General features: G+C 37.1%; 1 protein-coding gene across 6 annotated transcripts; it reads right to left on the reverse strand.

The window, feature by feature from the left end:
* Window positions 1-3627: 3627 nt before the first annotated feature.
* SYT14 (synaptotagmin 14) lies at window positions 3628-98428 on the reverse strand. 6 transcript variants are annotated; one of them, XM_075088988.1, is made up of 9 exons: window positions 98290-98428; window positions 84511-84558; window positions 69386-69550; window positions 62332-62550; window positions 35874-36142; window positions 33480-33929; window positions 17338-17527; window positions 14253-14309; window positions 3628-13111 (listed from the first exon to the last, which is right to left on the reverse strand). In XM_075088988.1, the coding sequence occupies exons 1-9, from the start codon at window positions 98300-98302 to the stop codon at window positions 12798-12800; spliced, it is 1725 nt and encodes a 574-aa protein (XP_074945089.1). In that variant the 5' UTR covers window positions 98303-98428; the 3' UTR covers window positions 3628-12797. The 6 variants fall into 6 exon arrangements, with proteins under 6 accessions (XP_074945089.1, XP_074945085.1, XP_074945086.1 ...); XM_075088984.1 differs by lacking the exon at window positions 14253-14309 and having other exon boundaries at window positions 98290-98424; XM_075088985.1 differs by lacking the exons at window positions 14253-14309; window positions 62332-62550 and having other exon boundaries at window positions 98290-98424.
* Between the last annotated feature and the right edge of the window lie 12498 nt (window positions 98429-110926).

Consider the following 110926-nt stretch of genomic DNA (forward strand, 5'->3'; position numbering starts at 1 on the left):
TTTTTCAAAATAAGATGAGGTTGGGTAGATTCCTCACAGGCAACAGTCAGCAATGTAAAATGTCTCCATATCCCTAACAGGTTTCTCAGATAGTGGTTTCAGCATCGTATTTAGCTGAGCTGTGTGGATTGTTAGGGAAAGGACAGCTCAGCTCCAGCTGTGCACTTCTACTCCCTCCTTGTGCTGGCAGCAGCGCTCATTTAGGCTCTAATTCAGGCACACTGGGGACTGATCCCACTGAAAACTCTTAAAAAAACTTCTTAGGCTCTATCCTGATCCTTCAGCAGCTCTTGTTGATAGCAACAATCACAAAAAGACTGCGTAACTGAGGTATTCAGCATGTTTAAGCATAAGCAAAAAAGCATTCTTCCGACTATAATACCACATGCAGCAATTTCTATATAGCAATGCTTTAGAGAGAGCATTTCATACTATCAACCAAAGACATGCATCATTTGTACTGATTAATTTAATACTACCACAAGTCATTTAGTGCCTGTATATACCAATGACATGGAAGAAAATGGGAATTTTGGCAATAAGGGCCACGTAAATCAGGTAAGGGTATAAAGCCAGTCTGCATCAAACATGAAATTAAAGGGTATTCCCGATCCCCAGTGCCATGCTTAGACCAACAAATACCACCACACCCCTGCCCTGCTTTATTATCAGGCATGCCTAAGATTCCGGAAACAGCCCGACTGCCATTTCCCAATCAATGCTACTACTTTACAATAGATACCGGTGCTGTCGATGACAGTAGTTTGTGTTCTCTGGCAAGCCTTCTGCAAAGTTCGCTTAACAACCCATGTGCTTGGAAATAAGGGAGCACATACGACTTCATCCCAGCTGTCGGCTTGGCTGTATGCACAGCAAATGGTGGAGGCTGAACGGTTAATGCTAGTGCTTAGCCTAGTGGCCTGGCCTGTGTGCTCCAAAGTGTTTTACACGGTCTTGGAAAACTGCAACAAGCTTGGGTGACGATTTGCCACTGAGACTTGCTTAGATGTAGCTACATTTTCATGACCTTTAGCCTAGCTGACTGATTTGGAGTTTTTAAAAATAGCTGATTAAATGGCTTTTATTTTTCCTGCTTTTTTTTTTTTTTTTAAGAAATACATAAATATGAATGATCTCTACATTCTATATCCCCCTGATTTCCTAAGAATGCTAGACATTTTCTGGTGAAGGCACTAATTAGCAAAGGCTTGTGTGACTGACATTTTTGTCTACTGGTACTTTAGGTCTCTGCACAGGCAGATGAAAATGCTGTGATGTCATGGAAAACGTGCACTTTAATAAACAATTGGGGTACAAATCTGGTCTCCTTTGGTGTGTTTGAGCCTGCTCCCTTTCTGAACTGTTGAACTGCTTCAACAAGAACTGATATGACAGGATATAACTTAAGCTTTGATTACTGATTATTATCTTTTATACTTTTATTCATTAAATTATGAAGCAGAGTTGGCCTGGTATTCTGAATTTCTGTTTACAGTTAACCTTTAATTGTAAACTGTAACTGTAAATCTACAGAGATTGAACTATTTTCTTCACAGTTCTTGAAACCAGGACTTTCTCAACCAGGAATGAAAGATGGCGTTTTTATGTTTCACACTAGTAGAACTAAAAGCAGAATGTAATTTTTGCATAATATAATATGAAAGGCTATGAGGGGAGATTTTATTCTGCCTCTGAAATATACATATTAGTTCGACATGATCTTACACAACTTGACAAGAGGATTTTCATTATTAATATGATGAAATGTAAGGCTTCTAATTAAGCGGAAAACAAACCGGTGTAAACTACGCTCAGAACACGCAAACCTATTAGGTTTTGAATTTAATAATAAATCATTTATCCAAAGCCCAGCTCTACATGCTCTTACTTGATAAGAGTTAGTTTAATTTCTGCATGTTTTGCTTCCTTCTATCCTTACTATCCTTAAAGCTGACACAAGAGCAAATCTGTTTTTTCCAATCCCTATGCTGAAATGTAGCTACTCAAACTGATTAGCAGGTAACAAAATGCCTCAGTAACGGTCTCATTAGTTTTGGGGAAGTCATTTACGAGCCAAATGAAATGTCTGATATGAATCAAACACTAAATTAAAACTGCACTGCTGGACTGTAAGAACAAAAATACTAGAGAAAGAAAACGCATGCTACAAAGCTCAGCAGGAAAAATGCTAACTAGCCCTTACCCACAGGAGTTTTTGGAAACAAGACACTAGTGACTTCAGAGTGAGTTTAAATACTATCTAATGTGGAATTCGCCACATGAACTCTTCAGAGAAAACCTCTGACAGATAAAGTTGTATCTGCATAGAAGTGATGTAACTTGGCTCTACCTGTCTGAAGCAATTACTGTTACACAAGAAACTACTTAACAACTGGGAGCATTGCACGCAATTCTGCTCAGCTACATGCATGAAACGTGGGTGACTGAAAGGGGCCACACGTGCAGCTGAGAGCCGAGTTTGGTTCACAGGTGTGATCTTTGAGTAGAAAATGGCTGTGCATGAATGATGAACAATTATCACCATCCAGATAACATTTCTACTTCACTTATTTTGCCATGTTTTCACAGCTTCATAAATCATCACTTTGTAAACAAATATCTAGTAGTTCATATTATCATCTTTTAATAGATCTCATAATCTGGAGAAAAATATTTGTGGGTTTTTTTGTGTGTTTCTGTTTCTAAAGAATATGGACACAACAAAGAATACGGACACAAAGCAAGCACTCCTCTTGAAGTTTCTCAACTACCAAATACGTACCAGTTTCCATATGGAATGACAAGTTATTTTTAAGTCTATAGCCTTTTGAAAACGCCAGCCTTCACAGCAGCAAGTACCATGTTATCTTATTTACAGAAGTCCTAGGATTTGCACAGATGAGGAGGATGGGTGCAGATCATCAGGATCATATAGCAAAGAAACGCACCCCTCTGTCCACTTTCACCAGGTAAACACCACTGGGCTATGCTCCCTTCATCTGCAGAAATGGGAAGAAACGATAGAATCTTCTTACACTAAGTCTTCCCACCTTTAGGATAGGAAAAAATGCCGTAAGTGTTGTAACAATTCTTTTTTTTTCATGTATGCTAATATGTACTAAAACATACATACAAGTCAGGCACATCCTAAAGCAGAGCTGCCATGAGAACCCAGAATGCTTTTTTTAATATGTACAACAAAAATCATTAGGGACTAGCATAGAAGATCTAAGCTGGGTCATGGTAAAATTATAATCGTTACTCATGGAAAGTGTTCTTTCATGTTTATATCAAACCTCAATTATTTCAGCCTCCTTACTCCTTAGAAAGTGGAAGCTCAGCATATGTATGTTAGATGAAATCTTTTCTGAGAAATATATGTGGAACAAAGAAGTAGAGGGAATCGCAAATGACGCCAGAAGAAAACCGTATAAAGTCCATCAGAATGATCACCTGAGTGTGTCTTTATTTGCCAGTATACACATCATATTTATTGGAATGTTATCGCACTGGTTAATTTAAAATTCTCGAAGTAGACGACTTGTGACATCAACAAGGTCTGTGAGGAACAGAAAGGGAACTGGGTGAAACTTAGGAAATTTGGAAACGGAGCCAAAAAGTGTGTACGCACTAGGATTAGTTACCTGGCCAAAATTAAAAAAGTTTTTCTTATCTTCAATGCAGACAGCAGTTCAAATGGTTGACCAAGCGTTACTATCTTCTGAACAGTGAAGTCTATTACGTTTGTTTACCACCTAATGAACTCCAAAGGAAAGTGACAACAGACAGTTTTAAAAGTGATTTTTTCCTTTTTTTTTCAAATACTGCCCAGCAATTAGGTTCACATGCAAAAAGCTGATTCCATGTACAGAAAATATTTTGAAATAACCAAATGATACCCATTCCAGTCCTCAAACTGACAAAAATACATTTCACAGAGGTAATCAGTACAAATAGAGAGAGCAAACAAAATACAAATCCACAGCTGCAAAGCTTGAGATATGCAAAAAAGACTGTTTTAATGTTGTGACAGATCCATGGTTTGAAAATATACTACAGCAAGTTTTAATCAAACTAACATGGGATTTTAAAGGTACCTGTGCTGTACAGGTAAATATAACTAAAACCAGCCGGTGGCATCCTGCCTCTCCCCAAAAATCAGAATAATAGTGGGATGCATATGCTGAAAGTCCAGCTTTTTTTACAAAGAGAGAACTGACAACATTAAAATAACCTTGCACGCCGGAAACCCTCAAGATTAATATACAGTAGCACAAAATGATAAAAGTAGTTTTTTGCTAGGTAATAATAAAGAAAACAAAACGACAAGTATCTGACAACACACACAACTGGAGATACTGTAGATACAATGTGACACTTAATTATAAATCCATCTGGGGATTTACAGTCTGACACCCAATATGCAGATCTGCACATTCACCGCCAGAACTCCTCTTTTCACCTGCTGTGGACCAAAATGCCATGAAACATGTGTCTTCATCTGGATTATAATGACAGTTTCAGAGTCCTAAGACTTTACTAAGCTGCATAAATGGTTGCAAACACTAAATTTGCTCTAATTATGTTACTGTCAAAATCTAAAAAAAAAATTTAGAGAATTTTAATTACTGCTTATTCAACTTAAACACAGCAGAAAAGAAAAGCAGCTCACGGAATTCTGAAAATAGGGGTGAATTCAGTCATGGGCATTAGTTAGGGGCTCCAAGGTTCTGTACAGAAATGAAAATATGAAAACAAAATAAGCAAATTCAAGAAAGGAAATGAGCTCGGATATTTCATCTCTAAAACCTTCACAAAAAATGCCTTTTTTTTAATGCATATAATTAGGAGCATGGTTGATAACATGACTGTGATATACCCATTTTCTACAATCTTTGATTGATATATAAAAATATTTCTCTGACTTCTGTGCCAAACAGGACTTGCAAATATAACCTATTCCCATTAAAACTCTGCTCGGTGTCTCAAATATTTAAGGCTATACGTGCACCGAAATTTAAGGAAATTCAAGTTGAAACAGTAGTTGAAAACCGTGTTGTATTACATAAATGATACAATGAAGGGACACCGGTAGGAAATGTACACACAGCGCAGCCTGAGCCTGTTTCTGTAAGACCAGCATACACTAGACAGTTACATAGTATCGGGGCTTCAGACCCAGAAGAGCTGAATCTGTTCTCAAAGTTGCACACTTCAGGTATAGGTATAAAATCGGTAAAACAAGCTAATCTGACAGCGTTGAGTTATATTTTTGCTTGTGATGGGATTTTGATTAAAATGCACGAAGAAATACAACTCAAACTCTTTGCTACCGGTACAATAACGCACAACCAGTCAGAAAAGAGGTATCTTGAATTCTCAGCTGTGAGTCACATTTACAGAAGCCTATTTTATATTTGTTCAAAGAGATCCATTATATCATTTCTGTCTTTAAGTAATAGCAAGTCCAAACATCATTTGTCCAAAGAATTAGAAACAGACTTGGTTCTTTGGTTAACATCACGTGACTTATATCAGACACAGGAATCAATTAAGAAAAAAAACAGTCGTATGAGGAGGTTTCTTGGAAAGGGGGGTGAGGAAGGAAAGGGGAAAACTTCGAATTCCAAGAAATGCATTGTATTAAAACTGAACTGCCATTTGAAACCTCCTGTACTAGGAATAATCAGGTTAAGACATCTCTTCAGTTGCAGCGACACTGCTTACACACCGTAACTTTAGATTTTCTACGTATTAGATTTATACAAAAGAAAGAAGGCACCGAGTGCATCGGTGGCATACAGGCAGTATAAAAGTATGCAAGAAAATGCTACATACTGTATATTTTATACACTTTTAAAAATGTGGCAAATGTGTGCTATCTCTATGCAATACGATGCTTCATAAACCCAATTCCTTATATCCCGATGAAAGAATTAAAATGTGAAACACATTTTAATAGTCTTGCTGATAACACCACAATTCAATATTTGTATTCACTAAGATCAGTTATTAGCTTATAGTCACCAGAAAGCAAGTTCAAAGTTACTGAAGATCAAGGGAACTATAATCTATAACTATACTTTTGGGACAGAGCCAGCAGCCTTTACTCATGATGAATGTCCCACTAAGAATGGAGAGGAGGCTCAGTTTTACCACTGTTATTCGTGTTAATAGTGCCTTTCTCGGAGTCATCCTGCAGAAACAGAACTGCCTATAGAGAAAGGTACTACACAACATGAAAGACCTGTGGCTAAACCAGGACCTTAGTAAAAGGCAGTAGGTCCAGGCCCTTCGTCATTATCCTAGCACTTTAGATTGTGTAACAGTGATATAGCTTGCTCATAGAGCATTTAATTTTACATTGTTAAATCATCATATAAAAATAGGTAAGAAAGCTCTGTAAGAAAGTATATATACTATATAAGGAGAAATCTCTCCTTAAAAAGAGCAAAGAAAGGGAAAAATTGAAGAAAAGGCTTCACTAATTACACTTTGTAATGAAAGTCACATTAAAAACAGTTATCGTAAACGAAACAGTACTGAGCGCTATTGAACCTTGTGGTTTACTGGAAAGGACAGCAAACTAGCTGCATAATAAGATCATTGCTCTTATCTCCTTTTTTGTAAATATTACCTAATACATTCAACTGCTTAGAAATGGTCTTAAAACGTCGTAAGAAGCCATACCCAAATTTACTATCACAACTTGTTCAAAGCCCTGCTCCTTGCTTGCGCGATGGCTTAGAGATTCCATCTCAAAGCTATCATAATGCTTCTGTAGTTCATTCTGTAAATTCATTCGAACTCACGCTTTGGAAATGAACCAAAAGTTATAAAGCAATCTACATTGGACCCTTGGCATGCAGTGAATGTCCGCAAGATTTGCAAAACACCACAAAAAACTTAATGTGATACAACGGGCAAGACTCCTGACCTCAGATACAAGAGAAAAAATGATGACATTAATTACAACCCTGAATGTCCATGAGGTATTCCTTCAGTGGTATGGTATTACTGCTTCTGCTCTCCTGAGTAGGGCCCTCAGAGACAGGCATCTTTTGGAGGCTTTGTACCAGCTCTACCAGTAGATGCTTCCAAGGAAGTGAATGAATTCTTCTTGCTATTAGGCTAGCCTTGCCCATTTTCTGGACGTAACTGTTTCCTGGTCTTTGTTCCTATGGGAGTAATACCACCCACTTCCTAACTCCTGGCACATTCCTCTGCATAAGGATCCTACCTTTGTATTATACCAGCATAAACCTGCACAGCAAAACCTGATCCAGCATGTATCAGACCAATTTATTAATTCAGTCACACCATGTTACATATGAGCTAAGCTTGCTAGCATTGATGAAATTGTGCCATATTCAGGTAGGCATAACACAAGCAGATACATTGGGCGCGTAAGATTTCTACATAGTCTGCAGAAAGGAAGAAACCCTGCTTGAACTTAAGGAGGGGCAGTGATAAGTTCTTAAGGCTAAACTAATCCATGTCACTGTGGGCCAGTTGGTACTCACCCTAATCACCCTAAGCAAATAAACACTACCTACCCTGCTTGCACCTGTAAAATACACTAGGTTATAAGCCATGGGGTGCCCACAGAGAACTGTGCTACTTTGAATGTACAAACCCCCACAGTTCACGTGACATGGTTCCTCTGAGTAGGGCCCTCCGAGGGCCACAAGGCTTCAAGAGTGGAATTTGAGTCACTGTCTCCTGCTGCTGTATGAAGCTGTCTTTTATTTTACTGCTCTCGCTCTCAGATGAGATCTCTTCATCAGGAGTTGATTCACCGACAAGCAAACGCTCCTGTGACTTCCCCCTCAAAAACTACCATCAGAACAAAGTAGTCTGAAATCCAGCTGTGATGCTCTAAAAAATCTGGCAGTTGAGTTAAATAGACCAAAATACTGAACATTCTTGATGGCTTGTTCTAACAATAAACTTTGCTGAATTGTTTCAGTTAAAATGATCAAGATGTTTGGGGATCACTGTAGCATTTTTAATATTAAAGTTTTAAAAATATTTCAGAAGCTGAGGAAAAGGAGAAACAAAAGTAAGACATGATTGTTAAATAACAAGTTTGTGACAGTATCCAGGCATCTACTTTTTCACTTCCACTCATGACTGAAATCACATTTGATTGTGCTGCGGGTGCCATGCTGTATCACTGCTCTAACCTACTGATCCTATTGCACTTCATGTTTTCAGGATCAGGCCTACTCTCCTGCTGATGCCCATGGACTCCTCTCATTAATGGTGAGTAGGCATGCACATCAGTGAGAGAATTAAATTAGTGTTACTGAGAATTCAGCTGCAGGAGGAAGTCAGTCTGCCTTACAAGTGACAAGACATAGTTTCAAGACTGCTTTCAACAGGACAGCTTTTTTTCCCCCTCCAGAAAAGTGTGATGAGTAAGTAAAGGGCTCAATGCAACTCTCAGTTAAATGAAACAGCATTCCGCTGTTAGTTTCAAGTTGGAACAGTTCAGGCCAAAAGGCTTCCCCTCAAACCTCATTCTCTGATTTTAACACAGTCTTTTCGTTAGAACTTGTATGTGTAAGAGCAATCTGTATTAGATTCCTACACTAAAATCTCTCCTTCAAAGAACAAAAGCTTTCTTCTTCTGCTTCCTGTATTAAAACTGATGGTTTGCCTTGCAGAAATCTTAGGGAGTTGGATAGGTCATGGAAATTTTGCACCAGTACCTTATTATAAGGGGTGCACAGTGCCCTTGACTTCTAAGGTCCAGTGACTGCCACAGACAGCTTCTCAGGGTGCCGGGGAGTTTGCAGGAGCAAGTCATTAGGGAGAAAAGAGAACAAATCAGTAACACAAACACATATTTTAGACGACAAAAAAAATTGCTCCAAAGGTGTGTCAAATGGGAAGGTACTGATGCCGGCACTGCATCTGCCATCAGGAATTAACAAAAATTTAAAGGTGAAAATATCTCCTACAGTAAATGTACAAGATCTGTTTTCAGGTCAAGTATTCTCTTAATTGATAAACACCGTTTGTCTCCAGTAAGATCACGTACATTCATTCCAAGGGCTCATCATATTTAAAAATCTAATTATTAATGAGGTTAGAGGATTGTAATTGGATTTAGAAATCATATTTCTCCAGTAGCACAACTTACACCTTGCCTAACTTCTGCCTTTGCAGTCAGACTTTGCAGTGTGGTTACAATGTGGATCTCTCAAGTCCTGAGCATGAGGCAGCACCATGGGGACCAAGCTTTGATTCTTACCAGTACTATCCTCCTTCCCTGTGCTGCCTGGCTGAACAGGGAACAGAAGCATGGCTCTGCTGACTCCTTGCCTCCATGTATGTGGGAGACAGCGATGTCCTGCAGACACTGTACAGTCTCTCATCCTCCTGCGCAGCGATTTCATGCTTGCCTGTGCTGCCCTTCACAATCTTGCCCTTACCACCGAAAGGAACTAACCAACTTCTTCATATTTGTAACACTTTAAGAAGACCTATGTGACATTTCTAAACATTAAACCAAATAGATCATACGCAGAGCGGATGCAATATTTTCAAGAATAGAATCTGTAAGAACGTCACTGTTCTATAATTATTTAAGGCTACACTGGCAGGAAACAGATTCGGTTCAAGAACTGTGATCTCTACAGGGTATGTTGGCAAATGGAAGTAATTAATTTGATAAACGCTTAACTTACTGTACTTTTGAACAAAGATAAACAACAAAAAGCTATAAAAAAAGCACAGACAATTCTGAGGAAAACACAAATACCTCGAATTTGTTTCCAATACTTTGCTCTTTAGAAATTCTGTTCCATGCTTAAGACCTAACTGAATGCACAAAAACACACCGTATGCATAAGCCCTTATGCGGAGTTTAAAAAAAATAAATCTAAAGGCAGATTTCAGATACAAAAGTATAGGTTTGCATAAAACAATAAGAAAAACCAAATTACAAACAAATCATAGGAACGGTATCTAGGAAGAAAAAACCCAACATGTCAGCTATTGATACTATAACTAATTCATAAATATCTTAGGGCAAATTCAATTATTGGTGTGACTGGTTTTGCATGGCAAGTCCATATTCTACTGCCTCAAAATTAAACATTCATTTCCACTCTTTATATATTCAGTTCCCAGTCTTTGTCCAGCATAAATCCAAGTAAGCCAAACCTTCTTTCTGTGAAGCACAGGCTGGACCTGGATACCTTGGGAAAAGTCTCATGATCTAGAAAGAGATTCCTCTTCTTCAATGTGCCCAGCACAGAGTACTAGACATCTCTGCTGTGTCTAAATTAAGATTTTGGTGTCTTAGAAATCTGAACGGTTAGATGTAAAACTGAAGCAATGGAACCTTACAAGCAGAAACCCAAGTCACGACACAGTTCAATTTAGTTTGGTTCTGTAAGAGGTTATTTGCTGCATCTTCCAAACTGACTTCTTTGTTCGTTCGATGCTGACGTTATTTTATAAATACTGTACATTATTTTATAAAGTAAAACCTGTACAAAGAGACAATCATCAAGAGACAACTTTCAGCTTTAGGAAAGAGCATCCAAATACCCACAAAGAGAATGAGGAAAAACACTTCCACATCCATTGAAAAATTGCTTTTGAACAGCTTCTAAGTCAGTGTTGCTATTATATGGAAAGCTGAAAGGATTGGGAAAATCTGAGCATTTTCCTTATGCATGTAAAATTAATGTTGATTTTTTATTAAATTCTGCACTCAACATTACATTTCACAAACTGAGCAACAAAAAGGACTGAAGAAACAATTTGTATTGTGTTACTGCAAGACCATTCCTTTTTAAAGAAAGTTTTTGCATTATTTGTATTTGGTAAATAAAGCTTCTGTACATGAAGCAGCAGTGCAATACCAGGGGAAAAAAAAAGGTTGTAATAATGTTTTAAATCTTTAAATCAATAAAAAACAAAAGCCTGGCTCTGCAAATAAACCCCTCAAAAGGCACCAAATAAACCAAGAAATGGAATTACACTATCCTTTAAAAAGGACTTAATGAAATTGTGAAGTAGTGCGAGAATTTTAGAACCATGTGAAATATCTTTATTATAGCATACTCACTGTCTCCAGTCTCTCTGTACTTGACTGTCTGTATACCCTAAAGCCAGGATCTTTCAAAGGTATTATAAAGAAATTCAAGAGAGAGACATTTGTCTTAATGAGAACGCTCTAGGCTACCACTAGTTCTCTGAATTAAATCCAAAACTTCACTTTTCTACCAACCAAGTGCTACAACAGTCAGTGAGGTCCCACATTAGTAAGACATCATTTATAAGAAAAAATATCGCTTGCTTTCCATACGGCAACAATTAAAAAGTAAATGAAACTTACAATTACAAGAAAAAGCATGTCTGATTTGGGAAGCTTTTAAAAAAATATGTTTACTCAATAATCCACAATTTCCATAATATGAATTAGATTCAGTAGTCAGTAAATTAGTGTGATTCCAGTTAAAGTATTTGGGACAAACAGGAATCTCAGAAGCACTGATATTTCCCTAATTTTGGTGGAAGCCATGAGTTTTTATCTGATAGCAAACTTTCCTGTGATACTGTGGCTTCTCAGTTGTGTCGTCAAAAAGCTGTGTTTCCCAGCTTGAACATAAGCAAAGCAAACTTCTATTTTGGGTGTGAGCATTCATTCAATTGCTGGCAAATCACTAGAAAAATAACTTACTGAAGTTCTCTTCTCCAAGAAGAAAGGTAAAAACTCCTGGTCTGCTCTCTGCTTCCAACAAACAGCATATGGTAATCCCCAAGACAGCTCAGAAGAGACTGATACCTATTTCAACCAAAGCCACAGTATTTCGCATTCATTCAGAGTAGTTCAACTGCTACCACTTCCTTCACAGTCTTTCAACCTAACTTCCAACTACCAACATTTTAAAGAAATCCGTATCAATTTAACGAAAATATATTTTAGTAAAGTCGTGCTCTACGAGCTTCCTACATTGGAATACATGAATACAGGAAGTGCTTTCAACAGAAAGTTACATAGTTTTACAGTACAACCTGTCTAAGGAGATTTGGAAGGGACCAAACTAATGATCTGGTCTCTTTGGATTAGGCAGAAGTACAGGCAAGAGGGAAAAACCCAATTTATGCCATATATAGAGCTCGTTCCTGTCACAGATTGAAGAAACATTAGTTTGATGTCAAAGTTCACCTGATGCCCAAACGCTAGTATTTTTCTAACCAACTGCATATCAAAAAATGAAAACTTAGTTGTACTAAGCTCCTGGAAAGAAACTCAGTGTAAAACAACAGTATATTCATACTTGCTATATTACTAAGTGTTCTCCACTGGTGGGTTTTTTGTTCTTTTGCTCTACAGATCATTAACTTTTTCTCAAAGTGCAAATTATTGATCTTTAATCTGAGTGCAGGCAGGTCAGAAGCTACAGTATTAAAGCAATACAAAAAGTACACAAGAGAGGAGCTTACATTAATTTGGAGAACCTTACATAAAACGTTTCTGAATTGAAAACCACAAAACAAACCCAAACAAATACAGCATCAGGTGGATGGGGGAGGGACCACTAACGTATCTGTATACAGCAAGGCTTCTCTGACACCAAGGAAGTGTCTGACTCTAAGTGAAGATTATATATTAAATCCCGCCATTTTTCATGTTGTGCATTCTTTACGATGGAATGTTGACCTCGATTTTCGTTTTTTACTTCCACAGCAAATCTGTTGATTGTGACCAGTGATGACCATCTGCTTGAGAGTCCAAACTCCCTTAAAACCGCGACTGCGCTTCGTACTGTCCATTACGATTCTAGTAAAGTATGCCATCTACATACTTGCTGTCCTTTAGATTCTTTCATTTCAGTCCAGTGATTGAGTTCATCTTCTCCTGAGCTGTTGAGACCTAAAGAAATCCACCCTATCATCTCTTTTCGTTTCATGCTGCGCTTATTATATACAGACAGTATGAGCGTCACATCTGAAAGCTGAAACAGTGCCACTTGGAAAACAAAGGTTTCTTTGTATACTGGATTTGGCTGTCCTCGCCGGATTGAAGTTTTGCATTTGGACATCTCTTGCCCCATTGAGTTCAGCAGTGTTAACTTAACATAGGTATCTACAAAATAAATCATATTTTGGAATGTCAGGTATCTTCGAACAAAAGTTTTTGAGAATGAGATATTTACAAGACACAAGGATATGGTGTATACCAGGCTGACTGAGCACAGCTTAGTTTAGACACATGAAACGATGACAGGTAAGCAAAATATTACAAACACGAGAACAAATTAACTAGCCTCAGTACTATGGAAATGGGTTAAGTTAAAGGTATACCTCATAATCCTCTTCCCATTGACCCCCCCTTACTTGTTCTAAACAAACTTAAACTGCATTAACACTTAGCAAGCCCCAACTAGCCACAACACTGTAAAGCATACCACTGAATTTTCTGAGAATAAGAATAAACAAAGGAGAATGAAGACAACTAATGAAGAGAAAAGGAAATAAAATTGATACACAGTGATGATATCAAAACAGCCAGAATGAAATGCATAAGAATAATCTCTGCATGGATGTGGTTCTCACTTTGGGCTTTTCAATTTTATTTATTTTGAAGACCAAAATGTAGCGAAGTGTGTTCAAAGGTAGAAGTTTACACAGTACAAACCCCCTCTTTATATCCTAGATTTATAAAGGAATAAATTTAATACCCCTTTAAAGATAATTCAGTTTTTGCATCATTCAATACGGTTATTTAAAATATAGCTTGTACGGTGCTCTTAGGAAATACATTTAAGAAGCTGATGTAAGTAAATGTGGTTAGCACACGTTGGGTGTTAGTATAAACCTTTATTTTTAAAGTTCTGTTTTCATTTGACTAGAAGCACCAAGTCACGCTCCTGCAGAAGGATGTGCATTTCCTGAAGTTACAACTGATTCTAAGAAATATAAACCCATATAAAACGATCTTTTTTTCATTCTTTATTCCTGTCGTATTCATGCTAATACATAATATTATTAAAAGATCAGAGTTTACGTAAAAAGAAACACATTGAATATTTTCACTTTGTAGGTACACTGAAATCCCAACATCCATAATCAGAGATAAATGCAACTTTTGCATTAGAGAGTGCCACAAATAATAAAGATATACTTTTATAAACCAACATGGTAGGCAGCCATGGATAGCTTTACTGCTGGCAAGTTTTCTTTTGCATGAAAAAGACAACATCCAATTAGTTTCTACAGGAACTCACCTCGGATTATATAAACCTGTCCACCTATCAAGTGTTTTAGACAACAGAACAGTCCGTCTGACAACAGGGGGTGGAAAGCAGTAAAAGAAATAATGACCAGATGTCAATAGTTGGGTGAGAGAGGATCAAAGGTTAAAGTTTAAGAGCAAGCACTATTCACTGGAGTGGAGAAACACAAAACCTTAGCAGCACAGATCAGAAAACGGATTGAACAAAAGGGTTGTTGGGTAAAATTTAATGAAATGGAGATTTTGTGCAGTTTTTGTGTAATCTTTAACAAAAATTACACCGCTTACATAATGGGTTATCTTAGCACTAAGAGCTACTGGGTTCTAAAGCACAGTAAACAGAAAGAATCATGCTAACGATTAGGTTATAGAAGACTGGGTAAAAATCACCTTTTTATCAAATCTTATGCTTTTTCATGCAAACTCCAGCATATTAAGAAAAACTGCACACCATAATTATACTTCATATATTCAAAGCAATAAAATGAAAAATCACTGAACTGAAAACTACGCTGGCTTTGCCTTTAGCGTTTATAGTTACAGATATTTGATTGTAATACTTGAGATCTGGAGTAGTGATGGACTTGGGCATGAGAATGACTCTGATCTAATTGCTACAAATAGCTGAGGGATGCTTACATCTGAAATTTAACTATGGGTGTCTATTTAAAAATGTAAAGATCTTGGTTGTTAAAATCCATGTATTTATGGATTTAATGTGTTTGCATGCATACACACACATGCATTTAGTGTACAAAAGCTTGTACCCTGTTCCAACAAAATTTCAAAGGATACTAAGCAGCACCTTCTTCTCAGACAAAATATTAACTGCCACACAGAGAAACGAAGACAAATTCTAACATCAAATGTTATTGCCTGCAGGATTTGGCCTATTTGCCTTGTGCTCAGTTGCTAAATGAGTTACTATACAACATACATATATGTAGCAGAGGAGTATATACTACCAAGAAGCAGAAGTGTAGGACTCAATCTGTATTTGCTGCAGAAGCATTTCACAAAAATTGCATAGGCTCACAACCCCTAGACTACAGAAAGGATCACATGCGGGAAAGAATAATTGCTTCACTTTTTGTCATAGTTTCTCAAGACCTGAATAAAAACTGACCCATGCATGTACTTTGCACTATTTATCATGATTTTGGACCACCGATGATCCAAAAAACAAATTTGATCAGAGCATTTTATCATCAACCTTATAGGCCATAGTCTTCATTTTGTGGAAATGATGGCACAGAGAGGGGCTCATATGTGTCCACGATGTGTTGACAGGGAGTTAGAAAATGGCAGTGGTATGCACCTGGGTCCAGGAGTTTACAAGAAGGTGCTACCACTGCTGGAGGGAGGGCAGAGGGATGGCACAAAACAGCCCACAGGAAAAATCTGGATTCCACAATAGTCTGTGCACAGTCCTACCAGACCCAGAATGTGCACTAATTCCAGCTTTATAGAAAAAACAGAACTCCAAACCCACTTTTGCCTAAACAGAACCGGACTATTATTATTATGAATATCAAAACTTCCCCTTATCCATCACAGGGCATGACAAAAGGTAACACACAAGTTCTTCCCACCAAAAAAGGTTAGACAGAACATGGTATTACACAAGACTACATGCTGCTTTCTTGCAATCTGAAACAGATTTTTGACCCCAGTGACTCACGCAACTAGGGAATGAACATATCGGTCTTCAAAACAAGTACTGAACCTCCATCTAACCTGCATATTCTAAATATTAAGAAAAAGTTGGCTTTCTCCAGAGATTCCAGAAAGATAAGCATAAGCCACCTACTGGTTTTTTTGCTTTAAGGGAAGACGTGGTCCCTTCTCTCCCCTTTCATTCCTCCCCCCACCTGTATCCTTGGGCCTTCTTGGCTTTTCCCATCTATTTCTATGCCTTTGTCTCCAAACAGGCAGCTTCTGGGGCAGCTACCTAATTATATAAAAGTATGAGATTCTTCTTTCCCCTTCCTTCTCTGGCCATGTTTACAAAGTCTGGCTCCATCCGTGTGAAAAGTATAGAGAAAGCAAAGTAGAGTAAGGCTGAGCCAGATGTAATTAATGAATGGAGTAAAACATGGGTCAAGAAAGAAAGAAGAGAGCGCCAGTCTGAAATTGCCTGGCTTACTTCCTAAACTGTGAAGACAAAGTGAGATGTGCAAACCACTTATAAAGTGTTGGCAGCCTGCTACATAATCTAGTAGTGTCAGATAATCTGCTAGTGCCATACAAATCTGGGGATTAAGAAACAGAAAGAGGGGCTAAAACCAGAGCCTCCAGACAAAATCAAGAGGAACGGATATGTATGTCTGGCTACAACTTATGTAAATCAGACTCGTAATCTAAAAAAACAATTAAAAAACTTCTTTAGAAGTTCATTACTGAACTTTCTCAGGCTATACCAAAAAGATTAGAGACAGTAAAAACATTCTGTGTGTGTGACATTCCATCTGGCTCCACTTTAAAAGTATATTAAGTTCACAGATATTTCAGACAAATGTATTTTTGAACAAATGCTTGAACACACAGTTCAAGTCCTTTCTGATGACAAACATTCCTTCTGCACTGTATACATGCCAAAGGTCTCAGTTTGCTTCTCCGTTGTCTTCACTGACATTCCCAAGTTACATATATTACTGCCACACATACACAGGCACATAAGCAATTAAAGACTCCAGTATCGAGCCCTCCAGAAACAGGAGTAACTGTTCAGAGTTAATATTAGCTGGCATGTACTTTCTTTTCAAACACCAACTTTTTATTCTTCGCCTGTGATGTGAGGCATTACTAATTTAGCAATTAATCATTACGATAAAGGTAATTTATTAGTCAGTCATCATGAAAAATTAAAACATTCTTGTTAACTTACAATTAATATTTTGAATTTTAGATTTTTTGCTATTTCCCAACTGACTAGAAATATAAAACATGAAACAGATTAGTTGATGATTGCTCTATTTCATTTTGATCGGGTAAGACTAAATGATAGGATTGAAGTCCTTGCTACTGAGAGCCCCGCCAGCACAGAAGCATTAGGATGAAAAAAGATTTTCACTCACTGGGTGGTCTGTTCGCTGCCAAGTTTTTGAAGTGGCTGCCTTTTATCACTTCTGCTGATAATCTTCCAGTTGTAGCGTTATAAAGGAGGCCAATGAGGATTTCTGGAGCTGAGCCATGTACCAGAGACTGACAAGAGGAGGTACTTTCGCTGCAGGACGCTTCTGACATGCTCATTTGAGAGTCACAACCCTATAAAACAGATAAAAAGTTCTATGAGTTTTATGCAACGATGTTACTGGGAAGTCACTTTTTAGAATAAGGCATAGGAAATTAGGAAAGCAACATACTGACAATAACACAAGTTCCATTCAACCACCCAATAAGGAATGTACATCCTTAATATATACTCAGTTTGCACATGTTAGTGGTAACAAAGACTAAAGTGGTCTGGAATTAAAATAATTCTTAATTTTGTGTTTCTGTTGCCTCATAATTCAGAAGAAATAATAGCAGGAAGATGAAGAGCAGCCTTTATGGTTCCTATTTACTTCAATTGCTAAGATAAGACCTGTAACAGAATTTGTCAGCATCCTGGAGAACACCAAACCTTGGATCTTTTACTTTCCAAAAAATGGAAAACACTAGTGAAACTCTGAAGATAATAAAATGCAGGAAATTCTTATTCATCCTTTGTAAAGGTTATTCTCTAGACTGAGAATTTATGAGTAGCAAAGTAACAGAACACATGCAAATAGAAAAATGCACTCTGTCTAAAATAAATTAGCTTACAAGGAATTTAATTGATCCAGGGATACAGAATTGCAATAGACCCTTGGTCTTCTGTGGGAAAGGAAGAATGCTATCCTAAGGCTCTGCAAGCGATGTTTTAATTTCTACCCCGCAAGCTTCCAAAAAACGCAGATATCTCATGCATTCTCACTGTGTCACATCTTTGATGGGAGCCTCTAATATCCATTTTTATCATTTTAACTCCTCATTATTGGCCTTAAAAAAAAAAATTAGACTAATGCTAACAATGCCATAGTTGTTCCTACTTTCATTTCTTGTTTTCATGCACTGGCGCATAGTTGCACCACTGAAAACAAGAAACTGGACAGAATCTAGCCAATGGCAGGGCAATTTGCTTGGTAGCTGGGACCAGACTTTTGAATTACCAGTACATCCCTTTACGATTCTCTCAGGGAAAAAAAACCATAAATTGGATCCACAGATTTTTCAAATACGGCTTGACTCATTTGGGAGTCTCTGGCATTGCTCCTTCAAGGAGTCATGATGATTTTGTGAAGCTGATTCTTCCAAATTCCAAATGTCTCTATCAATTCCAGCAACAGCTGTCAGGGGTGCAAGATCAGTCCTAAAACCTAAATAGCACAAATCCTCATCAAGGTAAAAGTTAATGTTACAAGCAAGTAACTTAATCTGACATATAAAGCCCAAATGCGTTACAGAATCTCAAGTTATAGAAGACATCATACCTACAGGAAGAAATTATGAACCTAAAATAATATCCTTTATACTGACATTTTAACTAGTTCTTCTCAATAGCGCATTTCCATTAAGCCTAGCAGAAATTTCAAGTAATAATCCAGGTCTTCATTAATAAACATTCACTGTTGTTAGCAAATGTCTTCCGACCACTAAAGGAGGACCTCAGCAAAATTCTGACTTCCATTCCCCAAGCTGCAAATTCTGAATTTTACATCTTTATTTCCCCAAAAGTTCTTTATTCAATTCTCCAAGAATAAATTTCAAATGGGTTGCAAATTGTACATTTCTGAAAATGAATTACAAGCATACATTCATTCTCTGGTTCTCGGCACTCACAAAACAGGACACTTTTGATTCCTAACTTCAACAGCAGAATATAAAATGGAAAGTTTATAAGAAAGATGACTTGATTCAGCAGCACACTTGAAAGCCTCAGCCTGTCACAACTGCAGCTATTACTTAAGTTTTCTGGTGTTTTAAAACTGTAGCACATTATCCCTACGGTGCTTATTCGTCTTACTATTTTGTTGGGCCAGGAATTTAACCATAGTCAGCCTGACACTGTTCAAAGCCTAGGTCTCAAATTTGGTTGTGATCATGCTGCAAGTCCACAAAAAAGACATAAGTCAAAGCGAGCAGCTGGGTAACACTCCCTCACAAACCATCAAAGGGCTTTCACATCCATACTGAGAGAAGGTGACGACAGCACTTTTTCCTAGTTGTGACGTATTTGTACAGTTTACTGATGTTCTAATAGGGACTCGGTCTAAATCAGTTTATGATAAACTGATTACAGTGGGTATCAGAATAAGGTTTAGAATGCTAGAATAGTAAATGAGTGATGACTGAGAGGGAATGAGTCCTGAGGTACCTTGAAAGGGAAGAAAGTAGCTTCTGTGCGATGTAACGGAGAAGGGGAAAAACAACTGAAAAGTTAAACAAGTGGGATATTACAAAGTTATGTAAGGGTGGGCTAGAAATATAATTTCTTTACAGCAGAATGCTGAGTGGATGTGAGAAGACAAGACTGCGTTTGTCAAGGCCAGAGAAAAGGATCCCACCAGCTGAATAGGGGAATGAGAAGACCTAGGTGATGCTTCCTATCTGTAAATGGATGGAAATGCAAGTAAGCGGCTGTACCTTGGACCTGCTGCACGTAAAGAACTGGTAGATGCAGCCTTGATGAAAATCTGGAGAGAGGGTCTAACTTAAATGTTTTGCTATAATACTTTCTAAACCAAAATATTTTGCCTGTTGTTTGGAGACAGGTGGCAGGTTTGAAATAAAACAAAAGCGTGTTGTTTAATCCTTAGTGTATAATAAACTTATGAATCTCCTTCCTACAAAATGTTGTGGTGACAGAATTGTAGAGACATTAAAACAAAGTAACCAAATCCACTGAAGAAACAAACTAAACAATATTTTGTTTCCCATTTCACATAAAAAAATGCTCCGACCCATTTTGTTTCATGCTGACCGAAACGTATTTTAAAAAAATACTCTGCTTTTCAATTATGAACTGGAAAATCCTAATATAAAAAAAAAAAAGTGAGAGATTAAGAAGAAAACTGAAGCAGTGAGCTGTGAAGCAGATTAGAAGACAGACTGCTGTTACTGAGTAAAAACAGGGTTAAATGACATAAACCAAAGTAAAATTTCTGTGTCTACGATAAGAGAGAAAACAGAATTTGGGGGCAAGCAGGTAAAACACATGAGAATAAGGGGAAGGTGAGGTTGTATTTTGTCAGCTTTCTTTTGAAAGAAAGCAGAAAGATCCAATGAGGAAGAGAAGAAGAAACAGGAGTCAGGGAAAGTAAAGAGACAACTGATATCAACAACTTTTCATTGCAGGACAAAGTCGAAATCAGGGATACCGAGTATTATTAGATGCCTTTTCAAATGCATTTTCTTCAGCACAGAGTTTATTGTTCACATTGTGGAAATCCATTCATGGTTTTAAGTAAGGTATTCCATGATAATCACATCTATTGGTAAGCAACGTGACTTTGCATGAAGTCCATAAGCTGCTCTAGAATTGAGCAGTTTTTCAAGTCTCTGTTTAGGGTATTTTTTTTTTCCTGTTTGCATAGTCAAAATTCAAGAAGAGTGCTAACAAACTCATCAAGAAAAATAAAGAAGTGAGATTTTTACCTGCTCAAAATACTGTCTTCATGATTACGTACCAAATTGTAAAATATTAACACTGAAATCGCTAATTGGTACAACATGAATATAAACTTAGCTACAACGAAGCTTTCATCTCATGACAACATTACAGTGCTACCAGATGTTTTTCATCTCCATACATATCTGCATTCAATCTATCTGTAGGCCACTTTTATACTGTAGCTTCACTGTGGGAAACGTAATATTTAGACCAAAAGTTATTATTTATTTGAAATAACCTGTCTATGTAAGTTTATTTTTATTTATGTTCCTTTATGAACACTGTGTGCATTTTAGTAAGTAGGGAAAAGGGACTAAGTTTCCATAATAGCAAAGGCCTTTCAAGGTCAGTGAAGCACCAGAATGGACTAGTAAGAACTGTTGTAAAATCTTAAATACAGATTTTTAAGAACTTAGATGAACTGTCAAGCTATTGATGATCTGGCCACAGTGCAAGGAGCTGTCTCTCTCAAGGTTGTCTCCAGGATATTGATGCTAAATCTCTAACCTATTTTTGTCAATTTAGCCATAACAAAAATATATTATTAACAGTAAGGACAAGGAAAAAAACATTAGGTAAAGCCTATTCCAAATATTTGGTTCAAAGGTCTGTCTTACTACAGTAAATTACAAATGTTCAGCTTTTCCATTTTGTAACAGCTTTGCGCAAAGGACCTCAACCTTTCCCATACACACCACAGGACAGTACTTTATTACAAAGTTAAGTGTTGATCAAATAAAATCCGCTTAGAAGAATCGCTGCTTTTCACTGGATTATAAGAGTACTATGAGTTATATTCTACAAAAACTTAATTATTAATTCTCCAAACTATTGTCCTTCATTACTTCTTTTCATGTATTATCTAGGGAAAAAACATAACTTTAATAAATATGTAATAAAAACATTCCCACTAAGTGGTATTTGTATTTCACATGTTCCTATTGTACAAAAGTTGGCAATCAAAAAACCCCACCTCTTTTTTCTCTAGTGCCAATGGAAGTGAACACATACAATGCATGTCAGACCTGAACCCCAAGAAGTATTTTCAATAATCTTTTTCTCTGCCCTCTAACAACATAGAGAATCCTCTATTTGCAACAGTGATAATACATGTAAGATGTATTTATTTTTCTTCCTTCACCATAATTCCATGGAAACAGGATATTTGTTACTTACATATTCATATCCTACTGTTATTTTTCTATACCCTGAAGTTCTGCTTACAAATTCTGCTCTTAAGCCAACTAGAGTTAATCACAGGGAATAACGTGGCCATGCTCTGAGGGCAGTTAAAAGTTCATTTTCCTCATTGCACAGGTTAAAATCATGACTGTGTAGGCTTATGAAACAAGAACATCTGATTCCCTTGGCTTTTCAAAATATACACAGGAAAGATGAAACCTTGCTGACAATCCTTCAGCAACAAAAATCTGATTCACAGCATGTTACTTGTCAAAATGTCTCTCTCAAATTTTAAATGTTAATGTTATACCACTAATCTCTTAAAGAACTTTTTTGCGCATTACTTTCTTCTGCTTCTATATCAATACAACTGAGAGGTTAGGGAAGGAAATTTGAATCCTAGTAGGCAAAAGAGGGAACTGAATCCAGGTCTCCAACATTTTACATAAAAGTGTTCATCTCAACCACCAGCCCAGTGCTGAACCCTGAAGCTAGTGTTCCACTTTGAGGCAAAAGCTTGCTGAGGTGATGAGAGCCCTCAGGCACCAAACAGGCTCCAGACCAGCTCTTAGCCTGGAGCCCATCCCCTACTTCAGCTCTGAGAGCCAGAGAGGAGGGGAAAACCGAACCTAGAGGCTGCACATCCCTCATTAGTGGCTTAAGCACTAGATGCTTTATAAAAACATGTTTCAAAAATAAAACACTTTTGAAAAAATATCGAGATCGTTCCTGGGAAAGAGAACTCAAACCACTTGAATTCAGCCCTGAAAACAGAGGGATGTAAAATAATTAGGAATATCAAAGAATGGAGCTTTATAATTTTGAATCCTGGCATCTAAATCCCACTCATGTACTATACTGGACACTTTGATGCTTTTGCAGAGATGTTTGCCTCAGTTCCTCATCCCTTCTGCTTCTGTTTCCCCTAACTCATGGAAGAACTGTGAGGATTGACATAGTTGAAAAAGGAAGTCCTCAAGAATAAAATACTCATAACAAAACAGTTCCTTTAAATAACTGATACTCTTTCTGTATACTAATACCTGCAGGAAATATCAATTTTTTCTTTCTAAAGGTAGAACCCAAGTGTTACATGATGCCCAAAACAATATTAAATATTTGAAATAAGTTTATTAAGATTAACAATAATAAAATTTAGCAAAGATATTGCAAAATAAGACTGAAATCAAGAAGCAAGTGCCAAAAAAGGTCTTTTTTGTTGTTGTTTAAAAAGGTGTCTTTCTGTACTGTATACCGTTGTCATTTTGAGGGTTTGGTGACTTAAAAAAATACCTGATTTTACATGGTGTCTATCTGGATGTTCTAGTTGTTTTGGTGGTTTTTTTTTTTGTGGTTCAGGGTTTGTTTTTTTTAAAAAGAAAACCAATACTTTTGAAATCATAAAAAGCTACCCATCTTCACAACATGTTAGGGAGGAAATTCCAATTCCTGTTGTAGCTGGCTGGCCTATATAGTAAAATTAAGAGAACATATAGTTATCGGTATTTTGCTTTAAACTAATAACCTGAACTTGCAAACACTAAAACGCATAGTTTTAGGCATCTCAAAGATTCAAGTTTAGGAAAGCATCCTTATTTATGACAGGTAATTATTTGGGTTTTTTGTTTGTTTGTTTTGGGTTGTTTTTTTTTTTTTGCTTAATAGCTTCCTTGAAGCATGTTCCAGTTAAGTGTAATGTGCATTTTTATTCAGGTATGTAACACTTCACAGTATTAATATCTAAGTCAATGTAAATCACAAATGTAAATGGAAATATTCTAATAGTATTTCCATTATGCAACTTGATTTTAGGAATCACCATTATTTATTTCAGATAGAATAGAATGCTTTAAAAATTAGCAGGAATTCCTATTCAAAATGTCCAATTTAAAAACCTTTAGCAAATAAGTACATTCAATGTCGACGGTATTCACATCAAATATGGAATTGCTTTGATTATTAAACTACTGTTAATGTAGTTGAAAAATCAGATCATCTGAAGTGATAAAATTCACATTTCTCATCAAAAGCTTCTGTTCTACCTTGTTTTTTACTCTCAAGAGAAAAAACATTCTGGATGCAGAATTTTTCAAAACATCGTTCTCTCACAGCCGAAACACTGGAAAATGGAGATCAAATGAAAAATAATAATTCTTTTATTCACTACAGTCAAGGGACTAAAACCTTCAAAATTCTATGCACAGCTTTAATTTACCATAGATACTATAATGTACAGAGATAGAAACCCTCCTTAGATACATGAAGATACTACACAAATTTCAATTTTAAAGTAATTCAAAATTAATTAATTTTAATAAAAATTAAATCTTTGTGGGTTTTCTAATAAGAATACAGTATTATTAAAATGAAGTTTCTTTTCAAATTTCATGCTACCATAATTTATTTATATAATGAAAATGACAAAATAAAATGTATATACTCTTAATAATGGCAAAACAACACTCCACTTTTCTGAAAGATTTTGAACAAGTTCACAGCAAGATTTCTGTGTTTTTAGATTTCATGAGAATTTGCTAGTAGTACTTTGTGTCTGAAAGTTTTAAAAATTAACAGCTCTGCAGAACAAAACATCCTCAGCAGAAAGGGAAACATTTCAATTTTTCTGTAACTTCTATTTGTCTGCATTTAAATTACACCTTTGGTTTCCTTGCCACATTACGAAAGGTCACCTAGTTGTTCCATAGACTTAATGGGCCTGAAATTTGCACAGCAAACCTAAGCAGCAGCGGAGGTAATTGGAAATGAATGTACAACGGAATTTACAGCGTTTACAGAAGTGCTCTGTTTTTACATTGCAAATGTCTAGCAACCTTTTATACAGCCACAGGTGAGGGAAGGAAAAGAGGCAAGAGGCCTTTTATTACTGAATTCTGTTTTCTGAGATAAGACATGTAGCATAAAGAAACATTCAAGCACTAAAAGCTGTTAGATGTTTGTGCTAGCAATTTAGTTAAGAACATCTGACACAAAATGCAGACATTTTACCTGCATTCCTGATGAAGCTATGCTAACAGCTCCTACCCAGAGTCACTCATATCCCCCTCGTCTCTTTAATCCCTGTCAAACTTCTAACACCACGGAGATGTTACTGTGGGACAGCTTCCAAGACCACAGATGTCCTTAAATGACAATGTTCCGTCTGGATGGAGTTACTCTCTATGATCACTGGGGAGATTAATGGCAAATAATTTCATTTTTCTCTTTTCTCTCTTGATTACACTCTCTTAAACTGGGAAAAGAGAAATAGATTCAGTGATCAAACAGTAAGCATAATTTATGAGTAGTCAATCTATGGACTAGTATTTGATTGCATAAACATTCATGCAATTATTTTTCACAATGAACAAGTCCATAACATTAAAGGTATGGTTATAACACATTTGTCATTTAAACTATTTGCAATGAACAGTTCACCCAGCTCTAACTAAATCTGCTAGTGGTACCCTTCTGATTTGTTCAGGTCATGTTTAATCTCATGATCTGAGGATTACCAGGTGTTTGCAGTTGGAAGGGGTCTGCTTCAGTTCTTCAAGCTACCATACACACCACAAAAAAAGGCAAGAGGTAGAGATAAGCTGGATTCTCCTGGGGCCAGCTGACAGCTGATTAAGCCCAACAGAAAGACAGGAGCTGTGAAAGATGCAGCTCAAGGCAGACAATATGAGGGCCGAGCAAGGCAAAAGGCTAACACACTAAGACTAAAAGGATCCCTTGCTAAAGGCAGCCCCCTATGAACAGAAATATTTATCTGATACCAAGTACAGGTTGCTTGAATATACAAAAGAAGTGATTACCTGGAGATCGTCAAGTCTGAAATGAAGAATACTAATGAAGAACACTTAGGTTATACTGCAAAGCCCACAGGAAGAAAGAAGAATCACCCAGCAAGTAAACCAAAACCTAAAATTAAAATTTCCACAAACATGTAAGTTCTAAATTTGCAGACTAGATAACGACATCTGTTTGTGCAACGTCTCTGATTAGGATTTCCTACAATGAAAATAAATTGGAGGAAAACACTGAACATGCTTTTGCTGAAGGGTGCTCAAACCCACAAACAGAACTGTTTGTGTTATTCCTTTTTCTTGTTTCCTTTAACAACAGTAACAAAACTGAGATGATGTTTGTGTGTACACACACATGCAAACAAGAAATAATTTTAATTATAAGAGAATAAAATAGTTGGGAAACTCAGTCTTTCTAAGGGAAACAGAATTTTCACTTGAATTCAGAAGTTAAAGAATATATCTCCGCTGAAAATGTTGCTTGAAGAAGATTTAAGCAGCAGCTTATAATCCTCAAAAGTGGAAATTTTATGCTAGTGACAACCTTGATAATGTTTACCTGTAACTCCTACAAAGCCACATCTGGGAAATCTACAGTATGTTTTTATAGTACGCATCTTTTCCTTACTGCTCTTTGAAATTGCAGTCCAGGTTGGGGGATCATACTTATGTCACAGAGAATGAGAGTCTGAGAATCCAGAGATACCCGATGAAATTCTCGTTGCTCTAGCTTTATGTATTAATGAGCGTTTCCCCCCCATCTTATTTGTTCAAAGATGATCAAAACTAGACATGAATTCTAGACAATATGTTTGTCACTGATGGACTGGCTTTCTGAGGAAATAAGAATATTGCTCAAGAGGATTACTTTGATTTAATCTAGAACAGTCATTCACAGCCTGTCATTTGACTGGGGGCGTTTTAGACACTGAAAAGCATCATCAGAGACTCAAAATAGTATTACCATGTCTGAAATATAGTTTCCATTATATGCTGACCCAAATATCAAAGACTGCGGTGATCACACTGAGTAAATAACTTTTTTTCAAGCAACTCATTGATTAAAGGCAAAAGATACCAGTTTTTAATTGTTCTTTTACTCAGTGCACAGATATTAAGATAGAGGGACAAGAAACAACCTTTATTCTGGATATGTGATCAACTGAGGATAGATTAAATTCTTTACAGTACTGACTTCAAAGAATTCTCCCAGTACCCTACAATCAGGGTCATGGTAATAGATCTAGTTACCAAAGTAGGAACTTGCCTCCCATCTGGATATCAGCAAGGCAGTTGGAAATTAATGTTAAATTCAAGTTCTCATTTTGCTAATATGTTGAAGAAAGCCCTGGCATTACACTGGCATTTTTTTAAACCTCTAAAAACCTGAAGACCAGGTGGACTTTGCTAACTCTGCCATGGCAGTGGCATGTATATTCAGAATGCTTTGACTGTCCGTATTGGTCAGCATCTCCCAGAATTGGAATATAAGTACCACTTTGATAGCATTTTTACTAGCCCTATTATCCATGACTGTCAGCAATAACTGGAATAAAATTATTCTTCTTGTATCTTGCAAAAAAGTCCAGCAATAAAAGCTAGAAATGCAAATTAATTGAGAAATGTGGTGGATATACAAGGTTTAACTAAGGGCTCTCAGAACCGCATAAGAAGTCAGAAACTTGTTTCCAGAGAATTAGGATTTTTCATTTGGAAAAGCTTTATACTCTTTAAATTATCAATAGGACAGGAATCACAACCCTAGCTAGCCTGGACTTGGCAGAATGACACACGTTGATTGCTGCTTTGTGGAAAGCTTCCCGAACTGATCTTGGACTTGATTTTCAATGGATAAATAGCAGCAATATGGCCCATGCCTACAATGGTATAAGGCAGAGCATTCTGAAAACAAAGATCCTTCTCTTGATCACAGTAGAGATATCGAGAAACCCATGAAAGGGCTGAAGTACTGAATTTAGTTACAGAGTTTAAAGCAAGTTGCAAGGACTATCGCCTCTTACGCTGGATTCATTAAAATCACTGGATATGAATTTCTGTAGAGGTTGAGGAAACATTCTAGCATTTCTGGGTAGCTTGCTTGGAAGGCTTGTTCAGTCTGTGACAACAATAACCCTATCACCCTCCATGACAGTAATCAATTATCAAAAACAAGCAGCATATGTTGAAACTGTCAACCATTTTGCTCCTGAGATGACAGAATGGCTACAGTCACTGGAGACAAGCTGTGACTGTAAGAAAAAAAATATTCTTGAAAACTATCTAAAAGTGTTCTACAAAGTATTCAGGTTATTCTATATGGGACTTAAACAGTCTCACAGTCTCAATGCCTACTCCAGTCCTTCCTGGATGAATAGATTAATTATATGCCAAAATTTGCCATGAATGATTAGACATATTTACGTAAGAAAAAAAAATCAGGAGCAAATAGCACTGATTTGGAAAGCCCATTAATTTTTAACTGTGCCAACTGAATTATCTAGTGGGTAGTCCTTAGCATCTGGTCAGACTCTATTTGAGGTCCCAAAATGTTCGTCTTTTACAACAGCGCAGACACACCATTGGCTTTAGAGCATAGTAGCTACAGTTGTCTTTGGGTTCTCCCCTCCTGCTGCTATATCCTGATGATGTTCTCCAGGAACACCATGCAAAGGCATACGAGTTGAGGCAGCTGTGCCACTGAGAAGACAACGGCTGCTGCTTGCTGATACTGCCGTGAAATCCTACACAACCAGCCAAACACAGGCAGTCCACTTCATTTGCCAGGTACTGCCACGTTCTCCTGCCCCCTCAGTAACACGATCACCATTTTCCAATCACCTAATAATTTTCTTCGAAGAAAAAGAAAGTGTCATCTTTCTTACTGTGTCAAAGGACTAATTCAGATCTTCCATGTTTTACACCACTAACTCAAATGAATTCCGCAAGCTATTCCCAAGATAAGAATGTGCTCAGTGTTGAAAGATAATTGCCCCTTACTTTGATGGACACAATTTTTACAATCTAACTGAAAGCATTTATGCAGCATCACATAGGAACTGGTCCTTTCCGGCAGAATTCTAGTTAAATAAAATACTATGAGCAAAATCTTTTGAGTCTTTTTTTTCTCCCCTCTAGACAAGTCTTAGTCATTTTTTTCGTTATCTGTTCTAAAGTATTGTACTAGTAGCTACTATTCAGTAAAGATATATTTATATATATGAATTTTAGTATTTAGCCTTCAAAATACGATCCTGAATAGATCATGCCATAAGAACACAATAGTGAAGTCACCAATAGGCCTAAAATATTAGGATTTGCCCAAAACCTGACAGCTCAACTCTATAATGGTCAAGAATGCACAAGGAAGAAATACCACTCAAAGCTTTTTTCTGAGTTTATCAACTGATAAACATCCATTAGAAAGAATACTGAAGATAAGCCATGCAATGGACAACATGTAACGAATGCCTCAAGCACAGCGCATAAACCAACATATACTAGACAACCATTGTCCTAAAAGGGGAGTGAGCATGAACGTGTGTGTGCAAGAGCAAGCATTTGTATATACTGCATGCATAAATCCCCGCGCTCAAAAAAATCATTAAAGTAACTCTCAAACACTCTCGATATTTATAGTCAACATAAACAAAATAATCCTTTAAGCACGTATGGGTGTCTACACCATCCACTCTTTGTTATACGGATCACATCTGCGAGTTCAATATGTTGGAAATGAAGAATGTTATAGAACGAAAGAAAAATAAATTTAATTCTCTACAGCAAACATCTTGTAATTGACAATCCGTAATGAACAATTACTAATTTACTTAGCATTAAGAGGTGTGTTTCAGTCATTGAAACTGTACTTCCAGAAGCAATAAAAAAGAAAAATCTAAAACACGATCGTTCGTTGTTATTCTACATCAAAAAGCAACCTATGGGATGGTGAAGAGGATTACACTTTTTTTTTTTTTTATCTTTTCCAAACAGATTTCACTCAATAAACTGCTTATATGTTTTTAGAATCACATCATACTGGAGGCTGTTGTTCGCTGTCAGGAAAATTTCTTTACTTGAGAAGAACGAAGAACAACTAAAAACAGGTCCACAGGGATTTCTTGAAGAAAAATAAACATCACAATGGATTCTAAACTCCAAGGCAGGTGAATAAAAATTTGTCTGCCATTGTAGACTAAAAGGAAAATGTCTCTAAAAGGATCAACAAAGGTTTGCTGGGTATAGCAAACTATACCCAGACAAAACCACAATGAATAGCCCTGCTATTAACTTTTGATGCAATTGCCACTTTATAAAATCTGAAAAGGACAGTCTCAGATCACAGTGACGACCACACTCTGGATAGCCCATATTGGTTCTGTCACTTCTCCCTCACTCAAACATAACACTGAACTTGGAAGGAAGGGTGTGATAAATAAGGGGGCCCGAGTGTACTGAGTGAGGAGAATTCCCTGTTACGTGGGAGAACAGCAGCAATGCAGGACTGCTAAAGACAAACGGCAATAGGACTGTGGATAACAGCTGCTAATTCAAGATGTTATACGCAATGTAGGAAGGTGAGGAGCAGGGTGAAATCTTGGGTGAAGATGATCGTTTGTGAATATATTTGTAAATTTGAAGCCACATGTAGCTTTGAAACCTACTTAAGGAACATACTAGTATCAGGTACTGACGACACGTACTTATCCACATTTTAGGGATAACCAGAGAGTTGCAGGCTTGCTCACGTGAGCAGGCCACTATGTTTCAAAGGTGCTGAACTTACTGGTCTACCTTTAACAAGATTCACTTGTGAATAGCTTTAAGATATGCCTGAAAAAATGCTACACTTCACAGGATATGAACTGTTCTATACAATCAGAAGGCAGATGATTAGCTAATAAAACACAAATATAACACCAGGCACAGACAGAAGCAAATAAAATATATTTCTGCAGAAGAGATTAGCGTAGGTGTTTCAATGGATTAGGAAGTTTCAGCGACAGAAGCTGTATTTAATATATAAAATCCATATAATGAGAAGCAGTGGAAAAAATAGGGCAACTGTCATGTGTCCCAGAAATATCTTCTAAAAAAAGCTGTCAAATATAAACACTTCACAGCAACAAAACATTCTGCAGCTGAACAACACAAATTTAATTCAGAATTTACAATGTACTTCAATGGATTTTATAATTGCAAAACCCCCAAACAGCTAGATCTCTTGAAATTGAAACAACACTTACCATCTCCTGTTAAATAACTCCAGCCTGGCATTAATGATTAGTTGGACATAAAGATTATTGTTGGTTTATTCTAACAAAAGGACAGTTGAGAAGAAATACAACCAATGCATATAAATAGACCCACAGGCAAATACCTGAGAAGGGGAAGAACTGATTAAAGCTCAAGGACCATGCTGGCATAAGAACAAACCGTTATAAAGTGGTCATGAAGAAATTCAGGTTGGAAATGAAACAACCTGATATTTTCAGATGAAAATTCACAAATTTGTGATCCGGATGACCTGCTGTCTGCAATAACATGCGCTTGAACTCAAGTGACCCAGGATGCCACCCCCTTCCAGTCATACATCCTAAAACCACAATAATTTTTATCACTCTTGCAACAAAATAACTGTATGTTATCTCCTATAAGAGATCTAGTCAATGAAATATATATGAAATGAAAAAATATTCTATCGGCTAATAATAATAATCACAATTTCCAAAGGTTTAAAAACTGGTTTGAGTAGTTCCAAAAAAACCATGGATCCTCATTTAAGCTATCAAGACTATGGAGGTTCCTTTCCAGCAACAGGTAGGGCTAAGATAAATCTGCCTAAACCCTGTTACAGCAACAAACTTTGGAAGATACTTTCACGTCCTACCAATATTCCTTATTCTTATTCCTTCCCACCAGAAAATAAGGAGAAAAATGCAGATATGGCACCCCTTACCATCAGAGAAAATAAATAACAGTCATGCCTTCTGGAATTTGTTTTTACTCTCCCTGCTACAAAAGCTCAAGAATGTAATACAGATGAATAACCAATGTACATACAGGATATACCAGTCAATCAATAGCCTGGCCCATTCACTGGCCTTTTTCACCGACTTTGGTAAATTTTATACCAGAACCTACTGAAAACACACACTGATTTAGCAACTACATTTAGAATATTAGATGTTTTATTCATGTTGTGCTTTTCTCCTAGCTGTGAAATGAACAAACTCTGCATTAGGAAAGTTCACACTAGGTAAGTGAACCGCTTCACCCTTGGAAGAAGGAATCATAAAAAAGCTGTTCTATTGTCAGTTGATCCTCCATCAGATCCAAGTTTTAGTCTCAGCTTTTACTAATTTTAATTAATGTATTTTTAGTCATTAGATACAATGGCATTTTGAGTGTCTTTTCTAACACTCATGTTCAACAGAAATGTCATTTGAATTGATCCAAACATTTTTGAAAATGCAGAACAAATTAATGGGATTGTCCCACCTGAAAAAAAATCTTTTCCTTTCTTTCCCTTCTCATCCTTTTTTTGGCAATTTTAAAAAAAACAAAACACCAAACAAAAAACCCAAACAAAACAAAAAACCCAACCCCACACACAACGTCCAAATAAGGATGCCCTTGCTGAATCACCTTCTCTTTCCCCCTAAAGTCCATTATTTAGTCCACATGCAGCTCTTCAGCAATGAACATTAAAGCAGTCCTAGTCTAGGAAGCCCTGACCATATCACCACAAACATTTGCCTGGACAAAGGCATACTTAAATACTTACAAAAAAGGAAGAGATGATACTGATCACTGCCCATACAGTGATCTCCTGTTGTTTTTGATAGTGATACCTAAGTTTACCCTTAATTACTACCGCTCTGTTTTATTAAAAATATTAAAGTTAAATTATTTTTGGGGACAGAAAATTTTGCTCATCAGATAGGTAGGTGTTTTTTTCAGCAAACAAAAGTCCTTTTCAGTTTGAACTACTTTTCACACTATGTTTCACTTCAGACTGAACCAGAAATCAATTATTTACAAGGTTCTAAGCTGAAGTTATTAAAAATGTCTTTGTGCTCTCAAAATTCCTCTTTCCTGTCTTTCTTGAAAGGAAAATACCTATTGCAACCAAGATTTAATTGCAACAGATGGAGGGCACTCGCTAGTGTAGCTTTTTTTCCTCCCCTCCCCCTTTTTTCTTTAATTGAAATGCTGTGGGTAGCAGAGTAAAGATTACACTATTAAATAAATATCTATGTATTTGCATGTATACATATATACATATATTCACCACTATATCCCTATTTATAGACTGGAAATGTCTAAGTAATTAAAAGGAAAAATATGGGCAGCTTTTGCAGGTGGAAAGTGAATGTACTTACAGAAGCTCTAAGGAAATTACCGTTCTGCTAATACGGCGCTACGACTGTTGAAAAAAATTGGGTGGATGTGATGACTATAAATATACACACTATTCTTACAAAATTCAGGACACTGTATATCACTGCATTCTTATTCTGCCTCATTTAATACTCACAGACAGACTGTAAGAAGGTTCCAGCATCACTGGCACTGACATCTTCCCTTGAAGATTCAATTTTGTTAAGTAAAAAATCTTTTCTCCCACAATCCTCTCTTTTTTCATGCGACGTACGCTGTACAGTCTAAAGCGAACTGCATAATTCCCAATCATTTCAGACTCAACGTGATTAAATTTGAACGTCTCTGTGAAGACAGGGCACGGTCCCCGTTGGATGCTGGTTTTTGCTCTCTGCTTCTTTATAGGGAGAAGAACTAGGTGTACTTGCCACGAGCTTCCACCTGTCCTGCTGTATGTGGGAATGTCTGTGACAGCTGTCACTGTCACCAAAAGCTTCTGTTCCTGTGAGTCATAGTCAAAAGTCACATCCAGTGTGCCATATTTAGCTACTGGCTCAGGATCAAAAGGTTTAGGAAGCTGTGAAGATGATCCCCGAGCTGACATATCCTGAAGAAGAAGAAAAGCTTTTTATTTATTTATTTATTGTATTCTATTATTAAATCTAGCATGGAAATAATATGGCTTTTTCTATGCAATATAAAGTGACTATAATATTTTTGTTCATTTCATAAACAAGGTAAATAAACACCAAAAGCCTGAGGAGATGGCTGACTAGCAGCCAAGAAGAAATCAAAAGACTTTACCTGGCCAATACTGCCAAAAGCCAGGATCCAATCAGACAGAGCCCAGATTAAATTAGGCTGTATTTATGATCTCTTCTTCCATGCCCCACAAGTTAAAATCCAGACACATTTATTACAAGGTAGAACTACCTTATTTCTGTGCGAGTACACGCACATTTTTAAGTTAAGGTATTATAGTCCTTTAAGAGCTGGCTAGTGATAGAGAACACGGTGAGACTCCAGCAAAGAATACAGGAATTACAACACTGACTTGCACGTGCAGCTCTTGCTGCAGTCCACAAGGGCTCTACAGATGTGCCAAAAATTATCATGGCTTTATTAATGTAATTTTACTAGAACTGTGTAGACGCTTCTGTTTTGAACACACTTTCTCCACTTTCTGTAAATGCCATCAGCCCTAAAACTGTATTGTAAACTGATTTTTAAATTGTTTATTGTCAATTCAAATTTTGAACAAAATATTGGTTCCCTATATTGTTAAAACTGCTTGTTTGATAGTGGTACTGAAACACAAAACATTCACAAGTACAAGCCAATGTACTGTTCATAAAATAAGTTATTCCAAGTAGGTAAAACAAATGTATTTCCTGTGTATTTTCGTACTATCAAAGATACACTTGTTCACGTAAATGAACCGATGACACAATGAAGACTTTTGGATTAAAAAATTGTAATGTTATTATTTTAAACTGGTTGCTTCATAGCTATGGAGGTTCATTCCTCTGAAAGCTTAATTCCTCAGGTTGTTGACTGGCTATAAAATTTGGCAGTGTTCTCACTTCTTATTGGGTTTGCTTACATTAATGACTGGTTTGACACAAAACAGGAAGAACTAGGATTAGATTTGCTGCAATCTGTTAGGGTTCAAAGACTGTATGTATACACTATGTCTTCACCTGCAATGAAGATCATACAAGATTGTGGTCCTAGCTGACCATCAGGTACGTGTAGACAGCTAGCTACTGGATGACCTTGCATTCAGGTAGCGGGTGGGCCTTCCAGATGTTGCACCAACACCCCAAGTATGCAACTTCAGCTTACCAAGAGGTCTACTAAGACACAAACAGCTGTTGGCACATCAGGAGCGCTCCCTAACATGCACTTTAAAACTTCAGGTAGAGACAAAGGACAAATTTGTACCAAAAAGAGCCTCTTCTGCACATGACATCACTGATGCAGACTTATCCATAGACGTCAGTGCAGTAACTGGTGGTTAAAGACATTTCAAGGAAATACATGTCAGAAAAGAGGATTTTTTCAAAGTAAAAATAAATAGATGTCATTACAGTTTGTAGCAGAAAAAAGGAAAAATAAGTGGAACAAATCTCTACACTACCACCAACAATGTAAAAAAATTCTTTGTAATAATTTCTTTTCATAAAAGACATTTTACATTACAGGGTGTTCAGTTTGAAAAGTGTAAATAATTTTTTTTTTTTGTTATTTGAAAAATTGTGCGGAAGAAAAAGAATTCTGACTACAGTCCTTATAGAGCTACAAAGTTTCCAGATTTGTTTAAAGCAAAATTCACTCTTTCTGGGATCTTGTTTGAAAGTTAAGATGCCGTAAAGATAACTATAAAGAACAATCTGAAATCTTATTGTAATACTTTCTGATGAACTAACTTTTTTAAAATGAATGAACCACAGTATTAGTGTTCGTATCTGTACATTGATCTTTTGGGGAAAAGAAATCTCAAAAGGTTGCACTGCATGATGCTTCAGAACACACAACTGTTTTCACTTACCTCTGGACTAAGGACAGCTGTGCTATCACTTGGTACATCCTCCTCATATCCCTTGTTATGAAAGCTTTCTATTTCATGTCCCGTGCTTCCCTCGCTTGGGCACTTATATGAACATCTTGGACTGTTGCTACACTGGGAAAATTCACATTTACCATCTCCGACTTCAGAAGGCGTACATGAAAGATGAGGAGAACCACTATCATCCTGGTATGGAGGCGGCTGCAGTTCATCTAGTGGAGGTGTTCTTCTCATCCTCTGAATGCAGTTCGCTGAGAATAAGTGAAAATTCTTTACTTACTTTCCGATTATTTACTGTTGAAACAGTTCTGCAGAAAACAGTAAGTCCAAATATCTAGACAGAGTATTTTTAAAAAAAAAAATCTATGTCTTTTTTTTACTTTCCATTTTAAATTAGATAACAAATACTACTGAAAAAAATTTTTTAAAAATGGAAACAAATGATCTCTCAAATGAAAAAGATGTGGGGGAAAAGCGAAGTATTAAATATATAGTCACAATGGACCATGTAAACCATATATAAATAAATATAGCACAAATGACAAAAATTCTAAGCTTGATTTTCAGGGATGCTTACCTTGCAAAAACCTTTGGATATGTTAAGTCAGATTCTGTGCAGGTGGAATGCAGACCAATTAAGGAAACAAAATGCACTCCCTAAAGCCATGACATCAAACTTCTGATCACCTCCTATGCTGTTACTCACCCAGGGAGATACTAAATTAAACTCTGAAAACAAATAAGGTACTAATAAAGGCAGACACAAACCTTTTCACACAAGTGAACTATGATCACCGGTGAATTTAATAAGGGAAGCAGTGTCTCATTCTTTATTACTTGTTAAGGACAGCTAAAGGGTACGTACCCAGTGTCTACAAGTTAGACACCAAGTCCAGTCACTAAAGACAGTGGAGAAAGGACCACAAGCAATCTTGTGCTTGGGATGAATACTTGATGCTGACCATATCTGCTTCACGCTATAGAAATGTGGTTATACGTCTCCTTAGAAAATAAATCCAGAATGCATGGCTATGGATACAGAAAGTTAATTCAAAATAATTACATTTCAATTTTTGATCTCTTATTTTACTCTGCAGCATTACACAGTTGACTGGAGTTGGGAAAATACAGCAAGGTGTGCAGTACCTGAAATGAAAGGAATACCAAGGATAGGTAAAACCTGTATCATTTTGTTTACATCTTCTGTAGCAGTTTTAACGAAGATTTCTATGCCCCTCACTCATAGAATTAACTTATACACAAAAATTTCAAAGCAACGTTTTCTGGTGTCACACATACCACTTTCACTCACAAAAAAAATCTACCAAACCAGGAAGCTAATGAAAGTCTTAACATTACAACAGCATATGCTTTGATTTCAGATTCACCTAAGGAAGAAACTCATCTTTCCCACATGACAAAGGTAGTACATTTTTGTTTCGTCACCAGGTTTTTGTATACAGGATTACCTTGCCTGTCCCCTGAACACTCACACAGTGCATCAGCCTTTTAACTGCTCCAGAGGTAATCACCAGCTGTTCAACATACCATATAAACAGACCATGCATAAGAGTTAACCATTATGGAACAAGGCTGAAAACACAGTAATGTGTCTCTCGGGAAACAGTCTTTCTGAAAAGCTCCCTTTTGTGCTCCCTTCCTTTGGAAGTCTGGGCTGTATCTGGCTGTGGCATGTAACAACATTTCACAGCTTCTGGCGTTTGATGTAAGCCCAAACCACCGTGGTTTTGGTGCACACCGCCCATGGGAAGCAAACCCCGACACACTGGCTAGAAGGGAGTCCATGTGTGTTGCAGATCTCCAAAGCTGGGCAACTGAGGAACAGGATAGCTCGTTATGGAGTATATCTACTGCATAGATAGGCAGAAGTCTCAAAAGTAACTGGGGAATGCAGGGCTCTTCTCTATTTCAGTGAGCACCTAATGGAACTCCTCTTAGCTTTAGCTAAGGCAAATGAGTAATTAAAACACCACCAAGCACTCCTAGAGATAATACCACTGTCAGAAATCCTCTCTTCTCTGAGAAACCCATCACAGCCAGCCTACCATTCAGAGTGATTCCAAGTTACTCTTACAGCACTCTGCTGTTAGTTAGCCTAGTCCCACTAACTCCTGAAGCTCCAGTCCCACAGGGCTGGAAAGAAAAACAGAGCATGCGGGGAATCCTATGCTCAAAACACAGTCATACGCATAAAACCCTACATACAAAAGAGTTAAGTGGGACAGTCAGAACCTTGAAATTGCCATGCAGAAACAGTGAGAAAGCTTTATTTGCAGAACATGGAGAAACTAGAGAGACATCAATTTTAGAATCTAAACTGATATTTTGATCATAATAAAATAATAATAAATATCCTTTGACTCTCTATACCACCAAAACAGGGCTCCCTTTTCATAATTTATATAATTAAATATTCTAGCAAATTTAGACCAGCAACATTTCTGCTTATTGTTGCTGAAAGGCAACAAACAGCATTATATGAGAGAGTAACCATCATGTAGCTGTGGCTTAATTTCTTTCTTTTCACTTGTAGTCGTCTCATCTGCAAAGACTTTTTAACTCTCAGCTTTTCCACAAGCTAAAGAAATGAAAGCGTGTCTGTGTAACTATCAACACCATTATTGCCTTACACGAGTAAATAAATGACTGTGTGACTCACTTTTTTCACTTTGATGAACTCCATTATATGTCCCTATGGGAAAACTGCACAGGCTGTGTGACAGAAAAGGTACCTTTAATGTAGGCGAGGAAGAAGTGAAGAAAAGAAATTTCTTTTTAACCAGTTGTGATTAAAAAAAAAAAAAAAAATCTCAGAAAAAGCTGAAACTCTGGGGCAGGTTTTAACTATTTAGTTTTGAAAGTTTAGTTTACCAAACAGAAATAGCATATAAATTTTTAAAGCAAATATCCAGGTTTAAAAATCTAAGGAAACCTCTGTCTAAACAGGCATAAACTGGTTTTGAACAAAAGGTTTCTCTTAAAATGTCTCATTTTAAATTAATTTCCCCCTCCCCACAGTAAATGATGCAACAAAATTATGGTTTCACGTTACAGCTCTCTGAAAACACTGCAAATTTGGACTACATGAAGATATTCTCATGACGATATCAAAGACAAATGATACCACAGACAGAAGCGAACACAGCAGCACTGAGTAGCTGATACTGGGTATTTTCCTTAAAAATTATGCAAAAGTAATAAACTTCCACAATCAGTCAACAGCATTTTGCATATATATCAAAGTTTAAAATAAAAAAACCCTACTGCTAATGCGGGCTGGCCTTGCACTGACTGTATTGGAAAAAAACATTCAGAGCTGAAAGGAAAGCATGTTCTGAAGTGTTTACGTATTTACATATAGAAGCACTGTCTATAACATACCTTGTACCTTCATTTAAGCTGTAAACCTAGACACTGTTACACTTGTGCATACCTGTATACTGTGACAGAGCCGAAGAATACCTTCCAAAGTCCCCTGAACGTGGCTAGTGACATCTGCTAAAGAGTTACTCTTACAAGCAAATGGTTACAGTGAACCACAAGCAAACGGGAACAGTAAAAATAAAAAATTCTTGCATCGTATCTGTGCAACTTTCCCAAGAAACTTTTGGCTTTCAAACCAGAAGATAAATTTTGCCAATTCCCCCCATTAATCGTATTAAATTACCATACCATTTTGGACAAGACAGGGTGAAAAACAAGCCAACATACATCCCAAACCTGGAGGAAAGGAATAATCACAGAGGGTTTAGCCTGAGGTTCCTACCAGCCAGAAAATGCCAGAACAGAGGAAAGACAAAACCAAAGTTAGAATGGGATGAAGATCCCACATCCAGTTTTCCACCTAAAAATATGTTAAATAACTTTGTATTCTCATAACATGAGAATGAGAACCAAGTTGTTCAGTATAAATATTTAGTAAACTCTGAATTGAGACTACAGTATATTGCTGTGAATAGGCAGATTTGAATAATCAACCTTTTAAGGGTTAACTGCTTTAACTAAAATCTTCATCTCTCTTTAGTGGCCTGGGAAAACACTCATACAGTGGTAACAGTAAAGTCCTTGCTCAACGCCTGAAGAAACCAGAACTATAAGCAAAATATCTTTCAAACACAAACAGATTAGCATTTTGCTGGTACAGTCAGAAATTACGACTTGTAAACTGTCATTAGCACATTTAAGTCAGAAGTAAATAAATACCTTTTTTTTTTAGTACTGTTTGTTAAACAACGATGGTTAATCTGTTTCCATAAGTCCCTGTACAGGGGACTGACTGAATGCCAAGGGGCATTAATACATATTTTTGCCATCAACCTCAAGGGATTGCCAGTAAAACCTGACACAGCTACCATGGCCAAAATGAGTATTCCTGGGACATACAATTGATAATTATGAGAAAATACACAAACTTTTTCTGTCATTTTTCTGAGTGGAATCACAGTTTAAAGATACATGAACTCATGATAGGAAATGCTTTTTCTTTAGGTTTGCAGTTACTTCCTGAACATTCTACTCCCAATTCTCCTAATTTCTCCTCTCTGTCCTGGTCCCTTGCAGGTCACGCTAGTCTGTACAACATTTCACCATGAAGCTGGTGATGTTCCTTTCCATGCTTACAACATTTAGACTTTACTATCTTAATTAATTTTCCCGAAGGTTGTCAGCAGCAGCATAAACCTAGCTTTCTTTAGCCCACGTTTCCTGAGTAATTCCACGATCATGCATCTCAACATATGGAAAAAAGAAACTATCCTTGTGGTTCTAATTCCCTTGTCTCATAAACAGTTAACTACTCTTTTGCAACTTGGAGTTTCTCATATATGTTACTCCTTTAAATATTCATACTATTGTGGGAGGCAGTATTACCGCAAATCTTTGGGAATCTGGATTCCAGTTCCTTTAAAACAAATAATCACTACATAAATTAATAATTTTTGCAAGTAATATTTTGTAATTATCAGATTATCTTCATACTCATACAGTACCTTTTCTTCCTCTAATGTATCTCTACATACAGTATGCTTCATAATTAATTATTTTTTAAATGTAATGTAAATTTCAAGTTTTCAAGCCTTCAAGGGGTTCTATGTAAATGTTAAGACAATTTAAATAAAACATAAAATGAAATACATGTTTAAAAATTAAAGAAACCTTTCTTATTCTGAATGATTAAATACCCTTAGAGGTTTCTGGTATGCAGCACAGACAGTCCAAATGGAATTTTCATGTCTGAACTTTTCTACCATCCAAAATATTAGGTTGACCGAATTACACCACATTACGAGGAGTATAAAATAGAAATACTACATATTGAGTGAAACCTCAGGGCTCTCCTTCCTTTAAAATGAAAAGCTTACATGCATCTTTACGAGGAAAAAACTCGTATTATTTCACAATAAAACAAATTATCTTGGCATTATTCTATTTCTTTTCCAAAAGATTTATGGCACAAGTCTCACTTAATGAAAAAATTGGGATATTGAAGTGGTATAGGGTCATTATGGACAATAGAAAAAAATTCTTTTATCAGCTTAACCCCAGAAATGAAAAAAGTGTTACTACCATTTACATCTGATGTCCCACGAAGTTCTTTGCACTGCATTCCCCTCACCTTCTAAGCCTCGTTCTACTGGTCATTCATGTAATAATATGGTTCTCTCTCGTTTTTTAATAAAACTAATCCAAAATTATTGATTTGTCATTATGTCCAGTCCTTAAAGCTTCAATTTTCTTCCTCAGGAAAGGTCTGAGACCAACTGAAGTTACCTATACTCACATAGTAATTTTTTTAATTATTATCTGTCTGTTTACATCATAAGCCTGCAGAGCTAAGCTTGGGGGTTGTTGCTGACATAAGTGCAGAGAAGAGAAAATTTCTTTTTAGAGCACTTCTGATTTGTAAGAATTTATTGTCTGTTTTACATAGCAATACTGAAAAGCACTGCACCGGTGAAAAATTCCAAACTTTATCTTTCCAAAATTAGCCCAGATTAGAATATTTAAACTACAAATACATTATTAAAGCATTACAGTGAACTAACTGTCAAAGACATTCTTTTGTTTCCTTCCCAAATATTTTGGTCGTCTTTCAATGAAAATTATACATTAGCATCTCTTGAATTCATTTTCTTTCAATTTAAGTATCATTCTCTGATTCCTTATACAATGTTTCTATTAATTTGAATGGGAAGGAGTTCTGCTACCTGGTTCTGTATTTATACTTTCCATCTGTCCAAAATACATCTAAATACTGCTCAAACCTATTGGTTCAATATTTTAATCTCTTGCTCATGCAAATATCAATAAATAAAGCTTTCATGATTTTTTTAAAAAAAAAACTTTTAAAAGGAGACTTCAAAAAGTCTTTTCTGAGAGCTCATCCTACTCTAAAGCTTTTTGCAGGCTGCGATCTTTAAGAAGCGAAATTGTAAAATTGTTTGCCTTCCTTTCCGTAATTGTATCTCCTTCGGTAAAGCATCTGCGCTAAGTACGCTCACTCGACTTCTTAGGTATAAAAACTTATTTTCTGTTCAATTTAGATGGTGGTTTCACTTTTACTGTTTTTATATGCAGCCGACTTTCCTTTACACTACTTTTCAGGTCACTACGTTGGTTAACTTCATAAATGATCAGGTATTCCTTTGCACCTCTGTTCACTGTTAATTTCTTCCAAGGTAGCAAAATCATTAGAAGAATACCACTTCCCAAAAAATAAGTTAAATTAATTCATAGAACCTTTCTTCCCCCTCCCGCCTTTAAAATACACTACAACTCCTGCTTGCTGAAGGTGATTGACAACCATCTTTGAAAATGTAAGAGTGTCTTGATGACAAGGAAATGCCTTTTATAATCTCTGTGAAAATTCACCCAAATTCAGCTATCTCACCAGCATTTACGGTCTTAACAGAAATTCAGAGCTTAACAGCTAAAAGCTTTGAGAACTCCACCCATTATAAACCATCTCAGGCCCCTGAGAATCCCCATTTCTGACCAGTGTGTGCATACTAGCATCCCCTCATACCTCTGAACCCTAGCAGCTGGATGAGAGCTTAGAAAATATTTTCCTGTCATTGCTATACTTCATTTGAGTACAATTTTCATTTTAAAGTCTAGTCCAAATTCCAGTCCAGTTTAATACTACTACAGCTGCAGTATTAAGTGCAGGAGTCGAGCAGCAGGATAAAGTGCTGAAAAGGTGAAAAAGATCCCAGATGTCTATAATCAATTTCCAGTAAATTACTGTAACACACAGCTAATATTCCTGTAGTGTTCCTGCTCTCATTCTGTTTGGTCTCAAATGAGGAAAGAAAGTGTGATTAGAAAGCAAGATTGATGTGTTATGTGCATCGTCGTCTTCAATATTTTAATATTTTTGCAGCTTATTTCAGGGATTTTTTTTTTTAATTTGACAAGAAAAAGAATATAAAGTTTTCAAAGCGATACAGAAACCCTCTCTAAGATCTCAATAATCATTCATTTGATAATATAAACAAGATCCATTCAGCAGTATATACTGCACTTAAATATATTCCTTAATTATCAGAATTCCATGATTGCTTTTTCCACACTTTGATTTTAAGTAAGATACAGCTACTTCCTTTAGTGAGAACTCTTTATGCAACTTAAAATGCAACAGCTTCATGGTTTCTTAAAAGCAGCTTCACCTTGGTAGCCGCATTTTGTAATTTTCTTCAAAACACTGTGTAAATTTCCCTAGTATTTTAGCTCTCTATTTATTACTACCCTAACTGGTGAAAATGAACCAGGAAAGATACTTTCCGTCAAAAATTGCTTCCAGAATAGGAACACAAAGTTTGCTTTGATTCCTTTGCCTTATTTTCATAGCAATTTCGAGTGCAAAGGATACTCTGTTGGAGCAAGTCACTAACAGAACAGCACTACAATGATTCTGCATGAACCGTTTCAGCAGGGCATGAGTTAAAGTTTCTGCCCATCTACTCAAGATATCTATACGAAACCAATTTAGGCATCTCATAACTATTAATATATATAGGTGAAATATATATTATGGTGAATAGTAGTATTACTGTAATAGTAGAAGTTAACATGCTTGGCATTTTACAGATGGAGAACTAAAGTATAGGTTTAAACAAGAGGTAATAAACACTACTGTGAATCTAGCTCAGAAGTGCTCATAATCACAGAAAGCTTCCAATGAAGTGTGGAACTGAAACCAAGTCTTTTAAGACTAGTACCCTAGCCATTTCCTCCAGCCTTGTAAATTATTATTAATCTAAAAGTCACCTGAATTATGTACCAACAACAACAGGGAAACCTCCAAGCCACTAGCTTCTTAAGACATCTATCCCCACAGAATTTTCCATTATCACCAGCTCTGAAATGGAAGAGAAGGAAGAGAAAACAAAAAAATTACAATATTAGGGTGGGGAAAAAAAGTAAAAGGAAGAAGGAAAAAAAAAGGCAAAAGGAGAAAGTAGGTGCAACAATTCAGAAAAAAAGTGATAGGTTTTTGGTAAATGAAGGAAAGAAATTAAGGGAGAGAAGTTTAGAAGATCTGTAGAAAAAATAAGAAAAAGAGCAGAAGAATAAAGAACAGACATGATGCAAACAGGAATGAAAAATTACAAACGGCTAAAATAAAGCCAAAATGACAAAGGAAGAAAGGTGAAGGAGTAGGGAAAATAAAACAACACATGACATGCAAAAAAGTGGTTCAGATCTGAGAAAAAAGCAATGTCAACAGAGCAAAGAGATAAAAGAGAAATCAGCAATGTCTGATGAGTGGGAATATCTATATTTGTAGGTGAAAATCTGCACAACCTAGAGACTACAGCTAGTTACATTCCAGAAGAAAGGCGTTTCCCAGAACAGGCATTTATTTTTGTATTTATGTTTTAGATTTATTATTGTTTTTCCTTTTGAGTGGGGAAGACAGTGCTAATTATGTATTCAGATCCAGAGATTCCAAAGGACCTCGATTTCTCTTATCTATTCAGGCATTTTTATCCCTTCTTTCCTTGACACACTGGCTCACTGACTCGCCTTAAAACGGACTGCATTTCTTAAAGTATATTACAGTATTCCTGTAAAAAGGAATGTAGAAAATTAAGTGTTTTTTGCTTTTGAAACAGCCCTCATAACTTTACTAGAAGCCAGCTAGAATCAGAAAAATCAAGGATGACCTCAGTTTACAGGAGTACCTAATAGGTCAAAAATAGAAGAAAATTGTAACTCCTCTAGAAAATCCTCTAAAACCTTTTAGATCCTCATGCCTTTAGAAGGTATGCTTAGGAATAATGGTACTAGTACCAGTTTTGGGGCCAACTGTCCAGAAAAAGAAAGGCAAAACAGACACTCTGAAATCACAGGAAATGGATATGCTTCAAAACCAAGCCATCTTTCCTTCACACAACCAGTAGAAGGGCTGTGAGTTCAGAGAAAAGGCCCAGAGGAAGCAGCAGGGAACATGTTAGTCTGTTTCACTCACTCCAGCAAGGCCTCAGACAAGTTCCTCTGGGCACAGAGAAACACAATTACTCAAAACTAAATTTCTTGCACTTTGTGGTGCTTCTGAGACCTTCCACTGTCACAGATGATCTGCTTTACTAGGCTTCTATGTAGTATACGATGTAGCTGTTGCTATGTTTCCCCAGTTGTCATATAACTCACAAAACTGGTAATTTTCTGCTTTTTGACAGGACTAGATGAGTATGAGTCTGGTTGCTGAAGATATTTTCATTCAACCATAGCACCAGTCATAAGAGCTATGCAGAACTTTTGAGGATCAGAGAACAATGGCCAAGCTACATATTGCATACAGAGGGCTCATGAGGTCTACAGAATGACGCTTCAGCCCTCAAACAGTAGGAGAGGAACTGTTCTTCCCTGTCATCCTCCCAAGGAAACAATAGCGCTGAACAGTAAATGGTCAGAGTGCAGAATATCATTCTCAACCCATTTAACTTCCCAAAACACTAACTGGTAAATTGTGTTTTCATGAACATGGTGATATACCTACCATATTAAACTTATTAGCCTTTGTAAGAGAATGAAAACATGCATATCCATCAAAATTTGTTTCTCATAGACCTCTCTTTACTAACAAAAATTTATATACCTAATTTGACATTGCTGTTTGATGCTGCTTGTTGAATAAGAGACTTAAAGGTGCTGCACAGCAGTTAATTAGTAATCAAAGTCTGACAGCCACAGCTGCAAAGTGTTTGTATGATAATTTCAAAGTTGAAAATTATTTATTTCACTCTACATGAAATTAGTGTACACTCATTAGAAAGTCAGTGATTATCTTGGAAAGTACCACTGGAACATTTCAGTAGCTTTGCTACAACATCAGAGAATTTACAACATATGTCTCCAGACCTATTACCATCCCGCCCTTTCTCATAATTTGGTGTCAGCAAAGATTTTTCGATCTTAATGTTACAATTGAAAACATAAACGTCATTCTGCTGAGTAACATGGTTCATAACAAGAACACTGATCTTTTCAAATCTCAGCATTAAGAGTTTAAAATATTTTATTAACAAACTACTTTATTAAGCTATATATAACCCCATATATAACTGATATACATGCATGTTGCAACAAAGGAAATTCTAATTAAATATAAGGAAAAAAAAAAAACTTTGAAATCTGAGTGGCTATAGACTGTAAGAGGTTACCCAGAGAGGCTGTATAACCAACAGCCTTGAAGGTGTTAAAAGCTCTCCTGGATAGGGCCCCGAGAAACCTGGTCTAACTTTGAAGTTAGTAGCTCTCTCTCAGTCAGGATATCAGACTAGATGACCTCCACAGGTCCTTTTCAACCTATTATTCACAGATTCTACAATATATATTGAAAAACTCAATTCTATACTATAATAATGAAGGATGGGGATCATCACAAATACAGGTATCTCAAATATCTATAAAGCTACTTCTATAATACAGCAGTTTAACAATTCATAGGCAAGTTTAGCTCCTCTGCGTATGCTAGTTACATTGCTGCATCCTGCATTGAACACATATATCCACCAGCATAGTACTTTCATTGTTAAAAAACAACACCCCCCCAAAAAAAAGAACCCCAAAGAACCCCAAAACCACCAGTACCACCACAAAAAACCCAACCCCCAAACCCAACCCCGAAGAAACAAATATTACAAGAGGCAAAAGAGATTCAGAGTACTTTGTTAACCGGTGATTATGTTCTGCAGTATACCTTGCAGCTGGCTAGTTTTAGACAATGCGGTATCACTGAAATTTTTACTTTGATAAAATTAGCATGCCAAGATACAGACTTTTAAGTCAAGAACATCGTAACAAGAGCTTACACACACACACACAGATGCAAACACACATATATACACACACCACACCCCCATGGCCACATATCAGTAACAGGAACTATTTAAGGTTTCTGAAATAGTAAATATAATTAAGATTACACTGAGGAAGTGATATCCATTACAAAATGCTTATGTGAGACAGCAAATATTGATCTTTATCATTTATCAAGTGAAAAAGCCTTAATTTGCTTGTTATTCAAACTTTAACAATAAATACGATAGCTTAGATGGCAGCAAAAAAAGGACCAAAAAACCCCACCAAAAACCCCAGCATTTGCTATCACTTTGCATTAACATTTTGACCAGTCAACAATTCAGCAGTGATGAAATGTGCAGTTTGAATCAAAGTAAGACAAGGCTATTTAAATAACTCAAAATAAGAAATGGGTATTGAAACATTAGAATTTTGATAAGCGATCACAGCTGCACTAGAATTAGTTTCTATAGCAACAGAGGAAATAATGTGGAGAATTGCACTGCAATACAAGATGGATTCCTTACAAACACTGCTGTTCAAATAGAAAACTTTAAAATTATTCACTGTATTAAAACATTTCTATTAAAATGGTTATTCAAATATCCTATACCTTGTACTTCACACATTGTTCTATTTTCATTCTCCAAGATTCAATTCTAGTACATCCATTCAAGTTCCGTATTACATTTTCACACTCTCCCCCATTGCTTACCTTCCTATTTTAAAATTAATTAAAGCAACTTACTCTGAAAAATACTGTATCTTCAATCTGAAACTAATCTGCATTTTCAATCTTTTTTTAAAATTATTATTGCAACACAGAAGTACACATTACATTTATTTTTCCAGCAGTGCACTTGTAAAATGTAAGAGAATGCTTTGCACATGCTATTCATAAGAAGCTGCATCACAGCCATGAAAATTAACATCACTATGGAACTTCTGAAACTTGTAGTCATATGAGACTTGCACTAGCTTTTATCGGTGTGTTCTCTCATGTCCTAAGCATGATTAAGAAACCATAGCATATCTATTAGTATTCATTGACCGAGTACCCGTAAGATGGCAAGATAAAAGCCTTTCAGTTGAGCACATCTTTAGATTTCAAATGTTGCTCATTTCTAACACTAAGAATTATTGTTTCATTGCATCATCCCTGATTCTAGCTATTTTTGGCAACTAATTAGAAGCATATGCCTGAACCTTTTATGTATTTTGCCCTTATAATGAGACCTATTACTCTGGCTTCTTCTATCCTTTTGAGTTCCAAAGTATCTTTCGAGTTACCATGGATACAAGTGATATGCCTTCTCCCACAACTGCTTTGTGTGCCTTATCAAACACCAGAAAACTGACACAGTAGGAATCTGAGCCATCTATACAGGATGAATATCTAGCCCCTTGGAAGTGTTCCTCTACCCCTCCGATCCCCTCAGAAAATTGAGGTACACCATATACTAACATTTGTCACGAAACAAACAAGCAGATTCTTTCCCATCTGAAATCTAGTACTTTTACTCAAGGAAAACAAAATGAAAAAAGGTGCAGACATAAAACAATTTAACCTGATCAACGCTGAAACAGTGTTAAAATTCTGAGTTTGCCATTTATTATGAGTTGACAGAGTGTAAGTGTTTCTATATCAATACACCCACTGAAGATGTAAAACACAGCAAATTTCAAGCAAGCATTTCAGAAAGGAGTTGCAGAAACATTGTATGCAACTCCGAGATTACGCATAAACTATAGTAAATAAAACTCCCTTAAACAGAAATTGTTAGGCCTCTTTATAGCAATTTATTATGGGCATTTTCAAATGCAATCTGCATTCCAACAAGCTGGAAATAATTTGTACTAATCAGCGAAGAAGGCAGCAGTTAGTAAACTGATTTTCCCATTATGTTTCTGACCTCTTCTTAAAAACAAAAGACTCTCTCCTACTCAGACAGCAAAATTTACACTGGATTCAAAAACCAAGTGGTGATACTAACATAACCTGAATAAATGTATCAGAGGTAAAGGGGAATAACCAGAAGGAAAAATAAATTATTGTACTATGAACTCAATATAGACTCATTTCAGAACCGACTCCCAACTTGCAGTGCACTATATCATTGGAAAGACATCAGCTACAAATAAATGAGTGCCACAAAGGCAACTAAGAGCTAGGGAGCCAGAGAAGAATGGGTAGGCATGTGCTGCTCTTGCCCCTTTTCCTCAGTTATCTCAACTTCTAAGTATTACAGCAAAACACTCAGCAAAAAACTTAACCCGACTTGTTCATATCCACAAGCTCAGCCTTGCTTTAAAATAGATTCTGAAGAGTAATATCTGAGCCAGAGGCACTGAAGCATAAAACCCAGACTCTTACCCTTGTTCGTATTAACATTATGAAATAACTGTATCATTTTGATAAGTTTTCCACAAGCACATATGAACTAAAAGAGGTGTTAAATATTTTCATTTTTCTAGCAGTGTCATTGTAGGTTAGACTTACATTTGCATGGACTTCCTAAGAAGTATTTCTTTTAGCTTTTAAATTTAACTTTGAACTGTCCCAGGTTATGATACTTTCTTTTGGGGACAAAAAAGCATTCACATAATGTTTTTACTGTGAACGTACAACTAGAATTAAATCTCACTCCCCCCCCCGCCGTAAATTTCTTTTAAAATTAACTGAAAGTTAGAGAACCATGAAAAGGAACTCAAAATTGACTGCTACATTGTGGTATTTATGGTAAGTCATCTGTATTATCAAAATATTACTAGCTCTGTAGTTTAATGTTGGAACCACTCACAAAAAAAAAAGATCACCTGGAACAGTGCAGCTATTTACACAATGGCTCTGTACTCCTGCCATTACTTTCACCTTTACACAACTATCATTTCTCCTCTGCATAATATTCTCCTGGATTACCTGCACTGTGCACAAAAGCACAAAAAAGATCCCCCATTCCTCTCTGAGAAGAACTAAAGCGCAAACTACTATTTTTAAATAAATAATTACCATTGTTAGCACCCTTCATAAAAAGGGTTCTTAAGTTCCTCCTTAGCAGAATCTCAAAGTAGTCTGGAAATTGCCATTGTTGTCCCTTACACCTCTGAGGCCAACAGATTGCCTTTAACACTAATGACGACTACTGTTTTTATTGCCAAATATTTTTTTCTTTTAAAGCCCCTTCTTGTTAATAGGAAGGAAATGGCACCAGGAAAAGCAGATGATTCAGAGCAGCGGTTCTCATTGCCAGTGAAAGGAGTTTTGCTCTGAAACCAGTAAACGACAACAGCCATTATCAAAACAGGATGATGAGGTTTCTCTGAAGGACAGCAGTTAATTAGTCAGTTAACAGATTAATTATTCCTCAGCGACAAAAGAAAATTACAATCAACTCAAAATTTTACCATGTATATTCAAGATTTATCTACTGGCCAAATTTTGTGTGGGCGTACAATTCATGATCCAAGATTTGACAGGAAACTAAAAAAAAAAATATATCAGAGCAGTACAATCAACGTCATCTTCAAGAAGAGCTTCTAAGTCATATATTAACTTGCAAATTTTCATGTGGTTATTTCCATACCAAGGTGTACGCAAATGAACACACTAAAGTCTGGGGAAAATACATCATTATTCTCTGTCATTATTCTCATAATCTAAAAAATAGTTCCATTCTGGCATTATGTACAGGATTTAAGATAGCCAAATATGAAGCACTCCACACAAAACAGTTTTGAGAAGGTAGTTACAAATTAATGCAAAATTCCACTAGTTTTCTGGTTTGTATCCATCAGATCTTGAAAATAAGTGCAATTGATTTTTTTTATTTTCACTCAAATTGTCACAAGCGCTACATATGCAACAGAAACACTTCGACATATATCTTAATAAAATGTAGCATAGATGGCATTGTACTTTTAATTTCAGCGTTGTCTTTTTTCTATTAAAATTCATGGAAACTTGGACAACATTTTAAAAAGATACTATCTGTTTTAAACCTTAACACCACAGTGGTTTTAGTGCTGAGGATTTAAAAACAAAATTTCAGAAGCCATTACACATACTACCAAACTAAAGTCTGCTACAATACAGGGATAACCAAACAGATCGGACATACTAAAACAGGAATTATGAGATACTGGAAGCCACAGAAAGTCTGAGCAAAATCAAGCAGCAGTCTAAACAGTACTCCTTGAAGCTATGGAGAAATCAGTCTAATCACTAGTGTTAATCTTGACCAATTTAAACAAGAACAGACACTGCTCCTCTTTTTTGCCAGAAGATGCAGAGTTGGCCCTGACCTTTCAGTTACGAGTGTGCTTCCTGGTAGAGATGCCAACTCTTTGCAGTAAACAACAGCAATCGTGTCACCTGTTCCAGTCATATACATAAGCTGCATTTGTTTGGGCTGAGCATTTTCAAAGAACAGAGAAACACACCTGAAGTCAGCCTCTTGAAGAGATGAACCTTTTGTAGTTTCATTCTCCAAGATTTGGATTTTTCAGATACACATGCTCTTATCAGCTCTATTTTTAACCTGCCGCTCATATAGGATACTTAAAATTCTGAACATGTTTACATTATCCATCCAGCAGGCTAATGGAACTGCATACCAGACAGTCATGCATAATTCAAATCAATATCCTCAGGCTTGCAACTCCAAGTCAAAGCTGCCTTTAAATAAGCTGGGTGTGACTTTAACATGAATAAAATGTATCTAATTTTTAACCTTTATCTGACAAATTGATATATTTGCAAAGGGATGACATAGATCACCTTTAAAATTAAAGCTAATAGAAAGCCACAATAACTGAAAAATCTTTTCAAAAATACTTTTAAGGACAAATTTAGAATGGTTCAGCAACACTGAGCGCAAAGGTTTCAAATACAGAGCTGGGTAATTTCTGTTTTTTGTTTTGTTTGTTTTTTTTTTTTTAAGCAAAATGTACAAATATATACATAAAACCACATGCTGGCAGAATATTAAGTAGTGCGGAAGGCAAACGTAGCAGGATTTCCTATTTACAAATTTAAAGATCAAGCTTTAATTGAATTGGGCATAGGTGACTCCACACAGAAAAACCTTATTCCCAGTTAACCGTGTCTGCTAGCTTCTCTCTAAGGGACAGAATCAGAATTTCCATAATAGAATAATTTTCCCTTTGAGTTTTCCTATGTGCTTTTCATAAGGCCGTAATTCCATCACAGCAGATAACCTTCAGCCACACTGAAATGACCAGAAGCATTGCGATTACACTAGCTAAGGATCTATTTCCAGTTTATTTGTAAATACAGTGGAGGAAAAGTAATTGGAAACAAACACCCTACCCCCCACCCCAAGCCCTACTCTAAACTGAAAGAACATAAAACAACCAACCAACCAAAAGGACTTCAAGTTGTAAAATATAACATGCCATGCTTTCTTGTTCCCCCAAGGCAAATATTCCAATAATTCCTAAAAGTTAGGGTAACTTTATAACACAAGTGTTGTACGTAGCACATAAGAGCTTATTTCAACAAGAAAAAAAAAAAGAAGGCAGATCTTTGCCTCCACAGAAGCCAGACACAATTTCATGTTGTTTACTCAGATATGACACAGCCTTAATAAATAATATATACAATTAAAGTAGCTATGAAAAGAGTCATCATAACTATAAAATACATGTTATTAGATAAAAATGGTAACAGTCTTCATCTTGTACAAAGACAAAATAGTCATTGAATAATTCTAGGAGAATACTTATGATATAGCATGTCTATGAAATTGATATATATGCATAAGGAAAATAATCTATACTGACTATATAACAAAACAAAGAGTTCAGTTACAAAAATAACCCATTGTTCATCTTTTACCAAAGAGACTGTTGAAACTTAAAGTGGTCAGATTATAAAAAACAGTCCTAATGCCAACTGGTCTCTAACCTAGGGGAAAAAAGCACAACTGGGAAGCAAACATTAGTCTCAGACTAGAGTTAAAGATATTTTCATTTTACCCTTTAAAGCTAAGAACGATCCATTTATCCACAGGTGCTATGAATAGAGAACTGAAACTGTTCTTTTGTAATATTCTTATGTAAAGCTGTAATGATGTTTTTAGTTCTCATATTTATGTAACAAGTACTGCTCCAATCTGCTGATCAAGCAGCATGACTATTCTCAGCACGTAAGTGGAGTGCTGGGTGTATGCAGGGTAAAATTCCTTTTTCCAACGCACCTAATAAATGCCAACACAGAGATTTCCAGTCTACTGTTCAATCCTGTTTCTTACTCACTCGTTCCATGATAGAGCCACGGGGTGTCTCTGAAATTACGGTTACAATTAGTGAAAACTGTACCTTCTTTTGTCTGTTCTGTGGGAGTCTTTCAGAACACGACATGTCTCATGGTATACCAAGATCAAAGAAACTGGTCCTCTATATCACTAGACGTTACCATAATACCAAGAAAAAAAGAAGGTATGTATCCAAAAGCTTTTAGATCATGTTAGTAAAAGAAACATCCAGTTTTCAATGTGAACTTTCAGAATCAGCAAAAGCACTAGGTTCACCAAGGAAGTGATCTTTTTTGCTGATACAGTACTACCCCTTGTGTTTATATCACAAATCAGTTCTACATTTTATTAATGTGGAACATCTATATCAAATAAAAATGCCACAAGGAACTATTTCAGCCACAAATATATTGATGAACTTTTCCCAGTTAATGACAGATCTTGATCCTTTCATAAAACCCAGGTTCAAATATAGGAGAGACTTATTAAAATAATAAGTTTACAATAAAATGGAAACTTTCCTGTAATAATTAATGTATGATTTACATCACTTCAGAGACATCACATTGCTAAGGGTGACTTTCTTCAAAGCCTTCACATCAATGCAAAGGGTATTTCTTCAAAGACTTCAAAATGCTGGCAGGAGGAACTTAATTTGTGAGATTGCTTTGCTCACTTGCGCACATCAGGAAAAAAGCCCTTTCCCATTGGAGGACAGTCCTTCCTCCTCTTTGGACTTGGTCTAGCTGGAAAAGGAATTTTCCTGTTGAAATCGTATCATCAATGACTGAGTTTTGTTACTAGTTTTCTTCTCTTGGCAGTAGATGATATGGATGCGTTAACATAATCTTTTTCCAGCATTTCTGCTGCTAATCACAGGGTAAATCCACGATTTCAGATTTATTCAAATTTATTCTATCAAGCACTTTCACGTTTCCTTTGGTTGACAAGATACTTATTGTGCACAACTTTGGTATCATCTATCTGGCTTTTCAACTTAAAAGTTCTCCGTGTTACTCCATTCTCTTTCGAACAATGTTTAAACCCAGACACAGATCATCTTTGCATTTAAATCCCATGTTTATGTCTTACCACCTCCGTAATAGTCCTCAAGAAAATTACAAGAATATTGAATTAAACATATACTTTCTACCCCTATCTGTGAATTCTGCCCACCCCAGGTCTCCAGAGTTTGTAAACACTATGCTTGTCTGCCATTCATGCAGGTAAAGAACCATAACCACAACATGATCGTAGCCTAACACCTGATTTACTTACATGAAGAGTTCCTCGCTATCAGGAACTTATTGGAAAGACAAAGGGTAACACTTTCTTGGGGAGTAAAAAGAGATCTGAATTCTGTAAAACTGAATAAAAGAGAGTGAAAGTTAATCTTCAAATCACTGTAGCCTCTGCAATGCTCAGTTGACTGTATTTATGGGAAACATCATAATTTCAAATACTTAACAGAACTGACTGTCTTAAACTACTTTGAAACCCTTGGGGGGGATGGGGGAAACCAAAACAGACAAACCACAGCATCAGAGAAATTAAGTAGAAAGCAACGCAAATCAAGTTAGCGCTAGACAGTATTCTGCAGATCCTTGAATTACAAAAGTATCTTTTCTACTACACAAACTATCCCTAAAACATTCCCTTGATATAGCTATGGATTAAACTGCCACGCTCCCCAGAGGCTTCAAAACCACTCTTTCTCCAATTTTTAAGGGCTTGCAGCCAATGAATGCTCGCTCCAATTCACCAAAAAATAGGAGGCAGACACACATCATGAGGGATCAGAACTTTGTACCATCAGTATTGCATCATTGCACTTTCTCCTGTACTACATGAAGATGTTAAATTACTCTTAAAAAGTGTCAAGGCTAGCTGCCCATATAATAGAAAACAAGCGTAAGGAAGCTGGATCAACTAAGGAAATACTATGAAGGAAAAAAAATCCCCTTCTTCTCTCCCCAAAACCTCTGAAAAGTGCATCAAGAATTATATCAATTGATAATACACAAGTACTACCAACTGAGGTACACGAGTATTAATATTTGGGGTATCTCATAGCTATAACATGACTCAGCCTTCAAAACACACTCAGAAGCATTTGGGAAATACTGCTCTGATGATTACTTAAGACTGTCTTAAGTGTCTTTACTGAAGACCCTTTTAAAGCATCTTGATTAATGTATTATTTGAAGCCCTAGGTCTATCCAAAGCTGCAGGCCAAAAGGAATATTTTCTTCCAATAGGTATTACACCAGAGAAATCTTGCAGGTAATCTGACAAAGACACATCAGAGAAAAATGGGTAGCCACTTTCTTCCTAAATACTCTTTCTATTGTATTTCTAATTAATTTCTTTAATGCACATTAGAGGAAAAAGAAGAGAAGTAACTACATAAGTTATGATCTAGTATTCAACAGAGATTTCCGTCTTCCAGCCTGAATACTAACTAGTTCATAGTTCTTACTCCGCATAAGCCATCTTCTTTGCCTGTAATTCTTAGCATCTGAAACGTACAGATAGATAAACCAATTTTGAGAGAACTTTGTGGCCTTATTTTGCTGAACATGATAAAACCATACTGAGGCGCTCGGTCCATGATTTTGAAGCAGTAAGTCTCCATTAACACTTGGCTTGAAAATAGATCTGCTTATATCTAAGGAATAATGATAGAAAATAAACTGGAAAATGTATGATTATCATGAGATTCACTGAGATTCACCCTTCCTCTCTCAGCCTGTCCAGTGGCTTTCACTTTAGCTTGGCAAGTCTGAAGAAGTGCGATCCTGCTTTACAGAACGTATTTAGTGAGGGAAACTTCCCCAGGTTGCTTTAACAAACCAGGTAGATAAGCACCTCAAAACTGGTATACAGGTTAATGAAAGAGCTTTGGTGTTTATGTTGGGAAGATACTGAAAGAAAATCTCTCTATATACCTCAAGTAGTTCAGTGAAGAGACTTTTTCGAAGACATGAAAACTAACAAGAGAGAAAGAAAAGGCAAAATACTGCATAAAGAATCAGATCCAAGAGATTCCAGAAGAACAGTCGCCTTCACGTGCAAAGATTGACACCGAGGAGCAAGGCAAACATATGTCCAACAGACACATCAACATAAAGTGCCGAAAGCCTAGAGAAGAATAAAAGTGGAGAAGATAAACTACAAAAATAACATCATACTCTACCTTCACAATATGGAAAAGATGGATAAAATCCAGTAGCATATGCCTGCTAGAGCAGCAGATTCTCATTTAAGAGAACTTATGTTTTCTCACTGCAGTCTTTTAGTGCTTCCATATGTTTCAAAAAAAACCTCATGAAACGTAAGGCACAATCTGAGGCCAATCTCAGAACAGCCTCTGAACAAACATGTCTTCAGCCATGGAGCTTTATCAATTGAGAAGTTAGAAAAAGACTTTAAAATAGGCTGGAGATGAAACCTATGGTTATATTGAGCTGGTAAACTATAGCTAAATAAAACACATCTGAGTATGCAAAGTAAGCAAGTGAGCTTACTACTTTTTCCATCATAATGCCACTCACTTTGCCTCAGAATTGTGATCAATTCCCCTCTTGCTTGGTAACCTGGAATTTTGCACAGCTGTTAAAGGGGTGACTTGGGCAAGACATGATTTAAGAACATCACAAATTAACTATAAAAACACCAGAATGTTTTCTTCTACCTTTCTCATCTTAAAGGATTCAGAGAACCTTGATTTCAAAAGAAAAGAAGGATGTACAGCTTTGGGCATCTGCCTGCAAAACTCTAATTTCAATATATTTACCCTAACATTTGTAAGTTTAAAAACTTCAATTTTTAGGAATTTAAGGGACTGCTTCCTTAAAGAAGGTATCTTTATAAGCTTCATAGGCAAGTACAATATAACAAAGACAAAACAACTTCCCTGTATAATGCCTGAGTTTTTAATGTTCAGGAAGTAGCCACTACTGGAGACAAAAAGGTTAGTTTAATATCATATTGTAGTTTCTTTTTTAAATTGAAGGTAATAAGAAACCACAGTCACTTTATGATCACGACCAATACAGGTACTGAAAAGTAACTCCAATTCCCAAAGTACAACGAATAATGCCAACGTGAAATTTAAAGTTTGTACACGTTCTTTAGATCACTATTTCAACTCATAATCTCATTAGCAGAAATGTCTTATGATGTTATTTTTGCCTTTGTGGTTTTTTTTTCCCCCCTTATTTTTGTTCTTTATTTTCTGAAACAGATGTGTAATATCACAGCCTGTATTAATCCTTCCTTCCAAAAATATTACAAGTATTGGAGCACATAAAGGCAATACAACATATTCAACAGGATAATAAGAGCATTTGAAATGGTAGGGAATAATACAAAAAGTCAGATGCACATTATAAAAAAATTAAAAGGAAGTTATATCATTGTATGTTTCAGGAAAAAGGAAAAAAGGTCACTTCAGTAAGTATCCATACTTTACTAGATAACATGAGAAAGAACACAAGGAATATTACTGGCAAAAGTAAGATTTCAAACTTCAAACTGACCCTAGAACTCTGGGCCTAAGCACAGATACTGGGTTAAGTCCATACACAGATAGCAAGAAATCCTGTAGTTGTACAGGTTTCTCTTTTCTGTGATTAACAGTTTTGACTCATTTGTGCAAGAGCTGGAAATTTCAGGTGTAAACCTATCTTCCGTACCATTTACTTTGCCATTCTGTAACACTTTTGATTATGACATTTGTCATCATCTTGATTTTCTGATGAACTAGATTTTCCTTTAGAGATACTCTGGAATTAAGCCTGTCCGTGAGGAGCTCACTACAAAAGTTAAATATTTAAAATAGCAATTATTTCTACAGACTGAGCATCTAAGCCCAATATTAAATTTATGATAAAACTCACCAAAATCTAAGTGCCTCAAATCTGCTATATAAATATATAAAGTAGATCAGACTCTGGTCATAAGCAGATTTGTGATCCAAAATTTAAAACCCTAAATTTCAAAGAATGAACTAAAGTACTAATAGAACATTCCATCATCAAAATCCACCAGCAAACCCCCCAAAATACATTGCTTTCTTCATTTAACTACTAAAAACATTATACAAAATCCCATGTCAGTTCTATATAAATATGCTGAAAAGAAGGATTAATATGGCCACCTAGAGGAGGAAAGAATGATGTGAAAACATGCCACACACATTTTCAGGCTTCAGAACAAAACATTCTTGGAGGCATGCAGCCAGAAAACAGATGTAATAAACTAATTATGTAACTGATAGTAAGTGAACCTTAAAATAGTATGACCTGAAATTTTGATTGTCTTAGTAATGCTAACATATTACTATACATGTCTTTAGCAATGCAAGCAAAGCTTACAGGGTACAGTAATAACAGCAGGATTATATTTTTGTCCTGTGAAATTTTGCGTGTGCACAAATTTAAAAAGTGAAGATTAAAGCACAGAGGAAACAGTTATTAGTAAAACTGTTTATTGACTCCTGTGGAAACACACAGCACACTGTTGCAAGATATAACGTGTGATACAGATTAAGTGCTGAAGAGAAAATGACACAAAATTTTCTAAAAATGAAATATCATTTTCATTGCTCATATCACTCTATCTCTGATGGAATTTTTAATGATATCATCAGAGACTGGTTTACTAGCAATGAGCAGGGGGGAAACAGAGATGAGCAAATATGAATTCTCTCTTCTCATCACTTCACTGTAACACTATCAAGCCCTGCTCAACATACAGTTGAGTGGTGCCTTAAGCTAGAAGTACAGCTGAAATGTTTAAGTCTTGGAAGTAGAAAAGATGAAGTACATGAGGAAACAGAAGCACCAAAGTCAAATATATTGACAATTGTTTCTCATATTAAATCAAGTACACAGGAACACACTGCTTGCTCCCCCTCCACTACAAAGAATCAAGAAATGGTTCTATAATTTGTCTTTACACTTATAAAAATAATTCAACAGTCATAAAAACCAACTCTTTAATGAAAAAATTCAGGATTCCTATGGCATCAAGTCTTCTACAGATTTATTTTGCAAGTTTAAGGGACAGTAAAGCTTTGAATTTTTAAAAATTACACTGAAACATCTAGAATGTTGATACTGTCCACTTGAAGTCAGAGATTTTTAACCTCATCTGTTCAGTGAACTGTTCCTCTGAACACATACGAACTGTTTGGTAGCGATAGTCCAGTCTTGCTTATTTTTCATTGCAGGCTTTCTGCACGGGATTTCCAGCTTCTCTTTTCATCAGAGTTCTATGTTGGGCAGCTCTCCCTCCGTACTGATCATAACATAACGAGGCATACTCTGTCCTTCCCTCTATTCAAACTCTATCATTGTGCAAAGATTCTTTCTTTTATGTTTGAGATTATTTAGGAAGAACATAAAAAGTACTAACACTAATTATTCTAGTGTGCCACCTTCAGGTCACTGAAAAGTGAAAAATACTGGGTTGTTAATCTGTTGCCACGTCCAATACCACAAAACTCTCTTTAATACTATTGAACATGATGTTGTTGAGATTAATGGATTACAAAAATGAGACAAAATCATCACTCTAATTTGCAAGCATTTTGCAGACAACTGTAGAACAATTGCAGGCTATCAAATAAACAACACTGCTGATTCTCCACTCCTTGTAAAATGTGGGAAGAGAATTCTTTTACTGCTGCTTGTGAGAGCAAAATTGTGACAGTATTAAAGCTTTTTTGCAAGTAGAAGTATGTGGTTAAAAAGCTAGGTTTTTAAGTTAGTAAGTTTTGATAGTTTCTGCTTTAAACTTTTTTTCCCAAATCCTGAATATTCTTTCATTATAATAAATTCAATTTGCATAGTAATTTTAGAGTGAATCTGTGTGTGCATATATATAAATTCAGCCAGCTTCCTGAATGGAAAAAGCATTAAGAAGGGATAGCAGCTGGTGACAGTATCTTTAGCAATAGAAGAAAAAATTTAAAAAGTGGAGGATGAAACAATTGTAACTTCCCTGATGCAATACTTGTACTTGCCAACAGGGTTCTTTTGTCTTAGATTCTATTCATGATATAGATTTCCAGACTGGAGTTCTCATTCCCCAGAAGAGGATAAAAGTCAGTGACTATAAATTTTTTATGGTCTGAGAGAATGATAAAGACAACAATTATTTAAAAAATAAACACAAAAACCTGGATACAGGGTAGTACAACACCTTTGGAGATTAAATCTTATGGAACAAAAGTAAAAAGCTCAGATGAACTGAGAACTTTTCACTAGAAGATAACTCGGTAGGATAAAAAAACCTGAAATCTGAAATAGAATAATCCATGTTGGAAGGAACATGTGACATTTCTTTTTCTATGATTATTTCAACAAGCTCAGTAGTTTGAAAGGAGACAAATACATTATCCTTGGTATCTGAAAGTAGTCACCTTGTATAATTTGTATCTATTATTTGCCAATAAATATGATTGAGTTTTCCACCTCCTGTTAATATACATCACTGTTCTTACCCAACAGTAACACGAGCCATACAAAAAATTAGGATCTTGTCTTTCAAATTCCCCCCCAATGCTGTTGATAGATCTCAGCAGATTAAAAAAACACCCCCAAACAAAAAAAAAACACCCCCAAACCGTGATACTTTTACTATCCCTCTTCCTCCTTGTCCTTCTCCATCATAGTGTCCAAGGATGGGTTCTTACCACCTGACCTCACCTCTGCACCTCCTCCCCTATTTGCTGGAACTCAGACTCCTAGCCTCCCTACAATTTAACAGCAAAGAAAGAACCAAAACTTCTGATCATCACAAAATAATCCTCTTACTCTGCAGCTTACTTCAATTATGGCTTTCATATCCTTTGTGTCCTAACTTGGAATCATGAATGAACATGCACTACTTTCAAATTTCAGTAGCCAACAGACTTTAATATAATTGAAGTGCATCATATAGTAGAAAATTTAATGTTTTTCAAGCATTTCTGGACTGTATAGAACATTTAAGGGCAGACATCTTTTAATTACATGTATCTACTTTTTATTAGAAAATAGCAATCTCTAAAAAAACCTTTGCATTTTAACATTAAGGGAGACCAACAAATACCTTACTATAGCCCAGCATCTATATTAGAATCTGACTTCTACGTAACTTCAAACCAAAGCTCACTTTTCATGCTAGAAAAGGCTATAGACACAGTTCTCACATACAGCTACTTTCAAGCACAAAAAGCATATTGACAAAATATTGACAGCAGAATTCTCAGCCTCTATGTCAGGCTGAAATATATACCACAACAGAAAACATCCGTTGTTTACATCCAAACCTTAACTCCATGGAAAAATTATATTAATCTAATCTTTGTAATAATTTCTTTCTGTGACTTCAAGAGAAGATACAGAACATTCCAGTAATGCACACTGCAATGACCATATGCACCATAACCAATAACCAGTTCCATTCACTTTGCTGTTATGACAGCTTATCAACAGAGGAATAACAGGTCTTCTTTGTAATTATAATGCCACAGAATTCATCAAGAGTTGCCATGTTTCCTTCCTAAATCAAAACAGTTTAAATTCTCCCATAAATAAAATTACTAATGATAAAATTGTATGAAACTTTATAACAAGAGATTATATAATTTCCAGTATTTTTCCAGAAGAATCTGCAGAAGTACGTGCCTTTTTTTTTTTTGAGCATGCACAAATATAAAAAGATATCTGGATATTTCTTGTAGACATTGACTATTTGCAAGTCAAGCTGTCCTCATCTAGGACTTACTTATCCAGAATGTCATTTTGAAATTTGGAATAAAAGGAATGCTTTTAAATCACTCTTACCTTCATCTATTGAGGCTTCACTACTGTATCCATCATATTCTGCAGACAGGGGACTATATTTTTGTCTGGTTTCCCAAATATAGTTTTTTTGTTGTCTGCCATCCACCACTGGCAGCCTGGAACTCTGGGTTCTAGACAAGGCCTCATGATATTTACCCAGTGCTTCATCTTCACTCTCAGATGATGAACCATGCTGGTCTTTACTCATATAAGAGTTGTCTGTTTGAATAAAATAAAGCAAATGGACTACAGCTCAAAACAGAATACAATAAAATAACCGTAAGAGGTTATGACTGAAGATATTTAAGCTATTTCAATTTAAATTTCTGTACAAAAATATTGTCTTGTTGTAACTATAAATATTATGTTATTTTGTAATTGGTGAGAGCTATTTTTCTTTTTTAGAAAAACTGAAAGACCATTAATCCCCCCCCCAAAAAACATTCTAAAACTTATTCAACAGAAAATAGGTCCGTTTATGTAAGGCAGCACACACTGAAGTTCTTGAAATCCTTCATTAAGTAAGAAAATGTTCAAAATAATTTATTTACAGTAAACCCAACACTGCTGCAATATTATTTTTGGATATCTAACATATCAAAAAGGCAGCTCTTGATACTCCATACCCAGCTGATTTTTGCTGTGAGCACACAGTATAACGTAGATATGAAACTGATTTACAAAGAGAAGCCTACAACAAAATCGTCCCAGGATATTTATGTCAGTAGTACTTAAACTCACAATAACAAATGGGAAAATGCTAGTGAAAGATGTTTGCATGCACCATTTTATTTAACTTGCAATAAACAGCCCCTTGTTCAATATCTGAAATTAATGCAGATTCTCATTACTGACATCTGGCAACAGCAAAAATTGCACAGAAGAAACCATCTAGGTAATTCTTTTATACCAGTTCCTCTATAATGCCCACTCCTGTGGCCAACTTTTTCCAACTGTATCTCAAGTATGACTTCCTCCCACAAGGCAAAGATTCAGCTGCATTTTTGTTTCTGTAAAAGGAAAGCTTCCTCCTTCCTTTTCCAAACCTCAGATGGATTCTGTCCAAACTTAATATGCCATGTAGAGATTCTGTATATCTCAAACTCTAGTAGGCACTAAAAGAGTTCATGTAAACTCGAAGGTCAGCACTACTGCTACCCTGTGAGCAAGCCTATAGTATATGATTTGCCAATCAATTTCCATTACTGGCAGAGCTCCAAGATGCCCATAATGCTGTTTTTCAGCTCCTGATTCTGCAAGGGAATATTGTCTAACATGCTACCCAGCCACGCTCAACCACGTGTCCCTTCCCTGCTTTTATGCCCTCCTCCCTGTCCTAGCTCTAGTTCTGCACTTCTGTTCCCATTATTCTCTGTCTTCATGCCCAGACAGTCTCACTCCTCTGTCTGGGTATTCCAACTAAGGGAGGAATTCAGCTTACCCAAAATCCAGCCATCTAAAATTAAAGTAACTCAACCTACGCCAGCCATCTAGGCCTCTTTTACAGTCAAGTGTTTGCCTCTTCCTACCACACAGGCCCTTCCTTCCTACTTTTAGGGAAGCCTTTAGAGTAGATCAGTCAAATCACTTCCCATAGAAGTGATTCCCTGGTACTCACACAGAAAAGCCTATGCTGCAAGTTTAGCTAAGACATCTATTGCAAAGTTACATGTATATGAGCAGAAGCTTATCCTAAGTTCCTGTCTCCTGGCCCCATACTCCAGGTTCCAGCTCCAAGCACTCAGTTTTGGTCCCTTATGGGGATTTCCTCTTTATGCTCCTTGGCTATTCAATCCCAAATTCTCTTTACTTGCACCTAACCAGCTACTCAGGTAACCTTAGTCTTTCATCAGTAGTCTCTTCACCTTCATTTAATACTATCAGTTCTTTCCATAGCTGCCACCCATCCTACCTCACCTCAAACCCCAGTCTACCACTTGCATCATGTCACATTTGTTCAGGAAGTTTCTGTCCTCATGTAAGTCATGTTTATTCTCAATTCTGTTCAAACTTCCAGTGTCCTTCAGTAACTGTAAGTATCAAAAGCAGGACAAGACCTGCTCTGTTCTTCAACCCCTACAATGAAGCATATGAGTGTAAATGGGATGGTCAGTGAATTTAACAAGCAAATTAGAAGTGTTTACTATGCCTTTTCCAAAGGCAAAGTTTCCAAAGATTTGCAATTTGGTCAAACTTACGTGTTTTTTCATAGAAGAACATGGGCAGCTCTGACATGGGAAGAGTGCTCTCCCACATTTCAAGTACATACTCCAATATACAAAGGTGACAAAGCATCTTAGTGAAGCAGATATGAAATCTACTTATTTTTTCACAGATAACCAGCATGTTTTTTCCCATACTCTATTCCTGGAAACAGCTAAAGATTTTAAACTATAGCTTCTAAAAAAAAAAAAAAAAAGAAGAAAAAATCTCAGACAGAAAGCATGCCAAATTTCATCCCAAATATTTCTCATTTGGCACATAGTTATAAGCAAATAAAAATAAGGTTTTGAAATTGAAAATGTCAGGTAACTTTAACTGTAGATGGTGCTACCAGCTCTACATGTAACATGTACGTAACCTTAATTTAGTGTACAGGAAAACTGGTGCCTTAAAAGACTGCTAATGAGCAACTAGATCTTTCAACCCTAGGCTATCAATTTTAATTCAAGTCTGACAGATACGGTTCTTCCCACTGTACTGATGGCTATAAAGCAATTTCAATTTCACTGAGCACTTACTGAGAATATCACAGCAAGCAAGATATATTCTGGCTAGCAGACTCACTACAAGAGGCTGCCCAGAAAAAAGCCTCCCATGCTGGTACAGAGTAGAATTTTGTATCTCACATGGCCCTCAACAGGTTGAAACCTGCAACCTAGGAAACTTCTACAGATTTCCACAACTATAAAGCAGGGCATACCAGGACTAACATATAGTGCCAGACTTCAGTATCAGATGCATCATTTATCATTACAAGAAATGTACTCGCAAATAAGAAATTAGGTTCATTAATCAGTCTGCATAAAGTATAAAGGATGGAATAGTAGAAAACACAGTAGCAACATGTTTGAAAGAACTGCTGAAAGTTATGCCTCTAATCATACACTGACATTTGTATGCATCCAGAAGTTCTCAGTGACACCAGATATTTTTTCTCCAGGTCCTAGCATAAAAGAAAAAGAATGAGGATGTATACTATTATTACAAGTCATGAAACAAGACTTCGTCAGAGCACTTAGCTTGGTTTTTAACTTTAATGAAGTTATCTGTGCATACTTGCTTTAAATGAACAATAAAAAGGACTGAGAAGCCTGCCATACGAAGATAGGCTGGGAGAACTGGGTTTGTTCAGCCTTGAGAAAAGGAGGCTCAGAGGGATCTCATCACCATGTACCAGTACTTAAGGGGTAGCTACAAAGAAGATGGAGACTCCCTTTGTACACGGAGTCACATGGAGAGGACAACGGGGAATGGACACAAGTTGCTCTTGGGGAGATTCCGATTGGACACAAGAGGAAAATTTTTCACAGTGAGGACAGTCAACCATTGGAATAATCTCCCCAGGGAAGTGGTTGACTCAGCCACATTGGACACTTTCAAGAGTTGGCTGGGCAGGCTGCTGGGCCATCTGGTCTAGACTGAGCTCTTCCTAGAAAGGTTGGACTAGATGATCCCTGAGGTCCCTTCCAACCTGTGACTCTGGGAAATCTGTTTTGGTTTCTTGAGAAAAAATAGCTTCCTGCAAGTTAAAAAAAAGTCCTCAGGGTTTTATGCCTCTCCTTGCCATTCGTCTCTTGATTTTTATATGTTAGCCGGAAACTTGCCTAAGAGAATTCATGTTCTTATTAAAAACTTTATTTGACTAACACAGGTCATATGGAAAGCTACTCATTTGCGCATCTGGAGACCTAAAATGCCATTTTTCACAGAGAATGTACTTCAGAAATATGATTACATTAACAAATAACAGATAAGATCATATTTTATCATACAAACATGGAGACCACCCCCTAAATCAAATTTAAAAAAACCTAAAAAAAACCCCACAAACAACCCAACAAAAACCAAAACCCAACAAAATTAATAACCGAAATTTTCAGACAAGGGAAAAACACACAATAAAAAAAAAGCAACATACCAACAACTGATTTCTATTATGGAATTGTTAATTTCTCTACAGAAACTGCATCTCCAAAAAAGCCTGTGTTGCTTTCTAAAAATTTACTACACAGCCTGCAAAACAATTCTGTAAAAATGCAAGGTTTTACTACTTACTCACAAACTGTTATTGCGGTCCCATTGTCATATTGTTTAAGACTGGATTTCGAAGACGGCACATACAGCATCCATATCAACAATACAAAAAGTTGTAGTCTTACAAAGAAAACCTAAGACAAGCCTCATTCAGTTCTTTCTATACTTAAAATCACTTAATTGTCACTTGTCACTGAGTTGTGTCTCAAAATTACTGTCTTACATATCCCAGAAATATATTCTGAAGATCTACTAGAATGTAAATGTAACATAAGATGATAAAGAAAAAACCAACTTATCACAGTTTATGCAAGGCTTTTAAAATACACAAAATAAAATCCACTATCACAGAACAAGTGTTAATTTCCAGTATTAATTCATAGTTTTCAACAGAAACCACACAAGGCACTGCAGAGAAGGTAAGAAAAACTGTATATAGAAAAAGAAAAGTTAGAACATAGGAATGGCATTTATTCATTAGTTCCTTTAAGTAATACTTGAAAAAGTAATTAACTTTCAAGAAATATCAACATAATTAGAAAATGAAGCACTGACAACACAGACCTACTTTCATCCACAGGAAACACTATTATTAAATGTGTAAATTAGGTGAAAAAAAGTAGGAAGTATCATAAGTTTCAGGAAAGGTTGAAGAATTCAGTTTGCTGATGGACTCCTCACCTTTTCCTGCTGTCTTCTTATTGCACAGCTCTCTTGAATTCTTTTCTGAGGTCTTTGAGTTTTTACCCACTTTTGCAATTGTAGTTGACACATTGTCTTCGTCCTTTGATATGGATTTTCCTTCTCTGTCAAAAAAGGCTCCAGATTTCTTTTCTTTGATTTCATTACTGCAATTGGGATGGTCATTGTATGTCATCAAGCTGGAGTCCGATAATTTTTGCTTCTGTACTTCAACAGGTTTTGTTTCTAAATCTTGTGGAACCTTCATACCGTGCATTTCTTCAGAATCCTTAAAATCAACTCCAGTTGACCGTGGTTTGATTTTTCTATGCAAGTGATTCTTAAAATTATCTGATACTGCATGTATGCAATAATCTTGCTCCTCAGTAGATTGCTCCATTGTAAATTTATTACTTTTCAGGTTACTATCCTTCAAGAACTTATCATTTACAAAACACTCATTTCCTCCTACAGCTTCCCTTTTAAAAGGTCCTCCTACATTCTTCAAATTCTGAGGTTCTTCTGTATCACTTAAATAATTATTACTATCTCTGCCTTTTAACTGGCACTGCTTTCTGTCCATGACATGGTCAGATACTACATCTTGACTTCTATCTTTTTTTACAGAATCTAATGAATTGGACCAATGAGACTCTCTCTGTTCTGCAATACCTCTCTTCGCTTTCATATTAATTTCCTGAGAATGAGTTAATGGTGGTGTGTGTTCCTCTCTCCCTTGCACAGGTTTATCGTTCTGTATTTTGACACATTCATCTTTGGCACAAAGGCCATTTATCATGCTTGTTACTTGCTCTGCTACGGAATCAGCTACACTGTAGCCGACTTCTCCAACAACACTGGTCAGATCATCCACAGCACTGCTAAGTGTGTCAACCAGAGAAGACATAGAGGGAAGACTCAGATTTTGGTGGAGGTTTCTGAAAAACGCCATTTGTCCAACCTATTCAGCAACAACTTTTAATATAGAAAGGTCCTCCGTTTCACAAACAGATCAACTCCATTTCTCCAAGTTCAGTTTCAGAGCTATTTGCTTTTGCTATCTCAAACTCAATATATTTACCAGGGCAGTTGCAGCTTTGCTCTTTCCATTTAATATGCATTGAAAATAATAAGAAAGTAGGTAAGTAAATATCTTGAAATTGTGCCACAATGAACCAGCAACACCATAGTCTTTCATTAACTGCAGCATCAACTAGCCATAATAAAATTCATTATTTTCAAAAACAAAACAACTGTATGAAGTGGAAATATGGGGGGTTTTTTTATTCTAACCTGCAAAGAAGAAGGTGTGAGACATTTAAAATGTGTCCTTTCATCAGTATTACACTTAAACAAGCTTTTAACATAATAGCTGCACAAAACCCTCGCATCACTGGGAGTTCTTCACCCCAAAATATTTGTTGTCTTTTACATAAGGTAAGATATTTTGGAACACAAATAAGCAGAAGGGAAAAAAACCTCTCACATTTCCCATTCTGTTCTCTAGTGCCTGTCCCTTCCTCTCAAGTCAGCTAACAGAGGCCATTCAATTTCCATAGCCCAAAAGTTATTTTACCAACCCTCAATATCTTTTTCAAGGTTTAGTCTTTTTCATTTCACATTATCCTCAGAGACCTTGTTCCAGTAAAAAAGTAAAGAAATAATTTGGAGTCAGAGATAAGATGTCTTTAGTTTCTAATGTTTTACTTCTTTAAAATTATTTTCCAGTTGAGTAAATGCAAGACCTTCTCCAAAAGGTCGGTGAAGGATTTTAATAGGCTGAGTGAAAACCTAATAATCCCACTCTTGAATTTACTTGAGAAGATTTAATTATACAAAATTATGGAACAATTAAGATAGGTTCAAAAGGATTCTCATACTACAAGAGAAATATCTTCTCATAAGTAAACGCCAACTCTTTAGTCATATAGCTGTTGAGTTGCTGTGGCTTGTGAATACTAAGGTTTCTTTGTTTCCACATACTGCAGAGTCATGGAAAAAGTTGATGTTGTATGTTTTCATCACTTGAGTCAAGTGATTGTTTGTGTATTTCTACACAACCTTGTAAAAACATGCATTATAATTAAGTTTAGTACACTATAATTCAGATACTTACAAAGTTTATCTTCTGAATTCTTTCTTGTAGTGTATCCTGAATCGAGATCTGGGAAACCACTAACATTTTCAAAACACATCTTCTTATTAATATATAGGAAAAGTAGCAACATGAGAATAATGAACACCCCAACAGCAGACAGGAATCCAATTGCTTCAGGAGATACTAAAAGAAACAGAAAGAAACACACTTCAGTAAGTCTTGTAAAAGTCGTAACTTGGAAAAGTTATAATATTTATCAGAATTGATCATTAATAAATACTACTAAAGTTCCAAATACATATACAAGATATAATTGAAAAGCCGCCATTTAAATTTGAGTTTTTTTCTGATACTGTTAAATTTAATCAGATTTTTTCTCTTCCAATAATCTTTTTGAAGAACAGAATAGTACCTGGTCCTAATCTAAGAGAGGACTGACATTGTGAGCAAGAGGTTCTGCCAGAGTACTGGACCCCATAACAAGCCAGGGTTTCTGCAGAAAATGGGAAGATTATCCGCAGATGCCAAGGCTGAGGATTTTTCATGGATCATCTGAGAGAGTGTGTACTGGAAGGGAGCTAAGAGCATCTTCCCCCTTCCTGGAAGGAACTGAAGGTTTGACTACCTGGACTCAGGGCCTACTCTGAGATGTTGCTGCTGGGGAGGGACTGAGCATTTGCTGGTGAGGCCATTGCCTCTGCCAGCCTTGCTATACTGCGCTCCTGACTCCCCTTCCCTTAGGGACCAGCTGGCCCTCACTGCCCGGACAAGTACTATACTGTGTGAGCAAAAAAACCCACAACAACAAAAGAAGCGCATAACAGTATGTTCCTTCCCTGGTACATGCACGACTTGTGTATAAACCAGGAAAGAGCTAAATGGAATAGAGATAAAGCATACTTAATCAAAACCAGGTAGAGAAAAAAAGGCTGAAGTAGACTGATGTGTCTTAGCAAGCATATAAAATAAAAAAAGATGTAGTTGCTATAAAGCAGATAACTGAAATGAAGTATTGGGCATCTTTTGCAGGGGTAGAATCTTGCAAGTCTATCAGTACCTAAGTAACAAGGTCAGTAACACCATTTAAGTTCAAGATTACCTAGGACACGGTTTTAGGAATAAGAAACCTGGGAATGGATGTAGCAAATTGGACCAACTCAGAAAGAGTAATTAAATGGCAGCTTGTTTAAGGGAGACTGGACAAAGAAATGGATGCAGAAGGGTGGCAAAAAAGAGGGTCTAGAAATGTAGGGAATAATGAACAGGTCATAAAAGCAGCTCAAGAACAAGAGAGGGCAGGTCTTTTGACAGAAGGAATGCAGATGCCCACAGACTATAATGAAGCTGACTCACTTCATTAATCAAGGCTGCCAGGATGGCAGAGGACGCCCTTGGGCAACCCACTGGACTCCCTACTGGGTCTACATCTGAAAGACTTGATTTGAGAAGTTAAAGAGTGACAGAACTGCAAATTTGTTAATAAGTAGTGTGGGAGGTTAAAGTGAAGGGTTACAGAACTATAATTCAATAATATTTGGGTGCAATTTATAAGAATAAAGTTATATAACTCAATAATTGCATGCAATTAACAATGGTGTAAAAGCATTATGGAACTGTAAGCAATTCATAGTGGTATGTTTATTAGTTAATCTGTTAATTGGGTTATTAGTAGTGTGCTGATCAATAGACGTAACTGATATAAGAGACTATAGTGTTTCAAACCTGCATTCTAAAAAGGAACAGTTAGACCTTGAGGTAACAGACACCTTAACACTCATAAGTGTTTTTTGTGGCCTCACCACACAGCAGTGCGCCCTTCAGGATTGAACATGGCTGCACTCATCTGGATGAAAGCCAGGATTTCACAAATCCCTTTCTTACTGCTGTTTTTCCTAGACTCCGCTTCCCTCTACTCACTACCATAAATCCCATTCTTGGGAGTTGATTTTTTTCTATTTCTATAAGATTTATGAAGACTTATGAATTCTGTTTGCCAAGATCTTGACACTTCACTGTAGGAGTATAATGCTGTGTGGCAACATCTTCCACTATGTAAAAAGGAGTGGGATTGAAGAAAAATTGGCAACATACTCTGCTTTCTCAGAGATGCAATATAAAAGGACAAGAGGCAACAGCCCGAAGTAGCAACACGGAAAATCCCAGTTGGAGGGGAAAAAATTTCCAGAATAAGAAGGGTTAATCATTGGAACAGATTGCCTAGATCAGTTACAGAATCCAGCTTTAACGTTAGCCCTGCTTTGAGCAGGGGGCTGAACTGCAAATTACTTTCCCAGGAGCCTTCCAAATTAAATTATTCTCTGAGTCTACATAAGCCCTTTGTAAATCTGGGCTCATACATCTATGTAAAAGTGCTGACTGGGAAACATGTGCAGTTCCACAACCTCCTCAGTTTGTTTTGTGGGATCACAGGGAACATTTGTGCTTGTGATGCTGTTCTTAAATAATAATACAGATGTTTTTAAAAAATGGAAAAGAAAGATCAAAAGAATGCACCTTTCACCATCTAAAAGGAAAGATTTGCACTTCTATTTTGAGCAGGACACACAGACCGATCTGAAACTGTGAAAATTATTTTTCCTTCACGTTTTACCTCTGACCAGAAGAGATCACGTAACATTGTGCCTAGAACCTCGAAAGTTTTCACGTAAAAAGGAACCTGCCAATAACTTCGAACAAGCCATCCTGACGAAATTACTGAAGAAATACCAGAATGGCAACTGAAGAAGTCCCAAAAGGTTGAAACAGAAACCTCAATTAGACTAGAACCTCTATTTAGTCAATATCAAACTTGAGTAAATTTTTTTCTTGTTTTATTAGATCATACCAGGAAAGTTAGGAAGAACATGAGCAACTCTCAGCTGAGTTAAGCTGGGAACACTGTCTTCTGAAGAACTGAAAGCAAAGCTAGAAATAATTGAAAACCTTCAAAATCTGTCCCTCACCTTCCAACCAAGTCCAAGAAAGAACAAGAAATATAAAAACATAGTGTAACTACTTAATAAAGCCAGAATAAACAAACATTGCAACGGGGAGGAGCAGGCATGTGGTATTTTCAATTTCAGCCAGTACAACAGAAATACAAAAACCCATAGAGTTACAGAGTTCCCCATCAGAACTTCAGGATGAGACGTCCTGGTGCATCAAGCAGAGCAACAAGGTGAGAAAGGTGGAATTATATTACAGATCAGAGAGGAAATGAAGCTAAATCTTTTATAAAAGTATTTTCATTATCATGAACAAATGGAAAAAAAAAAACCAAACCTTTGTTCACAAAAGACCCTGGTTGCACGTCCTACTAAGATTACCTGATATTCCCTTCAGAAGTGTGTTTGGAGTTGCTCATAATTTAATTAAAATCACTTGCTATAGCTGAAGTTCATGGCACTTTGCCTCACACTGAAGGGTTTTTGTTTTTAAGTTAAAAAAAATAAATTAAGCCATGACCAAGAATGAGCTGATGAAAAAAAAAATTACCACTATAGTGGTGACTAATTTTTTTTTTTAAATCCCTAGTGTTCCCTGACTTAGAGCAAAGAAAATTTTGCATGTGCCAGGTGTTCATCTATCATTTGTCAGTCATCCATTTACCATTTTCATGGAAGCTTCATAAACATGGGAAAGTTCTGAGATTTGACAAGAGCCTCATTTTGTATCTATTCATTTTTTACCTCAAAGTTTAACAGATGAATTCTCCCAAGGTTCTGCTGGCAGTAGGCATGCTCCCTCCCCTCCCAAGACTGCATATGGATAGCTGAGAATGTCTGGGGCTATTGGAACAACATCCAGTTTTCTTTGAATTATTGATCCTGACCCAAATGAGACTAGAGACTGGGCCAAGAGCAGAAAAATCTTTGTTCTACAGAACTTCCAGTTCTAACACCTATCAAACACAGAGGGAGTGGCAGAAAAGGCAGGAAGAAGAAACTGATTCACCAGGACACAGGGACCAACAGAAGTGGGAATGAAGTGGAAGGTGGCAATTAGGCACAAGTTAGTGATGTCCAGTGAGGAAACGGGAAGAATGAGTTATGAAGAATGTGTAACATTGGGATGGAGGACACAGAACTAGTTGGAAAGTGAAGAGAAGGCAGAAAAATAAGACAGATTAGGAAGACTAGACAGATAAAGATAATGAGATCACATAAATTTATCTGAGAGGATAACTGCTTTATTATTGAAGCAGGCCGTCCTAAGCAACTTTGCCTGAATTCAGTGTCAACACCTCTCTGAGCAGGAGATTGAACTGAATTCCAGTCATTCTATAAATCACAATAAGGGATAGTAAATGTTTTCTTTTAATAAAATAGATTAACTGTTCAACATCCTCAGAGAAAACTGCACTTTCAAGTATTTCATTTTGATCTTTTAAAACTGTAGGTTTAAATTTTTAGAATTTTTTTTTTAATTTCACTTCTACTGTTCAGCAATCAAAGCCACTTTGACCCATCAAAATATGTGCTTAAGGAAGTTAACCACAACGTAAAAGTAACTTGAAAACACAATACTTTTTGGTTTTTTTCTCAAGTACTTCCTGGTTACTAATTAGTTAAAGAAGGCACTCGGTGCAAACTGCATAGTTCTCTATGGAAACACAGTATCTGATGACATCTTTCTGGAGGGGAAAAACACATTGGCTGATACCTTACTAAAAAGAATGAAACTTTAGCTGCAGCAAGACTAATTAATTATTTATGTAATTCAGTGTGAACACAGGACTTGAAAATTATATTTCCGTATCAATTTACATCCCTGTAAAGAATCTCAGAATGCTTGTTCACAGCTTATGTATATTATCAAGTTAAAATCCTTTAATGTATTACCATTATAAAGCCAGAAAAAAAACCCTAAATAAAATTGTACTCCAATTTTCCACATGTAAATAAGTACAGATTCCCATCTATGAATAAAGGTTTTATACATCACATTAATCCTTCAATTAGTTTCTCACAGTTGAAGTGTCAAGCAGTCATACGTCGTAGACAGAAAAAAAAAAAAAAAAAATGTACTTTTGCATATAAAATGTATCTGTGCCACATTCAGCACCAGAGTTTTGATTCAAAACACATTGTCACAAATTCTGATTGGGTTGGGTATTAATTATACCATGAAAAGCATTTTAAAAACTCTCAGAGGTTCCCAGTGGTTTCTTCTACGTAGAAAGGCAATGCTTTCTTATAGTCATATTCCAAATTCAAATGTCCTACTTTTATGAACTTCATAATTATCCCCAGTTCTTAAGAAAAACAACACTGAACATTTGAAAGTCATAACACAACACAGTTTTAGAAATACTAAAAGAACAAGTGTCTTACTACAAAGTTATTAAAACTAACTGAATTGCTGGCTATGGAAATGGCATAGAAAGTTATACTTGTTACAGAAGTATTATATTAACACTACTTTAATTCACTTTTATTATTATCATCAGATATTATCATCATGGAGTTATTAGAACACAGAAACTTACCATCTCTTCATCTTAAATATCAATGTAGTCTCTCTTTCTCAAATAAGTTCCCTGTTATTAAACAATTTTTCTTTTACAAAAGATGTTTCAAACTTAAAAAAAAAAAAAATGGCATCTTTAAATAATTATCACCAAAACAACAAAAATCCTCAGACATATTAAAAAGCATTTAATGTTTTTAATATGTATCTACCACCCCCCAATATTTAACACCCAATTATTTTTTTGAGCTCTCACACTCCACATCATACGGCTTACTTAACTATGTGGCTTTGTACATGACTAGCTATCTTAGTGATGTTTTACTTATTCATTTACAAATGCAGTACTATCTCTTCTGTGCACAGATTAAGTAACTAGGGGTATCATCGAAAGAAGCTAAACTACCATTAAGATGCCAGCACAAACCCACTTGAAATTAAAAATGTAAGCTTGTTTTTACTTTATAACCTGTTTTATTTGGTTTAATTTTTTTTTTTTTTTTTTTTTTTACAACCTGATCTAAGATACTTTACCCTTTTGAATTCTTTTAAATAGTCAGGACTGTTGTTTTGCATTTAGTCCTGAAGATTTATTGTTGTTAGCTCTTATACCATTACATCTTGACATTGACATTACATGAAAAAAAGCTGCGCTGTCCAGCTCAAAAAATATTTTCATTCAAATGCTATTCACTGCTGCTTGTCACTTCATACCAGCTTTCTGCCCTGCATGAGCAATTAACATATTTTCAGAAAGCTAAACAGGTTACTGAACCACAAAATAAGATTCATGCCTTGACTGCCTTTTCTCCATGCTTGAATTATTTATGTCCAAAGAGCACATATTTATTTGTCACAGACAACTTATGTCATAATGGCAAAAAACCAAAGAAACAAAACCCTCTGTACCTCACAGCAGCTCAGAAGTAAAATTATTTGGTCAACAGGAATAAGAACTGTATTCTCCTGTGTGTCAGTTTACATGTAAATATTTTTTTCTTTTATGACTAATTACATGGGATGGTCTCTATTCTGAAAGTAAGTAACTGAACTTGAAAGGCTACCTCAGATTTTGTGCTCTTTTTAAATAGCTTTTATTTGACAAGGTAAACTCAATACACAAAGTTTCACAATAGTTCAGCAGAATGATTATCCTCCTGTTCGCTGGAGTAGTTGAAGATACCATCACAAGTGAAGAGAACCTAGTTTACCTAGACAAAATGCTACACCTATTGGGGGCAATATTTTTTCCAGTGTTATGTTAGAAGACTTCAAAAATTAAATTCTTGCCTACCTGCACTGTTTTAAGAACAAGATAAACTCTAAGTGACAGCTACCATTATTTTTAGAATACCTTCCTATACAAAAAACCAGAAGTTTATCACAGAAATTGCCTAGCTGATGTTGCTGCTGAAAAATCAATAACAGACAATGAACCCAAAATTCCCTCTAAACATTTTATTAAATACTTCAAAAGACAAAAGTCCAAATGTATTTCTTATGCTTCCTGTTTTATGTTGTATTCATCTTTCTTCTTTCTCTCATATGAAACATTGGAACTATGTAATTCATTTCTACAAATTTACCTATTTCTTTTCTGTTTTGTCAAAACAAGCATCAGGAAAAGTATTTTAGCTCAACTTCAAACATGCAATTAAATTTCATCTATCAATGCTTTTAATTTTTTAGCTACACTTAGGTAATATTAAAAAAGAAAGTTTTCTGTATAAAGATGTTGCCCCCTTCAATTCAAACTTGTATTTTGCCTTTCTTCTGCAGCACAGATTTAACTTAGCCTACTACTAATGGCTACATTTGTCACCTTATGTTAAATTCATGTTATACTGCTAGTCTTATGATATTCCTTCCCTATGTGTTTGCTTCTCCGTTTATGTTTTCTCCTCATCTTGCACTTTGTTATATGGCAAATTTACATACTCTCTGGTACAAATCACAAGCACATGCAACAAGAGCTACCTGTATTTCAACATTTTAAGTATCTATATCCAGTATATTACCATGAGTGACATGCAATTTTAACATAAACATGAAATGACAATTGAATTTCAATGCAGAACTGAAAAAAGCATTTCCTAAATAAGAAAATTATTAACAATTTTTAGTAACATGAACCTTTCAGAAGTTTTGAAAGACTGACAGAATGAAATCAGGATGAAACTTAAATATTATCTTCCTGTCTGAAATAACAATGTCCTTTAAAAATTCTATTTATAAACCTTTCAAAGTAATACTGGGGAAAACAGGAAGCTTACATTATCTGAAGCGATATATTATGCTATTCAAAGGTTAATTTACAAAAAACCCTCATACACCTAACATTAGGTAAAAAGTAAATGTGCCTGTTATCATGAAAAAATTTACTGGAATGAGTGTATTACAACAGCTACACTGGTCTAATGCTACTGTCACTTTCATTCCAGTAGAAAGTTATCGGGAATAATAGCCATTCCTTTTTTGTCACTTGGTTTATGTCACTTCACACTGTCTGAAAGAAAATCTGCACTGCTACAGAGAGAAATCAGGACTCTTCCCCCCCCCCTTGTTTTCTTAACAACAAATTACAAGGACTAATAAGAAAAAGTATGTTTTAACATCTAGATTCCAGGGCTTCCTTTACACAGGAAGTCTAGAATGTATTTCAATTTAAAAATTCAATTTATTTAATTTTATTATGAGCAATTAAATTACTTGACTAAATATTTACATCAAATAGAGTTCAATATACTTAATAAATTATAGTTTGTGTTAAAAAGGTCTTGGTTCAGCAAACTAACTAATCACATACATACTGCACAAAAATACTTCTATCAACTCTAGTACTGCCTCTGCAGTTTGTCATTTACAGGATTCCTTTCCCTTTCTTTTAAAATAGCATGCTGAAACTGTCTTTTGGAGATAAATTTAATTAGAGGAAAAAGAGAACTCTCTGCTCTGAAATTTCACTGATCCTAAGAAATAATTTAGGAACAACAGACGCCATAGTCTGAGAGGAGATCTAACTTTTGACAGAAACCTTTGAATTCCTAAAACCTTATAGGCTAAGGAAGTTGTCAGCCTGCCACCCCTGCTGATTTATCAGTCCCTAAACATCTTTTCTCTCTAATATGGAATTCATCTCCTATTAAGTAGTATCTCACAGCAGAAATCTCTGAAGAGAAACAGTGAAGGAAACATCGTACTGCTACTTAGAATAGGCATAGATCATGGAACCATCTTGATTACCTCAAAATCCCAATAATCTGTTGCAATTAGACAGCGTATTACACCACTGCATTCTCCACACAGTTGGTAAGAGAACAGCAGCGATTATAGGTTTTTAATGGCACTCTCAAATAATTCTCCCAGTGCAAAGCTATTGAAGACCTGTAGGGATCTAGAGGCTTGCGGTTTAAAAGTTCATAGCTACTACAAAGTAGCTCTCCACCACCACAAGGAAAACAAACAAACAAAATATATATGTAATAAAAATCTATTAAAACCACATTTTTCCGATCAGCGACTACAATTAACAACAAAGTGTGAGACAATCCAGGATCCAGATTTCTGAACTGCACAGGATACGCAGCAAAGTACCGTGCAGTAAAGATGCTTATATGAACACTTTAATTGAAGAAATGCCAGGGTTTTTGGATATGGCAAAGTTCTTACACACAAAGTTTTCTATGGCAGAAAAAGTAGTGCGATAGTTAGAGTTACTTGACCCCAGTAAATACTGCTTTCCAGAAGACTCCAAACATAGAACACACCAAAACATAACCTTGCTTCCTGTACGGGTCTCAACAATCTCCAAGAAAAATATTTACTTCATATTAGATTTTCTCTAGTCCAAAATGTATAAGTACAGATTAGACTTCCCACAGAGTGCAAAATTTAGTATATATTCCAGTGTTCTTAACTCTAACATTATTACTTTCATTTTTTTAATATGTAGCCATACTTTAGTAATATCTCCCATATTTATTAAGTTTAGTATTCATGGGATAAAGGACAATAAATTTCTTCTAGCCTGGAAAAAAAATTATGTGTTTCTCTATTTAAAATTAACTACTGCACAATTATGAACAGATTACTATTATAAAAGTAGCTTTAATTGTATATACTTTTTAATGACGAGTTTTTTTTCCTGTGTCTGTAAAAAGAGAAAATGCATTTTGTACTGTCCACATCTGAACCCTTAAAAGAGTAGAAACAACATACATTTATGAAGTTTTACATTAATTGAGGTTACCCAATTTAAAGAAATTTGCTACCATCTGTAGTATCATCATTTTCTTGACAAAGAAGAAGTTCTACCAACTGGATGACAGCCAAGAGAAAGGGGAAAAATTATTTTGTTTCTTTTTCAGAGGCACTTACTTATTGTAGACTATTGTAAAAACAGTAATACAACTTGAATATCAGACACAGTTGACTTTCAATAAAATAATGTTTCTACTCATAAAATGAAACCCACAAATAAATATTATTTTTTTCCATTTGAATTGAAGGCAGTTGGCAACTTAACATTCAGATACATGCAAATGGCTAAGGATAGTTGACCAGAACATTAAAGAGGTCATAGCTCTACTTAAAATATACTTCTGACAAAACAAAAATTCATACCTTATCATCTTTCCAAAATTATTATTAAAAGTGACATTTTTCATTGTGAGCCAAAGACACTGTCTTTTCACAACTTCTTTCTTTTGCATATTAAAGAGCACTTCTGTGCCATTATTAGTCACAAAGGCAGTTTGCTGAATAATTTCCTTTGTTTGCAAGACTGCCACAACAATAGAAAGAAAAGAACATCTTGCAAAAAAAAAAGGCTTAAAAAATATATTTTTTAAAATCTGCACAACTCAGACCTTACTCAGATACTTAATCTACATTTCCATGAATTAAATACAAAATACGTTGCTGAACTAGCAATATCACTTTGCATTACTTCAAAAATACACAAGTGAACAACGAAAGGAGAAAGACCTACAAAAAATATGGGATTGCATTTTCTGCTTTAATGTCACTTCCATGTTGTACAGTATTATACATATCAGAATATATTAAAGAGGGGTTTTCTTCAGTTACAGCTCAATATTGTAAACACTCATCACAAGTCTGTCTTGTCTGTACAAACAAAACCTGAAAACAGCCTTAATTAAAACATTAGTACATCTAACAACAGCCAATTCCAAGGTAGACTAGCAGCCTAGCTACCGGGCACTACACAGCCAAAGAAGATATATTTTTCTGAAGTCTGACCTGAAGTTCCCTAAATTCTTTTGTGTCCATTGCAAAACAAAGGAACAACTTAATGTAACTCTCACGAATCCCTCAAACACACCTCTGTGTTCAGAAAATAGCCAGCAAAAAGGCAATCCTTTCATTCAGCAATTTCAGAAAAGCCCTGTCGTTGTCTTCTGCTGTTAAGAACCCTCAGTGACTGAATGAAACAGCTCAGTCACTACTAGCAGGGCTCTTTTTTCTTTAGCCAGGGCTCCAATTTGTACTGTCAGACAAGCAGTAAGAATTGGCATGTGTACGTACATAAAGTAAACTTGCATTAAACAGTACAAGTAAACAAGAAGTTCATTTATAATAAAAGCAAAAATATATTTTTCCTTTTTCCAATTTCCAGAATTCAACAACCGTGAAATACAAAACCACACAAACAGTTCAACCACTTAGCTATGTTAAACACAGGAGTCACAAATTTCAGTGCTGTATTATCAAATTCCTGTAATAACTGATCATACTTCATTGAAGTTCTTTTCTATAGCTGGAAAGTGACTTGTTCAGTATTTTGCAACTATTAAATGTTATATGCGCATTTTCAGGACACCACCACCCCCCATATTTACACATTGAGAAGAAGCCTCTGTTTAAAAACACATACAAATTAGCTTTTAAGGCTTTCTAGAAAAGCCTATCAGACTCCTTACTCCTGATCAGCTCTTAGCAGATTCTTCTCAATAATGTATGAATCTGGTAAAAGGTAACTTAACAAGCGAAACACTATAAAGGTACTGTGATCCCGCTGGTGCAGACTAGAAGCAGATCTGCTACAGTCTATCTTGGGCACCTATGAGGCTGTAACAACATTATGTGACATGGGAGCAGGCCCTGTGCTTGCTATACCTTTCGCTAGCAAATCTGAGTTCTGTATTGATACTGTATTGGTATCATATTTATACTAGAATTCAGATAACCTCAGATATTCAATAAGCATTATAACTGGTACTTGCAAACCTTTGAGTCTTAGAAAGCTAAATCTATAAACCAAATGAGTTTTATTTATTTCAGTGGAAGCATTAACATCAAAGATGCTTTAATGAGGCTTTTAGATGAAAATGCAACTGTGTTAAATGAAAACACAACTGTTTGTGGTCCCAGTACTGCAGCCTAGAGTACCTAAAAAATTGAGGATAACAAATGTTAAAAAAAAACAAACCAAAAAAACCCTAAACACCTCCATGGTTATGGCTTTTTTGAGAAATGCAAAACTTCAAAAAAATGAAAAGTGAGGTTTCAAATTATTTTCATTGTAATAGCTAAATATTCTTAGAGCAGGCATGTCCCTTTTTAAGCTTTGGGTTTTGTTTTTACAGTTATGCCTTCATATATGAAGTTTCCATTAAATAATTTGAGCTAAATGGTGTGATCACATAGCCTTGCAGACCTTTCTGGTCCCTTTCCATATTTCATCACGTGATGTCCCGAGGCTCCTATTTTCCTAGCAAAAATGAATGGGCAGGCAAGAAATAGACAATTTAGGAATGTGTTACATTGCTAACCAGAAAGAAAAATTAATCACCAGCAACAGGTATTCTTCATGGATATAATCCCTGTATAAATTCTAATTACACTCCATCACTTGAAACTGGATTTGCATTATTCATAGAAGACACATGCTTGCTTGCTCTTCCCTTTTCCCTATTCAGTACAGGACAAATAAAATGGAACATCGCTGTTTATCATATTAGTTGCTTCTCAACAGCAACATACTTGGAAGGACAATGAGAAAGATGAAAAGACAAGCAAAGCACAAATGTACACTGGATGTCTGTAAAAACTCTAGTTACTTACACTGGCTATTTGCTACTGATCCTTCTTTGAGAGGTTCCACACAAACACTCTAACTACAGTCACCTGGCAGTCACAGTTACCTGGCAGAAAGCATCACAGGCTTTCAGGCAAATAACAAACACAGAACCAGTTTGCCAAACCCTGCACCAATTCTCAAAGCCTCATAGATAACATTCAATGAAAATGAGTGAGTGAATCCTAGGAGTGCCAGGGTGTACCCTCCTAGTGCCACAGTCACATAGACACCAGTGAAAAAGGAGGGGGGACAGTGCAAACGTACCTAGCACCAGGCAAGACTACAGGGAACTATCTATGTGTCAATGTGAATACTTAATTTGTCCTTCAAAAGTCCACAGTGAGCTCATGGACCAAGAAAGGCCTGGCTTTCACAGCACAGTCAAGAGATGGCAAAGGGGAAGACCTCTATGCCACAAAACTTTTCAACTCAATCCTGTATAAGCCTGAAATGAGTACCCAGTCTCATTAGGAACAGAGCTAGAAGGTCTGATTTGACCAGCTCCAGGTTGCTGGCAGCCAGGGATTCTCAGCTTGAAAGGGCCTTCCTACTCTGAGAAGGTCAATATGGATCTTGAGGACGCACTCCAATCCTGGCAAACAAGCAGGCCTGAACAACTAGCAAATAAAGTAATCTGTAAGAGCCTGGCCATTAGTCAATAAAAACACCTTGAAGGAGTACCAGATGATGTAAAGTCACCAAAACACTACACAACTGGAAGATCTGTAGAATGATGGCAAGCACCTTCTGCTTTATATGTAGACCTCAAGTAGGGAGAAAGGACAGACAAGAATGCACCTGCTCCGCACACTACAAGGAGAAATTTGTCAGTAACATGGCTGGGCATGTTGCTCATACATGGGAACTCATATGAAGAAAAAAGGAACTCAAAATATTGCAGGTATAAATGGCACTAAAAGGATACTTCTCTTTTAAGCACACTCATCCCTAGGCTAATTCATAACCCCAATGCTAAAACACAGGTTCCATGCAACTGTTATTAAGAAAAGGTTAATAACATCATATTGATGACAAACAGCTTAGAATCTGATGTTCAAACATAACATAGACCTTGAAAAAAAAAAAGTACATGTATTTTCAATTTAGCTTCCAAATAACTACATTAAAAACCATACAGCACTGCCTCTAAGAATACAGAAAAATTGTTTTTCTGAAAATCACTGCAGTCCCCTGAAGTAAATAGACACTAGCAAGGTTAATAGATTTTGAAACTTTTACCAGTAGGGTTCCTGAAATTCCAATGCATTTCATAATTCAGAAAGAAAAGCAGAGCCTATTACAGAAGGAATACAGAGCACTGTGTGTACCGACTTATCCAGCAATGGAAAAAACAGAGACAGCAATAAAGAAGTTTTTCCTTTTTATGTTTTGGTGATGTTTTGTTTTGCTTTTAAAAAGTTATCTCCCCCACAAAATGAGAAAGTAATAAAAAAGTAAGAATGAAATTATTCACAGTTTAAAAAAAGCAGACAAGTGTTTTTCATTACAACACTGTCAAACCACACACAACACTCAATTATTCTTTTAATAGATATTTGGAAAAGATGACGTATGACCATAAAGCTATTTTCACCTTAACTGGTAGACTTAATTCTGACATTAGGAGATATTAAGTAAGTGTTTCAAAAAACCCTTTATTTTACTATGCATTGATTGCATTTAAGTGAACGGAGCGGAAACTAAGAGACCAAACAAAATGTCTTCCTACCAAGTATGATGTGGTTTGACAATACTCTTGAGCCAGTCTAACACTTAGTTGTTGTCAAAAGAGCCTTGCAGCCCTCTTTCTATCCTACCACACTTCCATAACCCTTTCCTTTTGAAAGCACTGAGACTCTTCTGACCTAGCAGTGAGACAATTCAAGGAACTAATCCTTGAAGAATTAGCTTTCAGATCAGAACAGAGATTCAACAGCAATGCCACAGAAGGGAACACAGGGCCAGCAAAGGGGACAGACAACAGAACTGTATCCAGCAGTTACATCAGCTGAGCTGTACTGTCAAACTCCAATTTCAGTCACTGTAACTCAGCTTTAAACCTGCAAGAGTCCCCTCTTGAGCACTGCTCTGTTTCATGCTCTATCAATTCCTTGTTTCATTATTGATACAGTTGTTTTCAAAGAAGTTCGAGTCATTAGGATCTCAACTGAAAACACAGGCAGAGATTGCCAGTCCATTACATCAGTTGTTTAAAATATCCTCACAACTTTCTATTACTATTAAAAATCATCCTACAAATACCTGGCCAAGGCAAAGCACAAGGTTTGTGTGGTCTCCTGTCACAGCTGAAAGACAGTAACAACTTCCATGTAACTCGGTGAAATTTGGAAAAGCACATTTTTCCTTCTTGTGAAAAAATCAAATTTTATTTTGGAATTTCACATTTTCTTTCTTTTCTTTCTTTCATTGACAGCGTCAGCATCAAAAGATCTTGCAACAGAAAAATGCAACACTAATATCCAGAAAATGTAAGATCATAACATTAGGTAGCAGATTTCTCACCAATACTATTCACCAGCTAAGAAGTTCAGTTTCACAAATCATTGCTTACCTTTTCTAATGCAGATTAGCTCATGTACACCGCAAGTTCGTTCTCCACCTATGTGGAAATAAACAATTAGAAAATATTTGCAAATAAAATGTATTTGGCTTCTTAATAAGGCTTGTAAAAAGTGTAAAAGAAAAAGCTATAAAACCATGCCATTTAATTAAAATGCAAAAGATAGATTTAACAAGTTTTCAATTTATACATGATATCCTCTGGAGAAAACAAGAAATGTACCTTTGGTGCAGTTTGAAGAGTTTTACATAGAATTTATACAGATAAAGTTACAAATGCAAGCAAATGAACTGAAGCCACACTAGTATTTCCCAAGTCTAAAACAAGATTTCCTATTTGAGGGAACTAACATCTACAGAAGAATTCTTAGAATATTAAAAAAATATTTGTAACATAATAGAATGCCAAAGTAATGTTGTTATTGCCTTCCAAGGTAAAAAATGGCTGCATTTAGCCATTCAGTAACAGGCTTTCTCTTTTTTTTTTTTTTTTTTTTTTTTTACACCATGGAAGATAATCATAAGATTATTTTGGCATTTCTGGAACTCCTAGAGTTTCTCTCTAAGAGTTTTTTTAAATTAAAAAAGAGCTGTACACAAGTTGAGACATTTATATGAGAATAACACAATTGTTGCTAGAAATATTAAGCTTTAGTTTACATTTTAGTAAAAACCATTTTAATATTAGAATTAGATCTAATAAAAACAAAACACCAACACGTAATATACCTAGGGAGGAGAACGAAGGAATCCACAAAGGAAGAAGAGTACATTCAGTCACCCATGATGAAAGAGGAAGGTGTGATACAGGAATGGGACACGAAACAAGATAGTGCAAAGCCTTGCAGAAGGAGGAATGGGCAGTTACAAACTGTTGAAGAGATTCTTTTAATGGTATCTAGAAATCATTGGAAGAGGTTTTTTTTATTATGATTACTTTATATGGAATATATTTACAGTATTCACAATCCTCTTAAATTGAATGTTTTTGGAATGATACATCCCACAGTCAGACCTCAAAATTCCAAGCTACACCAAGTTGTGGCCTATCTTAACCATATCCTAACGCCCACTAAACCTTTTTCCATGGACAACAAAAGACTGCATGAATATGAATACAGAACTGAAGGGAACTGCCTACGTTTTCATACCCAGTTCTCTGCAATCTCACAGAAATACAAACCAGACAGTTCCAAAAACTCACAAAACACCTATTCCATATGCATGAATCGCTACTAGGCTACAAACACTTCACAACACACTACAACAAGCTTTAGGTAACAATTATTTCAATCTCAAAAATGTGGAAATACATTATATAGCACTTATTACTCTTCTTCATTCCATAATAAAGGAATTATGCCATTTAATAACAGATATGATGATATAATATCAACTAATATTTAAAACTCATAATTGATAACACTAACAGATGGTGTTGTAGAAGATTATAATTGCATTTGTAGTGAAATTTACATTTTAAAGAAATAACTGTAGGAAATGCATATATTAGAGGAAAAAAGATAAAAGGGATCAAACAAATAGAATAAAACATAACTCCTCTAAAAGAAAATTAAATGTCTGATGTATGAAATTAAAAGAATCCTCATTTTATGTCAACATACTTTTTATTCATATTCAGTAGTATGAAATATAAGCCTCGAAGATGCTTGACTTGCCAAACAGGAGTATCAATGAGCCTAAGGATTCCATGAGTTTTATTGTCATCACCATTACAAAACCCAGTTATAACAGCAATAAAGTAACTGCCACTTTTCAGTGCATCCTACAAGCTGGACAATATCTTTTTCATTCAGAAAACATTTTGGAAGGAAAACAACAAAAACTAAGTTAAAAAAATTCCGGTTTTACAACAGGGCAATTTAAACAAAACAAGCTTTGGGAGAAGATTACAATCTTCTTTAAAGTCATTGCAATCATCTTCAGGCTACAACAGAGAAACTAAAAGAGTGACTGAAACTCTTCTCCCTAGATTTTCTTCCCCCAATAGACTTAAATTCAGCACTCAAGAAAGAATAAAAACCACTGAAAAAAAGAACAATTTTTTCATTACACAGGTGCTAGACAGTTAGTTAAAAACAGAGATTCACTTAGAAATGACTGAGAGAAGAACAGTGAGCGGCATTAGTTTTTAATTATACTCTGCCCTCAGTGAAATCAACCAGCTTGAAATCTCATCATAAAATAGTAATTTGAGGTTTGGATTTTGCATTGCTACCTATGGTTTTCTAAAGAAAGGCGCTTTTTTTCAATCATTTAGATGCTAAAATATGGTGTTCCACTAAAAGCTTTTGCATTAATCCTCATGTAACTTTTTCTTTACCATAAGGCTACATAATAAATTTATACAATTTAACATTCATTCGTTGAGGATTTTCATTTTTTTCCTTTTTATTTTGTTAGAAAATGCTGAATGATGTTTCTTATTAAATAGGTGAGTAATCTATTACTCTTTTTCCAAACTGCTTTTGGATGGAAATCAACTGTTAAATAAAAATATACCAAGTGACCTACATGTTTTGAAAACAAAGTTGGAGAAAGCTCCTTTTGTATTTTAAATTAACTAATTTATTCAACACATAAAATATTATCCTCAGGTGACCTGGGCAGGTTCTTCTTTTCCCTAGTGCTCTTCAAAACTGTGGAACTAATACACTATCAATACTTTGCTTTTACTCACAGATTAACAAATGAACACAAGTCTTTCTGTCTTTCCAACACCCAAGAAGTCTCTCAGCTTTGAATAACCTAGTCATTGAAGGAAACTGGTAATATGAAAATATTTTGTATGACAGCAAGATGTCAACTACTAATTTAGCATTTCAGTCTGAAAAGACTGAGTTTCTGTTGGTTAGCCCACAAGTCCCAAAGGTTCAGTGATATGACTCTCTTAAATTTTACAGTCTTTAAGTGTTACTTTAAAGTAACTAATTTTAATGTCTCCACACTTCTATAGTTACTTCAAACTTTATTCAGATACAAATTATTATTAATTCTATTTCATCCTGACTATGAACATGAGCCCCTACTTAAAAGTTTAAAGTGAGTTTGCACATAACGTCTTCTCCAGACTAAACAACCCCAGCTCCCTCAGCCCCTCCTCGTAAGACTTGTTCTCTAGACCCTTCACCAACTTCATTGCCCTTCTCTGGACACGCTCCAGCACCTCAATGTCCTTCTTGTAGTGAGGGGCCCAAAACTGCACACAGTACTCGGTGCAGCCTCACCAGTGCTGAGTACAGGGGCACTATCACCTCCCTGCTCCTGCTGGCCACACTATTCCTGATACAAGCCAGGATGCCATTGGCCTTCTTGGCCACCTGAGCACACTGCTGGCTCACGTTCAGCCGGCTGTCAAACAACACCCACAGATCCTTTTCCTCCAGGCAGCTCTTCAGCCACTCCTCCCCAAGCCTGTAGCGTTGCATGGGGTTGTTGTCACCCAAGTGCAGGACCCGGCACTTGGCCTTGTTGAACCTCATACCCTTGGCTCTGGCCCAACGATCCAGCCTGTCCAGGTCCCTCTGTAAGGCATTCCTGCCCTCCAGCAGATCAACACTTCCACCCAGCTTGGTGTCATCTGCAAACTTACTGAGGGTGCACTCAATCCCAGATCTTAAGGGTCTTTTCCAACCTTAACAATTCTATGATTCTATAAAACAACATTAACACTTTGCCCAAAATGTAATCTGAGAATACACAAAACCCACCTGGGGACACAGAGCTTTTCATAATTTCAGACAATTGATGTAAAATGAGAAATACTGGAAGACTAAGTTATGCTAGAATTGCACATTCAATTAAACATTTGTATTTTCTTGAGCAAGAAGGACCACCTCATGGACCTAAAATCTAAATCATTCAGCACAAACAGAATGGCTAGATGTTTTACAGAAGCAGCTGAAACACCTCATGATGTTTAATTTTCTCAATTTAAGACAGATAGTTTGTATACCAAATCTCTATTTGCCAAGATGATTATCAACACCAAAAAGATGAAAAGGTGTCCATCAAAGAAGATAAAAACACCTGAATTTTGTATTGTTTAAATTGCAACATTTTATGCCTTTCTAAAACTAGTATAATTCAAACTTTAGCTGAAACTCCACTACCAGATGCTGAAAATAATTGGCTAGGAAATTTAACACTGGCATTATCATAGAGTGATTTAGGTTGGGAGCAACCTCTGGTGCTCTGAGAGACTTCAGAGCAGGACCATCTTTACAGGAGGTTCCTCAGGGTCTCAATCAACCAAGTTCTTCAAAGACCGAGATTACATGACCCCTCCAGGCACTACTGGTTCCTACAAGGAGGTGGGGAAGATAGCACCTCTCACCATGAGTACTTCTTCCTTACAGGCAGTCAGGATTTCCCTTAATGTAGCTCACGCCCATTGCCTCATGTGTTTTCACTGTGCACCTGAAGAACCCATCTCCATTTTTTAGACCCCCTTATGTAGGGAAAGGCTGCAATAAGAGTCCCCTTCAGGTTTCCCCAGACTACACAAACATTATTTCCTAAGCCTCTTCTCATGTGCTGTGTACTCCAGTCCCCGACCACCTCAGTGGCACCCTGCTGGAGTCTCTCCAGTTTGTCAGTCTCTCTCATACTGGGTTAACACAGCTGGATACAGAATCAGTCTACATTGCTGCAGAGGCACATGGCTGATCCACGTTCAACTTGCTGTTCACCAGGATCCTCAGGGTCTTTTGTGCAGAGTTGCTCCTGGCCAGTCTGTCCCCAACTTTTAGTGCTGCAGAGAGGTGGACTTTTCATTTGTCCTTTGTTGAAATTCATGCAGTTCCCTTAAGCTCATTCTTTCAGCTTGCCGAGATGAAAGATAGCAGCCCTGCCCTCCAGCATACTAAGTGCTCCCCTACCTGGCACCACCCACAAACTCTGTGAGAGTGCCTTCCATCCCTTCAAACATGTCACACAGTCTCTGTTCCAGCATCAATACTGGTGTGCAACTTAGGGTACTGTGTATAAAATGCATTATTCTTCAGTTCAGCAACAAATCCACGTTAGTCGCTGTAGCAGAACACTACACAGTATCACAGAGGTCTATGTCGTCTGGTATAATTTATGGGACATACTTTTTATATGATAAATTACCTTCCTGCTGAGGATTGTATTTTAATTTGCATTTCCCTAAGTTTGGACTACATTCAACAAACATTCCCTTAAAATTTTATTCAACATTAGACAACTATTTTTTTCCCTTGACAAATCCATGAAATTCCGGTGCAGAACGACAATACCACACAGGTTGAGGGCAGAGTGCTCATTACAGTCGTTGAGAGCCCACTTTGTAAAATTACAGAGGAGCAGCTGCTGCTCACGCACAGCCATAGCAAGGGACGTGCATTTCAACACAGCTCCTCTGCTCCTGCTCTGTGACCCCATGTCAGACACAGTCATAGTCAATCTACAGATCAAAGGTAAGGCTGGCCACCTGCCTTGAGCACGCAGGATTCTCAAACGAGAAGGAAACAACAGTGCTGTGCAGCAAAAGTATAAGATAGAGGTGTTATAGTGCAGAAACATAAAATGGGATACAAGTGAAAGAGCCCATCTCACTGCTAATGTTAACATGTCTGAAGTGTGTGGACATACTAATGCTTTCGCTATGAATACAAGATACTTAGGAAACCCATTCTTACGCTAAGCCGTTTCATGTAACTTACTACAAGTTTATTCTAAAAGACAACTATAATGAAAGTGGCTTACATATAGCAACAAATCTACTCCTTGAAAAAATGGCTTATACCATGAGCTAATTTTAAGGAAGAAACTGGTTTTAGGTGAACAGACAGCTAACTGTAAAGGAAAACAAGCAAAGCTGGAAAAACTTTCACAGAACAGCAACTCTACACCCAGCATCGCTATTTTTCCTAGAAAGGTTACATATACTCTTTAGCCCATCCTCACCCCGGCGTAAAATTACCTCTGCATTCCTTTAGTACCCTTTTTACAACTGAAGTCTACAAATAATATTGCATATGTAAAAAATTAAATGTTAAAGTTGAATCCTTGGAAGTAGTCAAAAAAGCAAACTAAAAAGCAAACAATGTTTTCATTTACTACTAAAGAGACAGAAAGTAAAAAAATCAAATTTGCTATTTTATATACTTATCATGTGCCCACATCTTGCACATTTTGTGCTGTTTTGGTCTCCTCTCTGTCCCAACACCTCAAAGAAGAAAACAGAATGACAGAAATTACAGAAAAAGCCAAAAAATGTCAATAAAAATGGTAAACACACACGTTTTCCATATGAGGAGTGATTTAATAGGCTAAGACTCCTGGACCTGGAAAAAGACACAACAGATGGTGGACATAAGCAGGTGAATAAAGAACAATTATTTACTGTCAAGCCCGCTAATACGAGAAACAAGTATCAGATTCAATTAGGAGCAGACGTGTTCAAGACCACAAGTTTTCAACGGTGAAAGTTAAAAATCAACATTCTGGTTTTATAATACAAGCCGCTACTGCAAAGACTGTGTTCTCTGCTAGCACTATTTAAAATGACTGCTATCTATTAATTTCTTAGCCTAAGGATAAGGTCATCTACCTGTCCTGACTTAAATTAAGAATACTTTCTTTGTTATTATCTGACTATAAAAGTAGTGACAAACATTAAAACTTTTTTTCACATGGAAAATATTTAATTTTTAATTATTTTTTGTAATCAACAGAACCAATGACACTGATAAATTAATTAGCAATGACAACTAACCAAGAATAGCATAGCCATTTCTGTTTCTCAAACAAATCTTGCATCTGATCCTACCCACACTGAAATAAATGGAAGCATCTCCATGAACTTACAAGCCAAAAAGAAATAGAGATAGGACAGATTTTCTAAGCTGACTACATCATAAAGCAGAGAGGTTCTTGGGGACCTTCTCTCCCCATCATGAAAATAATACTATCTCAGCTTCTTTTCTACCAAGAAGAGGATGCTGAGGGGAAACCTCATCGCTCTCTACAACTACCTGAAAGGAGGTTGTAGTGAGGCAGGGGTCGGTCTCTTCTCCCCAGTAACAAGTGACAGGACAAGAGGAAATGGCCTCAAGCTGCTCCAGGGGAAGTTTAGGTTGGATATTAGGAAAAACTTCTTCACCGAAAGGGTTGTCAGCCATTGGAACAGGCTGCCCAGAGAGGTGGTGGAGTCTCCATCCCTGGAGGTATTCAAAAGAAGGGTAGACGTGGTGCTTGAGGATATGGTTTAGTGGCGGACTTGGCCGCGATAGGTCAGCAGTTGGACTCGATGATCTTAAGGGTCTTTTCCAACCTTAACGATTCTATGATTCTATGACACTTCTCCTTCCCACTCTTCTGACAACTGAAATGTAATTAGCACTAAAAAAAAAAGACTAATAAGTTATTCATTTTACCTTGTTCTCAGTCAAATACTGTTTCAGCTAAGTCTTACTGTATCTCTTCATTTCCACTAGTAAATATAACGAGCAACAGAAACATTCAGTATAAATGGTTCAAATCTGACCTGATATAAAACCAGTGGATATTTTTTAAAATAAGAATAGAATGAGAACCAGCAGCCACAAGAATTGTTACTTCACTGCAGATGACAAGAAGATTAAATATACATTGCCAAGTAATGTACACTGCTATCAAGTGTTCTGGAAATAAAAAAGATGTCAACAACAAAAGTTGATAGCAAAAAAGAAATTAAAAATTAGTACATACAGTTTTTAGTTAGCACCACTGAATCACCACTCTAGAGCAAAGTCTCACAACAGAAAGCTAAGAAATATTTATTTTTTTAATGATCTATGCACTTGTGTGTATAATTTACTTTAAAAGCGTACATTTCAATAATTTTAGTTATTCAAAGAAATGGTGAGAAAAATATACTCACAGAAATAGTATTAGTAACTGGATTTCTCATATTTCAGCTAAAACAGTAAATTTGTGATACAAAGGAAAATAACAACATAGAACGTATATTTCAAAAGATCCCAGTTAGTAGGAAAACTGCTTATTTTAGACTACATAACAAAAATACCTGTACATTGTGCATCAATCATAACAAACCTACAACTTGTCACACTGAAGAATATGTTCCTCCACAGAATGTGACCTTTTAGTTCAGAAACCCAACATTCATGTCCTGTCTTACAATTAGCATTCAAAACCATCCCCAAGTTTCTCCATCTCACTCTAGAGACAGATTTACACAGAAATCAGAAAACATATCCCATATCCTACCTCCAAGAATTAAGCATTCAAAATTCAGGACGTGCAAGGATTAAATGCTGACTTGAAATCCTTACTTCAATTCCCAGGTGCACATTTAGTTTGATATACAATATTGGACCTTTGCCTTAGGCAGTCCAAAAACCTGACAATATTGAGGAAAAAGCCTGAGAGTGTGAGCTGTGGATTCCTCACATCATTCACTACAAAAGCTGGAAAGAGTGTTATTGAATCAGGCTGGGAATAAAGTGAAGAGAAAATATGACCTAAGAGTTAAAGCAGTTTAAAGTTCTCTGGGAGACAGCAAGACTCTTTACTCTCTTTCTTCTGTCACAGATCCCCTGTACTTTGGTGAGCAGTAATATAACCCAACATTTTAAATCAGGTAGCGACTGTGTGTTTGCTTTCCTGCATGCCCATCTTGAACACCAAGAGTTCCAATTTGCAAAAGCGCTAAGCATTGAAAATGAACAGAATTCAAGAATTCCCCTCTGCAACACATCAACTTCCTTATATCAAGTATGATAGTTTCATTCAGCCCACAGGAGCTTGTCAAAAAGTCTGTAGAGCATTAGAGGTTAGATTTTTTTTTTTTAAAACGTAGCCCACTCTATTACCTAAAGGGCAATAGAGACCTAACAGCTTGCTTTATTTCAACAGATCCATAACACTACAGTGATGATGGTATAACATAAATCCAACCAGGAAATTGGCAATTTTGCACAAGGCACAAGGTTTTACTGTCATCAGCAAATAATGCAGCGAATCATCCTTACAATTACATTAAAAAAAATTAATACCAGGTAGCACTGACTGAATAGTTTCCACTACAGTGAGTGAGCATAAGACAGCATTAAATGGAGTATGTGTGGCTGATCAAATCTGATACCCTGACATTTGATCCACCCCACATTTAATGAATGTGTTTAGAAGTGAGCCTAAGCACAAAATACAGCTTCTTACATTTAGGCTTTAATACTGCTGCTGCTTTACCCCTGGCCCTGGCTGTACCAACTTGGATTCAGAAGCACTATGGCCAATTCAGGTCAGCGCTGACTTGAGAATCTCTATGCCATCTTACACCCCTCTAGTCACTGCTGCAGTGACACCTGAATATCCCAGGTAACTCGGAAGTCAAGATAAAACTGTTCCCTAGGCCCCATTCAACTTATGAGCCACACATATGATACTCCTACCTACTGTACACAGCTCATTGCTCTTTTGTTTCCTGTTCTGGATCCTGAAAATTTGCAGCTAGGCATAGTTTTAATGTAACCCATATGAAGCAGCATTCTAAATCATCTCTCTTCTTATACCCATAAACAAAAAGTAGGTTCGTTCAGTAATTTTTGTCTTTGTTCCCCAAGAAAATGAGGGTTACATAATTAAACAGCTAATTTCCTGCCCCATCCTTCTATTGCTTACAAATTCACTGTCTAATTTAAGCCAAAATTGACAGAAAGCTTTAAGAACTTAATACTTTTGGATTCTATGTTTCATAAAACATCAGCAGTCAAATACAACACAACCACACACACACCCACCCCCCCCCTCCCCGGACAGCCTATCAGCCAATAAATCCATGAGCAACATGCACAGCACACAGCTGCACCTGCCTGCTCCCAATCAAACAGCTGACAGATGAGGAAAGAGAGGGAGGAACAATCTTGCAAGAAACATGAGAAAACTCAGGACACTTCAGAGAAACCCAGGGAATGAAGGAACAAAAGGAAAGGTATTCAAAAGCCTAGATACATGATGAGGCATACTATATCAGGAAGGGCAAGTGTTACACTGGTAGGATCACAGGGGAAAGTATGGGAAGCCATGTTCATTAGTCTCATTACTCTAGCAATAACTTACGAGATGACAGCACCACCCTGTAATTCTTTCTTCTCTACTAGATTCCTTTTATACATACAGCTTATTGTTCTCTTCAGTACTACTTCTCAGTTCTTAACACTAAACTCCTCACAATACAAACCACAGGGAAGAGTTTAAATTAGAAAAGAATTAACTCAGTCTAAAAAGGTTCATCTCTAAATGCATCCCCGTCCTTGAGAAACACACACTTTTGTATAGCCTATACCACATTACCCCATGTACCAGTGCAGCCCAAAAACCTGGTAAAAGTAGACTCACGAGGATACACAAGATATGCAATTCTGCCTTAGGTTACAAAGCGTCTGACTGTGACCTTTACATTTCTTTTCCCTCCTCCATGCAATTGCAATACAACTTCCATCGCTAGCTCCTCACGAAGACCTCAATTCAACAGAACTCCTAAGGCAGGTGCCAAAGTTTTGCTATTGCTCAAAAGAGGAAAAGCAGCATCAAGAAATCAAATTAATGCTGCCATGAGGAACATTACCATAGATAATGCTGAAGGATTCTCAGAAGTGAATCCTCAACACAGCCTCTTCCCAGTCCCAGCAAACTGCCACAAGGCCCCACACCTGTGCAGATGTAGATGAGAGGATCTTAATCCAGAGTGCCTACCGTTCCAGTCTTAACTACTGCTTGGCCTTACTCTCTACCATATTTGCCATCCTCCCCATTCTGATACTCTCCATATTAGATTAATTTAACCTCTCCCGATGAGAAAGTGGAAATATTATGCAATAAATAACCTTGCATCTTCAAATAGAGCTCCTACTTAATACTAACACTAATTTTGTTTTGGAAGAGAAATATACAGAAAGAACAACTGTAAATAGAATTCTTTAATCTCATTCGAACCAAAACTTTCTAACTGGGTTGCCCTCCACTGTTTCCTCGCAAATCTGAGATTGCCTGGCCTATAACAACAATATGCCTGATGTCTTTATAAAGAAATAAAAAAGAACATGTTTTAACTTGACGCTAACTTTCTAAAGAAAAAGATGTAGTTGTTCCCGCAATCACTAAATTAGGGCTTTGAACTTGGCCGTGTGAAGAATACTTTTCTTCTATAAGCCTGCCAGTGGCCAAAACACAAAAAAGCAACAAAGCATTGTCACAGAGCAAAATGACAATGGCCATTGGCCATGGCAAAAGGCTCCCTGGTTCTCCATAACACTTGACAGAAAAAGCCTCACTTTCACAAAAACTTTGGGGTTTATTGTTAGAACCAATGTAAACTGGCACACGGACAAAGTGACACTGGAAACAGTACTTACAGATTTTTAAGAAGAGCCAAAAGCACTTGCTTTCTTGCAGCTAACAAACTCAATTTTAATTTTGTCTCTTTTAATTTTGTGTGCACTTCACATATGACTGTGTATGTCCTGCTTTGAAGGAGTTTTGAACTATTACGTATTTATACTTCAATCAGAAGTTTTCAATCTTGCTTATTTCCCACACCTTTACAAAAAAAAAATTCAAAAAAATTTGGACAACTGCAGTGTCTTTAAAACTGAGCAGTATTTTCTGTTTACTTAATTAAATACATTTACAAATTGACTTGGACACAATGTAATTTCTGTATTTTGACACTTTAGACTCGAAGTCCTATGGTTTGATCCTGACTTCAACAGATAGCATTCACCCAAATCAAACTTGTATTTTTAAACACTGTTGGCCAGGAAATAGTACTCCTAAACAGTACAGTCAAGGCAAGGTACTGTTGTACAAACAGGAGGGAGACAATACAAAGGTGAGGAATAAAAATTTTAACGCCTACTAACAAATATACAGCAATCAGCTCTTCGGTTGAAAATAAAGAGGATGCTACATGCCTGCTACAGACTACAGCAATAAAATACATTGCATCTTCTGTCTTCAGGAAGACTACTAAACAAAACCTAGCAAATAATTTCCATGATTGGATTTATTTTTTTATCCTGCCTTACATTTAACTGTAAGCTACACACCCAATCTTCTCAAGAGCTTAAGTGTGTTTTGGCAATTTCACATCAGTGTCTACAATACATTGAGCTATTTCTAAAGCCTGGCCCAAATGAAAAGTGTTGCATTCTTTTCAAAGGCTTGATTGCTTAATTAATTCAGAAGTGTTTGCTCTAAGAAGCAATACCTTAAATCCTCTGAAAATATTAAACATGAATTTCACATTTTGTGAATACTTTCAGATCTAGCAAATTCTCACAGATTTCTGGGATAACACAGCCTAAAATGAAAACAGAGATAGATTTTGAAGGACCAATTTTTTTTTTTTCTGAGCTTGAGTTATGTAAAAAGTCCAGACCCTGCAGGAACTTTTGCTATGTTCTTGATAATATTAAGAGGGCTTTTCAGCTGAAGAGAGCCTAGCCAACTTAAAGCCAGCCAACTTAGACTCCTGGTGCGCACAGCTTTCAAAACAGGGTGAACAGACAGCTCTGCTTGCACAGTGCAACTTCTCCTTACGGAGGCCTGAATTACTAATTCTGGGAATCTGACAGCACAGGAGCATCCCACGTGCAAAACAAACAAGAACAGTTTGGTTTTTTTCCCCACTCCCTCACTATTTTCCTCAATTCTTTAAGTCGCAACAACAGACACTTTCAAAAAGAAACACCACGGTCAGGGAAGCGGCATAGCTTAAGACCTTCTTTTGCTGGAAATAAAACTCTGGGGCTTATTTTTTTTTAAAGGATTTTTAACGAGGTGTAAAATTACTCTAAGAATCGAGAGAAAAGCTTTCTACCAAAGCTCAGAAGCCTTTGCTTTGAAGGGGATCATCTCCAAAGAAACCCAACAAGTGTCTAGCATCTCTCACTCCTTTGTTGTTGTTAAGCGATGACTAGAAGGATCTGCGGGCACAACCTTCCACACAGCCTGTTAGCTCTCAGCAGCTGGGCAACCAGCAGAGAGCAGGGAACCTCCCTCGCCTGGGCAACCAGTTTTCAGACACTTCAGGGCCAGGAGGGACGATTAGTTTTAAAGCAGTTGGTAAAGTCTCCCGGGGGAGGACGGATGAGACTGCGCACATTCGGCGACTGACATTTACAAGCAGGTGCGTGTTGTTCCGAGACACCCCCTCGCTCCCGCCGCCTCGGACCGGGCGGGGGCAGAGGCGGCCGAGCCCCGGGGCCCCCAGCCGGTCCGGAGAGGGGCGGCCCGCCCCCGCCTGCCCCCCGGGCAAGGGCGGCTCACGGAGCGGTGGGGGGGACGGCTCCGTCCTCCTCACCTCCCCGCCGCGGCGCCCACGGGCGCACGCCCGGCATCTCCGGGGCAGGCGGCGGAGGAGGAAGAGGAGGAGGGAGAGGAAGGATGCCGGCCACCGCGCCGGGGATTATTTACCCGTTCCCGGCTCTCCGGCACGGAGACGGGAGGAGGGAGCAGCGGCGCTCACCTCTCCGCCACGCACGGAACAGCCCCCGCCGTCCTCAGGGCGGGGAGGAGAGAGAGAGGGGGGAGAGGAGGCGCCCCCCGCCGCCCTCCTCAGCCCGGCTCCGGGCTCCGCCAGGCGGGGGTGCAGCCCGGCCCCAGTGCGCCCCCGCCTCACGCCGCCCCCCTCTCCGTGCCCGGGGGAGGGGAGGGAGAGGAGGGGGCTGGGGGAGGAGAGCGATTCGGGGCGAGAGGAGCCCGTTATTGGCCTACTTACCATCAATCGCCATGATCCCCGCGGTGGGCCGTACCAAGTGGAGCGCAGGCAGGAGAGGCGCTGGCAGGCGCCGCGGCTGCGAGACGGGAGCGCCGGGTGGGGGCGGCGGGGCGGGACAGCGGAGCCTGCCGAGGAGCGTGACTCCTCCTCCTCCTCCTCTTCTTCCCCCCTCCCCGCCGCCGCCGCCGCCCGGCGCGCGCCCGCCCCCAGCGGGCTGGAGACCCCCCGCCCCGCCCCCCGCCCCGCCCCTCAGCGGCTGGTGGGGCGGGAAGTCCTGAGCGCCGCTCGCGTTTGGGGAACAAAACGCTGCTTTTCATCAAGGGAGGGTCTCATCACTTTCCATGGTTCTGCTTCGTGGGGGTTTCTACCCAAAGCGGTTCGTTGGAACAGAAAACAAAGCTGTTAAGCCACTAGTTTCAGTCAGGCTGTGGTTCCACAAACATCTCCAGAACTTCCCGCAGTAAAGAGCACGGAGCTTCCCTGTGTTCATACAGGTACGACCGCACTGAGTGCCCGTTCGGTGCCATAAAATGCTGGAAAAAAGTCTTACTTTTGCCAAGAAAAGCAGCGGAAAGAGGGGAAATATCAGCATTAAAATTACCCGTGCGGTCTTGGCTTGCTCCACATTGCAGGTAATACATCACGATGTCACGCTGCTGCACAACCGTGGACTTTTATTTTTTTTCTTTTCCCCATCATACCTCTGACTGACTTGGTGGACAAGGCAGATGGCATCTGAGAGTGAATCAGGAGCCTGTGGTGAATAAAGACACTGTAAATCTCGGGGTTGGTGGCTTCCATTTCTAACCATAATGTTCAGTAGCCGTTACGTCCGATTTTCCATAGTTTTGGGTGTGTAATACTGAAAAAACATTCTGTCATGTGGAGCCACGTTCACAAGCACGCTATGTGTCTTCAGAAGGGCTTGACACCTTTGAATTTATAGCAAGCTTTGACAAATGCTTGAGGTGAATTTAATGCTAAAAGGCATTCAAAGAAATGAGAAGGGATTCATGAATCTGCAGTACTTCACACGGGGTTTTTTTGGGCGGGGGTTCTCATTAAAACTTGGCTATGGCAGGCACTTTTCTGTGGCTACGCCCTCTGTTCACTCCTCCATTCCATCCCTCAGGCCCTGCCTCTGTTGCCTCTCTCTCCTCTGTCCCACATGCCACAGGTCCTTCCTCTCTCTTCCATGCCTTTTCCTCAGCTGCCTCACGCTTGGACCAGCCTCTTTTCCCCTGGGGGTCTGCAGTTGTTGTCCCACTCTGGACATCCTCCTTCTGCACCCTCCTCCCAGAAGCTCCATGCAAAAGGAGCAGCACGGTGAGCAAACAGGACAGGGTCTCACAAGGCCCTGTGGTGCTTACCACAAGGATCCTCACAGCCCATGCACAGCATGGCTCCTGCGACTAAAAGAGAAAACAGCTGAGCAGGCTGGTTGTGTTGTGGATTTTATATTGTGAAAGACAAGAATATATACATAAAACTCTGTTGCTGTGTAGGAAAGCTGTAAGGAAACAGAACACGTTAGTACATGCGAACAAGTTTTTCAGACATGCATGGAACTGGCCAAAGTAGGAAAATTTTCACAAGATTGTAAGGAGGAATATCTTTGGTACAAATATATTCTTTCTGCCAAATGTTAAGTCACTCAGCAAATCCTGGAAACATTAATCTCCTTCAGCCTAGCAGCCTTCAGAAACGTTTTGTCCTATGGAAAAATCAGTGTGTTTTCTCAACCTCATTCTTCACCTCAGTGACTTAAAAATGAGGAGTTTAAAAGCAAAGTCAGCTTGAGCAAAATGGCCATCTTGGAATACACGAGTCCCAGCTGACAGACATTTGTCCAGATAAGAAGCAACTGTGAAAAAGGATCTTAAAAGAGAAAATCTCAGTAGAGCTTAACAGCAAATATGTTTCTCCATACCAGCACTGACATTTACCTCAGATACCCCGATGATACTCTGTTCGTTCCTAGAAAGTGTTCCAGCACTGATGTTTTCTGTACAATTTGTCTTGATCATCATCTTTCTGACAGTATTACTGTATTGAGCTCAGGATCGAAGGCTCCTGTGAGATCAAGTATGTTGTTAGAGTTATTATCCTTCTCTACCTTTTTTTTTTTATTTATCCCCCTGCTTTTGGAAGCATCCCGGTCCCTGATGTCAGCAAAACTTCCCAGGGCACAGACATCTACCCATACAGAAGCCGGGATTCAGTTTGCAAGGTGTTTAAAAAGTCATCTGAAAATTTTGGAGAGCCTCACATGTCATCGCATTTCTGTGATTCACGTATGCAATTAACATAGTGGGATGCAGAAGCTCGTATCATTGGACAAACTCTTTTTGAGGGTGAGGAATGAATATATGTTTGTAAATTAGTAACATCATGATTGGAACTCTTAGTCTAAGCTTTTGGTTTTCAAAACACAAGAGAAACGTACAATTTCTACCGAAGTAGTGATTTACTCAGTTTGGAAAAAGTTTCAGGACAGGAGTAACAAACATTACATCAACAAAGAGATGGTATGAAAAGTAAGCATGAGGAACCAAAACGTGACTTTTCAGAGCTATGCTGAATCAAATCAGTTCTATTTGTGCTTTACTTTCACAAGCACATGTTTAAAATTTCTAAGCTTTATTCAAACATCAGATACTTCTGCCCACCACCATGAAAGCCTTATCTTTCCACGTTACCAGGAGGGACAAATCTTGAACAAACTTCCAAAATTCAGCTATTTTGGTTTTGTTCCCATGGTGTAATTGCGACAGTGTAAGCTATAGCTGCATCCATTCCCTGCAGAAAGGGAACACAGCTGGTAAGTTCTGGCTGTGTCAGAGGCTTTCTACTAAATCCAATGGGCAATTCATTTTGCTGAAAGAATTTACATGTGATCCTACGAGTCTGCCATTTGCAGACAAGGACAGCTGCACACAAAGGTGGCTACAGCTCAACACGACACCTTAAGTAACGGTGAGGAATCTGGTGTGCAAACGATTCACAGATTATCAAGAGTTTCCTGTCAAAGGGAAGAAGTAGCACCTGTTGCAACAACAAACTTGCTGACAGCAAGTTTGCCTCCCTAATACAACTAACGCACACGTACAGGATGAATTTTATCCTGTAAGCCCTAAAGCTTTCAGCAGACTACCTACACAGAAGAAGGTTCTCCCACTGCGTTGATGTGAAGCCACTTTGGCAACTGAAATTGAAAGCTGCTGGAAACTTTGGCGTGAGGGCCATAGGAGGATAAATACGTTAAAGATCATGAAAGTCTCAGTTACTGGCAAAACAAGTACAGTAATAGAATATTATATAAGTGGGTGTATGATATATAGTATATTTTTACTTATATATAGCACAGGGACATAATTCCATTTTAAGACCGAGCCAGTTTAATATATCTTAGTGCTACTGCTTATATACATTTTTTTGGTGTGTGTTTATTACATAAAAATATTTGCTTTTTCTGAGTAGAACTCTGCACTGATTTTTCTCAAAACCGTCAAATATTATATGGGGCATTGCATAATAATTCTAAGTTATCTGATCCTCATTATAAACTGATTCTTTGCACATTTAGGCATGATCCACGCCAAACCTATTTGGATTTTCTCTTCTACCTTAGCCATAATCTTAGTATTAACCCAGATATGATTAAAGAGCCTATGCTTAATGAAGGCATAGAATATATGAAAGCCATAGCATACATGAATGAAAAGACTAACCAAAGGATTAGAAAACATGGGCTATTGGTGACCTGAAAGGTTGAAGTCCTAGATTAATAATCTGCTAATTAAGACGCCAGGCAGATAAGCTATCTATAATTGTCATGTTGCGAACAAAATGAGTTCAAAATTAAACAGACAGTGGAAGAAAGCTTCAAACAGCTGGATGTAAATTTTCCAGTGGAATGTTGCCATTTTGTTCTGATGTAGGTACTTTGCAAAAACATAACGGTTTCACTGAAATGCCATTAGGGAGGGGGATGAAATTAAGAGCATATGCAAGGTCTTTCATTTCAGAAAAAACTTTTAATCTCAAGCCTTTTTACTTCATATGATATTTTAACATAATATTGACATTTAAATGAACCATGTTGATTTTATCAGTATAAAATCTTTCCATTAGAAAATTCAACCCTTGGTTGAAATTTCACTTAACAGGGTGTTCCAAAAACATGTGTGTGTGCATGTGTGTGTGTCTGCCTTTTCTCAGGTTGTATTTCAGTCTGGAATGAAAACAGATTTTGAAAGAATAGATCAAAACTCCCACAAAACTAAAATTCTGGGGTTTTTAATCAGGAGCCTTACAAAAGTCCCAGCAAGAAGCAGAACGACGTGCAGCTCTAGAGTATTCTAAACTTGTGGATTATTGATAGGAATGCAAAAAAATCTGGTGCGGCTATGTTGAAACAGAGAGACAAGCAGACAAACTCAAAAGCTCTAACCTGTAATGCTGAAGTTAAAACGTGACCTCTGAGATATCTTCAGGAGATATCTCCCAAAGATATTATTGCTCCAGCAGATGAAAAGATGGCTAAGAATTATAATACAGTGCTATGCCCTAACTGATTTGGGATATCAATTTACAACTTTCCCCAAGAATTTTTGGCAGCAATTTTATAAACACTGCTGGTCAGATTTGCAACTTAATGTCCATCCGGTTTAGTTTGTCCCACAAAGTGTTCTTTATTAGGACATTAAATACCCAACCTTTCACTATTAAGGTTCACGTTATCAGGTTGTTGGCACTAAGTAACCAATCTGCAACTCTTAGTCTTAGTTTCTCATTGTTTTTGAAAGCTTTGAAAGACAGCCTGGGCCCTCTGACAGAAATTGCATAGCTACATCTGGTAAAAGCGATCTACCAGATACGCTCAAGTCTGCAATTGTTGGAAAAGATCATAAGCCTGACTCTTGAAGCAAATGATTGGCCAAATACCACTCCGTGTTTAACTTCATATTCATGAATAAATGATTGAGAAACTGGAAAAGAATATTTCCAGCAGCACCTTTCTTCTGCCAAATTTGGGACTCCGCAAAGTCAGATTTCCAGCTAGGATACAGTTGGAAAAGGTCCCGTCAGCTAAGGCAAAGACCAAAGATTTTTGTTCAGTTTCACATTGTTAATCTATGGGTATTGCATCTGCTACATAAATAAAAACTGAAAACATAAATAAACCCATGAATTTTGGTGCCTGATTATTCTAGCTGATGTTCAGTTAGCCATGAGTCACATGCAGACTTCAGAGCTGAATAAATTAGATAATGACTTTTATTGGTACTCTTGTAAAAAACTTAACTGGCTCAAGTTACTGAAGTAAACATTATTCAACTGTGTTGCCTTGCACTGTTCCAAAACAAAACATCATGAAGATACAGCTAGGACTGTTAAGTGCAATTCCAAAGAAATCTGTGTACTCATACGAACCACAGAAATTATAAACCAAGACTGTGCCAGAAAACCCTGTGCCAAATTAATCCAAAATCCATGTGGACGTGCTGGTTTTTCCAAGAGAAGCTGAACTAACAAAGCCGGTTTTCTGCAGATGTAGTTCTTCACCACTTGCCTCCATCCCTCTTCAGTGGGATGTCCCTAGCTCACCCTCATGTCATCCTCTGCTACATCCCCCCCAGCAAACACAGCACACGCTGCAGTTATTCCAGAGCTTTGTACACACTCTTCGAACAGTCCAAACAAAAACTAAAAGATGAGTTGTCATGATCGATTAATTCTCCTGGCCTTTTCTTCAACAGGGGCGCTAATTTCATTCTCTCTTTCTTCTACACAGAAGTTAGTTTCCATGAAACTAGAAGGAACCTAATTATTTCTGAGATCTTGATGAACTTGACCAACTGTTTCAAAGTTGAGGCTTCCCTCAGCTTTGACAGGCAGAAGCATTTGACAAAGCGAGCATGTTCACATAAGCCTCATTTGCTTGGGAAATCAGGCTATAAATCTCAAAGCCCAGCAAATGGCCTGCACAACTCCAGCAAAAAAAAAAAAAGCTACACTTGCAAAACAATACATACAATTTAATACAAATGAACAACAACAAAAACCCCTTGCTTTTTCAAAGGCAGGGATCACATATGGATTTCTTGACATACAAGTGGATGGGAATTACAGTACTTTCTTACAGAACAGTTCTGTGGACTTCTAATTAGAGAAACCATAGCATACAATAATGATATGAAAATAGGCAGATACATAGTATGAACAAACAGCCATTCAGAAAGTCATGTCTATTTTTTTCATGGAATAAATCTTCATCAAAAAGCCATCAAAGGTAATACCATGGAACAAAATCAAATTCAATTTCCATTTTTCATACTTAAAATATTAAATGGGGATGGGAAGAGACGATCCAGCTCTCCTGGAGGGCTATTTTTAGAAAGAACAAGATCCTGGATGCTGACAGAGCCTATTGGTCTGGTTCATGCCAGCACAAAATGAACGACCTTGCTGTCATGACCTGGCCTGATAGAGATGAGAGGCTGCAAATGGTTTGAATGGAGACTGAGCTGCATCAAGCTGTAAAACCATAGCACACACAGAGGCAGAGCTAAAGTTGTCTCAGCGTTGGTTACTAAAACTTTTCAATCTCAAATTGCTTGAACAGTACAAAGGTTTTTCTGTCAGGGTGTTCTTAAAGCTGACTGCTCACCAACTGGCATTGAGAATATGCGAGTGGGAGAGATTCACCTCCCTGTGGCACAGGTAGCTTGTAAAAGTGGTGCATGCATCAGCGGTGGTGGCAACACAGGGAGCTGATCGGCCTCCCAAGGAAGGGGAGATGATAACAGATTCACAAAGTGGTTTACAGTGTTAGTTACTTACAGCATGTATGCCAGTCCTGTTTTATTGACTAGCCCTGGCCAAATCTAGCCACAGTTGTTGTCCTTGGCTAACCTTGACAAAGTCATTCCTGCTCCCATGAAACAGCTTCCTTCGCTCTCACTCTTCATCTCCCTCTAATTGCCTTTAGTAGACTCTCTGATCTTCTGCTTCGTTTCTCTGACCTCCCACCTGTAACCTGGTTAGCTTGGAGCTGCCACTTCTGGATTGCAGAGAGTACTTCTGTGTAGCTGCTCTGCATGTAGAGGAGAAGCTGGTCTCTGTGGAAAAGGATAGCAGTATCTATTAACAGAAGAAAGTGCTTGACAAACACTGTCCCCTTAGCAACTGTATCAGGCTGTAGCCACAGCCAGACCTCTTAGGGTCTCTCCAGAATGAACTGGTACCCTTAACCGTTCCAACCAGGAGGCTTGCGCAGACTATATAACCTGCATTTAATTTCTTTCTAACTGCAGTGACTTATTTTGTGTATGCTCCAGCACAGCTGAGAGCTCAAGCCTGTGGAGTACTGAGTACTTTCCTTTCCCATTGGACTTAGCCCCCAGGAGCAGTATTATAAAAGTTCTTTCAAAAGTAATTTCAAAAGGCTTTATCCATCTAATTTCATGCTTCTTTTTATCAATAAAAGCTCTAGCGTGCCTTCTGATGATTTCAAATATTCCAAAGGTATACAGCAACATATGATCTACTCTGATTTTTGGACTTAGCAGAGCTGTTCTTAATGCTGTTTCTGAACATATGTTCCGTTCTTACTTTTAAAATAACTACCAGAATATGGAATTCATTCTGATGGCACCACGAATATTCTACTGATGCATTAATGACACTACTGAATCTAAAGAAACATTTTTACTGAAAATGTATGCAACCTGCAGAATTGTTAAAATTACTGTTAAATGCAGAAACCTATTTAAATACATTTTTTAATTAACATTTCTATTGCCTTATTAAAAGAGTTCTTTCTATGAAAAAAACACATTTTATGTAAACTGGAAGTATAGTCATGGTTCTTTTGAAGATTACTGCTCTATACGATTACAGCAAGATTAAGAATTTGGCAGAAGAGCTGTAGAATCACAAAGTTAAAGTATTATTTGTATGAAGTACTCAGGCTTTATCTACATCTTTTAAAGTAATTAATAAATAGTTATTGAGTTAGTTCATTAAAACTATTTTATATTTGCTAGCTTAAGGATGTGATTTTGAAAATTGCCCAACTTCCAGTCTGGCTGCTGTTTAGCAGGAACTTCCACAAAGATTTCTGAAATGCAAATACTCATCAATGGGGAACTTCTCAGAGGCAGAAATGATTAAAAAAAAAAAAGAAAACTCAGTAACAAACTAACCTGAGGCTAGTTTGCACCAGGCAGACCTGCCAGGGCATGATGGCACTAGAGCAGTATTGATTTGGTAGGGGAATGAATAATGTGTGTTTGTAATGTGTGGAAACATATGACGGGGCAGTAAAGCATTAGCCATATAGCTTTAAAACCTTTATTTCTGCTTGATGTGAGTTTGACTTTGGCATAAATTAACTTTAGCCATCTAAATGTTTTTCACAAAAGGATGTATTTTAATTTCTCTGCTTTTCAAAAAGCTGAAGGTAGACATATTAAGATAAAACAGAGTTTACTTTCAGATGTATTCTATTGCCATCTAGTACTCACACCTTTTCTAAGAGAGGTAAATACATGAGTACCTTTGGGAAAAAACGTGATGGAAAATTCAAAGGGAATGTGAAAAATATTCACAAATCCACTACAAAACTTAAAAAAATTATTCTAAAAAACAAGTTACTGTGCTGGGTTTTTTTATTACAATATTGTTAAAACTGTGAGGCAACAGCTGTCTGGAATGGTACTTTCTAACTTTCTGCCTTTTTTTGTCCCTTTACAATATTGAACTTATTTTTCATTCTTTCCAGCTACATGTTACCACGCATCTGGAACCTCTCCACTACTGATCTCAATCTACACAATTACTTTGCCTTGCCAGTTCTTGTTGGCTCACAAAATTGTTTTCAGTCCAAGAGGTGGTCCAAGTGAAAGCTGTATTCACCACCATTTTCTTTGCCAGTTGTACCAAAGTCACCAGTCCTGTTGCTGGTGTTCATCTGTGTGCTTCATTCCATCTCCTCTGCACACACTTAGCATCCTCAGTAGGTCATTCTTTGGCTTTGCATTTCATTTGAACACACTCCCAAGTTTCACCTTTGATATTCTTCCAACTGCAGCCTGTATGACTCTCCAAAAGACAAAAGTACTCCACCGGAATTATATCACTACAGTTTAGGACAGGATCTGGCCCTCCTTTGAATTATTTAATAAGATTAATAATTTCTTGCATAATAGAGTATTTTAGTCAAAAAGAAATCAAATTCCTTTGGTTACATCTTCATTGTATTAATCCCCACAATACTATCACAAGGTAAGGAAATGACATTTCCTTTCTTTTACAGATAAATAACAATGATATAGAAACTGTAACCACATTGCTCAATAAGACAGGACCAGGGACCATCCTGTGGTTTGGGTCATTTGGCACAGCCTGGAAATCCCCACACCGTGCATGGCCCTGGGTTCTTTTTTAGTCTCATTAAGTGCCTCTGTGGTCCTAAGACATTATTATTTTATACATTTTTTTTTTTCTACCTAAAATGTCTCAAATAATGTGAGCACTACATGCAGTCCATCAGACTGTCTATTCGTGGCATTTATTGATATGTGAGTAGGTGTTGCATGCCATTGGACATGTTATAGTGATACAAAGAGGCTGCTAAGGGTGAAAAGTCTGCTGGGAATGTGTTGGAGAACTATGTAGGGTATAGGGACCTCATACAGGCTTTCTGTACTACCCAGTGGCAAAAATTGTGGTGTGATAAATGGCTTATAAGCTTTTTCTTAGGCTAAGGAGCAGTCTTCCCTGAAGCAGGGCTCTACATCCCTTAATATATATTTACCGGGTGGTCTAGATGTACTACAGTCACTTTGCCCAGCCATGAAAATCCAGTGGAGTAGGTTTTTCTTACAGTAATTAAATGCAAGGCACATCTCTAGGATACAAACTTACACATTACAAGTTATATTTCAGGATATGGCTAACAGCGACACTAATGCCAGGCAATTCATAACATGGAAGATGAGACCACTGTAAAACAATCTGGCTTTGTTCATTCTCTCTATGGAAAAGTTGCTTCCATAAGCCATTAGGGAATTTATTTTCAAACAGATCTCATCTTCAGCAACATTTATCTGGTGGCTGAGTTCCCTTGGGTTAGTATTTATTTAATGAAAAGTGCACTGGTATTTCTGTCACATGTCTCTAGCCTAAAATATGGTTTGAAACAGAAACAAGCACTTACTCATTTAGCTATTGAAGTAAGTTGATAAGATTCATAATTCATGAACTGTGAATTAATATACAAACTGAATTAATGAACTTACACAAATCCATAGACTTACATTAAATGGATTAATATACAAACTGTAAGAGGAGATAACATATGGGACCTGATGTTGCATGGAAACACTCTGCCACTCAACTACATGTTAACATTGCTATCAGAAACAGACAAACAGAAATCCAGCATATTCAATCTAGCAGACCAGTGCCACCATTTAATCCATCCAGATGACTAGTACTACTAGACCTTTTCCTTGGCACAGAGTACAATTCTCTTAATTAAGGCAAACCTACCTAAGTCTAGACCACCAGCATTCAAGTGGAAGATTTTTACTACCATGATGGCACAGTGAACAGAGGTTAGAGCTTACATTCTGATGTTATGATGGGTTATACACCACAAAATATCCTTCCTTGATGAAAAAAATAGTATGTAGCTAGCATATCTGGTGATTATTGAAGCATGAGCAGTGTGGGGGGGTGTCTTCTCATCCTTCCTCAGTTATAAAACATGCCCATTAGGATTATTTCTTCCCATTGGTGACCAGCTTTATAAAACTACCCTGCTTCATTTTATCAGCACACTAAAACTACAGCTCACTGAAGTCAACTGTTGCATCAAACAAGAATTAGGAAACTAACTGCCTTTTGCAATAGTGACACAATAGAGGACAACCGGTCACAACAAAATCATGACATACCCTCGTGCCACTTATAATTAACTTTTCCTTGGAATGAGAGGAACATGCTGTCCTGTTGCAAAATTAACAGTGTGCTTGGTTCTGAGCCAGAGTCAGTGACAAACACATTTCTGATTACAGCCAGCAACTTAATTTACAAGCATCTGATTAAAAAAAAAAAAAAAGCAACAAACAAAAAAGCAACCTTTCAGAAAATAAAGTGCTATAAACAAGACAACTGTGATCTAATGCAGTGAGCACAAGATCAGAGTCATAAGACTTGGTACTCCCACTACTGCCACTAACCTGCTCTATGACCATGAGCAAGTGTCATGGTTTAACCCCAGTCGGCAACTGAGCACCACACAGCTGCTCACTCACTCCCCCATGGTGGGAGAATCAGAAGAGTAAAAATGAGAAAACTCGTGGGTTGAGACAAAGACAGTTTAACAGGTAAAGCAAAAACCACGCACGCAAGCAAAGCAAAGCAAAACAAGGAATTCATTCACTACTTCCCATGGGCAGGCAGGTGTCCAGCCATCTCCAGGAAAGCAGCGCTCTGTCACGCGTAATGGTTACTTGGGAAGACAAACGCCATCGTTACAGGTGTCCCCCCCTTCCTCCTCCTTCTTCCCCTAGCTTTATATGCCAGGCATGATGTCATATGGTGTGGAATATCCCTTAGGTCAGTTGGGGTCGGCTGTCCCAGCTGTGTCCCCACCCAATTCCTTGTGCCCCCCTCCCCGCCCAACCTACTCACTGGTGGGGTGGGGTGAGACGCAGAAAAGGCCTTAACTCTGTGTAAGCACTGCTCAGCAGTAACAAAAACATCCTGTGTTATCAACATTGTTTTCAGCACAAATCCAAAACATAGCCTCATGCTAGCTACTGTGAAGAAAATTAACTCTACCCCAGCTGAAACCAGCACTGCAAGGCACTGGATCTCTCTATCTCAGTTACTTTGAGTGGGTAATTAGCTATCTTTGGACACAGACTAGAGAGCTAGGCTTCAATTGTGATCTATGGGTAAAGTGTCCTGTTCATACAGAAAGTTTCCATCATTTTAAGGAGACATTTACAGTTTCAATAGTTGAAACTCTTGAACTGAACTATACCTTGTCTGCAGGTATTTATACTGGGGAATTTTAGCAGAATTATGTGTCCACTTGATATGATCAAGGCTGAAGGAGTAAAGATAATCCAGCTTTATGCAACATAAGATCCACGCTGTGCAAGTCCCACTCACAAGTACGGCCACAAAATATACTGCTCTTCTAAAAGTCTGCATTTGCTTCAAGCCAGCATATTACAATTGTATCAGACCAGTCAGACTGGCAAAACGAATATCATTTATCTTCTGAGATAATGATCAGATGTTCATTTTAAAGGTAGTACACTGCTCTGTGTCTTAAATGAGCCAGCGATATGTGATTGGACAGAAAATATGCAATTACATGCTGATGTGCAGTAGGCAGAGAGTGGTCCTGAGTGACTCCAGCAATAAATGTATCATAGTATAAAAATATGCACTGAGCCATAATATCGCAGCTAAATGCAGACCCTCTAAAACTTTCTGCTTCTGGAAAGGAAATAAGCAATCATTTGCCATCACTGCCTGCGAATGACCATATAGTCTTTTTAGTAACAACTCTAATGGGGTGAGCCTTTTAGCACTCCATTATTTTGGTTGT

Source organism: Phalacrocorax aristotelis, chromosome 3, assembly GCF_949628215.1.
Source record: "Phalacrocorax aristotelis chromosome 3, bGulAri2.1, whole genome shotgun sequence".
NCBI lineage: Eukaryota > Metazoa > Chordata > Aves > Suliformes > Phalacrocoracidae > Phalacrocorax > Phalacrocorax aristotelis.

Excerpts from the sequence above, each read along its gene's own strand:
- SYT14 (XM_075088983.1), bottom strand. The coding sequence starts at position 68,221 with ATGGCGTTTTTCAGAAACCTCCACCAAAATCTGAGTCTTCCCTCTATG. Across the intron at positions 62,551-67,269 it reads TAAGAAGACAGCAGGAAAAG|ACAACTCTTATATGAGTAAA; the intron begins GTGAGGAGTCCA and ends TTATTCAAACAG. Across the intron at positions 13,112-17,337 it reads GGCAGCGAACAGACCACCCA|ATACCTATGTTAAGTTAACA; the intron begins GTGAGTGAAAAT and ends TTTATTTTGTAG.